Raw genomic sequence first — 121,610 nt, 5'->3', positions numbered from 1 at the left:
AACAAAAACTGATTCATATGGTTCTAACAGGAAGTTAATAGAAATACAAAACTTAAAACATTGTTTTAGAATACAACAAAATGATAATAATTTGACTAATAATGTCCTAGAAAATAATAATGGGGTAAAACTGCAAGGCCCCTGGCTGTAATTTATTGACTTTTGTGGAGTTTTTTTGGTACCTAGACATTATAGTATTAATATCCAAATAACATTCACTGGGATTTTTTTAATGTAAAAAAAACCCACAGTCCTTCTATTGACACTGCCTGTACTTTAAGAGTAGTCCCAGTAAATTATGAACCAATGTGAAACCGCAAAGCTGTAATCTCGGAGTAATTTTGGATTTCAACCTGTCACCAGATGCTCATGTTCAGCTACACTGAGATTTTCTTTTTCTGTCAGACATTAAGAAAGGCTGCGATGCTTTTATCTCCGGCCTTAACTATTGTGATACGCCTTCTTGTAATATCCGCCGCCTGCAGCTATCGGAGCATGTTGCTGCCAGGCTTCTAACACTCTCCAAGACAAGTGACCACATTAACTCAATTCTTTCTGCTATTCACTGGCTGCCTGTCGCTTTTTTTTTCTCAGAGAGAATTTTAAATTTGAACTGCTGGCTTTTAAAGCATTTCATGTTCAGGCCCATATTTAGAGTTGTTAAACCTCTGATGAGGAAGTGCAATCCAGGACTCTTACTAACGCAGGATTAAAAGTCATTCAAAAGTAAGCAGATATTCATTCAGTACCAATATTATTGTCTAGTGTAGAACCTCTGACGGTGTTGTCTTTCACATTGGTCATTCAGTACTTCACTATCTGGCAGCCAACTGCTGTAATTTGTTCTTCTAGCATGAGGTGGCAGCTGAGAACCAAAATATTTCTGCAAACATCCCCGTCCGCCTGTGAGAGAAACAACTCGGAGGAGGCTCAGCAGCTTTCTAACTCCTCTTCGATTCGTTCCACTACAGGCTCCATGATGACTTTGCAGTTACTTAATATCTAATTAAATATAATTAGTTGTAATGACAGCTGTAGCAGACCCTAGTTGCAATAATCTTTTTTTTTTTTTTTTTTTTACACGCCAGGTGTGAGACCCGAAGTAGCTCTGCTCTTTAAAATATTCATATTTTCTCAACCAGCTCATCTTTTATAAGCAGAAAACTCCATCTGCAGTAGGCTGTGGTGTTATGGGGTCAACACAGGGTCAATTCATTTAAATACATTTAAACACACTCCAGTCCGGTAAAAACTTTCCCTCATACTTCGTCTTGTCTATTAAAGTGTGGCACACTTTTCCCACAATAGATTTAACCACCGCGTAGGTTACAACACCACTCTCGTCCGCTACCGTCGTGGGAGGCACCAAAAAACTGCAGCCCAGATGACGAAGAACCTTGAACGACCTTTCCAGATCCTCTACCTCGAAACACACGTTGCTGACAGTATCCACAGAGTGATGCGGGTTCACATATATATATTATATATATATATATATATATACACACACTACGTGCACATATTACAACATTGTTGACCGGTTGTCCCAAAGCGGTTTCAATCCATGAACCTTCGGATCCCCAGGATGATGATTTATACACTGTGCCACAGGGGAGACAACCATGTAAACTGTCTAGTAACTGTAAGAGATTACTTTACATGTGTGAAAAAGGCATTGTTTGGTGAGAAAATTATGAAAAATATCACATAATCATTCTGATGATGTCAGGCGTATTGTCAAATATTTTGGTGAAGTTGAAATATTTTCTTTTGGGGGGGGGGGGGAATAGAAACTGTTGTGCATTTTAGTAAAGACGTGGCGTCTTACATGTTAATTGATTTGGCATGTTTTGAAAAATATAGAGTAATAGACTTCTGAATTGACTATAGGTTACAGTAAGCCAAAGCTTTATGACAATTCAGAGAATGTCCAGAAAAAAATTTCAGCTCTATAGGATGTACGAGTGATTTGTTTCAATTTTTTGGAATTTGAAAGGTAGAAAGCTGTCGAAAAAAATAGTGGTACAGTGTCACCTCTGAGCAAGGTGTGGAGTTGGATCCCTGACTGGATCTTTGGTAGAATATCATCTGGGTTGGCTGCCTTTGATTCTAAATCGCCCACAGACAATAGATGGATGGATTTTGGTGAAGTTTGGGGAAACTTCAAAACTGTTGGTTTAAACACACCAGCAGGTTAGAATACACCAAAACATAGCAGGATAAATTAGACCAATAGGAAAGCAGGATAGAATAGACCAATCAGAGGGCAGGATAGAATAGAATAATCAGAAGTGGTCTGTTCTATCCTGCCCTCTGATTGGTCTATTCTATCCTGCCTTCCTATTTGGTATATTCTCTCCTGCTCTCTGATTGGTCAATTCTAACCATCAATCGGCTGGACGTTATCTTTTCATTTATATCTTTCCCATCCTACAAATTTTAATTCCCTTAAATATTCAGAAAAGATTAAAGTCAACATACAGCTTGGCTCCAGTGCCTTTATTAGTAAAGTGCTCAGCCTAGAAGTACATTCTTATATCACTAACATGCAATACTAAAAACAAACAAATGTCTGGCCTATCAATAGCATGAATGAAGACATGACAACAATATTCTCATAGAAAAAAAATACAGTGTGAATTCAAGTATACACACAGAACTTCAAGTAACGCACACGTTGTTTTTTTTTATAAACACAAAATACAGTATTTTAAGTTGCAAACTCAGAAAAAAAAACCTATTTGTGGCACATTCTTTGACATGATTTCGGAGTTAGCAGAGGACAGCGACTAGTGGTTTCGACTGTGGGTGCATTTTGGGTCATTAAAGTACATTCTACAGGTTTTTGATAAAAGTAATCCAGCTGGAGATGTAGGTCCTGTATGCTGTAGCTGTGTTTATCCGCTTATTTTGTCAAACATTTTCAATTTAAAAACTCCTAAGAGCTGCGGTGCTCCTTTTATCATGAACGTAGCTGGAAACCATCGTAACCTGAAATCCTCTAAGCTTCCCTCACAGTTCATTTACACCGGATTTATGTACAGGATCGGTTTGGAAATATAGAACCCCATTGTGCTGAACTGCTTTTAAGGAATAGTTCGACATTTTGGCAAAGATGCATTTATTTTATAGCCAAGTTAAAAATTGATATCACTATTGATATATATTAAAAAAAAAAATTGACCAGTTGTAGACAGTCAAAATAAGTTGAGAGCACAACATTAATAGTAAATAGTGAATTTGTTAGCAAACAGTTGCTTATTTATACATCCAGCAGTTATGGAGCAATGGAGCTAAATAATTCTCTGTGATTATGTTTCTGGTAAATGTAAATGTAATATTTACTCTCTTTTAGTTCTGTTTTTGGTCTCCACCAACTCCTGAGGGAAATATCTGACTCTTTAGCCACTAAAAGCTCTGCTATGTTCACCAACTAGTTGCCACCTGTGTCTGCTGAACTTAGATGTCTACAGGTGTTACGTGCCAGATATATAGTGCAGGGACTTCCTGAATGGCCTGGCACATAACATTTTCTAAAAACGCAATGTGTCAATTCTACACTGTTCTTCGTACAGATTAAACAAACAAGATAAGAGATGGGAATTAGTGAGCTTTAGATATATATTTTTGTAGGCATTTCTTCCTCGACACAGAGCAAAGCAACTGTTTCCCAGTTTCCAGCCTTTATGCTAAACTAAGCTAACCATCTCATGACTATTACTTTATATTTAGCAGGTCAGTGGTATCGTTCTTCTCATGTGACCCCCTGCAAGAAAACAAATAAGCTTCTTTCCCAAGATGTCGAACTGTTTGTTTAAAGTCTGATCTCTAGTCATTCCAGTGACACGGCAGCTGTAATACTCAAGCAACTGTTCACACAATACAAAATTACTGGTAATCTCTATATGCATAGATGACGGTCGGACAAGATAGGAATTCTGATGGACTTTAGCTACCTATGGCGCAGTAGTCAGTGGGTCCCGCTTTTCAGGACAGCAAAACAAAAAGCTCTGTCGCTCAAAAAACAGAGTAGAATGAAGCAATTACACATATCTAAGACGAAAAACTGGTCATCATCTCATCACTGGACCCGCCCAGCACGACATTTCACACCAGGACAACTCCATGCCTCCCCAGTCCGATCCCAAAATCTTTTGTTTTTTAGGAGAGAGCCATCCCTGTAGATTTTCAGGCCAGCATTTGTGCTCTCCATGTGGGGGGGTCAGACAGTTCTACCAGATGTATCCTCCATCGTCTGCCTCACCCTCCTCCTCTTCCTCCTCTTCTGCCTCCTCCCCGTTATCCTCTGCCTCCTTCTCCTCTTCATCTTCCCATCCCACTCCGCTCCCAAAATCTCCAGAATATCCCATCACTTCATCTGGAAAAAGACAAATATATGAGGAACTGTTTTCTATTCCTGTTAAGAGAATTTGTCTCCAAACAGAATTTTTTTTTTTTTTTTTTTTTTTTTTTTTTTTTTTTTAACAGTTTGGTTTGATCAATTAGTAAAATGTCAGTCATTCATTGGTTCCAGCTTTTTCAGATGTGCAGTCTTGTCAGCTGTCAATTTTGTTTGGTTTTTGGACTTTTTTTGATCAGAAAAAGCAAGAACAATAAAGTTGGGATTGAGGGTTTCTGGGGAATTTTCTTTTACAACTTTCTGACATCTTAAAGACAAAACAAATAATAATGAGAAATAATAACAAAAAATAATTTGGAGCAGCTATTTCTGATTTTGGAGTTCACACGGGGGTTTAAATGTGTGCAGCAAAAAAATGGTTTACTATTGACTCTTAAAAGCCTTTCAAATGTTTGTCCATTAAAAACTAGTTGAAATAACACCAACTTACTTACTTACTAACAGGTCATTTTATATTTTAAACTGGACTTCAAGGATTTAATTACAAAATGAAAATGACTGTATGGGAGGGAGATTTGTGTGAGAAATATTTGTTTGCTAATTGCCAGCCTCTTACCGCAGTCAGGGTTGCCATGGATTCTGGTGCCCATCATCTCTCCCCCGTGCTGGTCGACGCACCAGCACTCACCTCGGCTCTGGTCGCACTGCACCTTCCTGTAGTAGCCGTCCTCGTCGCAGCTGGGGATGTACATGCCTGCACACACACGCACACGCACACGCACACACACACACACACACACACACACACACACACACACAAGCAACCTTGAATATTTATAACCACAGCACAACGTTGCTGCTTCATGCTGATGCCTGAGATGAGAGCAGCAAATGAGGATGCCAAGATGCCTTAGTGAACCTGTGATAGCACCATCAGTCAGGACGGAGAGGCAGCTATTTGGCAGAGAATACCACGGAGACGGAGAAAGCATCCCCTGTTTGTTTTCCAAAGCATGCATATGCCGGCTGGATGGGATTTTTATACAGCATGTAGGCACGTGGTGTGTTTCCTTATGCAGCGAGAGTGCCATGTAAAAATGTAGTGACAGCTTCTGTGACAGAGCTCCACTGTCTCGGCCTCCCTCAGGACACTCTTGTCAAGCCCGAGGCGGAGTTCTCTAACAAGCACCATCCTCCCCACCCACCCCACCCCTGTAAAAAAAAAACAACAAAACAAAACAAGAGAAAAACACAAGAAGTCAGACGAGTGGGCTTCAGGGATGGAAGAACAGATCTCTGGGTTTGGAGCTGCAGACAGAGAAGCAGCTGTGTGTTATGTGCAGCATGCTGGGTAGCGTTGGGGTGTCTCGCGGAGCCAAACAGCTGTGTTAGCCTTGCTCTTTCCCAAAGCCAGGGCTGGCCCTTAATCCCCCCACCCCCCCGCCCCCCCCAGCCTGATTAGGGCCTAATCCTAGCCGTGTGCTTGTGATCTATTTAATGAGCCTCCTCCAGCTTCTCGCCTGCTGCTTCAGGTGTTTTGTTGCGTAAGTTCACCAAGAGACGCAGAGCGAGCGTGAAGGCACACACATGGCAGCTCGATGGTGCAGTTCATGACTAAATGTAAAGCTTTGAAAGCACCTGAGGTAAATGAGTGGTTAGTTCCTGTCCAAAAGGTGCCTCTATTCAAGTTAAGTATTTTTTTTTTTTTTAAATCTCCAAAAATATCTTGAACTTCACAGTGTTGTTATGAAAAAGGTATTTACCAGGCTTCTTCTTGGCAACCTCCTGCACTTGGATCCTCTCCAGCTCAGCGAGGCACGGCGGCTCTGTGAGGATCAAACACAAAAAAGTGATGACCGACAATCCTCAAAACTTATCTCAATCAATGCTCTTCATGATTATATTTTTGTAATCATCCCATCGATTTGTTTAAGAAGTCTTATGTTTCATTCCCCGGGGCATGATCGATTGGGGAGAGCTCAGGTGAAAGAGCATATGGATATGCAGTCGGGAGGTGACAACGAAACGAGGTGCAGACAGAAATAGAAACAAAGCAGAGAAAGATACTTTGTATTGACCTGTAAGGTAATAAAACTTCCACAGTATTTGTGGATCCTCACAGAAATATTCCTCTGTCTTTCCTATCGTGTGTTGTGTTTGCACAAAACTGGATGAATTCACAAGGCATTATGAGTTTACAAGTGAAAAAAGCCTCTTAAAATGACAATTTGTATCTATTTCGATAAATGTGGTGTGATGTACAAAACATTACTTGATGGCTCCCTGTGCAGTAGCTTCTAAATATCAACATCGAGGGCACAAAAATTGATTAGGGAGTGAGTGTAATCTATTGCATGCAGATTAAGTGCTGATCAATGGGACAATCAGCGTGCAAATGAGATTACTTCCAGAAATATCCTGTGTTTATCGAGCAAGGGTCAAACGGTTAAGATGTGCACAGCTGAAATGTGAGATAGCATCCATGGAGGCAGTCGATCATTTCATATGTTACGACATAAAATTTTGTAAAACACATAAAATATCAAGGAACACGGCTTCACACTTAAGCTCCAAATGAATTTCCGAGCACACCAGGTATTTTTAGATATATTTTTCTCTCTGAACCCTTCTGACAGGGTCACCGTGCAACACTGGTAATCAACTTTCAACCTCTGCGCAGCAAAATGAAACTTTTGTTCCTCAGAAAGAGGACTAGTTTCTAAGCCTAAGTTCATTGCAAAAATGATCGTCAAGACAGGCCTTAAATGACATTTCAGTATTCAACACTTGCAGCACTAACATGTGAGTGCTTAGTGAAAAGCCTATGAAGTACTAGTATAGAAAGTACACACCGGATATCACCATTTAGGATATAAACTACGACAGCTATAAAGACATCAAACAAAACAGTTGTGACAGCTGCACAAATCAATTCATGGCTTCCTCCCCAGAGATAAGTAACATAGATACGCAGACTTGTCCTGCATCCCAGGAAAGGACATAGAATAAGTGTTGTCAAATGCTCTAAAGGAAGGGAAAGTTGTTCAGCCTGAAAGTTGTGGGTTCCTGTCACAACAGTGAAAGACGTTGTCGAGCTGCAGAAGGAAGCCTTCTAGGGCTCGGTAAGCCCGGAGGAGCTGTAAATCAGGTGAAGACTGAATTTTCTGTGCTCGTTTTCTGTACTCAGTTGCGGGCAGATTTCAGGGAGGCCATAAAGAAGGACTTTCGATTGCCCAGAGAGTGATTCTCAAATAAAAGAGGCCCGGTCCAGATTGAAAGGATGAGAGCAGCTGATCCAGCTGGGAATATTGTTAGAGCTGTATCTAATGATGAATAAATGGAATTCATATGAATTCAATTCAATATGAGTTTGTACAAAGTGCAAAAGTCTTTAGAGGAGCCAGCGCTTTAAAGATGTAGATTAGACTAATTAACACAATGTCTCTCATTTGTACGTCATTTCTCTGTTACTTGTTTAACCCGCAAATAGAAATGTATAAATGATAGTTTGTGGCTTTAGGAGGAGTTAAATCTAACTATTTCTTAGTTTTAAATACTGCTTGGCGTATTTTTAAACTTTGAACAGAGCCAAGGTGTTTTTTCCCCCCCTTTATGCCGAGCTAACTGCCTCCTGACTTATAGCCGTATACTGTGTACACAAGTAGTTCCCCAAATGTTCCATTGTGTAGCCATATTTCAGTGTTTAGAGGCCACCGACTGGAGCGCTTCTGGTAGTAATTTGATTTTCTTTAGTTTTTACAGATGCTCTTTTGTTTACCCCACTTCAAAGCAATCATAGCCACTGTGCTTTCCCTCTGAGTGCTGAGAAGCAGGTGGAATATATTGATGTCAATGCAAATCGTGCGTTTCCCTCTGACATAACCTTGCTTTTATTTCACCCATTTACAGATCTGACTCAAAAATAGACTCGGCCTGTCCGCCCTGCTTCTTCTCTGGAAATCCCTTCACTCACTTTCCCTCCAGAAGCAGAGGCACCACTCCGCCGTGGAGACCTTCCCATCCTTGTAGCTGTCGCAGGAGTTGAAGAAGGGTCGGATGCAGACCTCGTACTTGTCCAGGTTGATGGCAGCCAGCTCAGCTTGGTCCAGATACAGATCACTGTTGGTGTCCAGCTTTGAGAACATCCAGCCGATGGAGTCCTTGCAGCTGGCCACCAGGCTCTTGTCCAGCACTGTCAGTAACAACAGCATAGCACTTTAGTTTCTTTCTGTTTACACTACAGGTCATTGCATAGATAATTGAGCTGTGAGTTTGGAAGCTGTAGAGAATCAAACTGCTTTGTGAGTTTCCAACCTGAAGCGGTGCCAGCTCCAGGCTTGCCAGAGTTATTCTGCTTTGCGTTTCCATGAAGGAGTTGGAACCAGTCTCTGAGGCGGTCACCCAGGTCTGCCAGGTCTTGGCCGGTGCAGCTCTCTGAGGGAGCAAAAAAAAAGAAAAAAAGGGAATCCCTCCATTCAAAACGCTGGCAGATGCTAGACAGCAACCTGACTCACATTCCCAAGGCAGGCGCGGATTCAGTACTGCTTTACGCTGCGTTCCATTCAGTTCACTGTACGTCAGTAAGAGCACAGGTTTCCCTCACGGCGAAGCTGTTGATACGTACTGCTGTTATTTAATGTGCACGACGTGCTAATCCCAAACAACTCTGCTATATTTTGCAATTAACTCTGCGGCATAAAATTGCTGATCTCCAATAGAAATTTACTTTCAGTTTGCAGATGAAAAACAGGAGTAACATTTCATCTGTTTGATCTATTGGCATTTCCACGTGCCCGAGAGCCTGGGACAATCAATACTGTTTGGCTGCAATGGTAGATAGTGTACACTCTAAATAATTAATTACTACATGATTGAAGGAGCAGTTTAACCACATGGGGGATATTTGGCTAACAGTAATTTCTGAAATTGGTGAGTATTGATCCCAAATGTTGAGCAAGCATTGGGTTGATCGGTTCTGGGAGAAAATTAAGAGTCCTACCCTGCAGACAGAACGCCGCATGTGGCCACCAGAGCTTCGTAACTTTCTTTCTTTTTTTTTTTTTTTTTTTTTTTTTTTTTTAAGCTTGATTCATACATTTTAATTTTTCACATCTCTCTACCTGCACCGTATGCATGGAGGAGGTGAGAAGAGCGACTTGCCACGTTTTGTGTCGATGTTTGTGATGGTGACGGAGGCCGTGGCACAGGGGCAAAATCCAGCACACATGATGTTCAGTTCTTTGCCTGCGAGGCAAGCCTGCTGCTCCAACTTACACTGTAAGAAGAGAAAGAGAAAGAGAGAGAGACAGAGGCACAGATGCAGTTAAAATATTTATGGGGGTGACCGCAGGAAAAAGAGATTGCTCATTCAGATGAGACACTGCACTTAGAGAAAGGCAGCAAGAATGAGCTGTCATTTTCCGCTGTCATCTCATGCAAGGTCAAAATTTAAAAAAATGAATCAATAAAGAAACCTGGCGGTGGTCGGTCTACAGTGATGCCGCTCAGAAACAGTGTCAGTCATTAATCATACGGCCACATTGAGCCTTTGCACTCGTCCTCCCGCGAGCAGTGATGAACTGTGCTGCCCTGCTGCACCCACGTATATGTCAGTGCAGCAGGAAACAGCACTTGACTGGACTCCTCTCATTATTTAAAGCGATGACACGGCCACTTTCCATTTCGTTTCAGGGTTATTATGGTGCCAGAATTCAGGAATAAAGCACAAGTTAAAAAAAATAAATAAATTTAAAAAAAAAGAGAGAGAGAAATATCAAGGTAAAAAGTGCAGTGAGTGCTTTCAAAGAGAGATGCTGGTGCAGAATATTTTTCTCTCACCTCAGAAGCGTAGTTGTGTCCATCAGAGCCACATACAGGTGAGGAGGCAACCACAGGACATGGTTTGCAGGTGCCTTCATGAGCCTCCAGCTGCCCTGACTGTTTGACTCTGAACATAAGAGGGAAAATAATACAAAGTTGAAATGCCTGCAGGGTTCATCGGGGTAAATTTGTTTTATTATCCCAGATTTATCTGATATGTATTTCTGAGACACTGCTCCAATACAACAAGTGAATGACATTTTTGTTAATGATGTCCACAGCTTTAAAAAAAAAAAAAAAAATTAGTCAGCCATACTTGCAAGTGTCCGCATGCTAACATTTGAAAATTAGCAGTAAACACAAAGTACACATGTAGCTAATGTGAATGCCATTAGTTTGGCCGCTATTAAGGCCTAAGTCAGCTGTAAGCCACCGCCAAAGTGATTTCAGTGGAGCCTGAATATCTTTACAGAATTTAATCCATCAACCAGGCGTTGTTGAGATGTTTTACAACAAGTTAACTCAAAATACAGCTGACCCGGTGGTAATATCATTAGTTCTGGAGGTATGTATGATAAATCAAAGTATTTGACCTGATGTTAGGTCGAAGAAAAAAAGAGAACGTGTGTACTGTACTGACTTTTAGGGCAATCTAGTTGTTATATTTCAAAACCACGTGATTTTACTCTATCGTTGCTCTTGAGGAAAACAGATCCGCTTGGAATATGAATTTAATTCTGATCCATTGAGTAAACGTTGAGCTTTTTCAACAAAAACAAAGGAAATCACTTCGTCTGTGGGGTCTGAAATTAGTTTTTAGTTGGTTATCTGAAAGGATGCACGTCCAACTTTTGTCACATTAGCTCTTGTTCAAGTTTGAATGCATTTATTTTACATTATTTTGGACAAAGGATCTTCAAAAAAAATGTAATGTGTAATGTAACATTGTGTGCGAGTGGCAGTGGAAGCCTCAGGTGCAGATATATTAGATCCCGCATAAATGAAACCAAACTTATCTGCCCGGCCAGAGATAAGGGAGGAAAAAATATGTTTTGCAATTTGGTTGAACTCCCCCTTTTATACTTTACCAGCTTGCTGAGGTCAAAACACAAGAGTTACAAATCTTATCCAACAAGCTGTTTTTATTACAGCTCGGTCTCATTAAATATATCCCGCAAACTATCAAACAAACCAGGCCATTTTTGATTATTAACCGCCACAAAGTCATAACGTGCCTGTTAATATTTGGATGCACTGCTCGTAAAATTCCCCTTGCTTGCTTTCCTCTCACACGTTGATTGACTTCATGTTCAGTGAGCACAAGCATCCGGCTCTGCCGTTCGGCTACTTAATGATGCTAGGATGGTTTAGTGTGGTTGCGTTCGTGCTTATTACCCATTATTCGACACAGTCTCTCTCATCTCTGGAGTGACTCTGTAAATGAAGCACTTTATTGAAAAAGATAAATGCCTGTCGCTGCAGATAGACTTTGCAGGTAGTAATAATTCACTCCATTAATTCTTTTCTGCCTGCAACCCTGCTCATTTGTTTTTCAGTCAAAGTGGAATGAACGGTTGAGCGAACGGATAAATGCTTTTCACCGAGCTTTACAACAGAAAACTAAAAGATCTTCGGGAGGAGAGGGGCATCTTAAATCTGCACATGAACCCCAGTGGTACATGATTAAATGCACAAAATGTGAAATATTTTAATTTTTATTGCACTTTAGCTGTGATGGTTTTAGCATCAGCTCCTTCCTCCTCTGCTTCTACTTCCACTGATTAATGTTCTATGTTTTCTAAAATTGCCCTATTATCAACAAGGAAAGTTCTTGAAGTAATGCTGCACAGTCAAGCACACAGTATACTCAGCGTTCAAGACGCAAGAACACTGTTGTTCAGTGACTCACAATAAAACAAGATTTTTGTTTCCTTCTACTTTGTGTTTTCTGCATGTCGGTGTTGTGGCAGTCAAAAAGGATTGGAAATAAAAACTTTGAAAAGTAACTGCAGTGGAATCGAGAACTTTCCTCTTCTTATTCATCCCCTCACCCACTCACCTGCTGCCCATGATTTAGTCATTTAAAGCAAGACTGTGTTGAACTTACAAGCATTAAAACAGACTTAATTTTCCATACTGAGGGGACATGCTGCTTTACTTGATCTGGTAGCCTTTTAGCAAAATTTTCAGAATTCTGTTTGCTAACTACACGACTTTTCTCTACTTTTGCTGCGCAATGTTCCTATTTCCCATCATCCCGCTGTCATAAACTGTCTCACTTTGAGTTAATTTTAGAATCAGCCTGGCAGATTGTGCATGCAGGCTTAGGGTAAGACTTCCTCATGTCCAGTGCATCTGAAATCCTGATTTTAGACGCATCCTGCAGACACGTAGCAACATTAGCTATTATTTGGAGTTGTGCTTCTGGCCACCCGATTAAATATCAAACCAACGTTCACTATTGTTTTATCTCTGTTTTTGGTCTTTAAGGGAAAAGCTTTTTAGGTGCTAAATGCTCCACTGTGTTCACCAGCTGGGCAGATATCACATTTAACAGAGCTTGTTTTTTTGCAGTAAACAGCTGCTCACATCTGTGAGCGACACTCTGGCATGACAACAGAGTGACAAAGAACCAAAAACAGTGAAACAATTAGCTGAAAGACCCCAAATCACTCAGTAGAGCTTAGAAGAGTTTATCACACGTGTTACACACCCGACATTTGATCTACTGTATACGGTATATAAGAATATTGATGCAGCAGTTTTTCATGTATGTTATATTTTTGTGACAGTTTGTGGACATGTTCATGTTTAAGCTGCATCAGTTATATTTGTGTTAGTAGTCGATTTAACTAACAATGATGATGATTTGGAGCCATCTTGGCATCGGTTTGTTATCACTTGCAGCTCTTGTTGCCAAGTGGGAAATACAGCTGGTGGAAATTTTCCACATGTCAACCAGAAGCCTGACTTGAATGTTTTTTTTTTTTTTCCCTTTTTCAGCTGCTTATATTTCACGTCTTTACAATATAACGTGGATACAGTGGAAGCCTTGATGTGCCAAAACACTGTTTAGGTTTGGTCAGATTTCAAAAACAATATATACGTGAATGCATAAACACAGAATGCACAGAGCTTTCATTACTACGTCATATATGTGCACAAGCTGATCCAAGAATAAGAATGTCTGTATAGCCTACATATATGTATGAGTTCATAAAATGATGATCCATGCAGTTTTAAGTAATTAAACTAAGTAATAGGGGCTTCATCATTAATTAAAGTTGAGCCACGTTAGCTCTTGATACATCATGTATTAGTTAGGCATTAATTATTTATAAAGTATGTACCGTTAACATTAAGTGTTATCCACGAAGTTAGCATCTCTTACTTCTATGTACGATAGAAGAATGGCTGTTTTAAGTGTAGCCATGTATATATGGACGATTGTGTATCTTATGAGCAACTACAGACCTGATTTTGAAATCACAACAGAATAATCAATATTGAATTTTAGATACAATGGAATTTAAAGCATATAAATCTGTTTACTTTGAAAGTCAGAATTTATGTGGTCTTTATTCCGATCTTTTATTATTTTAAGAGTCAGTTTTGAGCTGAGCAGTTTGGAAAACCTCAATTCACTTGAACACATTCAGAAAAAAAAGAAATGATCTTCAAGACCTGATGTTCAAGATCTATATTCATAATACTGTAATTCACTAAGCTCATTTCAGATATAGAAATTGTAGTGAGGTAAACTGCCAGGTGATATTTAAATTTTCACCATGAAGGTTTTGGTTGTTCATCAGATTGAGATCTTTAGGGTCCTTATTTGCCTCGAAATACATTTTCTAAGTAGTCATTGCACAGTACAGAGTTCCAGCTGCACTCTCTGACCATGTTACTGACTTTAATCAATAGCTCTCTAACCAGACATTTTACGGCTTTTAATTGGCACATGGCTGTTGAATGCCACAAAAATCTTCTAAACATCTGTAATACCTTTTCCCAACACCAAACAACTCTCCGTCTGATTTCAGAGCTGCAATTCCTCTACCTTTGCTCCAGTTTCTTGCGATTGACACACATGGCCCTCTGGTAGCCCTGAGCGACGCACACCTTATGGCGGCTGCACTTCACATTCTGGCATGGGTCCTTGGTGGTGTCCACAGCTGCGAACATAAAACAACAACACTGAAAATCAAGCGGTGTCAATCACACCCGAGGTGTTTCAGTTTAATAGTTTCTACTTTTTTTTTTTTGTTACCTCCAGCAGATAAATACAAAATTACAGCTGTTTTTTTTATTTCTTTTTTTGACAAGGAGCATGTGTTTAACAGCCAGTGTGCTCCAAAACAAAGGAAAGCTGCTATTTACTGTGATGTACCTTTTAAATTTACCTTCCATTCTCATAAAACTTTTTACACAGACGTATGCAATAAAAATCATGAAATGCACAATGAAAAATATTCCAGCAGTGTGCACAAATGAGTCCATTGATTTTATAGTCAGCACCGCTGAAAACATGGACGCCTTGCTGTCATTAGTGAGGCAGCCCATCGTCAATAGTACTGCCTGCAGTCTCCAACGGCTGTCTCTGATTGCAAGAAAACCTGACAGCACTGATTGAGCATCTCTTTCTCTCGGCTTGTCACATCTCACTTCCCCCATGTCAACTTATCACTGCCTCTCCCCAGCTCGCCTTTTCTCCCTCTCTCCCAGAAACACACACTCCATCTTTGTCTCCCACGTTGCTGTCGCCCTCCCTCCCTCGCTCCCCTGCAACTCTCGCTATCTTCAGAGAGTTGAATGGTTCAATGCCAGTCTCTTTTTGCACTGATAGACTGAGATGAAAATAGCACTGTGTCCTCCACCTTCCCCGGCCAATGGTCAATGCCATCCGAAAGTAGATGTCACACCGTCCCAGTCCATTTTCCGCCTTGCCGGAGAGGCCTCGCAAAAACTCGGAGGCTCGGATAAATTTAAGAGTGAGTGACAAGCGGTAGTCGCGGTGAGAAATTTAAGCTGTGAAGTCCTGAGTCAGCTTTGAGCAGCTGCTTTGTAGTCAACACGGTAAACAGACGAGGTGGGTTCCAGCCAGATCCCTGCAAATCTGGAGACTAGGTGATACATTGATGCTACAGGAGGCAGGTATGAGGGAGCAGTGGACTTTTAGGGAATCAGTGAACAACATGACAACTGTGAGGGAAGCCAGAGATACTGTGTGCCTGTGGAAAGACCATGTATGAATCCCAGTTGGTGACTGGATTTCATAAAGAGCCCAACTTTGGCAGCACTTTTGAGCTTGTGCTCTACTGCATGGCATTCAACAGTGTTTTATTTACTATGGAGGATATATGGTTAATCCATTTGGCTTGACTATCTGTTAGGACAGCAGGGCATCTTTTAGACCCACTCAGACAACAATTTGAGATGCTCCCTCCCGCCCAGATTAGTGGTCACCACTAGTTGTTGTCACATACTGTATAAATATGATCTGGTATATTTCTAAACACTTACTAATATTAAGATTATTTGGCACAATTACGTCATTAGAGTTAGGATATTATCAGAAAATCACACAATGCATCTTCACAGAACTACAGATTAAATAAATCCTCTGCTGTAAAATCACCTTCAAGAACAGAGGTTCATAAAACAGATGCGAACCTCAAAGCAGAGCTGGACCTCAGCTGTATTATCATATCAAAGTAACCAGTAAATAGTCACAAAGAAAAGAAATTAGCATCAGTGAGATGGGAATGGTATTATTTTTGCTGTCTATCTTGATTCAATTACAAACCCATTTATCTTAATTGTGTTTCTTACTGGGGAGAACAGTCATAAAAACATAAGATTTGGCATCTAGCCTCAAAGACAGATAGCTAGACTCTGGCAGTGCTGATAGCTCATAAACCTTCTGTCAAGATTTTGTGACCACTTGACTTTTATTCACTTTGTCCAACAGGTATTCTGCTTCTTCATGATTTAACCCCGGAGGCTGAGTAATAGATTTTACAGCTGGTGGTACATTTGTCTCCTAGTTTCATTTTGATTTAAGACATAAAACCTCAAAGAAAATCACTTCAAACTGTCACCATACACATCATTTGGACAATATCATCTCAATAAAGAAAGTAAAGTTGTCTAATATTTGCCTTGATGTATCACATTAGCTCATCACTCAGATTTTCCTCGGGCTTTCTTCTGTTTTATCTTACACAGACTGTCACTATATATTCCGTTGGTATCAGAATATGAGGTTTAACATTTCGTTTTGTTCGCACAGGTTCCAGTCATGGACCATAAACTTTCATGAAAGCAGACAGCCGAACTCTGTGGGTTGTTGTAGTGATATACCTTTAACAATTCCCACGATCAAGTGTGGGGTTTTATGATTTTTTTGGGGGGGGGCTCTGAGTAGTCACTGTACCTGCCATCCACTCGCACTGTTATGGCCTGTGCAGTGAGCTGTGCACTGCAGCGGCTGAATGCACAGTATGAAGAGGACCCAAATGAAACTAGAAAGCTCTCAGTGAACAAACCCCCACCGAGGCTCTCGAATCCTCTTCATTTTTTTTTTTTTTTTTTTATACAAAAACATTTTTAATCTGTTTCTGAACCTTGATTTGTGATAGACAATCATGCATCATAGCTGGATTGTTTTTCGCAGAATACCTAATTCCTGTCTGGGACTTTTAAGGCTTTGTACAGACTCATGACCACTGAGTTATGGCATTTTACATTCTTAATATTGCTATACACCACCTGCAGATTAAATGTAATCAAATTTTCTGGATCACTCAGAGTTGACAGGCTAACTTGTCATATACATCAAATTTACTCGTAGTTAAAACAATTTGTGCCAAATCGGCCATGCATGGGCCACAAAAAAGACAAACAAACAACTGTTTTCAGGCTCATTCAAACAAGATGTTTGCCACAATTTAGTAAAGAGTGGAAGAAAAATTATAGAGAGGATGGTGTGTGGGGGTAAAATGATGGAAAGCCTTCTTAAATCGAAAAAATACTTTGATCAACAGAAACAAGCTGTAAACATGTACATATTATGAGCACATTATTAAAGCATGTCAGCACATAGTTGCTCAATTAAACATCCAGCAGACACAGAGCAACATTAGCACGTTTACAGTTGTTTTGATGTACTTGTTTTCTAGCTCCGTTTTGGTCACTGCTAATGAGAGCCGATAGACGCAAGCAAAAACTGTGAAGTTACAGGCAAGAAAACCAAAACAATGACCTGAAAAATGCTAAAATGCTTCACATACTGACAGAGGAGTGGAGGTGAAAATCCATCACTATGACGAATGACCCTTTTCACATTACACATAGTCATTTGATCCATTGTTACTATAAAAATGTTGATTCCAGCAGCTTTAGGGTGGCAGGTGGATTCATCTTAAACAAAGGAATCCAGGAAACAAAAGAATTTTGCTCTCAGTACTCTTTCACATATTTGTGTAGGTGGTGGCACATGCAAAACATTTCCGGTGAAAACACAATAATGAAATTTCTCCCAGAGGGTTTGCCTTGAGCACTGTGTGACCGAATAACTGTGAAACATATTGAGGTCACAAAAGATATTTATAAATGTGTTAGCGTTATCGAATGTGCATCGAGAACAAAGAAAATACTCGCTTTGCATAATTACGTTAACTGATCTGCAGCAGGACCTTACTCTAAATCTGATGGTTTTTTAATAGTGCCACACATCATTGCATTTGTGTATGTTCCCATGGAAACACAGCTGGGTGTTTTCAGTACAGTTTCTCATGGTGATATGCAGCGCTCTCCTCCGCGCTCCAATGTTCAGTGTTTTCTGTGCACTTTCAAATCTGCCTCCAAAGAGCAGGTTAAAATCCCTCACACATCCCTCATACAGTATTCCTTTACAACTCCTACATACCAAAAATGAAATTCAAACACAGGATTTAATTTGCATTAAAGATCAAGTATGTTTTGCACCTCTCCCACTCTCCTCGGTCTTGTTTACATTGTGGGCCATTGAGAATTCAGTGCAGCGCCAGGATGTATAAGGGCCATTATGGGTTTTAAATCCTTCTGTAATCATGTCAACAAAAGTGACGTAAATGCACTGAGCCTGCGTCCAATCTCTCCGAGATTATCATTATTACCTTGTGATCAAAAACACAGCAGAGCACAGCTGCTTTCTCATCCTGGATCAGCTCTCCTGCTGTTGCCTGTGCTCACATATCAGTTCCCGGACAAACCTGCCTTGAAGTTCGACCATCAATCAAAACCTTTCATCATCGATTTGTTTAACATTTAATGTATCTTAGTGGATGTGGACAAAAACAAAAATTCTGCAGAAGGTTACTGACCTGTGATTAAAAAAAAAAAAAGAAAAAGAGCTGTAGCAACTGGACACCTAAAAGCAGGAGCGAGATGGGCCCACTTGACTGGATTTTCATTTACTGTCATCTTAGAAGACTCTTTTAAGCTTTTCGATTTAATTGGTGGTTGCTGAGTTAAAGCAGTCTGCAGCTGTTATTCAAGTCCAATGGCTCTGTAAAGTAATTTACTTATAATTAACAGAAGATGCAACTCACAAGTTCCCCTCTGATTTTTTTTTTTTTTTTAATAACACTTTATGTCTGAATAATTCCCTGAGGTTGTGCATATACTTTGTTATTTTTAATCCAATTAGTAAATTATTTCTCTCTCGGCACAAAAGAAGTATAATTGTACAGCACAAATAAAAGGATGTCAAGGTCAAACGTGGCAGCTCGGACTCGGAGCATTGGGCACCTTATTGTTTTGAAATGGCCCTCGAAACACAGAGCAGAGTGTGTAGAGCTGATGTCTCAATCAGCTCACCTAAAAAGGCACCGGAGGTGTCTGAAGTCTCCCGTTAGGTCTTTTGTTCTTTCCGGGGCTTGTGGGTACAACTTGGTGGAGTTTCTCGCTGTCTTGTTGAATTTGTGATGAAGAGGGCTCTGATCAATTAAGTCTGCAGAATTAGTCCCAGAGGGAGTCACGATGGGGATGAAATCAATGGTATTCAAATGAACGTCGCCCACACTAAAGCAAGGGAGGCATTTTCTTGAGATTACATTAGTTGCTCCCCTTGTTGTTTTAACAGATGACTGGAAGAACGTCTCAAGGCTGCTTCTTCTCACATCTCCCTCCTTTGAGGTAGTGTGGGTGTGGCATTACACGCGACCTCCCACACTCTCCATGCAGCGGGAACACGCTGCTAAGGGCCTGCTAATTGGATACGGTATGTATGGATAACACACGTATAGCCTGACTTGTGCAATGATTCATACTGCACTTTATTACCACGACCTTTCAAGGCCTTTTTTTTGCCCACAGCTGCGTACGGAGATGAGAGTGATTACTCTGTTGAAATAACTGCAGGAGAAACTTAACTGCAGCTAAACCAGATGCACTGCGGGATAACCTTGAAATCTGCCAACACAGCTCAGGTGCGACATGACATACCAGTGGTCAACTCTGATGCTGAACAATTTCCCTCAGTCAATCAGAAAACGGAAAAATGGTTGTAGTCTTTCACTTTCTGTTGAACCTATTTAGTTGATTTCTTGGGAAATAATTGATAAAATATCTTTTTATGGAGCATTGCTTGCATTTTTTATTATCAAAGTCACCTATCATTATTCTGCAAGTCGTGGTGTGAAGTAATTCATCCCTACAGTAAAAATTGATTTAAAAACTACAGTTTTAAATTGAGGTAATAGAATAATTGTGTACTTGCAATTGCAAGTGTGGTTGTATTTCATCCCATGTCCTTAAAATTAATTTTTTCTTTGACCAAACACAAGTAATCTAGACATTGTCCCCAGACAGACACACTACTGTAGAAATTTTCAAATGTTTGGATGGATCAAAACCATTTAAATTTTTTCATGATTTGGGCAAGAGGACAAATTCAGATGTCAAATTTGGAGGACAATGAAATGTTAGCAGAGGTATTCACTCAAATATTTTGTATCATTTTTCATTTATGTTGGATATTTAACTAAAATATTGTAGCACTGATCTCCATGTTCACATTCCTCCTCCATGGCGAATTTTCCATAAGTGAGGGTTTTTTTTCCCAGCTACACACCCCAAGAGGTGAAAAAAAAAAAAAGGAATGGAGCCTGGCGGACTTCCGAGTTGAGCCCTCAGCAACAAAAGCAATTACAGCAGGCTTTTCAAACTAATGGATCTGACTGAAGGCTCGGCCTCTCCTTCCCTGCATCACAACTGCGTTCTCACCCTCCACATGCTCCGACACCTCAGACCGACGCTCACCGTGAGCTGGATGACTTCAAAGAACTGCCGCAATTAACAGAAGTTTGATAATGAGTGGCGCGCCATTTCATTTCCTAGCGCTGATGGCGAACGGCTCTTTTAATTCCCTAGGTTTAAATCTTTCAGTATAAAATACTGAACTGTGGAAGTCTTTGCAGACCATCATTACATGTTGACAGAAAATCTTTGCTAATCAAATGAAATCAGATTCTCTTACTTACTTTCATCAGAACCAATGTTCTCCTCCGTGTTTTTGATGTAGTCATCCTGGAAAGAAAATATATTTGCATTAATGGATTTAATAACTCATTCAATGCAACACAAAGGGGGGAGTTTGCTCTACCACTCGAGCTTGATTATAATTCAGATGATATATAAATAGACAGGGAAGATAAGAGAAATGTAATGTGATTCATGCCGTGAATGACGCTTTCATTCAAATATATTCAGCTCTTACACTGAATAGATGGGCATCAACGAGCAAGCTTAAATCTAATAATCATAAACACACAAAACCGTAAGGTTTTCAGTTAATTAAATTGACGTTCACTTCTGTGACCTTTTTGATTCATCACATATTCTGTAGGTTTGACTGAGTGAGTTCTCTTTATTTGGATCTTTATGTTGAAATGAATTCTAAAAAATAAAAGAGAAATGTAACCAAGTCCTTACACAGTCACAAAATAATTCAGAAATGTCAAAAAGAGATTATCAGGCGCATCATTCATGGCCATCGCTATTACTTTTCACTCTTTTGCCGATGATCATACATTTGAAGTGATTTGGTGGATGGTTAAAGGTGTACCATATCTTATTGTTCAATATCTTTATTTTTTAATATGAATACGAGAAATCATATAACGATAATGGCAATATTCCGACGTCAAACCGTTACAGCGACATGACATCAGTGGACTATTATGCATGCAACTTGTGCACAGCAATAACAAGCATGGCTGGAAGTGGCAAAAATGGTGTTGCCGAAATAAACTTTTCTGGAGCTTTCAACCATTTAACACACTCTTCATCAATGGACTGAATCCTAAACTTCTGCAGTTATGTGACAACTGAGCAAACTCTGTCTGCTGATGATGACACTGTGATACGACTGAGAGATCCAGAACAAGTGAGTAAAGGGACCTAGAGTTGAGTTTGTTTTTTCCTCTACTGTTTCCAAGGTCAATAATGAAGTATCAAACTCATCTCGACTGTCATAAAAAGTTGCTTCGAACATAAAGTAAAGGCACAAGGAAGGACTAAGAGAGCTTAAAAAGTATCTCATAAAAGAACTCTCAGCTCCTGCACTGTTGCAGAGGGAATATTTGCAAACTAACTCTGTTTTTTAAGAGTGTGTCCCTGGCGGCGTTGTGCTGTAACGACAATTAAAATTTAGCATCCCCCTCCCCTTTCTCTGTATCCATTCTGACCCATTTCTTTCTATGTCAGGACAGAGAGGATCAACTATAAAGCGGTTACTACTCGGCACGAGGCCCGGAGAGGACCCCGAGGATCAGGTCGGTTCAGTTTAGCTGGGTCTTATTCTGCTCTGGAGACACAAAGACTGAGCTCTCAAGTCAAGCTGAACAAGTATAGCTGAAGGCAGCTTAAATACTGTGCGCAGGCTGAGGAGTTAGGGGGATAGTTTTTGTCTTCCTATTTGTTTTTCTACATTAACTTTATAGTTGTGAGCCGAAAAAGAAACACATTTCTCTTTAAACACGATACTGCATATTCTTTTATTAATAGTGATACTTCGGATTTATTTCTTGGAAGCAGCAGCTTGACTTGTATGTCAGTGTGTTTCGTCCTCATCGTCTTCATGTTAAAGTGGCGTAAACTGCTGAGGTTCGAGTGAAAGATAAATTACCACTACAGCAGACAATGATGTTGTATTATGTTGTATTTTTTTTGTGTGTGCTTTAACCACAATGAGCTCTTACTCATCAGGCAGGTGACACCAGCAGCCTGAAAGAAGTGTCAGAGCAAAAGACAGACGGTGCATTGTACACATTTACAAATGAGACACTAACCTCGACTTCCTGTGGGAATGACAAGCAGCCGTGATGGAGAAACAAAGAGAGAGCCATTGTTAGAGATAAAACCAAAAACCCAAAAAAACACACTTTACAGTTTTCATTTTGCTTCCATTCAGCATGCAACGAGTGTGTTGGTTTATTACAGTTATGGCAGCAGTTAAACTGTCAGCCCTTAATGCACACTGATTGCAAATACATGACTTAGTCTCGCTCCTCTCGGGGGACAACATAAGACATTCACAGAGGATTATGAGTGCCTATTAACCGAGGATGATCAGCTGCCACTTCTATGAGCTGGCAGGGGTCCCGATCACTAAAGGGCCCATTCTCTGTCTGTGTTTACAAGCGAGTGCCAAACGCCAGCCTCCCTGCCGGCTCAGAAGTTGTGGATAAACCACGGCATACCGCTTCAGCCCTGGAAAAATACAGGCAAATTGTTAGCAATCTTCAAAGTCAACAGGCAGATGTGATTTAGATGGGTTTTTTTTTTATAGCTGCGGCACACACAGAGCACATTTACTAAACGTAGCATTGACAACACAGACAGATATAGCTTCTGTAAAGTACAACCTTGAGTTAACAGGGGAGTGACTGCTTTCCTTTCATTCCATTTCACCGTCTTGGCTTCGGTCCAAGGGCATTACACATCAATACCCACCACAGCCTCTCCCTGTGTGTTTCATCATTCAATGCTCCGGTGTGTTTGAGAGAAATATAGCACTGCATGGTTTATTTCAGCAACTCAACCCAGTAAATATACCTAATTCTTTCACTCACACACATGCACACTGCCATTCCTGTCTACTTAACAGTGCTGTGACAGCTTCTTAATATATCACTATGGACAATTTACAAGCCTCACAAGGACAAGCCAAAAAGCCAGTGAAAGGCTTTAGAAGACTGAGGCGAGAATTCATCACCGAGCCCGCAGCAGGACTTTAGATATCACCTCAGAGACTGTTTCAGACAGGTAAATGTTTTCGGTGAAAATGTCCAACAAAAATATCACTATAGGTTCTTCAAATCAGCTGGCGTCACATGAAACTTTAAACATTTCATGTGAAATGCAAACTCCTCCACTGCTGTATAGAATTACTTCTTTTCAGATCTGCATCTTATAAGGTTACAGCTGCATCGCTGAACTTTCATGTTAACGCTGCAGCAGAAAGACAGCAAAAATAATTGCTACGCTGCGAAATCAGCCGGAGAATCTGCTTTTGCAAACATTAGTGGGAAAGAAATTATATGGAGTATCATAAAAGACCACAAAACCACTGCCCTCGTCATCAAAGACTGTCAGAGCATGACATGACGTGTTTCAGATGGAACGATTACTTAATTAATTATTTTCAGGCCTTCTGCAATTACCCAGCACAAAGTGCTGCCAGGACCGATGGGAGTCCAACAGCATGTCCTAAAGGCTGGAGTGCTTATCTTCTCCCAGCAGCAGTGTGACAGCAAGGACACCAGGCTGAGGCTGCATTTAGTCCTTCACCAAGGTTGAGAGCTAATGCTGTCCCACTGAATCCCAGCCAGGCTGCTGCTACAGTGCACGGGGAGCCCAGACAAGAAGGGGGGGGAGATCGGGGAGCAAGGGGGTATGGTATTCATGGTGGAGGTCCCCTGAGTTATGCGATTCGTATCACACACACCACCTCTTCTGCCATTTGTCAACAAGGTTGTAATGCAGCCGGTGTAAAACAGAGCCAGGAGGCTAATGGAGCTTGACTATCCAGATGCTGCGACTGCTCCTCCCGGACTGCTCGCCCGTATTAGGCTGACAGCATTTGGCCACAAGCCTGACGGCGCTCTTCCGAGTTAACGTCTACCTCACCTAACCCGAGCCCCGTCTGCCGGGGACGCAATGCCACCGAATACCCGGAACCCTTCTAACCCTTATCACACATGCACACACACGTCACGAGCACTGACACCTAAATGTTCACGGTAACCTTAACTCCACAATGAGGACCACAGGGGTAAGATCAATGTTTGACTCTTAAACGATTAACCGAATGTCTTTCTTCACCAAGGAATGCTCTTTATATTTATCATCAGCGGTAGCCAGCAATGCTCCATTACAGTAGTGTGACGCTAGTGAAAACACTGGAAGGGATACCAACATGTTTTTTTCCAAATAGTAAAATCAAACATCAGGGGCATCAAAGGGTCGAAGAAGTAGTCAGGACATTTCTGCAAAACGGAAGTTATGCAGAGTGAAAATGTTGTCAAATCTGAGCCTCATACAACATTAGCACGACATCTACAGTGTGGCTAAAGTTAGGGGTAGATTGTGGCTAAATGGTCAACAAACCATTGTTACATGGTCATGGTTTGGCAACTGACACACTGGTTATTGCAAATATAGAAGTGAACATTAATCAGGTCACAAATTCTTGTCTCCTGAGTAAAAGTTAGACATATTAGATATCAATCCACCAATCTAACTCCACGAATGTATTTCATGCCTTTCACAGGAAGGACACACTACTCCCTGTACTGGAACTTAACACTGGCTCTGGCCATATGCCACTAAATGTCATGTACATACCCATATAACACCAAAAAAAAAAGGAGCAGCAGCTCAAAGGATAAGTATAACCGCCAAAAGCGGGGTACCTGGGTGCTACACATCTGCTGCAGGGAGATTTTTGTTGTTTGAGGAAAACCAAAGAGCCTAAAAAAACACAGAAAGATGAAAACTGAAATTGCAGGGCCATCATGAAAATGGTGCAGGCAACAAGTTCTGAGAAAAAAGGTTTGCAGGAACAACAAATATTATCCAAAGGTGTGAAATGACAGAAAAGCAAAGCTAACAGGCTGACAAAATGACAGGACTCATTTTGATGGAAGACAAACCTCTTTCCACATTTAGAAGAATATTGTCAGAAAACCTTGCTGCACTTTGCCAGATCAACATTTCTTCTTTAAATTTTTGTCCTAACAACTCAGAAAATTCCTTTTTCCATTGCAGATAGAGGCACTCAAAGCTAATAAGTTCTGAGTCATTTGACTTATGTTATGAGTCTTCACTTATGGGATTTAAGTGTCCTAAAATTCATTCTTCATGATTTTAGGTGTCTATCTTAAGCAAAGAGGAGTTCATAGTTTACTGCTTGAGAAGAAAGAAAACAGACTGGATTGGCGTCAGTAGTAGCAGATGCTCAGCGTTTTGTAATTGGTATCTGAAAAAGAGGTTTCGAGCCATCTGTAATGTTTACATGTGTTTATCTACTGCTGAGGTGGTAGAGGTCGAGTTCAATTCACAGGTGGCGCTCTGCCTCCTCCTTAAACGCAAAATACAAACTGAGCAGTCATAAAAAAATAAAAATAAAAAAAAAATAATTAAATGAAGGGAGTATCCATCTCCAGAAAAAGATCAAAAACAGACACGTCGAAGAGAAGCTTGCAGTTTCTGAGAGATGTCGGAGCACAACCCGCCTTCAGCTAGGCGGAGGAACGCTCACAGGGTAAAAGAGATATCACAGAGAGAATCTGCATCTCCTCGCCCTGCTGCAATGATCCATCACGTGCATGCAGCCGTCACCGCAGCTCATCTGTCCCTGGAATGTGACATGGCCGGTGAAGTCTGGGTTCCTACGAGACACACCAACCTGATCTTGACATCACACACACACACACGCATGCACTCGCACACATACACACACACACACACACACACACACACACACACACACACACACACACACACACACTGCTACTATGACTACAGTCATATTCAATGCACAGAGAGGAGAGTGGTATTGATTTTGTCTAATTGCAAAAACAGTGGATATATCAATTTCCCAAAAGGGTGCAATATTCCTTTAAATAGTCTCTTTGAAAATTCCACCTCCCTTTTCCTCTTAAATTGATCAATTAAAACATTTCATTTATTTAATTTGTACAAAAACTGAAGTACAAAATGTCAATGGCAAAGAAAGTTAATCTCCCTAAATGCCGTCATTTTCCTTTTCAAAATGCATCGACCGTTTTTACTGATATCTGGACGGACAACGCTTGAAGTGAGGATCCAGATTTGTTTGCTGCACCGTGTTGCCATTTACTACAAATCTGTTTGTTGAATCTCCTAAATTCGAAGGTGCAAGAGCAACTTTCTTTTCCTTTAGTCTCAAAACTAATCCATCCAGATTCATTTCTACTTTCTACAGATTTCAACTATAGTCCTTAAAAACACATTTGGATGAGCCAACTGAAAAATCAAGTATTCGTATCTAAGTTTTAAAAAACTGTCTTCCAGTCTTTTATCTCCTTTTTGAAAAAAACAAGTGCGCACTTGCAAACAGATTTTACAGACACGTGTGCTCACCTAAATTAAGCAATCTTGCAAAACGTAATGGCAATTTAGTGAGCACTACAGCAACATCGTTAAATTTAAATATTGATTACCTAGTGATCAAAGCCACAATATTCTTAGACAGGATGTGTTTGATGCTTATTTTGTATCCAGATGACATAACATATCTTCTAAGCAGTCCCAATAGTAAACAAGTCTTGGTACCCGCCTTTTAAAAACTAAACTCTAGCTCATACACACACTGAATTTAAGTTAAGAAACTCCTCACTTTCAGGGCACTAATTGCATGCTTCATCCTCCGCAAAATTCACTGTTGATATTCTAAAGATCATATTTGCAGCGAGGACATCACTTAAGCAGCGGGATACGAGTTAGAGGTTAAATGATGATCTGGACATTTTGAATTTCCTCCAGTTGTCATTTATCCAGCTCCATGAAGTCATTTACTCTGCCGGTGACTGGATAAACAGCGGCTGATGGATGGACTGGTGATCTGGGTCATGTCTGTAATGAACGCAGACCTGCGAGAGGCTTTCCTCAGCTGATTGCTCCACTAAGGGGCCAGTGCTGTGTCATCCTATCAGATCACTGAGGTGTGTCTGCCTAGCTGACTGGCAGGACATTGTCAGCTCATCATTCCCCCAGCCATCGTTTCCACGGTAATGTGCCTGGGCTGATTAATGTAGCTGAATTAGCCACGTCTCCCTGCCTACTTTAAATTGCTGCAAAAAGGGCACACAGGCGGCGGCTGTCGTGAATCTACATTCCACTCTCCATCTCTCTGTAGTTACCGGGGAGCAGCGGGAGTGCATCTTGCCTTCGCCGTGTCATTATGGCGCCTCGATTCAGCATGCTGGGGCCTAAGTGGTGGAGGTAACGTCTCGTTCTGTTTGTACCCTGTCGTCTTTGAAAACGACAGAGACACTAATGGCGCAGACCCACCACAGATTGAAACACTTAGAAATGCATTAGATTGTTCCAAAATGACGCTGTGTGTCTTCTGGCCTGAACCCGTTTCGCTTCAGACTGGCAGAGGATTGCATTTTCACTCCAACATCAGACAGAAATCACACAGTAACAGCTGAGGATTATTTTTCCACATCTCCTCTGATCCCACGTACCGACTCATGTGGTTTCTACCCTGGCATAAAAAAAACAATTCCACAGTTTACTCTTAACAGAAACGTGACAGATTTCTATTCTCTGTTTCAGCCGCCGACATGATCTACGGTTGTATTACAGCCTCTTTAAATGGAGATTACACATCATGTACATGAAAGCAGCATGAGATTTTTCATCATGCTGCAAAGACAAAATAAGAATTCCACAGAGAAAAATGAGGGAGTCTCAATTGCAACGAAATACCAGGGCATTATGGGATTAAGTCGCAGGCCAGCAACAGAAAGCTGGATCAAATTGATCATCTGAGCCGGAGTGCTCGGGGGCCTGCAGGCAAAGGACGCATGTTGTTTCACAAGGTAAGACGCCTGCCTGCAATGCAGTGCAGTATGGAGCACAATCTGCAGCCACCTCTGCACACTGAAGGGCACGTCTCTTTTCCCGAAGTAGCCAACTGCCAGGCGAGCATCCATCTGAAACATTCTGCACTGTGCTGAAATGCAGAAAGTAAGCGGGCTGACTGAGGAGATCAGCTGTCGTCGACAAAATGCAGATAATTTAACCAACTGGCAATGACAATTTCAATGTCTCATGATGGTTTTATGTGTAGTTGAAATAAAAAGAGGCTTATTTCAACTGGAAACCAGAGTCTGAAAACATTAAGGATGATTTTTTTTTTTTTTTTTTTTTTCTCTCTGTGGAGCTGCAGCCATTGGCTAATAAGACCAAATTTCAAGAGGTTGCATCACAGAAATAAACCTTTTCTTCTCAGGAGCCCATTAGCTGTGGTCTCAAACCACTGATGAAGTGACACATCAAACAGCGGCCAGGCTCACTTTCCCACAGCAGACTCCATGCTTGAATCAAGACATTGCATGCTCCGAGAGATGCAGTAATTGGAGAGGAGGAGGACGGCGCAGATGCAGAAAAATGAATTCTGTTGGACCCAACTGCTGAGCCAAGCAGAACCCTGTAACGGCAGAGACTCTGCAGCATCTTAACGCTCCCTCCCTCTCCCCCCTATTTGCAAAACAAAGAAGCAGAAAGAAGAGGCGAGCCTTCAGGTTGAGCTCCACACAGATGCCCCAGGGAGCTTGCAGGCAGCTTATGCAGTGCCGTCTTTACTGTGCTGAGCTATGCTGCTTCTGCATGCAATATTAGCAGAAAACCTCACAATGAGACCGGTTGAAGCGTGTGTCTCCACAGAAACAAAAATATCTGAAGCCAGCGTGCCATTTTCACTTTGAAGCGCCGGACTAGTCAATATTGATTTGCAAACACAAAAAGTTATCAGCATACATAAATAGATGAGTGAGCTTAAGATCTTGTTTGGTGTTGCCAAACTAACCTCTCCTAGGGAGCTGAAATCAATATCAAATGTGAGGGAGGCCAAGAAAATAAATTCCACTCCAATAAACTCTAACAAACTGACTTTTGCTAAGAGACAAAAGGAAGGGAAAAAAAGAACATGCCTTGCAGATTTACTACTTAAAATACAAGCTACCTCCATGAATTTATTATTACAGAGTTGTCATTGATTTGAAATGCTTCAGGGAGTATGCAGACATTTTTCAGAGCTAGATTCAAACCAGATTTTTTTTTTTTTTCAATAAATCTTTTCTCATTTATTCTGTGCGTCACACATTACCTAGTTAAAGTAATTATTGTGTCTCTGATCAAATTTTAGGGATATTATCAATGGAAGTGTGCAGGTGTCCCTTAAGGTTTGGGTGGTTTTGGTCACAGACTTGAGAATTTTGCCCGAGTTTATGATTTGCAACAAAAACCTACATGCCTTCATACTGGGTGGCTAACTTGCTCAGCTGGAAGATCCACTTGATTAGTCACACTTATAAGCTCTGGTTGAATTGAATTTGAACAAGCTAGTGATGCTAATTCAGAGGTCTGGAACAGTTCAACAAGCGCCATCCTGCGGCTGTAAATTCTCACCAGCTTGGTAAATGTGTATTAATATGCAGCTGAAAATAGCCCCCAACAAATGCACCATTAACTTCTCGTCATGTTTGTTCTAAACGACAGTGCCCAGCTGCTTTAGGACATTACTGAGAGTTTTAAATATTGAAACTCTAAATTTGTGATTTGTTTTAAAAGATTTATGTGTCAGGGAAAATTTAGGCAGCAACAAAAAACAGAATAATAGATCGTTGTTGACAATTAAAAAAAAAATACAAAATTACAACCAGACTTTTATCTGACGCCAAAAACCTGTTTAAACTGCTTGTTGCACTGAGCAGTCGAAATCGTTTGAGTGGCCGTGGTGCTTTGTCACGTGTGTTAACGAAACCTCCAAAAAAAATTACGATTACAATATCATTTTACTATAATCTATCTTTGCCCGTGATTATTATTTAACTTGCCTTTTCCAAATTGTTAACAACTTTGCCTGTTGTTTCAATTAATGAGGCTCCGATCGCAAATCCACTGAAGCTACAGATCTCTGTCACAACTGTCAGATACGAGTTCAGAAAGCAGCAGCATGGTTAAGAGAAGATCATGACGATAACCGTCCCAGTTCAAATGCCGCGGGGATCTGCAAGAGCCAGCTCACAGGGGTGGCTAAGTTAAATATGCTCGCTGGCTGATTGCAGTTAATTCCCCCCGTCTGCCGTGGCAATGAGAACAATTTGGGTTGTTGTGGCTGCTGATAATGCTAATCTCCAGCAGTGGCAGCGGGATATTACAGTAAAACAGGGAGGCACATTGAGATGTCACGTTGTTGCTTTAGGAAGGACTACATCACGCCTAAATGAGATTCTGTTAGGGTTCTTTCAACTGAGAAAAAAAAAAAAAGCTATTAACGCTTTAGCTTAGCGTCCTATCCCTGCTATACAATTTGCTTGATTAAGGTCATTTCAATATGACTTTGTGGTGTGTATCCATTACCCTGCCAACTCGACAAATTAACAGACTCTTTCTCTCTACCGCACACACAAATATATCCACCACATGCCACACATACTAAATACAGCTTGTACACAGACAGGAACACAGTCCCTTCCAAGCATGTCCTTGACACCTCGCTCTCGCTCTGACAGTTAATACAGAGAGGAGCCTCGTGTCTCCCTGATCTCCCATACGTAGCCCTGGGACAGTCGAGCCCGTCTTGTCCGGCGTGAATTTCAAACGCACAGAAGACGGTACAAGAGACTGATTCTCCCCGGGCAAGAGCGTGTCCTCTAAGTTTTTGTAGCCGCCTGGCCTAATTGTACAGTACATGCCCTGCTGTTTCAACAGTGAGTGATTTGTGGCCTGGAGCAAAGAATCTATCAATGCCAGGTTGAACCTGTGCACCTTGCATTATTACACCTATTGTAACTGAAAATAAGCGAGGCGGCTGTGTTTGCTCAGACCATGTGTTTAGCGGAGCTCGGTCCTACACGATTCATATTAACAATGGCGGCCCCAAACACATATCTATCAAACAAAAAGCACCAGAGGCAGGCTTGAATATAGTCAGGGCAGCCTGCAGCCTCAATATATTTCCACCTGCGTAATATATGTACAGTTGTGTTTGTAAGCTTTTCAACAGGTTAAATCAATTTGAAATGGAAATAACAGGTCCCACAACCACATCTTTACTGGAGAGCATTTTTTTTTAGGATGTAGAGCATCTTTTACAGCGTTGATCCTATGAAGTTATGCTGGAAACGATAGCAGTGAAGGTCATTGCAGATAAACAGACAGTGATCTCATGGTAGCTGCGTGACAGATGAGTTTCCAGCAGACAATAAATACCTTTTGCGTTCTTGTCGTCATTTTCCTTCTGTCTGCAATGCCATATATTATATATTATTTATTGTACAAACCTGTAAAGTACATTTCTGAGGGAACAGTGTGTTTTCACTACCGGTTATGAGGCTAATCCTGGTTTTGATCATAGTCCGGGCATGACATTTACTGGCAACACAGAGACATCTGGTTATCCATACATGTTTATTACTGCATGCTGCTCGCAGAGACGTATGTAGTGTTCGCAAACGCAACCCGTCAATTTTGAAATTGTTACTCGGACATTCTTGCTGTGACATAATTCGGAAATTTGGATAGGTGTACTGGTTTCTAAAAACAGAATATGATGTTAACATTTACGAGCACCAAAGCCAATCATAACCGAAAATAAAGTGAATTTTAATATTTAAAAGACGGAAATTCTACAGAGCCCTTTAAGGCCTGCCTTCTACTTTAATGTAATTCTTCCTTTTGTTAATGCTGCATTTGATGTCCTTCTATTTGATTTTAGCCGGGTCTGACAATCCCTTCCACTCTGCTTGTGGCTCCTGATGTGTGTTTTCCAGTTCCTGTGTAGAAGGTCATCCAGAGTGACAGGTGTGTCTGGATGATGAGCCGCACCTGAATCAAATCCTCCTGATTGCTATAAAAGAGGGCTCTACGTGCCAGTCCTTTGTTTGCACTGCGCTTGTCCAAATGCATCCCCTCACTACGCCACTGAGAATACCGACTTACAGTCAGGGTCGCATTGTTTGTGTATAGTTAAATATTAATTGAATTAAAAGAGTGTTTCCTTTGTTTTGTCTGGACCTGGAACTGGTTCATGACACCAATGTTTGTTGCTTCAATATGTATCGTAACCACCATTTCTGCGAAAATTTTGTACGGACATTTATGGATTTCTAAAGATAACGCTTCACAACTTGATGATCCCCAAAACCTTACACTACATCATGAGGTTGAAATGTGTGGTGTTTCAACAATTATTTAAAAGATTGCCATGTAATTTAGTACAACCATTAAGGATGAGCTGCACTTTTAATTGTTAGTATGATGTCAAATTTTTTTTTTAGTTTCTTCTCTAATGTTACATTTATGTATTTAATAGACCCTAGGAAGCCTCACAAACACACTGCAAGGCAAGAACTAACTGAAAGGGATCCTGAGTTCTATCAGTTTCCATTATTGACTCTAAAGCAATGATAGAGTTCAGTATGTTTGTTGAAAATCTAGATCATCGATTGAATCTTGGGTGTGCCACCATGCCAGTTTTGAGTGAAGACAGACACACAGACAAGCAGAGTGGCAGGATTTATCACTCTGCCTGCAGCAAGGAGCTTCACCGGTACAGAGACGAGTCTCAGGCAGATGCCACTATAAATAATGCATGAACAATAGAGCCAGAAGAAGAACCTTGGAACGGCTAATTATTCAGCCCGACATTTCAGCGACTCACACAAGTTAACAACTAAAAAAGATGGAATTCAGGCCGTCATTGCTGTGTGTTAACGCGCTGGAGCAGGCGCAGCCAGGCTCCATTATGAAACACATTAAACTACATGAACTGTTCTATCATAACGAGTAGCTTCCTCGTAGTCAGCCATGATGGAAGAAGGGAATAGATCTTGTGTATTTGGACAATCTGTGGGCTGAGGAACATGCCTATGAAAAAAAAAAAAAAAGGCTATTCAAAGTATCTATTGATCTTCTCAGTGATTCCTTTGCATTCTTGCGGAGCTTCTCCACAGGACAAACAACACAAAGCACTCTTTCCACTCAATTAAGAGTCACCCACGCTTGTGTTGAGAGGCCAACAGGATCTCCTTTCTTCTCTCACTGTGAATCGTATCTGAGCGGCCCCAAAACACTCGCAGCAAATCTCCCTGACATTCACCTCCAGTGAAAAGAGATGCACGGTAATGACAAGCGGACAAGAAAGCATCTCTTTCCACCACTTCTGCCATTTTGATCTCATTAGTGTGCAGCCAGAAAAATCCCACAGATAGTTGATTTGAATGCCCAATCTTCAGATTCCCAGCAGAGGAAATTCAGATAACTACTAGCTCATTTAACTGTTATGCTTTCTCCCGTCTTAATTTTCACTTCCAGCCACAAATAGACCTCATTATCATATTTTTGACAATTGCATACAGTCTTCTTACTCTCTTACTCTATTTTTCATATCCGTAATTACACTGTCTGTTAGCGCTGGAGCGTAAATCCTGTGGGAGGCTAATAAATGGCCTAGGTTGACGACAGGAGCAGAAAAACTCACAGCTGGCAATGTGTCTTTGAGCTGAGTAAAGGAGCTCAGTGTCAGGATGCAACAACATCGTGTTTTCTGTTCATCTGCAGGAAAAACAGTGAACCCTGGTCTTACATTTATCAAAAGGTCCTCACTCAGGAGCTGCGGTGATGTAGGGTCAGTGACCGGGCCACTGTCATCGTCTCACGAGAGCAGCGTGTGAGAAATAATGACTGTGATCCAGCTGTGGATGAAGCATAAGGTTGATTATTAAAGCTCAATTTGAGTTACAAATTGAGCTCTAACAATCACTCAGTGGGTTTTACGAGACATTTGTGGGCTAATGCTCGGCAGCTCCACCTGGTTGCAGCCCATCACTGGGACTAAAAGGATAAATCTGCAAACTTAGATCCTCTAGATATTTAACCGTGAACAGAGAGAAATGAGAAACCACGTATTGTTTAATGCAAAGAGTTTTTTGGTAATTTAGTTTCGTTCTTTGGCCTAAACTTTGTGTGACAATGTAGCTCCCTAGCATCGCAATAAATGTACAGCTAAGTATAACGTTCAGTAGTAGTAAACTAAAATCTACTACATTTTGCAGCATGGACACGTTAAAGTCTTAAACCTTCTGATGTTTTTGAGTCACTGTTGTGGGTGTTTCAATAAAAGGAGTTACAGTGAAAATTGTTTTTTTTTTTAAGTGTTAAATCGCTTGGGATCAGTTCCTCAGTTTTGACCTACTGTGTAGCAGTGAGTGCTTCTAAAAGTATTAAATTATGTCCACTTTTAATATCGTAAACGACTTGACAACACAATTTAGTAATGTGTCATAAGCGATCAAATAAATATGTTAGACTCAAATTTAACTGGGGGAAACAAAAGGAAAAGCCGTTACAACTCCGTCACAACGACATTTAAAGACATTAGCTTGGAAATTCTATCACCACTTTTTTACAAATACTTCATCGATTAATCATCATGAAAATAATCATTTGCTGCAGACCTGAAGCTTGTGCATGTGCAGTGTGTTTGTGTGTGTAAAGCATTTTCTTGAGCTCCCTCCCTGCAGCCATGAATATTCATGAATATTAAGGGTGTAGATTTAAGCATGCTGAGAGGCTTGGGTAAAATTTAAGGAAGCACTCAATGTAATTATTTCATATATCACTGTCCTAAATCAAATTAATTCATAGGCACCAATAACGCTAATGATCGCTCGTATTTTGCCTGACCGTGCAGATCTTAACAGCCAAGAAGAAGCGAGGAGCCATTTACCTGAGGAAGATGTATCAATTTTCCCTCATTAAAACCGTAGCTGGCTCTAGAGCAGGTGCAAATCTTAAACAGCGCTCCGTGGTTGGCTGAGAGGCTGAGAGGCTCCTTAATGAGGTCCCTCTCTGCACTGCTCAGAGACATGGGAGAATCCGGCTGGGAATGAACAGCACAGTATTGTTCTCATGAGCGGTGGCCTGAGCCCCCACTGAGCATATTCACCCCAATGCAGCAGAATGCAAAGTGGATCTTGTGTTGAGATGAATAAAAACATGAAGTGGTCAAAGAGATTTGTTGGTTTTTTTAAGTGGTGCAATCAGCTAATTACAGCCAGCCTTAATCAGTGGACTACATTTGTAACGTGTTGTCCTGCTTTGTGTGGATGAATTCTGTGCAAATGTGAGTGCAGGAGAATCTTTCGTTGGGATATTGGATGGCTTGACATTTGCAGTGTGTCATGATTACAGCTTCAACATTGATGTCTGTCATAATGGAGCTTGTATAACACCCTGTGGCCCACTGTGGAGGATCCTGACACATCCTGCCTCTCCAGCTGTTGGTCTCACTATTCCTCTTTTTATCATTTTCCTTATTATGTCTCCAATCCTGATGATCATATGTACACTGATCCAACTTAAACACAAGTCAGATCAATCAAACTACCACCAATGTGTTTTTTTTTTTTTTTAATTATTATTCACATGCAGTATGAATATTCCCGTTTGCTGTTTTCACACCTCCTGTTTGCCAAGGCAGCTAGTAAACAAATACAACCTCTTTAACATTTCAGATGGTGTATCTCCCTGCCGATTACAGCGGAGAAGAAGTCCTGTCTGAGCAGAACCACGCCAGTTCGTCTGTTTACAGTATCACATCCCCTCACGTGCTATGAGAAGCCTTTATAGACTCGTACGTATGCAGAGAGCAGGAATAAGCACGGCCGCAAACCTTTCTTATGCTAGGATACTCCCACTCAAAGCAGTCTGATTGAGGGTGAAACAAATCTACACTAACATCTAACAGCTCTCCATCATGCCTTGTGTCACCTCTTTCAAAGCAGAACAAAATTCTGTGATGAAGTAGTTTAAAAAAGAAAATGACCAGAACTACAAAACAAAAGCATATTTCCCATCCTGAAGGTTCAACATTTCTGGAAAAATGTGAATTCTCCCTCTTTTCGGGAGTTACATGACAAGATCAATACTGCGCTCACATATGTATGCCAATATGTACCTAGAAGAGAAAATCTTATACATATGACAATACACACACACACACTGTGATTATACAAACTATCCACCCCCACAACTGTGACTTGTTCAGCTGTTATGGTTTTGAAAATTTGAATCGTAGCACATAAATTAAGCTTTAATGAAACTGATCAACAGATTTATTTTCACTTTGACATTTAGGTGAATTTCTCAGATTTCAGTCGCACAAAAAAATTATTAATCTATTTGGATTTAAAAGTTGTAAATGGGTAAAACAACAAAAACTCTCTGAGGGCTGAATACCTTCATCAAGATTAGCTGACTCATTGATTGAGTCGATCAAATCAAGGAGTTAAATTTTCTTTAACTGAAGTACCATACAGCACAATATATCAACAAGGATTAGTTGAGAATTTCAATTAATCATGTAAATCAACTATTAAGTATAAAGGTTTCTTGTTCTAGCTTCTCACAGGAGAAGAACTTGACATAAATTCAATATATTTTGGGTGGGCATGCTGCAAAAGGTCCACAAAGAGACCTCATATCAGTCCATTCAACCCCTCTGTCAGTCAAACACTGATCCAATCAGACAGGTCAGGTAAACCTCCTCCAAACACCAGCGAAGAAAATACTCAATCACAGCACACATTTGCAACTCAGTTACAAATTCTCCCAGGGATTCATGGCTGTCAGACACATTTCTGAATGCCACCAAAGTGGTCAAAGGCACTGAAGCTTCGTTCTGGCCGACACTGATAAGGCTATCCGTCTGACGTTCTCAGCAGTGAGATCAAACAACTGTCCGGTTGTCAAGGTAGAGGCTTGGATCTGAGCGTTGCTAACCAACTCCTCCTCAGATCTCCAGCTTCCTGATTCATGCCATGTGTTCTGTTTTTTTTGGTAGCAGGGAGCCGTCACATCTGTAACACATTATATCCTTCTGAACCGAGCTAACTGTTCCCCCCAGTGCCCACATATCCTCTGTTGGTTGCTGATGTTTTAACATCTATCATTCCAACAGCGGATTTATTAATAGAAACATCTCTGAGAATAACACAACGCAGTTTCAACAGCACCATAAACTGCAGCCTCCAAAATGACCAAAGAGTTCAATTAATACAGTGTAAACATTATAACCGTAATTAAGGTTAGGTAACATCTAACTGCATTATGACAAACTGGCAACTGCGTGTTAGTGCACGTATTTCCTGTCTTGTGTTGGCTCGCATATGCTTGATATGTTTGCCCTGATTATTTATGCATTGACCACTTATTACCAGTTTCAATTCAATGAGTAGGTCATAGGATAATTTCCTGCCCTGTATCACCTCGCCTAAAAGTTATTCTAATAAGCTGCAAGGAGAGAGCGATGCAGGTTTTAAATTGTGGGGAAGAGAGAACTATTGTCAGATGGGTTCTCAGTATTGGCAGATACCCTGAGCTGAGTTAATGGATGGCATGAAGTTGCACAGAACTCAACTTTCCACTTGACAACTTCATTGTCCGAGAGGGGACATTTGTCTTGTTGCCAATTGAAATACAGAACCCCAAAGTTTATAAAGCACACCTCAAAGCTCACATAAAACAATATATATTAGTGACAGTCATAGACTGTGTATAAAAAAGGACGTAGGCTCTGGGTCTGAAAAGTGAAGCCAATGCAGAAATGCCTTAAAGTGCAGTACCACTAAGCACCACTAGGGACTGGCTCCAGTAGACTCTCATTGAAAAAGCATTAACTTCTCTCATGAAATACAAAGTCAACAATTTTTTTCCATGAGTCACTATGGTGTCATTCACTCTAAATTTCCTCCTCTGTTCTGGTGGGTCTTTTTGAGAATAAATCCATAATTATTTAGATATTAGACCTCAACAAGAGGTACATTTGGGGACGTGTCTGGTTTGATTGACATGCCGGGGGTGCAGCCAGGATGCCGTTATAGGTGGGCGGGGCATAGTGTCCTCAGTTCTCAGACAGATCCACCCCTCGCTCCTCCCCATCTCGACCAAATATGGTGACTTCGAGCTCCACCAACCACCGACGGACATCACGGTGGGTTGCCACTTGATGACAGCACAACATAAAACCTGGTGGAGATCAAGCCATCATCATCCCACCAAGTCCTCCACAGTTAAAACGAGATCTCCATCATTACCCAACAACAATCCCTACACGGAAGACTGACTCATCCTGAACTCTCAAATGTTCAATGGCACGAGAGACAAAATCATTTTTCAGCTTGTAGGGGCTGGAATGGTCCATATCCTTGTTTGCTATATTTACACTGAGGTAGCTTTTCCAGTAATATCTGTTTGTATCAGGTCATAGGAGGAAATGGTGCATATAAATGGGCACCACTGTTTGCTGTAATTGGATTTACAGGAATATGCAGGACTGTGATGAATAGCCTTGATTTATCAGGTGCATGATTTGATGGATGATTTAAAGGAGCACGCCCTTCTATTTTAGTTTCTCTTCTATCTTTATATGACTTTGTAATACAATTCCTTGAGTTTCGATATAAAGATGTGGCACGAGAGTACATTTTTTTTCTCTAGCTGTAACAAGGACTGTGGATTTATAGGCTGGTTGAACTCCAGAAAACGTATTTGATGTTTTTAGCATTTCTAAATTATCAAATTATCAAAACTTAGGATATGTTTCATTGTCAATAAATCTGCTCATGATTTCCTCATTTAACTGGTTAATCAATGGATCTACAAAATATCAAAAACGACTCTTTAAAATTCATCCGACCCCAAAGTGGCATTTTTAGATTCAGTTCACTTCCTATTTGACAAAGAAAAGGAGCAAGTTTGTTTGGCAGCAGTTTGCAAATGTTTGGCATTTTTGCTCAAAAAATTGCCAATTAATTTCTGTCACTAGACTGATTGAATCGTTTCAGCTCTAATAACGATGTAACTAAATTAAGGTCAGTGGAAGATTCATATGAATTTGATGATTTATTGTCCATCTCTAGTGAATGATGGCTAATCTCAAGACAATGATTGAAGCTACAGCCTAGAGATCAGTCTGGACAATAAGTCAGTATGAGAGTAAGAACTGCTTGTTCTTGATATTTTATATTTTTAGTCTTGCTACATGTCTGTTCAGTCTGAAAGCCCAGGAAGCCTCCCCACTGTGTTCAGATGGCAGATTAAAGGTGTACTGATGAACACAGACACGGTTTGGTATTTCAGTTACCCTCAAGCAGCATTGAAATATCTTTTCAGACTCTGATTGATGTCATACATTTCCTTTTGAGTTGCAATATCTATACTTTCGTATAAGATCCATAAATAAGTGTCAATTTTCACAGAAAAAATAAAATCATAAAATAGTACCTGTTCCACGTGACAGCTAATCCAAGGCTAATCAATAAATTGCATATAATAAGAAAACAAGGCACCTGGTAAAAAATGAAAGAAATATGAATTCATCAATGGAGCCATGGTGCACGAGCACACGCACACTCGGGCGCTGATTTATTCGGACCATCTTTTTTAAAAAAAAAAGTAATACCCTTTTATAATGTCTTTTTTTAAGTATTTTGTTTCGCACAAATTGATTAAACTGCGCGTACGTGCACTTCAGGGTGACAGTTAACTGGGCGCAAAATCACCTCCGGAAACAACCTGCGTCTCCTCCAACAAGGAGCATCTGAAACAACACCAGCACGGAACAGATAAGAGACGACAACACCACGCTCGTATAATTGTACACTGATTACACCACTCACGTCTCTGAAGCGATTCCAGTGTTTGATCTTACGGCTGTACTGGGAGATGGTTGACAGCCATTGCTCATCTTCCATGAAATTCCCGGCTTTTCCTGCCTCTTTCCCACTTTTCACGTCCACCTGGAGCGAGACGCCCACCAGCAGACACAGGCAAGCCACGATTCTCACAACGACCATGGTGCTCAGGCAGTTTGGTCTGGGATGTATCCTCCTCCTGCTGTTGCTGCTGCTGCTGCTGTCCTCTAGCCAGTGATCCACATGCAAGACTACTGCCGCTGCTGCTGCTGCCTCAACACACCGAATGGAAATGAGAGAGAGAGAGAGAAAGAGAAAGAGAGAGAGAGAGAGAGAGAGAGGGAGAGAGGGGAGGAGAGGGAGGGAGAGAGGGGAGGAGAGGGAGAGCAGAGACAGAGGGAGGGAGAAAGAGAGTAAAGGAGAGATTAGATCCTGCACTAATCATTTATTTCTGCTTACTTGGAGTCATTATTTCAGTGTCTTTTTCTGTTTTTAAGCAGCCACACACACACACACACACACACACACACACACACACACACACACACACACACACACACACACACACACAGATACAAACTCTGACAGTCACACTGCAAATGAATCATACAAGTGGAACAGATGTTTATTGTTGTGCTGATGATCAATCAGGTTTTATTCATTGGATCAAAATGTTTTGGGAAAAATGCCATTTGTTACTCTAATGTCTACGCCAATAAACCTGAATTGAGCTCAACCGCTGAACTAGATGGTGAGATGAGCAGCTCAATTCGAGCAGGTATTGTGAGGAGAATTGCTGGAATTGAGTTAAGGAAGTGGTGCCCAAACTGGGCTCCCTGGACTGCGAGCGCTCACTGCAGGACTCCCAAGAGGCCTTAGGGCAATTGAGGTTTAATTTGGCTTCAAATTGGCACCATTTCATTCCTAATTTGTTCATTAGCAGCGAAAGGAGAGAATACGAGAGTGACTCATTAGAGATGTCAGAAGATCTTTGTAAAATCTGACTCTTAGTCAGATATACAAGGACCTGGAAATAACCTTTTTATCATGAGCTTCATGCTGACCATATCAACAGGCAGATCTTTCATATTAAATCAGCCTCATGATCATCAGTCTTTATACAGCTGCTTAGCATTAAAGCATGAACATTGCCTTTAAAACTCATCTACGGGAGCTTAAACTTTATCGAAATAACATATTCTCCGCATCACAGAATCTAGAGTTAAAAAAAAATCCATCACAACATTTTAATTTAATTGGTATATTTGTGGTCCAATTGCATTTAAAGGACTTTAAAAAAAATGAAAACAGCGACATGGCCGAAGCCATCTCCCTCAAACAACCAGAAAGGGTGTGACTAACTATTATTTTATCGATCCATTGATTAGTCATCCCTATCTCCTATCTGCTGACCAGCTGCAGGTTGCATAATGAATAGACAGAAATAAAGAATTGTGTCTTTTCCTGTCTCTAACAGAAAGTAAATATTTCCATTTTCTCAAGGAAAAATATTGTGCTTGAGCAGTGCACATTTCAAAGCTTCAAAAGCACAACCCAGATGACAGAATAATCCTGAACCTTTTAAGAGCTATTCCTTCCTTTGCCTGGTTGGTCAAACTCTCAAGTCCTTATAAATATTTCAGTGTCTGTGGGAGTCACAGGTGAACACGTATGGATTCATCACACACAGTGCACAGATACTGAATACAGTATCGAGGCTACACAAATGGTGGTTGCCATATCTTGATGAATCCTTGAATATTTTCATGGAAGAGAAAGTCAGTGTCTTTAAAAGCGTCACCGTCTTTCATTTCTAACACATTCGACGTTTCTCGCAACTGTGTAAATAAAAAATATTCAAATAAACTCAACATTGTTACTATTTTGGTTGCTAAAGTGTACTAATTGATTTTTGTAACTTTGTTAAGTTCAGCACGACCTCAAATGGGAAACTCCAACTGGACGTTTCATTCCTGTCTTGTGCATTCACACATTCCCCTCTAAATCAGCATATCAAATAGGTATTTGATACTGAAACTTTGAGACGTCGACTATAATTTAAAACAATCTTTTGCTTTGTTTGAACAATGATCGTCTACACAAAATGATATTCTGAAGATGGATTGCGGGACTGAGCAAGTCTATCTTTTTCTCCACAACTTCTAACCCCGGAGTTTTGCTACACCTGCACATCATTTTAAGTCTGCCCACGTTGCTCCCTAAACTCTCCGTGCCCTCTCTCCTTCGCTCCCTCCACTCTCCATTTCATCCCCATGAAGATAAACCTAATCCAGCCCTCTGCTCAGATTCATTTAAGTTTAAGGTTACCAATATTGGCCGAGGCTGAGTAGCCACGGGCGGGATCACATTTCTGTGATGCTGCTTAGCTGGCCAAAATTCACCCTGACATTGGCATCAAAACAGTTGATGTGGCAGTTGCAGGCTTTCCTGAGTGTGCAGAGCCTCCAGAAGTGAGAAGCACGGGCAAAAGGGGAAACATCCCACCACGCCGGCCAGCTGTGCACGTCGGGAATACACCGTGACGGACATGATGTGTTAATCGAGAGGTCGTCATTAGTCATGTCACGCTCTTCGATGAAGGGGCTGCAGATTAATGGCCACCCAGCTGAACTGGGTCACTTGGAGGCATTTAAAGACTGTGCTCTGCTTTGCACCATTAGCTTTTAAAGATTTTTTTTTTCCAGAGAGTTGAGATGTTACTGGGGAGGCTCTCTCTGGACCGTGGCAGAGGAAGTCTCCTGGGCGGAACCCTACATGCGCTAGAACAGCAAAAGCAAATAGAAAACATGTTGTTTAGAGACTCCGGGCTGTTCATCACTTCAGAGAGCAGGTTTTAGGGACGAGAGGACTCAAAGGACCTTTTTTTTTTTTTTATTGCAGAGGGCTCTTATGAGTTTACCTCGTCTGCTCCACTAGTATCTCAAGTGGCAGCACGGTGACCAGGAGTGTTTTTGTTTCACTGATATGACTGAATTTGCAGAGATTTCTCTACCAAATTAAAAGTTTCTGCCATGATCCGGCCCCTCCACCTCTTCAGCACTCAATTAGGATTATATCTGCTTACTGACAGAGATCGCATGATAAATTTCAAGCGACCATTTCGCCTTACAATCCTGGTGATGGTGAATGACCTCAGATAGCATGGAATTAAGCCACATGTCAACATGCCAGATTATCTTGTTAGCATTCAACTACAGGTGTAAACTCTCATTCGATTTCGCTCTCTGACGGTCCCCTGTGTGGCTGGCAGGCATGAGATGTTGTTGGATGGCCATTTTGTATGTTGAAATGATTTAGTCCTGAATTTCTTTTCTTACGATGGCTGGTAAAGACACAGTTATCCAACAATATAGACAGTGCCTATGAATGCGATTGTTTTTTTTTCCCCAAAAAAGGTTTGCATGGACAACAGGTGCATCAAAGGGAAGAACAGCTTGGATAAAAATAAGAAGTTTTGCACATATTATCTTGCTTACTGCCGGTAAATTTACAGTATTTTGGTCTGCGACGCAACGGCAGTCAACTTTTTAATGTTTAAGTTTATTTGGCCGAACTGGTGTACTTACATCAAAACATGATGCGCAGCCTCTTATGTTCTAGTCATTAAAAGCAGCTACGCACAACTTGTCTCACATCTTCTTCTACACATCAGAGTTATGCTGTGGAAGAGCGCCTTTAATTGTAAAGGGATTAACTGATGTCATCACTTCCTCCTCTTGCTCTCTCCGCAGATGCTGATAAAAACGTATCTATCCTTCACCGAGCATAATCAGTTTACACAAAAGGAGAAGAGGTGGGGGAGAGCTTCATTTGAATAACATCAGACAAGGCTGCACGCAGCAAAACGTGAAGGCTTTCTTATCTGTAAATATTCGCTGTCTACAAATGTAAACAACACATCCCTTTTCTGTTTTGCAAACAGCTCGTGAGGTCCGACAGGAGCTTCGCTGCTTATCGTGGCGGTACATATTGTCACGTGATGTAACAACTACGCAAGGATCGCTTCAGGAATTCTTGGTACACAACAATTAATTGCCAACAGGCCACGGGTGGATGTATTACACATTTATTTACTCCTGACAAATTAAAAGTGTAACACATTCAGTCAGAGGGAGGGAAAACACAACCTGAATCCCAATTTTTCCAAGAGATTTCCACCAAAGATTTAGAAAAGATGTTGGAGCGTTCTGCTGTTCAAATCTGACGTCTTCCGGCCGGGAGTTTCTTCATTGGCCAGCATTAGTGAGCAATGTCCATCCTGCGGTTGTGTTCAAAGACCTGCAACATATAATCAGTGATCAATATTTTTTACTTTAAAGCACTCTACCCCTGCGACTACTCACCGTTTTCACCTACAAGTTGTCTGTTGATCATTAAATGTCTGTAAAATGTCCGAAAATACTGAAAAATGCAGGAGTGTTAGCGCAAGAGTGGGGAAACTTACTCTTCCATGATTGTATTTTCGACTCCTCTCCTACTTTTAATGCTTAGGTAATGAGTTTTAATCAATAAAAGAAAGTGGAACTTAAAGGGGAAAGGACATTAGAGCATCAAATATTGATGCCCCAACAGAACCTGCAGTGCAGATGCTTGTTTGTGGAGCGGTTACGTCCTGTTATAGGTCCCCTCACACTGTAAAGTAAGCATGAATAAAGTACAGTATACCCTGAAAGCAAGTTCCTGGATGGGAAATCCCATCAAAGAAAGTTATTTTGAAAGTGGAGTGGAGAATAAACCACACCAGGAGGCATTTAATAAGTAATCTCAAGTGACTTACAGCTGTAAGTGGAGCTGCTATAAATGTGTATAGATTTAATTCAATAGGATTCAAACTGGGTCACACAGCTATTAAAAGTGCAAAGTTAGTTGAGAGCAGTTTGACAGCGGTTCGCCTCTGCTTGGCGCGTACTGAAGCTGCCGCTTTGCACTGCAGGCAGCAGCATCAGGCGTGGAAGCGAGTGCGGCACCTTTTTCAATTAAACGTACACAATAGACAGACGCCGGCTAATAATGTGAACTCTTGACACGCTCATTCTCAGTAGATGACTTATTTTTAGGCCGTATTATAAGCCAAGACAAATCCCCATCAGTTTCAGTACAGATACGACCGGTGAGAAGCAGCTTCAAGTGCTATATGAGGGGATTTCACGCGGCAACATAAATAAATGAAGAAACATCTCAATATATAAGCGAGGATGAGGCTGTGTTTAACATTTTATAGTTTCTGATCAGAGAGTTTACAGCAGGGAATTTATACATCTGCATATTAAAGCTGAATCAATAGTGAGCGCCCTTCGCCTTCACTGCTGAAATAAGTAAATCAACAGAAAACTGAATGACTAAAGTGTTGCTCATTTTCAGCCTGTGTAAATATGTTACTTTATATTATACCTTCAGTCCACGAGACACGACCATGCCAATGTCCTGTTTTGCCTCACCTGAGTGTGTAAAGTACACACGTCATGTATGACCAAGGTCAAAGAAGGGAGCCATGTGATGGAGGTCACGTGACAAAGTTAAAAAAAAAAAAAAAAAAGAGTGACGAAGTCTGCGTAAACAGGATGATGTGGGTGGTCTGACGGAACAAACCTGAAACCTGAGGCACTTTCCTTCACACATCTGGGCGAGTTGAAATGACACACTCTATACACTGATGGGTGTATTACATGCTTTGGTGTGATACCGAGCTGCAACTCAGCAGGTCCCCTCAGCTATATGGAACATTTTAGTGCTCTTCGGCGCATTGGTTTTGGTTTTGAAGCCCGCAATTTCACTGTTTCACTGCATACAGCTAATCCAGCACCAAGCAGCTGACAGACGACGTTATCGACTACCTGGTAAACAAAGTCGCTGCTAAAACTAATGATAGTTCCCTTAGAAGTCAGTAAAGACCGAAACGGAGCCAAGAAGAACAATGAATATTGGAATTACATTCATCAGGTGGCCACAAAAAGGACGCACACCGAATGCTAATAATTCTTTGGGTCTGCTGGCCATTTATAGAAGAAACTGCTGACATATACACACCAGAATAAGGTGATAATATGTCAATGTCGCCTTTACAGCTTGTTCTTCTGCTGAAAAATAATCAATGACTTTCCTGACCGACTGAATTCATTTGATATTTACATAAAGACTCATCCCCCGGTCATTGTGCTGCGATCGTTATATCACCTACTGTGGAATTGATTTAGTCAAATAACACATATTTTAATTTTAAACTGTTAATCACTGAAGCAATTTATCAAGCAAAAAGGCCAAATATTCACTTTTTTTTGTTGTAATCATTGTAAATGTAACACATTTAAGTCTTCGTGCGGTTGGTCGGCCAAAACACGCAATTTTAAGACCACAGTTTGGGTTTTACAAAAAAAAATATTTTCATTTTCTGTAATCCAATAGATCAAACCATGTTCAAAAAAAGTAACAGAAACTACCTTGACGGCGATGATTTCTGAGTGTCCTATTCATAACTCTTATTGAGCGAAGTGTGCATAAAGTCAACAGCAGCTCTGAGTGCTGTTCAAACACTCTCGGGCTTCGTGGCTCTCCCATCTCCCGCGTGGACGCCTCCAGCGGTAAACAGTTGTGGACAGCTGCAGGCGGTCTCCAGACTCATCTCTCTGAATGTTAAAGAGCTGCCGCAGGGATCGCCTGCCTTCTCGCCGGAGACACAGATTAGACATTCCAAATACTCTCGCCTCGGCTGTCCATCAAGGTCGGTTATGCCCATTAGAGACAGAGTGATTAGTATGAAATTCAAACGGTGGTGACACACGCCTGCGGAGTCACATCCAACGTAAGAGAGCAATCAAACAAAAACAAAAAAAAAAAGGTGCGCTGTCATATTTCAACATTAATGAAATCTAGTTGAAAAGATACAGCTTTTAATCTGACAGAATCATTTACATAGCACCTTTCACCACCTCGTGGACGGATGTGTTTGATCGAATAACTGAAAACAATTTGGGGATCGAAGCCTGTTACAGGGACATGAGGAGTATGACGCTACCTGCCGAAATGCCATCCTCGTGCTTCTTTGTTGTCAAGATAAATTTGGTTTCAGATAATCGATGCATCACTCTGTTAAATGGACCTGATCCACATCCATGCTTTAAAGCACACCTGAGTAAAACGTACTGTGACCTTAAAAAGTAATTAGGCGCTAAATTGATTTCATGCATGTCATTAGGTACACCGCGCATGCAAATCAAACATATCTACTGTATCAAAAGGTCACATCTGTCAAATGTCATCTGTTTGTCGCAGCAAATGTTAATGCCTTCCATCTCGAAAGAAAGCTTAATTTCTAATTACACTATGAAAAATTGTATAGCGTGGTTCTGAATATCAAAACCCAAAACGCGCTCAAAAAAAAAAAAAAAAAAAGACTGACATTGATCAAGTAAGACCTATTTCAAACAGCCGTCGCATAAAAAAGGCTATTTTGAAAAGTGGCATAAAATTAAATATGCAAATTGAATGGAGGTCTAAACAATACTTGGTTGAGATAACACCAAGACTTCAGTTACCAAACATGATATGAATTCTCATTACTGTAGGGTTCAGTGCAAGTTTTTTTTTAAGAGTGTTATGGGTTCATCCAAGTGATTGCTTTTTCTTTCACTGGGTGTAACATCACAGCTATTTCCTTCTGCACTTTTAACAAAGGAGAAAGAAGCAAATGGACTGGAAAACAAGTTTTTATCAGTTGGTTTCACACTGAAAAGGCACATTTTCAGTGGGCGTAGCAGTCTATCGCCCGTCTATGTTTGACTCATCAAAACAAGCACATGCGCACGCACACATGCCTGCACTGACAACTAAACTGTTGGATCATTTTAATTAAAATCCAGCTCCGCTGTCTTGTTAGATCCTCAGAAACCCAGTGGCTGCAACACACAGACATGGAGGTCTCATTTATCAGTCTTATTGCAAGTGGCGCAAGCTCGTTTTGGGTCTGGTCCGGGGTTAACGCCGCGGGAGGCACCGAGATGACTAATTAGGGCGAGATGTGGCACGGACAGAAACATTGTGTATGTCGGGCAGTGCGTCAGCAAGCTCACCCACACGGACATGCATAGCAACATGATTTTTGTCTTGGAGTCAATCCAAGTCATTCTACCGTGTTCACGGAGGAGCTAAGACATCACGATCACTCACCGATGAAACCAAAAACGTTGTTGTGGCAATAGCACGTCCTTGTCTGGGATAAATATAAAGAAATAGGAAGGTGTAAAGACATGAGCAACTGTGACAAGGGCCGTATGAGTGGATCGGATTAATCTCAGGTTTGTAGAACAACAAGTTTGATCTGAGGCAGTTCAAAACTTGCAACTTGCGGGCCTTGAAGGAAGGACTGCTAATGTCTTGGTGCCTGACACCACAGGACACCTTCAGAGGGTCTTATAGAGCTCGAGCCTCGGCATGTTGGTCTGGTGTTCCCAGACCTAAATCACTGCGTGAATATATGGGTCTGGCCGCGTTCCACTGGAGTTCGTTGGCAGCCAGTGCATCTTACTGACCGTAAACTTCGGGTTCATTTTAAAACGGTTGGAGCAGCCTTTAACCGATCAGCACTGACGACCGTATACTGTATGTTGTGCAGGGAACTCTACCGCCATCGCCATTATTGCAACTACTCTGACATCACCCCACGTAGCCACCCCCCACTGGCCGCTGATTGGTCCGAGCCAGGTCATAATTTCAGTTATCATCAGTGCATAGATCCTTTGAAGTCAAAATAGTATGAAACAGTGTTGTTGTATTTTTTTTAACTTATTTTTGTATGAACTATAATGTAAAAAAAAATAATCCGTAATTGTGTCCAGTGTCGAACTGAAACAATCATCATTTGACTCATTTATCAACCATCCGTTAGTGATTCAAAGACGTCATTTTGGGCTCTGTGAAACTGTGATGATCATTTTTTGGCAGACGTTTGTCGCATTGTATACATATAAGCATATAGTTTATAACATTGGAACATAGGTATATTTAAATCTACTTGTATTTGTGTAAATACCTTTACATAAAAAAGAAGAAGCTGTAATAGTATAAATGTCTTCATTAGATGTTATCCTATGACTGACCAATGCTGAAAAACAGTCCTTCACTGCATCCCTAATCCGATCTGTTTGTGATCTATGCAGCAAATCAGACATATGCCCATTTAAATAAACATCGTCTGAACATGTTACACTGAAATCTCCTGACAAACTGAATCTGTCTTCAGTGTCTGTGTCTGTGGATGACGTATGTTTCAAGTGTTTGCAGTGCAATCATTACTGAGGACATCTGCGCAACACATCCTTAATCATGTCCCTGCCAAATGAAACAAGGATGCACAGTCTCGAGGAATTTAATTAAACCGCAAATCGTCTGTCTCTCTTACTTTCTTCCGTGTGTGCTTATGAGAAATAGTCTTGGCATTTCCCAGACATCCTCACTGTATCTATTACCAGAGAGTGGTGTTAGGTTGGATGTGCACTCCTGACCCACTAACAAGCATGCTGTCAGGACACCGGTCGTGGGGTAATTAAATAAAAATATATTGTGCCCAGACAAAGCGTGGACAGCCCAGCTGGCTAGCTGTTTTTCCAGTGACGAAATTTTCATCTCCCTGTCTAATGGTGTCTGTGGACATAGCTCCAGGAGAACACGAGAAAGAGGGGGGAGGGAAAAAAGAAAAGAAAAACAAATCAGGCCACTGTCGAGATGGGAGGGTGGACAGCGCAGGACGGCAGAGCTGACAAACAAAAAGCGCCCTCAGTTTTCACCAGCGTAACTTTTGGCCGCTTGGCGCTCTCCCTCCTGCATGACAAGCAGAGAAGCATCGCCAGCTGAGGGGAGGGCTTGGGGGGAGGGGAGGGGGGGAGAATACAGCTCTGACGGCAAGAGCAAGTGACCAAGCTCTGTGTCCGATGTCTGTATTCAGTGACACACTCGACAGATGGGAGTGGGAACAAGGCTGTGGTTCGTGTGGGAAGGGCACCGATAAAAAAAAGGATGCGGGGAAAAAAACAAACAGACGGACGTAATAAATCATGTCAGTGATGCATTAACGCATTCATGAGGCAGTGAGATGAAAGGAAATGGGTGATACTTGGCTATGACTTCCAGTAGTGCGAGGACAAGACTAGACCCGTGTGAAACTCAACGAGAGTCTTTCAACAACTGCGAAAGCTCTGTTCTTTGGCACAATATTTTTTTTTTTTAAAGCTATTAAGACTGTGATATTCATATTTGTTCAATCATGAACTGTTTAAATCACACAACCTCAAAGTAAAAGTTGTATTTGATCAAACTGAGAGCGGCCGAGGTTGGCCGAAGAATGGCAGCTACAGCTAAAGGAAGACAACTTAAATTATTCAGCACGTGCCATCGACACGTTTACGAGATGTATCGATATATCATCTCGGGAGAATGGACAGCGCAGGGAAAGAAAGACGCTTTTCCATATATCCCATTTAACTTTGGACAGTTTGCAGCGCCTCACTGGATGTTGAGACTTGCCAGGTGACAAAAATCTGACGTTCAACCATTTGTAGAAGAAGTACTCAGATCCTCCGCACGAGTGAAGTCAGAAACGAAATCACTCCCTTACAGGTAAACATTCTGGCTTCAAGGTGTTACTTGATGTTCCAATCTTATAGACCTGTCTTGTATTTTTTCCTGAGTCAATTAGCGGCAATTGCAGCCGTGTTTCTGGACTTCACTTCCTCACCGATCCAAACAGCGCAGCCTGTGTGACATCAGTGAGCGGCCGTCGGTAGAGTGAGCCTGCTGCGTCAGCTCCCGAGTGATGGAAGACGTCCCTAAATTTTGTTTCTGTGATTTTGTTTTTTTTTTCCCCGTGTTTTGTTGTATTAAATCATTTGTTTTAGTTATTATTGATTTTACATTCATGTGTAAGAGTATTTTACTGTTGCAGTCGGTGGACGTGGAACTATTTTTGACTGTTTGTGGTGTTTTTCCATCGATAGCAGTATATCATATCATAAACTGATCCGATGTTTTGCATGTTAAACGTTAACCGTAAAACTAACAGCTAAATATAGCGCAGTAAAAAGTACAATATTTACCTCTGAAATATAGTAGAATAGAGGTAAAAAAATGTTTTTAAATCCAATGCAAATACTCAGGCACAAGCATCTCAAAGTTGTACGAGAGTACATGTGCTTTGTTGCATTTCAGCACTGTGATCCAAAAAGGTTTGCCTACTATGTATTTTTACACTTTTTTTTACATTTCATTTAGCTGACGCTTTTATCCAAAGCGACTTACAATAAGTGCATTTCAACCATGAGGGTACAAAACCCAGAACAACAGGAATCAAGAAAATACAATTTCTTCAAGAAAGCCAAACTACAAAGTGCTATCAGTAAGTGCCATTTTAAGTGCTACTAAAGTTCTACTGTTCAAGGTAAAGTCGGAAGAGGTGCGTTTTTAGTTTTTATTTGATGTATCTCTACAAAACCTATGTAGCCCTGACAATGACATGACTCAGTTGATCATCTCATCCTCTAAGAGAGCATCTCCGACAAAAAGTAACATTATTCGACCATGATCCAAAATAAAATCTCCCCATTGTTAGTTGGTTTGTAACAAATGCCAGAGCTTGCAGCAGCAGTAAAGTTTTCAGTGGAAGTTTAATCTTTTTTTATGTTTTCGTTTGATTGCCTGGTCCATTAAAATGAATTGCGTGTCATTTACTTTGATGTTGTTTGACTCAGACTCCCTGAAGAGAACCAATTGTCTGAAGACTAAAGTACAGAAACATAAAGCTGAATGCCTGGAGTGTCTCAGAATGGATTTGCATGCATGTTTCATCTTTTGAATGAGCTTTAGTCTGAAATTTCAAACATGCTGCACCCTGATCATTTTATTTTTCATAGAAAATAGTTCCCCGGGGTTTTTTAGAAAGCAAAAAATGTGGTGGTTCAGAGACAAGCCTCTGAAGGTATTTTCCAGGTATTTTCCAACCTAGGCTGCCACCTACTGGACAACATCAAGACTGCTGCAAAGTTCTGCTCGGCTCAAAACGATCTCTTTCATTTCCCACCTCAGAAGATCTCCAGCCCCGCTGAGACTCAAGAGAGGTTGATGCTCCCTGCAGACGTGTAGTATCCAGTACAGTCTGTCGAATATCTCTGAGACAGCAGGACGCTCTTCAGCTCAAACTCTCCAAAACAATAAGCACCAAATTTCTGTAATGAAAACAGTAAATTTGTAAGCTTCAATCATGCAAAAATGTCATCTCCATTTCAGATAATTTAATGCAATTTAGGTAATTGATACAGCTTCCCAATCACAAAATATTCAAACCACAGATGGAGTTCATTAAGTCAGCACTGTGTTCAAAATTACTTCTAAAACTCTATCGAGAAAGCACGATAAGCTGTCACTTTTAAACGCTGTGTTACCATAGTTACAGGCGACTGAGCATTTTGGTTGACACCTTTTGTGTCATTTTCAGATAAAAGACAATTACCAACAACATTGTCATTCAAACAAAGGCGTTCTCCGCAGCAGAGAATAGAGGATGGTGAATTTCAGAGCTTTTTATCTCTGGTGTCAATTTGGTGTCGCTCAAAAAAAACAAAAATCGTTAAAAACAAATCAACAATCTTTTAGCTAGCCACGTGTGTTCTTCTTCTCCATAAATAACCCGTTTAATCAATAGATTTCACCGACAAATATTTTCATTATCAATTAATCTTTCATTTATTTCCACAATCAATAATCTTTGATCTTTGAGGTGTCGGAAAATGGTAAAAAAAAAAATGTCGACTGGTGTGTCCCATAACTCAAGGTACAGTTTAAAATCCTCAACCAAAACATTTTCAGTTCATTATCATAGAAGATTTACGTAACCAGAAAATATTTACATTTGAGGCTAGAATCGGAGAATTGTAGCATTAAAAAATGACTCAAAATGATTATTCATTTATCAATGTAGTTGGCAAAGTAATTTTATATCGATAAGCTCAACATTAACTGTTTTAACTCTAGTTGAACTTTGGTTTATTTTGTGTTTTTAACAAAGCATTAAGGTGTTCTGTATTAATGCACTATTTTCTTTCGGATCGCTCGAAAATGCACAAACAAATTAATGACCAAATAAAAATGTGGGTCCTGAGGCTGGACCAGTTGAGAAACTGATTATATCAGAGCAGCACACACTTCCAGAATAGGTTCATAATCAACCAGAATGAATCAGTGCCTCCCCCCTAATAACACAAAAATTCTGGAGATAAAGTCATAAATAAACACGCTTGTGATTTGAAATCCGTCGGCCGTGACTTTTAAGGAGATCAAGTGGTTTAAACCTTTAATTACATATTTCACACTGCGGCTAATCTGGGAACATAATCATGTATTCCCAGCCTGAAATCAAAACATCTTTTGCAATAGAAGCGAATCAGCCCCAAAACTAACCTGATTATACTCTGAGTGGAACAGCACACAAAGAACTAAACTTCTCTTCTAAAAGAACTATGTGCTGGCAGGCCCTCGCGGAAGTGTGGTGGAAATGTCAACCACAGCTGGAAAACGTATAAGCCTGTTGAATATTTTTTTTTAAATGCATCAGTTGTATGGTGTAATGTTGCTGCAGGTGCCTAAATAGCCCAATCAAAGTCTAGTTCATTTTGTTGTATATTTTAGATAAAGAATCTAATATCTCTTTTTTTTTGTGTGTGCCTTTTTTTTCACAATTTTATGTTGCGCCTCTAAGATTTAGGACTCTCGTTACAATATATTATATTGTATGAACGGCGCCAAGTAGTGAGTATAAGTCTGGATGTGATTCAGCGGGAGTAAATTTCCTCTAACCTTTAATATGTTTCTGGCATCAAAAGCCTGTCTTTCACTCATGGTCTGTCTTCCTGCTGCACCCGTGTCTTCAACTGGAAAAACACCAGAATGTAAAAGATAAGTTAAACAATGTAACACAGAACAAAACCACACAAAAAAAAAACACAGAAGTTATCTCGGCGATCAAATAAACGTGTTTACTCGCAGCTGCGGTTGTAATTCAACGGTACGGTGAGAATCAAGGTCGTTTACGAATCAGTTTGTGGAACGGGGACGAAGAATAAAAAAAAAAATATAAAAAAAACACTGAATTTTAATAGGGCTTGTCCACACGGTGGTAAACATGGTCAGCGGTGGCACGGCCCCTCGTTTGCGCCGTGTTGTTGGTCAGCTCAGAACAAATTTGAGAACTGCTGCTGGATTTGATCCATGTCCAAAATGAATGAAGCCATTGTCAGAGTACTTGGAAAACACACTGCTTGGTGCACGTAAACAGAGCTGTGGCCAAACAGAGAAGTACCTCCCTGACTCCTCTCTGCACAAATCTCTTGTTGTTATTGTTCAGCTCGGTCGTCACTGCCGCTTCAGTCCAAGCCAAGAGATAATAAGGGGACATTGGCAAATATGCTCAGGGCAGCGGCTGCCGGTGTGTACCGTTGCCTTCTTTGCAGTAGTGCCAGTTAGCCTGTCATGTGTGTGCTTAGTCGGTACCTGCGGAGTCCCTTCTGAACAGGGTGTTCATCACAGTGCCGTGCAGCTTCACTCGGTCCCACTCTCTGACCATCAGCCCCACAGACACAAAGTGCTCCACCAGCCGGTCCGCGATCGCCTGCAATCTAAAGAGTGGAGCTATTCAAATACATCCGTCAAACCCAGATTCGAGCAGGACTCAAACTCTGAAACAGTGAGGTGTCCGCTTTTTAATTGTACTTAATGCCTCTCTGACGTACTTGTCGGATCCGTCTTTCGCATTGACTTTGCCATACAACACGTCCACCATGGCCGGGTCATCATTCATGTACTCTATACCCGTCACCTCCAGCGGCAGAGGTTTTCCTTCTGTGATGTCCCTGATCAAAGACAACACGGCAGATTGTTGACGTAAAACACATTAAAAAAAAAAAAAATGTAAAAACAGAGTTTGTGTGCAGCGCCACAAAGACATCGAAGGTTAAGGAATATGTTTCTGTTTGTAATATAGTTCATGTGAAACACGGTTGACTTGTGTAATCTTCTTTGAATCGGACACGATCTAATAAAGTTGAATCTAACCTCTAAAATGTACAATGGCACGAGTTCCCTTATTAAAAGATAAAGCTGGCGATAATCAATACTGTCAGCAAATCTGATGAATAAACCAAACCGTTGTTGCGGTAATCTGTAGTCCAGACGTCTCTTAGTAATGAAGATATAAATTCACATAGGTCACATATACACACCGATGAGCCAAAACACTACGACCATCCCTGGCTAATATGTAAAGTAAAAGTGAAAGTTTCCAGAAATATAAAAACTGAAGTAAAGTATCGATACTCCCAGAACAGCTTGAGTACTAAGCAACAAAGTATTATTACTTAGTTACACTACACCACTGCAATGGTCCATTACGATGAGAAAAGGCATAGTACGTTAATTCCACGACAGGAGAGACTTGACGTTCTCTGCAGTCAGGTGGCAATAAAAAGACAATGTGACATCGGCCAAACGAGTTCAACCATATCTGCATATCGTTCGCTGGCAAAAATCCAATCTTGCGCATCTTGTGTATGAGATATTAATAATTATTCGAACCCCTACCTGATGAAGGTTTGGCACTCGTGGAGGTGTTCGCATGCTTTTCTCACTTCCATTTCATTTAACAGAGCCAGTGTGCCGACGGTCAGATGAAGCTTTGCAGGGACCTGAAAGATGCTTCCCTCGACTCCGCGATCCTAACACATCAGGCGGCGACAATGTTGTGAATACAGAATTTAACAACGACATCATGTGCGAGCCTTGAACAATCGTCGCCATTTGGTATTTGCTTTTCTCTCTGCGGTATACCTGCGAACACTGCTGCAGCACCTGGTCTTTAAATTTCAGGAATCCCTCTTGGATTTTGGAATCATTCAGAGGGAACGACAGGAAGTGCGTGAAGGGCTGCTTTTTCCGGAAACTCTCCACAAGGACCTCGACCCGAGTGACTGCAGATGACACCGCGGCTTTGTGGGAACCTGCGATGACTGTCAGCCACAGGAAGAGACGAGTGAGGAGAAAATCTTTTGCTCTCTGATCAGTTTTTATTTTTTTAAATTTACAGTCGCCAGATTTTCTCCGAATCCTCACCAATCTGTCCTTCCACTCCCTGTTTTGGGATGCTGATCGACGTCTTTGTGTCACACTCCAGACGTCTACGAGTTTCTCCTTTTTTCCCAATGATGTATCTGTAGAACAAAAACAAGAAAGAAAAAAAATAAATAAATAAATAAAACTTGTAATCTTTTCAAACTGAGGAAGACTCAGAACAACCAAAACATTTCCATTTTGCAGACAAACTCACTTGTAAAGAACACTTGGTACATCAATGGCACAGCGGTAACCTTTCTCTGTCTGTTCAATGAAGTGGGCATCACAGGTTTCCTCTGCTGCAAGCTCTTCACTCTCTACAAACAAGACACAGATGACCGATGATAATCGTGTGGAGCTTCATATAAATACGTGTTTTAGTTGTGTCATACTTGACAGGTCTCCACTTACCTGACGGTCCCACGCAAGAGAATTCTTCCTCTTCTTCATAATGTTCTTCTTTCGTCATATTCTTACGGTATATTCTGCCATTTATATTAATAAGAGGCGGACGTAAAACATCCATACCGTAAACCAGCTAGTGTAAAAAATTTAAAAAAAAAAAAAAAAAACTCTGCCAAACTAACAATTTAAATAGATATGCGGACAGCTAACGTACTGGTCGGTTGACGTTCATCGCTTTACGACACGCGGGTGAAAGGTTGGAAAAGGTTTTTGTTTTTTTTAGTAGATCTACAAAACATATGGCACTCAAATAGCCCCGCCCCCTCCCCTCTAAAACAGGATTCCGATGAGCCATCCCGATGACTTTTAAATCTATCGCTTCAAACGTAAACCGCCGTCACTGTCGTAAACTAGCGGTAAGCAAACAACAGAATCAACTGCGTGGATTTTTTTTTTTTTTTTTTAATTTTATTTTTTATTATTATTATTTATTTTTTTTACTGGGACATCGACGGTAAGTTGCGCGGTCAGGAAATAGGGAATTATTGCCATCTTGTACGTAGTGACACGGATGACGAACGGTTATTCTCTCCGTTGGAGTCAGCGGCAGAGTTAGCTTTCTTGTTAGCCTCCCTTCCCCCACCCCGCTATAGCAGCAGTTGATAGCTATTTGCTATCACAACAACAACAACAACAAGAAGGAAAGCAGACCGACTAATGTGGCGTTTGTTAGTCGTTTGTCTAAAGTCAACACGAGACCTCCTCCCACAACTGTGTCCCCGCGGCGGCGCTAACGACAGATTTTTTTTTATTTTTTGGTGTGTTTTATAAAAGTTTTCCTCGGGCGATGGCGGCGTCTTCTTCGTCCTCCTCCGCGGGAGGCGTGAGCGGCAGCTCGGTGACCGGTTCTGGATTCAGCGCTTCGGAGCTCATTCCTCCAAGGAAGGTCCTGTACACGTATCCCAAAGGCGCAGGTGAAATGATGGAAGGTGAGACTCGGCCAAAAAAAAAGGGGGTGTCGGCGTTCAGCTCGTTTTGAGTTCAGGGGGGGACAAAAGGTGGGGACATCATACGAGGGGACATCATACGAGGGGACACGCTGCGTGTTAAGTTTTCTTTGAGGTCATTTAAACTGAGAAAGCATCCCCCCCCCCCAAGTTGTTTAGTCCCCAACCAAAAAAAATGGCAGCCAGATGTGATTTCTTCAATTATTATTATTTATTTATTTTCCTTCATTCAACAACAATGCTATTCAAAATCTCATTTGAATAAAGACACAAACACGACTAAAAGCATGTGTTGCTTTGTAGAGGACGTCCCTGTACATAGCTGGGTCTGGTATTGGTGACAATGGGGGGGCCGATCTAATAAATTTAATCTTGTGTTTACGTCTTATGTCGGTGCATCAGCAGCAGTGGACCTTTTTTTTTCCCAGCAGACATTTTGACATGTTATTGTAGAGAAAGCTCAGGTGTATTATTGATGGCTCTCAACTGAATGAAATCTCCCTCCCCCTGCATTTAACTTCTTTTACTTCGCCTTTCTTTTCAGACGGCTCAGATCGATTTTTATGCGAGTCTGTATTCAGCTACCAAGTTGCCTCGACCCTGAAACAAGTTAAACACGGTAAGTCGGACGCTGCGCCGCACATGCAAAAATGAGTTTGTTTTTGGTTGAACCGATCGAAAACTGAAACGACGTCACTGCGTTCTTTCAGATCAACAAGTGTCTCGGATGGAGAAGCTTGCGAGCTTGGTGGAGGAGCTGGAAGCGGACGAGTGGCGGTACAAACCAATTGAACAGCTGTTGGGATTTACGCCATCTTAAAGAGATTCGTACGCCTTCGGTTAATAAATCAGCCAAATAGAATGAGAAGAGAAAGGAGATGTTTTATTTCAGATTCATAAACCATGTTCCTTCTTTGAGTTTATTCTATATCTTTAAAGGGATAGTCGGGATTTCTTTGAAGTGGGGTTATATGAGGTACTTGTTCATATTTAGTTTATTATCTGCAGTAGATGGGGGGGAGGGAGGGGGGGGGGGGGTCGCCACGTCCCCAGTTGGAGAAGCAGGCCGCTTTTAAAAGCATGGACGTTAAGCAATGTACTGCTGTAGATGTGGTCGGCAACAACTCCCGAAAAACAAAATCTGTATTATTTCAAGTGGGCTCTGTATTTAGGATATTTTCACCACTTTACCTTGCAGTCAGACCGCCCTCTCCAACTTCAAAGCCATCAGACTCCTGTGACAAAAACAGTAATTTTACCTGGCAGGACACAGGAGTCGCTGGTCTACCGCTGCTTCGATTGGTGACTTTGTTTGTGTCATGGTGCGACTCCGGCGTCAGTTTGGATCTGAGCTCATGTCTTAAAACACCCCCTAAAATCACACAACAACACAAACTTGCTTACCGATCGAGGCAGCGGTAGACCAGCGACTCCTGTGTCCTGCGAGGTAAAATTACTGTTGTTTGTTTTTTAAGGGAGTCTGGTGGTTTTGAAGAGAGCATAGATGGATATAACCGGTTCAGTTCCCCATTGGAAAAAAATCTGCCTGACATCAAGGTAATGCAGTGAAAATATTTTAAATATAGTTTAAACTTACTCTGTCATCAGTTTTGTTTGTTTATTTTTCAGGGGGTTAATTTGTTTTGTTTGTGTGTGTGTGTGTGTGTGGCTAAAATTTAAAAAAAAAAAAACAATTGCTGACCCTGTACACAGCAGTACATTGCTTAGCCCGCGTGCCAGTACAGCTGCCTGCTTTTACACTTGCTTTTAATAATAAGCACCTCATACAAACCCACAAAACTACCCCTTTAAAAGTAAGACGTTTTCTGGAGAAACAGAATGTGAGATGTATTGTTTTATCACGTTACCTATTGAATGTTTGCTTTTAAAAAAAAAAACTAAACAATTTGTTATATTTGAAACCATCATACTGTAAATAAACCCTTGCCAACAAAATCTCCTTGTCTATCAATAACTGCAAAATTGGAACATTTTGAAGTAGATTATTAACAGATTTTTCTACTGCCGCAGGCTATTAAAGGTAATTCTGCCAGTCCAATCTGCTTACCAGCCTCTGTGTTAAGGAAAATAATATCTTTGGGAATAAATCCCTTGAAGTGAAAGCACTGTGTTCCCTCGTGGATCCCCTGTAACTCATAAATCTTGAACCCTTGCTGTCTGCTCCGTCTCTCCTTTCACTGCTGCTCGCTGGAGCAAAACAACTTGTATAATAAAGTCAGACTCGGACCTTCGTTGCGTCGGTTGCTGTTTGTTTTGCTTGTTTTGAAGTACACTGGTACGTCGCGTCCAAAGAGTTAACAAGAGCTGTTATTTCTTCTGCGCTCTCATTTGACGTTCAAACCTGTTTTTTTTTCTCTGTGTTGGGTCTAAAAACGCATCGCTGAGATTTGTTTCCGTGTTCGCTGATCTTTCGTGTTTGACGGCGAGGAAACGTGCAGAGCTTGGATGTTTTTGCTCGATGAAAGCTTGTTTTCAAACAAAACGAAGGGTGGGAGCGTACAGGACGTACAGTTTCGGCATGTAAATATCTCGGGACATTTACGGGACACACCTCCAGCTGGGGCTTTAAACTTCCTGTTCCAGCGGGTCACCAGTTTTGTCTCCAGAAACACACTTTCTAGGAAATCAATTTTTTACCAGTAAGGGTTTTCTTGTTTTCTACAGGAGCCACTGAAGCCTTTAATCATGTGTTTTCTATTGTTTTGTGAACAGAAGAAGAAACATTCTGGTGTCGACTCGGGCTTTATAACTTCCCTCAGAAAAAAAACAAAAGTGCGCCTACACGTGTTTACGCCTTTCAGTTCCTCCCAAAGTACAGTCTCTTCCACGCCTACTCACGTGGAGCGACGCGGCGGATATTTGGCCGCTTTCCAGAGCTTTTTTTTGGGGGACAACTTTGCGTTACGTGCGGTGTGGCCCTGAGAGAAACGCTATTCCCACAACTCAAAACAAATCAGCTCTCTGTCGTTTCATTCTCGCGCGGTGTTTAGTTTTAGGACTTAAAGCCCTTTTTATCTTGTGACATCGGTTAATTTCTCTGCATACTTTCACGATTGTAAATATTGAAAGTGTGTCACTCATCTCTATGGACGTCAAACATTTGTATTAACGTGTTTACGGCGCGCTCGGTGTCGTATTGTGTCGCTCGCTTGCGTGTTGTTTGGATCTCTTGTGTGTCGGATAAAAAATTCTGATGTAATGCTTGAGCAAAACAGGTGACGTAATGTGCACTGCAACGCTGAACCGGCTGAGCCGGGGGCCTGCGTGGACTTTCTCCTGTGCTGTTTCAAACTGTGGTTGCAAATGCACCAGATAAATGTGTTAATACTTGTGTGTCACACAAACAAAGAAATACAGTATGAATGTTGCAGGCCCAGGCATGTCCTTGTACATTTCCAAAACACTGGGGTCTGCTATTCATCACCCCCAACCCCCCTCTCCTCCTCCTCCACCTCCTCTTCCTCCTCCTCCTCCTCCTGTTTGTCTTTCTTCTCTGCTGGCAGGTTACCAGGCAAGATACAGCTCCGATGGCGTGCCTCCCTTTTTGATTGGCTGGCTGGAGGGAGATGGGCGTGGCCGAGCAGCCTCATATATAAGCATTGTTGCAGGACAGACTGCAGAGCTTTGGCAGTTAGTGAGAAAGAGAGCGAGGCGAGGAGGCAGAAGTTTCCAGGCAGTTGTTTTTCTAGACAATAACCATTCAAAAACTCGTCTTCAACAAGGACGACAACCTTTAACGGCGCCGTTTGCAAATCTACTGTAAGTACTATGTGATAATTTCGTTGTTTTTGCTAGCTTAAAAGCAATTTTTTTTTTTATCTTTATTTTTTTTTTTTTACCAGAAAAACAGCTGTGAGCTGCTGTAAAATACAACATTTTCTTGCTGCAAGCTTGTTCCGTTCACGCATTTATTAGCTCTGCTTTAAATGCACGTCACTTGTGTTTAATTGCCAAAACGGGGAGTAAACGTCGGTGCTCATTTGTTGCCTTTGTTTCCCCGTAAACAGCTGCCCACAAGAAGCAACTGACACTGTTGAATACTGCAGAGGACAACCATGCCTGATCTCTCTTCACCCGCCGACGTCGCCAGCTCACCTTCTTCTCTAGTGGACGGCAGTCCCAGGAGGCTGTCCTGGGGCAAGCTGGTCCAAAGACTGACCGACTTCAGCGCCTCTGCCAGCAGCAGCAGTATTGAGTCTGGCTCTCACAATGGCAGCAGGAGTGATCTCTCAGACTCGGGTAAGCTGTGCTGCAAACATGTCCCTGGAAGTTTTCATCTGGATGCATTGTTCAGGCTCTTAACCCGCTTTGTCTCGTCTACAGGGTCAGACGTCTTCAGTGATCTGTGTCCCTCGCATGACGACCTGTTCTACGATCCAATGGAGGAGACGATCCTGAAAGAAGTCGTGGACCTTATAGCGCGAAGCCTAAGAGACGCCAAAGACTCAGACTGCGCCTTAAGATGCACCAAACTGCTCATTCCCGATAAACTCCTGGAGCACATTGGACAGGAGCTCCTTCACCTGGCAGCCAGTGAGCCCTGCGGTTTAAGAGGGGCTCTTATTGACCTCTGTGTGGAGCAAGGGTCGCTCTGTGAGAGCATGGCACAGCTTTCTGTGGACCCCTACCTTGTCCCCACCTTTCAGCTCACTCTGGTGTTGAGGCTAGAGTCAGGCGGCCTGTGGCCTAAAATCCAAGGACTATTTAGCACAAAGTCTCCGTCCACTCAAGTCGTGAGACAAGCCATAAAACTTAGCACTGGCTTCCGTGTGATCAAGAAAAAACTGTACTGCTCTGAAGCACTGCTCATTGAGGAGTGCTGAGAGATGCAAGGGACTGTGGCGTTTTAATGTCCGAGGTGACAATAAAAGCTCACAGAAGGGCCTTACTAGTAAAACTACACGTATAAGCCGATGCCTTCTGAAGTGTAAAGATGGACCTTGTCATGATGTAGCCTATTGTTCCTAACGGGAGTGGATCTGAAGTTTATGGTACTTGGAGCAGGTGTTGGGGTAAAACTTGCTTCAGATTTTTCAAATTACAAAGTGTAACCATCATGCTATACCTGGTAAATAGGCATTTTGCAAGTATTAAAGAGCATACCGTACCTCAGTTTCTATCGAAACCATACAACACGGCAGCTAGCTATACTGTTCTAGTCATTGTGTTTTCTGTTTATGCATTACCTTTCATTGGACACAAACTGATGAACTTGTCGGGGACCTTTGTGACTGCTTCAGTTCAAAGGTAAAAGGCCTACCAGTGGCTTGCCTTGTGCAGTATTTGTGCAAGCTTGCAGCTAAGATTTCACATGTAACTCGATCCTGTATTTGTGTAGACCTGTCCTGCTTTCAACTTTATTTGATATTCAAATACTCATTACATTGCACTTTTTTTTGTACTTTCATGATCGCAAATAAATTATTCTTTTGTAACAATCTCTTTTCTGTTGTCTTGTTTTTATGAAATGTGTCATATTCAAGTGATCCGTCATGAATTTTTTTTTTATAGCCGGACTCAGGTTTCCGTAGGAAACCTGGAAAAGTTGAAAAGAAAACCTAAATCGTGATCCTTATTTGTGTATCTGTGTGCGAAAACATTTGGAAACTATACCAAAATACTAAATTACCTGTTGTAGTGAGGGAAAATGTTTAACTTTATAAGTTATAGTCATATAACTCATAGTCCAGCTGACCGGAAAAAAAGAGACAGCAATTATCAGCCACATGATGCACAACAGAGATGAAAAGTTCAAAAACTGAATAAGTGTGAAGTTGGCACAAAAAAAAAAAGAGAAGCAGAGGTGCAACTTCTGACACAGACCAGCTGAGTTTATTTGTGGTAACGCTCCCCTTCCTGCCAGGCACGTTTTGCACGTCACCCGAAATGTGAACGTGCACACGGCCATGTTTCCAGTTGTTCGTCTCGGCCAAATGTGCTGACAAAGCTTTCTTGTCCTGCTCAGAGTAACGAGTCACATTCAACACGTTTAAGCATCCATATTTTATTTTTTTTCATCAGGGAGTAAAAACATGGTGGAAAAAAGTGAGCAGGATCTGCACTGATAAATCTATCTATCTATCTATCTATCTATCTATCTATCTATCTATCTAATTAAATAAATAAATAAATAATATAAAGAATAAATAGCATACTATAAACTAAAAAAGTGTGACAGAGATGGCTTTTTCCCACCAGATGAGATTCATCAGAGACATTACACTCCAAAACTAGAACCTGTTAAAGTCCCACTTTGTGGGTAGGCACATGTCTCATTCTCTTGGCATTTATATTGAAGTTATACCACAGTTAACGGAGGTAAAGGTGACAGGGACATTTCCTAATTTTATATCACACACAGCAGAAAAAGACAAATCTCAGGTGTTCAAGTGTTCTAACAAACCCTAAACAGAGGTTTCACAATATTTCTGCATAGTTTGAAAATGTGCATTTCAAGTCGAATCAGCAAATCCCCTTCAAACTTTTCTCCACTGATCTGACCGCATAAAATCAAGGAGGAATCATTCGATGTGGTTTCGGTTCAACTGCTACATAAATATCATTCGTATGATTAAAGAGAGCTTATCTATGTTCTGGTTTTGTAACTGCAGAAACCAGGGTGAAATGACCTTTGCCAGCTTTGTGGTCAAAACTGGTGCTTGGAAGTTGTCCAAACCCACATCTTGTCAGGAGGACAAGCAATGATAAGTGGCTTTTTTTTTTTTTTTTTAGTTCAAAACAATATATTAACATTATATTTTAATTTCACGCACTAAAATTTCACAGAAATGGTTTTAACCAGTTTGTGGGGTCAGTTTGGTGGAGATTGTTAAAGCTTAACTATTTACAGCAAGAAATCTTCCACAGTGATTCTGGAAACCTAGAGACAAAAAAAAAGTATTTTTATCTTGTGAAATGCAACAAAACATTTAGACAATCACTAAAAAAAAATATGTTCAGAAATGATTAAGTGTGGAGTACTTGTTTTTAATCATGAACGCATCCTCAACCATGTAACGACGCTGTGATCTCGGACAGCTTGGCGCAGCTTGGTGTGCGAGCCCTCTGCGCTCTTTGGTAGAGATCAGTGTCTCCAAAATAGCGAGCTCTGTACAGCATGCCTTCCTCTGCAAGAAAAACACACGAAGAATTGATTTAAAGATATGAGGGGCAATAAAAATATGAATATTCTATAAAACGGTTTCCCAGCATTCATTCCCATGTTTTCTTGGAAAACATACTTTGCTGCTTCTCCTTCCAGCAATTGTTGCGGAGGTTGGAAATAAAATCGTCCTCCACTGTGCGCTCCAAATTCTTCAGATTGACACCAGTGAACTCTTTGGAGAAGTGCTCCCCCACATAATATGGCACCTTCAGGTTCTCCGTCAGCCTCTTCTGCGAGTAACCTGCTGACCTGAAGATAGGACAAAGTGTGGGACAGATATCGTGTGACAGAAACGCAGCACGCGGATGACAGATCTGGAACCGTCCGTCTCTGTCAACATGACTCACGGCTGATAATGACTCACAGGCGAGTGTATCTGAAACACAAAGGCAGGCAGCATGGAGAGTGGCCAGACACGTAGAGCCAGCAAACACAGCAAAGGCCTGTGATTATTTGAAACTAACTGCAGCATCAAGATGTTCTTTCTAAAATCGCACAATAAACTGCAAAACAATACGATGGACCTGTTGCAGGACGCTATATAACTGCAAACTCTGTGGAAGCAAATCCATTTTCCGAAATTTGATGAAAATATAACAATTAAGAATCATGAAATAGACCTGGGTTTGGATTCTTCTGAATTTTATGTAGCGTGAATATAATCTTGAATCTAAGCCCCTTGCAATTTTACAGAAGAACAGCTAGTTGTGGGATTTCATTCTCAGAATAGGGATCCCACTCACGGCCTGAAGCTGAGACTGTAGGACGGACTGTTGACCATGATCTGACTGAGAGCTGACACAATAACCAGGATGAGGATGGGCATGACCTGCACGAAGAGAGCCAGACCTCCCTGCAAAAAAAAAGACACATTACAAACACACATTAATACGCACAAAAAAAATCTCTTCAGTATCACGAAGGACACCTTAACTGTTGACTAAATGTCTCCCCCTGCTGGCCAACATGGCAAACTACCATATTTATGTATTTTTACACTGTATTTACAGCAGTTTGAGTGCCAAACTTACATCCCGCTGTCTCTCTCTTCTCTCCCGCCTTTGGTAACGCATCCGCCCGTTAGTGTACACATGAGTATTACCTGGATTAATGTAGCACATTTACAACTCAACAGACACTTCAGAACAGGTAATATGAATAATTCAAATATTGGCACTCAGAAGAACGTTATGAAAACACAAAGCAGTGACACTTACTTGATGGGTAACCTCCTCCGAAGAACATATTGAAGAGGTCCTCGGGTGAAATATCCGGCTCGAAGTTTCCTCCATCGGGGCCGTGTTCTGTTGGATGTCTTCTTTCCTCGTCACACTGATCATACTGTCTTCTTTTGTTAACGTTACTCAGCACAGCATACGCATTACCAATAGCTGTTGGAAATGAACAGTTATGAAGTCAAATTATATCTAGAAATCACAATGAAAAAAATACAGCACGATTTTTTTTTTTTTTTTTTTTTGCATCAGTAAAAAAAGTTACCCTTAAACGCCTCTGTTGCACCCGGAGCATGATTCTTGTCCGGATGGAATTTCAAAGCAAGTTTTCTATAAGATCTTTTGAGTTCGTCCTCGGAGGCGTCTTTCTGGACCCCAAGAATTTCATAGAAGTCTTTACATTGTTTTATCCTGCGAAAGAGAACACAGGATTATGAACAGGTGCCACGTGAAGACTGGAAACACGTCAACATCGCTTCCAGCAAAACCGTAAACAGTTTCTTCAAAGCCAATATGAACTTTACATAATTCCCAGTCTTACGTACCTTCTCACGGCGTCTACCTGATCTGACGTGTAGGGTTTGGAGGTGTCTGAAGGTTTTTCTTCAGGTCTGGTATCCTGATTGGTGCTCTGCCGCTGTCGGGGTCCCGAGTCCCCACTGGAGTCTGAGTGGCCACCTTGTCTGGGTGTAAATCCATTCTTTGCTATCAGGTCAAGCAATGCTAGAAGAAGACATAAGGTGACAAATGTTGTGAACATTCAAACATATTCAGACTAATATTCAACATGCAGCTGAAAAAGCACAGTACTGTTAGTGAGGGTCCTACACTGTAAACAACTGTAAATGTATTAAGCACTCTGATACCAGCAGAAGCTGTAAAGAAGCCCTTCAATCAGTTCAAGTGTCCTTTAATCAGCCTGCCACTGAGGATATTTCATTTGAGTCTTTATCAACCCCTATCGATGACTTGCCGATGTTATTGTGCATCCCAAGTTCCAGACTGACTCCTGTAACTCATGGATATCTATAAAAACTCAAATGTCCCTCTATTTTAGACCAAATGCATAAACATTGATATTTCTCATGTGATAGTATTTTAAGAATGACCAGTGTCTGGAGTCGTGCAGCACTTAGGTCAATGTGTGTTGGGTGGGATTTAAATAAACTGACTTGACTACTTGTGCATTCAGTGCATACTTAAGAGACAGACTGAATAACGATAGCGAAGCCTTTAACAATTACCTAAAATGTTTGACTTACATCATAATATGTATCTTGATAACATATAAGATTTAAGATACTGTGCATATAGACATCTATAATACTGTGACTATTGATTCTTTCTGGAGATATTTACACGAGAAAATAGTGAAGACAGAAATTCATTCATAAGGTACAATCAATGTTCAGACAATCTTCAGACAAGAAAGAGATCATCCAATGCTAAAAAAAAAAGCATAAAAAACTGTTTTTCATAACAATACTGATACTACACCACCCACCCCATCTCTCCTCTACCAATTGGTCCCTTGATCCAAGTAGTTAGTGTATAATGACCATTTATCCAGGTCTACAGCTGCTTGTGCAGGTGTTACAAAAGTATGTAAAACCAGATCATGGCAACGAACCCAATTTTGTACAGGACATCACTTGTTCTTCTGTGTGCGTGAATGATGCTCACCTTTCTGTATTTGTATTTGTGGGTGTAGGTATATTGTGCAATGCAATAAAAAAAAATTAAAAAAAAAAAGATAAGAGGGGAAACCAAGACATCTTAGTCATCTAGGAATCTCTGCGTCCGACATCCGGGGCTCAGCTTCCTAATAGAAAATCAAAAATAATAAATACCGACAGCATGGGTGCAACGTCAGTTCAATGCTGAGCATTTAACAAACAACAGCTCCAGAAGGTGCAGTTTAACAGAGCAACTGAGCCAGCGAGCTGGTATGCTACGACAGGCCCGGGCGACATCGGCTGCTCATGCGGGATGCAGGTGATGCTGCAGGTGATGCTGCCGAGCTGAAGCTGAAGCGGCCCCCCCCCCCCTCCCACCCCCCTTTTCTTCTTCTCCGCGACACGGCCATTTTAACTTACTCTTCGCCTTCTCTGTCGGGAAGAGTCTCTGCGCCTTCTCCAGGAACCTCAGCGCTTTCTCCGGCTGGTGGTTGGTCAACGCCGCAGTCGCAATGTCAATGCAGCGCTCCGCTTCGTCCCTGTTTACTTCCATTGCAGCAGCAGCAGCAGCAGGGGCAGCGGCCAACTGGACCACAAGTAAATAAGGGCGCCTGCTGATGACGTCACGCGGATGCTGCGAACATATTTGTCAGCCGGTTAGTTGGTGATTTAAATTGCTCAGTGCGGGACAGTTTTTGCTGCTGGAGCCTGGAGACGTTGACTTTTCAGGAATAGGTAAGCCTCCCCCCTCCCGCTCGTTTGCACGAATTGATGCGTCGTCTCTGTGCTGCCTCGTTTCGCCACTAGATGGCAACAAATCGTCGATTTTCTTCTCTTTTTTTTTTTTTTTGTTTTGTTTTTTGAATGTAGGTCATGAAGGTGAAAACCCATGGATGTGCTCAGCCTCTTTAAACATGGACCCTGTCTCTTGAGTTCAACACCAACCATGTCTTTTTGACCTTACAGTTAACCGATTTTTTTTTTTTTTTTTTTTTTGTACATCATGTAATACAATTAAACAGTCTAAATCTTTTAGATGTGGAACGTATATGCAGTAAGTTGATCATAAATCACTGTAATACTCCTATTCGCGTTCATTCTTGTGCCAACAGTAGTAAATAAAAGCATACCCTTTCTCTTCTAAAGAAAAGTATGTAATCATCTTTGTTCGTACAGAATACCATCTGTACGTGTGAGAGAAAGCAGGCGATGTTATTTTGGCTTATATTTAGTGAGCCGTGACAGCGAACTACGTTGCACGAAAGCAGGATGCAGCCATCGTCAATTCACGTGTGCTTTCCCAACTGTGACAAGTCAAGGTGTCTGCCATGAAAAAAAAAAAAGGTATATCGGTGATTCTCAGGTGCATCGTTGTTTACTGAAAATCTCCAGGAGCCACATGACAACGAAGGATGCAGGAGACAGAGCTGCAAAGCCGTTTGAAAAACACAAACTGTGAAGGACAGCGAATACTAGACACCCACACACAGTGTAACATGTACTGCATCATTGTTGTGATTTCAACTCCCTCATTCAGGCAGTTTGCCTGCAGGGCCTGAATATTCAGCCACACGATAATCAGCTCATAACTGGAATACCGTTTTTTTTTTATTGACTTTATTGACAATGGGTAAACACTAAAATATTGCATGTTGCAATTGCTGACTTCATGAAGGCGCAAGTAGCAAAACAATGTCATTTTCTGAAACTAATGAAATAAACCTACTGGCATATACTTGGTTTATAAATCCAAAGGATGAGCAAACATCTAACAAGCATTACTTGTTCTGTCTTTTGTTACACCATTTGAAAAAAGTGTAATTTGTTGATTAAAAAAAAAGCTGTTTAATGCTCAGTTCACCACAAGGAATCACAGAAAGAGACAAAAAAAAAATATGAACATGTAATTGTCTGACTAGTGATGATATAAAACAGGACTTTGATAAAGTACATCATCTTACGTGTGAAACCTTTTCTTACTTTAAACCGAGGTTCTCTGCCACTTTACGGAGTCTGTCAACAACTTGTTAAATGTACATTTTGCTTGACTCTTACTGAACATCTTTACAGCACATTCACAGTGTTTCTAGAGAATCTAAAGCTGTGACTCAGCTGTGAAACTTGGATTGCCATTCATCAAGACTTGTATAGGAAATGTTTATTTGCTTATAACTACGTTTAAGTAAGCTACTAAATAAACTTCAGCAGACACTCCTCCGGTAATTATTTAGATTTGGTTTTCAGGGATAATATAAAGTAGGTTAGCTCTATTTTGAAAACAGTGGTCATATAGCCTAGTCAGAGGTGCATGGGACCATAAAGGGAGTAGCCTAACTATTAAGGAATTAAGCAAAAAAAAATAAAATAATTGTACAAATTTTGAGAGGACTTTCCGCAACTTTAGAATAAAGATTTTTTTTATTTATTTTATTAATACCATTTTCTTTAGGGACGAGGATGACGCGCTTGAGAAAACATCCCGTGTTTTTGTTTTTTTCCTTTAATGTGAAGGGGGCGGGGGTTCTCCGCCGCTGGTTCTGGTGTACGGCGACTAAAAAAAAACTTCCATTTGCCCCAGCTTCAATCGTTAAACACTAACGACTCGAGTCGTTTCGTGAATAATCCACGCGTGAATGGAAAACACGAAGTGCGGCTGACACGTCTAGACAAACAGCAGCGGCAGCAGCAAGCCGCTCTCCAGGGGACGTAAATATACATCTGGCTGGCCAAAGAATGAATAAAAGGTGAACAGCAGATAAACCGACAGCCAATCAGAGCGCGACCTTGAGGCGGCATCCGGGCGCTGATTGGTCAGTCGCACCTCGCGCTCCAACTCTCATTGATGCGTTCGCTGCAGAACCGATCACGCTCCCTTTCTGGGTTACTGTACTTTTAAACCAGCTCCTGTTCCCGTTTCACTCACCGAATCTCGTTTCCACTCGTCTGCCTGTCTTTGGTGAGTTCTTTACGTTATTTCGTTCCCCCTCCCGCAGGTGTAATATCAGTTTTATGCAATGTCGCAGCTGCTATAAGTCGAGCATCATGGTTACATGACCGCCCCTCTTCCGTAACCACCAAGGCGCCAGCTAGCGCGAGCTAGCATTTTTTTTTAAATTAAAAAAAAATAATAAAAAAAAAAAAAATCAATTAACATATTGTTTATTTCATACTGCCTCATCTCGTTTGCAAAAAAAAACAAAACAACAACAACACCCGGAGGTTGACGCGCGGTTTTTTTTTTTTTTTTTTTTTCCTTTTCCATCTTCGCCGTTTAGAGAAATCACCAGAACCCGCAAAGCCACAATGACGGAGGCGGAGGCGTTGGAGAAGAAGCAGCACAAGTCCAGCAGCGGGGATGTTCTTCCAGAGGCCATCAGAGAAGACGTGTTTGATAACACATACAAAGAGAAAGAGGGCCCCAAACCTCGCAAGATCATCGTATGGAAAAACGTCATATTGATGACCGTCTTGCATATAGGAGCCTTGTACGGCGTCTTCCTCATCCCATCAGCAGCTCCTTTGACCTTGCTCTGGTGTAAGTAACACAAAAAAAAAATCTACCTGTTACAGCATTTCTTGCACAGTTTGGTTTAAATGTGGCTTTTTCTTTTGGAGGACATCACATTTTTTTTTTTTTTTTTTTTTTTTTTTTTTTTTTTTTTTAAAGCAGTTGTTATGTCAGCAGCCCGGCCCACTTTCTCACCACTGGTGAATGCAAAAAAAAAAAAAAAAGAAAAAAACGAAAAGAAAAAAAAAAAAAAAAAAAGACGTGGCTGCATAGATCCTCCCAGTTCCCCTGCATGTGTGGCGGATTATCCACCGGGCATATATCACCAGACATTTAATGCATTCATCTTAAAAGCTGGAGGGAAGCATGTGACAATAAGCTCTTATCTCTTAAACGGGACAGCCCACCTGTCCTGTTGTTTTTTTTAGGCAAAGTCACTGTAAAAGGAGTGCAAGGCCGTTGAAGAGCAGCACGTTCATTTACATAAACCTGCACGTCTTTTTTTTTTTTTTTTTTTTTTTTTTTTAAAACCCACTTTGTTTTAATTCAAAACAAAGGTTGCACTGCTGAATAGATGGGTTTTTTTTAAGCTTCTTTTCATTAACGGATCCATCGCGTAGTTTCATCCCCGCAGCCGGTGTCAGATATCGGCGATCACTCATCGCGGTCCGTTGTCACAGTTCTGCGTGACACGCTTCGTACTGTTTGTTCGTCGGTCATCTCGCGTGGGGCGAAGCGGTTGCAGACCGGTCGAGCCGAAAAAAAAAAAAACATTTGATAAACACGCTGCCTTCGGTGAAAAGGGGAAAAAAAAAACCAAAACATACGGTACATTAATACTTTATGCTTTTTGGAAAACGTATTTGACCATTTAAGAGGGGTCATTCCCGTCTAGTCACAGACATGTTATGACGTCTCACGGGCGACCGTCCCCCGTGGTGCATCACCTGTTGCTCAATCTCCTCCCGAGCTCTGACAGCGTTACCGAAAACGCCTCGGCGCGCAGCGTTTAGCGAGCGCTCGGCAAAGCGCTAACGACGCGAGCAGACGAGCAGGACGCGGTCAAATTAATTTGCTGATGTGTTTTCTCCCCACAGCTGCGCTTTGTTTTTTCATAAGTGCTCTAGGAATTACCGCCGGAGCTCACCGCCTGTGGAGCCACAGATCCTACAAGGCCACGTTACCTCTGCGGATCTTCCTCAGCGTCGCCAACTCCATGGCATTTCAGGTACGGAAACGAGACGCGGGTCCCGAAGAGCCGGCCGTCGGGGACGCGCGTCCCCGCCGCGAAACTGATAGAAAACGCGCAACGGCGGTTCTCGTTTATTCTGGCGGCGTTCTTGTGTAACGTCCCGTCTTCACTCCAAACCGCAGAACGACATCTTCGAGTGGGCTCGGGACCACAGGGTTCACCACAAATATTCGGAGACGGACGCCGACCCGCACAACGCCGTCCGGGGCTTCTTCTTCGCTCACATCGGCTGGCTGCTGGTGCGCAAACACCCCGACGTCGTCGAGAAGGGACGCAAGCTGGAGCTCAGCGACCTGCTGGCGGACAAAGTTGTAATGTTCCAGAGGAAGTAAGTTGCACGGGTCGACGGTTTGTTTCACGCTCGATCTAGTGGCTTAAAACATCAGCCTGGGTTTATTCAATCTTTTAAAAAAAAAAAAAGGTGCAGAAAGTAAACAAAGTAGAAGTAACAAATAACTGTCAAAGAAAAAAAAAAGGTGCAGAAAGTAAACAAAGTAGAAGTAACAAATAACTGTCAAACAAAAAAAACAAAAAAAAAGGTGCAGAAAGTAAACAAAGTAGAAGTAACAAATAACTGTCAAACAAAAAAAACAAAAAAAAGGTGCAGAAAGTAAACAAAGTAGAAGTACAAATAACTGTCAAAGAAAAAAAAAAAAAAAAAAAAAAAGGTGCAGAAAGTAAACAAAGTAGAAGTAACAAATAACTGTCAAACAAAAAAAACAAAAAAAAAGGTGCAGAAAGTAAACAAAGTAGAAGTAACAAATAACTGTCAAACAAAAAAAACAAAAAAAAAGGTGCAGAAAGTAAACAAAGTAGAAGTACAAATAACTGTCAAACAAAAAAAAAAGGTGCAGAAAGTAAACAAAGTAGAAGTAACAAATAACTGTCAAAGAAAAAAAAAAAAAAAAAAAGGTGCAGAAAGTAAACAAAGTAGAAGTACAAATAACTGTCAAAAAAAAAAAAAAAAAAAAAAAAAAGGTGCAGAAAGTAAACAAAGTAGAAGTAACAAATAACTGTCAAACAAAAAAAACAAAAAAAAAGGTGCAGAAAGTAAACAAAGTAGAAGTAACAAATAACTGTCAAAGAAAAAAAAACAAAAAAAAAAGGTGCAGAAAGTAAACAAAGTAGAAGTACAAATAACTGTCAAAGAAAAAAAAAAAAAAAAAAAAAAGGTGCAGAAAGTAAACAAAGTAGAAGTACAAATAATTGTTAAACAAAACAAAAAAACAAAAAAAAAGGTGCAGAAAGTAAACAAAGTAGAAGTACAAATAATTGTCAAAGAAAAAAAAAAAAAAGGTGCAGAAAGTAAACAAAGTAGAAGTAACAAATAACTGTCAAACAAAAAAAAAAGGTGCAGAAAGTAAACAAAGTAGAAGTAACAAATAACGGTCAAAGAAAAAAAAACAAAAAAAAACGAACCCTCTTCCACCTGCTACAGTAAATCCACCAACCGCTGCAGAGCTGCGTCTGCAGCGCAGGGTTGCATTAGTCATCCCGGTTTATGCGGGTTACCGACATGTCAACCGGGCGCATGTCGAGGACTCGGCGAAAACCGTGTCACGAGGGCAGAAGTAAGGAGGTGAACGATCCCTCGCCTCGACATGCCGCTCATTCCTGCGTAATTTGCATTTCGCACTTAAGTAAACAGGCTCCGTTTTACTTCCCGCCCTGTCTCGTCGCCTCCCAACAGGTACTACAAGATGTCCGTGCTGCTCATGTGCTTCTTCGTCCCGATGTCCGTGCCCTGGTACCTGTGGGGGGAGTCCCTGTGGGTGGCGTACTTCATCCCGGCCCTGCTGAGGTACACCCTGGTGCTGAACGCCACCTGGCTGGTGAACAGCGCGGCTCACATGTGGGGGAACAGGCCCTACGACAAGAACATCAACCCCAGGGAGAACAAGTTCGTCACTTTCAGCGCCATCGGTAGGAAAAACGCGCGCGCGCACAAACGCACAAACGCACGCTTTTCACCCAAACAAACAAACAAACAAACAAAAAGGCGGAGGAGGGAATGCTTATCCGGCGATTATCTAAATCCTGGGCGGGAATTTTCGGACAACGGCGCGAGGATTAATCCTGCAACATTTCAGACGAGACGGGCCGCCGAGATTACAGTTCGCCCCTTCGGCGTAGCGCCACCTGCGGGCGGAACGTCACGTCGGAGTTGACGCTGCGAACACGTTCCCGACACATTTGACGACGCAGCGGCTTCGAGGGTCAAATGAAGGAATCCGGCAACCAACGATGGGAAAAACCATTTATTTTACGATTGTTACGAAACAAACAAAACGACTTTTTCTGGCTCGTCCGTACATATTACGGACTTCAATACAGTAAAGGGTGAATAAAATGTCTAAAAAGCGACTCACAGGTTTGTAATTGCATAAATTCACGTCGGAAAATAAATCATTTTAAATTTAAATTAATAAAAACAAATTTATTTTTTTTTAAAAAGTCCACATATGCAAAACAATAACATTTACAGTCGTTTTATGCCTGCCTCAAAGACAACTCGGGTCGTGCGATAAATAACCGGGTGCTATAAAGGGAATCTGACGGACGAGTTAAAAGATACGGGGCCGAATATTCTAAGATGACGAGCCGCCATTCATCACAACGACAGCCTTTGTTTTACTGCGCTCGCGCATCTCGGTGAAATGTTTCTCGTTTGTTAGTTTGTCTGTTTTTTGCGACGTTACGTAATTATCTCGCGCACGTCTAAATCTCGCCAGACGGCCACGTTTCCATCGCGGTTCACCACCGTCGTGTTTCAAAAAAAAAAACCAAAAAACCTTCCCGGCGACGCGTCGCCGCGCTTCACCGGGGAGACGGCAACCCGCGACAATTCCGCCACGACCGTTTGCCCCGGTTTGCAACCAACGGGATCCGTCCGTCCCGCGCCGGTTGAAATTGACCCTCGTCTGAATCTTATTTTTGGGGGGGGGGGGGGGGGGGGGGGGGGAAACGGGGATTGACCTTTCAAACACAGCTGGGCGCGAACCCTGGTCGGACCTCGGTTTTTAAAGGGCTATAACACCAACCCAAAAAAAAAAGAAATGGCCACCTAAACATACTAAAAACGCATCTTTTCTGCATTTCCTGGTTATAAAACTGTCGACACAAATTGCAAAGTTTGAAGGTCGGGGTCGTCCCGATTTAAAAAAAAAAAAAAAATCAAAAGGTTTTTGATCCGCAACCTCAATTCTTCCCCGCCCTTTTCCTTGTGCCTTACAGGTGAAGGGTATCACAACTACCACCACTCGTTCCCCTTCGACTACGCGACCAGCGAGTTCGGCTGCAAGTTGAACCTCACCACTTGCTTCATCGACACCATGTGCTTCCTGGGCCTGGCCAAGGACCGCAAGCGGGTGTCCCGCGAAATGGTCCTGGCTCGGGCGCAGCGCACCGGGGACGGGAGCCACCGCAGTGGCTAAAGTGCCGCCGGTTTTGCGGGTCGGCTTCGAGGCAAAAAAAAAAAAAAAGCGACCGGAAGAAGCTCAACAAGTCCTTTGACAGCTATACATTTCTCATCCTCGGAGGATCAAGTCAGCTTCGTGAGGGCCTTGACCACATTTTGCTTGTTTTTTTTTTGTTTTTTTGGTGGTTTTTGTAGCTGTAACCTAACAAATTGTTCAAGATGAAAAAAAAAAAAAAAAAAAAAAAAACCAACAACAAAAAAAAAAACCAACATGTTTTTGCCGAGCTCTTCGCTTTGATTTCTAGTGTTCAGTCAGGCCGAGGTCTTAAAACCACGTTTCAGATTTTGAAGTAGATGATACATTTAAAAAAAAAAAAAGTCAACTTCATTCGACGCTGTTTTGCCACTTCGGTGTGCAATTTTTTTCATGCAAGGTCAGTCATGTAGCCGATCATTTTTATGTAAGTATTACTCGATTATTAATCCAATAACAACAGGAAGCGGAGCGCGGACATCCGGAGGAACAATATTTTAACCCATAGGGTTCAATGCTGATTGGAGACTGTTGCCTTTTTTTTTTTTGCAGTTTACATGTTTTTAACAGTTCTAGTATTTAAATTAACTTTCTGAGCGTTTTAAGAATTTTTTTTTTTTTTTTTTTTTTGGGGGGGGGGGGGGTGGGGGGGGACAGGAGTTTGAAACTTTATTTTTTTTTTTTTTTTTTTTTTTTTTTACTGGTTGTCTTTAACGAATTACAGCACGCGACAGAACCCGGACCGTCTCCTTTAAACCCGGCCGCTCCGACGCTCCGAAATTTCCCGGGAAAAACAAAAGCCGCGCGGCGCGTTTCGGCGTCCAACCGCGGTTCTCCGACCGAACGCGCAGACGAGCCCCCCCCCCCCCCCCGAGCACTCAGAAAAAGACGATAAACATGAACTGCTCGTTCAGTCGTCGTTCGACGGCGTTTTCTCACGACGACGAAAGAGACGCGTTTTAACTTCAGACTAAAAACTGCCATTTAACAGAAAATGGATCAAAGTCAAACTTGAATTGAGCTTTGGTTTTTTTTGTGTTGTTTTTTTTTTCTAACGGATGCATTTTAGTGCCGAGAGCGCGCGAGGCGTCGACAACCGTCTCTGAATCCGCCGGAGCAGGCAAAGTCGATATTGCTTCGTCGCGCTACATGATTGTAGAATATTTCCTTTTTTTTTTAACATCGGGGGGGCGGGGCTCCGCAGCAGAGATCTCATTGGTCGGCGTAGCGGCCAGGGTCAACGCGACGAGTTCCGGCGCTCCAGAACAACGCGCCACCCAATGCATGGCCACGTACCGTAGTAGGTGTCGTAGTGAGGTGTCGTACCGGTGACCGCGACGGCAGAACCGCGTCGCGTTTTTTTTTGTTTTTTTTGTAACGTACCGTGCAGCCGCAATCGCTTTTTGGATCGCCGGAACTGTCGCCGCGGCGATTTCCGAGACCGGGGGGGGGGGGGTCCGGTTTCCCTTTCGATGTCCCGCAGAGGCGATTTTTGTCATCGCAAGACTTCAACGTACATGTTTATCTTCGATTCTGGTGTGCGGAATGCTTATATTGTCAATGTATTTCTTTCTTTCTTTTTTTTTTTACATTTTTCCCTGCGGACTAAAAAAAATCCCATCGCTGAACCAGATGTTTCTGCGTTGCAAGATTCGGCGGACAGTCTCGTAAAAAAAAAATATATATGTAAAAAAAAAAAAAGAAAAAAAAAAAGAAAACATCAAAATGGAGCACCTATTTATTTCTTCCCGAGAGTCAGGATACAACCTAATGCCTTATGACTTGCGTTCATTCCTTCACGCCCTGCCAAGTGAAGACAAAAGGTTCGAGCACCGCAAAAACAAAATCCCCGAGTTCCATGTTTACAGGCTGAAGCAGCAGTCGGGACGCATCGGTTTTGTTTTTTTTTTATATTCTGACTAATTTAGGCCGACGGGTGGCGTGAAAACACCGAGGTGCTCCAAACACAAATATCGGTTCATTTTGAGAGAATCCGACGCAAACTTAACAGCCGCTGCGAATGTTCCGCGCGTGAGATCCGGGGCCCCGACGGGCGGACGGACGGGCGCCGGCCAGTCGTCGGCAACGCCCGTCGCGGCATCGCGGAAAACTTCCAAACAAATGTGCGCTGTCGGGGAGGAACCACCGAGAGCATCGTCGGAGCGCACCTATCAAACTCGACGGCGTCACAAAGCCATGCAAACCAAACTCCTGCTGTCCAGCGCGCCAAAATCAGCATTTTTTGTTTTTTGTTTTTGTTTTTGTTTTTTTTTTCCTAACGACGAGGAGGATCGAGAGGCTTTCAGTCTGATCATGTCAAATCTCAACTGTGTTTTATTCTGTAATAAAATTCATAATATTTTCAATACACTCGTAATTCCAATAACAGTTGTTGCTCTTCTTTTTTCTTTTCTGTTTTCAATCACTGCGTCCCAGCATTATCTGATACACGTTTGTCCTGCACATAAGTCTCCACTGACTGAAGCTTCGGTTACACACAGCCATGTTCCTGTAGAGATCCTTGTCGAGAGTTTTTTTTTTTTTCCAATTGACCTTAAGTGCAAATTTAAGCACATACATGACAGCTGGACCTTGTTTTTAATTTAAGATAAAAAAAAAAAATTTTTAGTTTGCTTTCAACGGGAGCAAGCCACCTGCAAACGAGAAGCATTCTGTCTTGATCCTGTCGGGGCTTTTGGTAATTAAAACGTCTACCGGGGATTGAATATATCGCACAGCGCTGACGAACACGCCGGCGGTTTGAATTAAGACTTCTGTTATAACTGCAGTCTTCAATTCGGAGGTTGGAGGGAAAACTCAAGTTTTATGTCATTGTAAATCTCGTGTTTTGGAGGTCCACCTGAGGGCTCTCGAAGTTTTACATATGTTTAGTAAAACAAACAATTGATAAGACTTTTTTTTTTTTTTTTTTATTTAGTTGCCATTTTTTGGCGATTCGCACGTGTTGTACTTTAACGAACTCCTCCCAGGGATTTTGTCGGACCGACTTGAAATTGAGTCTGCGCCCTCTTGACATGTTTGGAATTAAGAGTTATCATAAGAATTTGTTTTCGCCGATCGGTGCGCCCGTGGCGTGTCGTCCAAAATAGGATATAAAAGTCACACTATAGCGCGTCCAAAAAGTGACCCAAAAATGACTTTTAGGTCTTTTTAGGCTGTAGTATGACTTTTTTTTTTTTTTTTTTTTTTTTTTTTTTCACAATTTGGATGACACGCTATAGTATGATTTAAAAAAAAAAAAAAAAAAAGTCATTACAGAAGGTGGGGAGTCGAACCCCCAAACAAGCCATACTATGGCATATTGTTCAAAAAATTACCTCCATTTTCAAAGTCAAAAATGCCTTATGACTTTTTTTTTTTTAAGTCATGACAAAAGGGGGGGTGGTCAAATCCCAAACGTCCAGGCTGAGAGGCAGCAGTGCTAACCACTGCGCCACCAATCTTCCCAGGAGTTAGGCAGCATTGTGACAGATCTTTGGCTCACCGCAACCTATAACTCCACCTCCCACAAATATTCATTCAAGTGCGACCAAAATTGCCGCAGACATTCTTTGGATAGTAGATGTACGTGTTTTCAAGGGCGTCTGCGGTGATATTAAATATCTTCCTGTCATGTTCAGTGTGTGCAGAACTTTTTCAATTTCTCCAAACGTTTCAACTTCACTAAAAGCTAAATCACCATCAACGGGTGGGATCTGAACCCTTAATAGCAACCTTGGTGGAGTCGAATCTTTTCCCTGTTGAGTTAACCAGGCTGTCGGTTGAGTCACTGGAAAGCTCCGAGTGAACTCCGGTGCCGCAATTAGTTCTCCGGCGACGAAGATATCAGCGACATCAGAGTGACGTAACACTCTAGATTTACTCAGCAGGGATATTTGTGTTTGCAGCTGCAAGAAAGAGGAAGTAAGTTAAACGTGCAACATTTTCTACAGTTTGCAATGGAATTTGTATTGATGTTAAAAGATGGAAAGCACTTGATGAAACGACCTCACGAAGACACGGGTTCGAGTCCCGCCGAGGTCACACGCAAGGTTCACGGTTTACTGAGGGCGAGTCCCCTTAATAAGCCACACGGTTCAGAGAGAGAGAGAGAGAGAGCGAATCCCTCTAAGGGTAAGCCACGTGGTTCACGGAGGGCAAGACCTCCTAAGGGTAAGCCACACAGGTTTGGGTTTGTACGTGCAGTCCTATTAATACCAAACCAAAGGTCAACTACAAAATAAAAGTCCAAAAGTGGCTTTCTTTTTTTCACATTTCGGACATGATATAGTACGACACAGTGGTGTTCGAGCAGTTGCCTCACAGTGGGAAGTAACTTGAGGTGTGTGATGTCAGTTCAGAAAAAGGTCATACTCCAAAAAGTCATGAAAAGTCGTCCAAAATATCCAAAGCATGTCGTCCAAAATATCCAAAGCATGTCGTCCAAAATATCCAAAGCATGTCGTCCAAAATATTCAAATAAAAGTCATCCAAAAAGTGACCCAAAATTCATTTTTTTTGTACAGAGTATATAGTATATTGTGTAGAGTATATATATCATAGTGTGGTATATCCATAGTATAGAGTATAGCCGGGGCGATGCGGCTAAGTGTGATGTTCGGCCGTGACACAGGAGGTTGATGTTTTAAGGTCAAACGATGCTCCAAACCTCGTGAAACTTTGCACATGCGTCAGGCACCAACTTTCATGAGTTTTTGAAGATGTTTAAGCCGCCAAAAAAAGCCTTTAAAAAAATAAATAAATAAAAAAAATAAGAATAAGGAACAAGATCGAGAAAAATAAATAAAACTGCAAGCGGGAATATGCCGCGTCGGGGAGCCGGCGGCCCCGACCCGCTGGATCCCCGACGTGAAGCTGCGAGGGCCCGCATATCACTGCTTGCAGTTTTTTTTTTAAATCATTTTTCTATTTACTAAACCGAGTTAAGTAAATGACCCTGAACACTTCGCCCAGTACTGTTTTTTTGTGAGGAATGAAAATCTGCAGTTTTTATGGTAAAACTCCAACAGGACTTGTTTTGGGGATTTTCTGTTCCCTGGCTTGCTTTTTTACCTTCTGTGGTAAAGTCCTCTGCTGACTCAAGTGTGCGAGTCAAATATATCCCCTATTTAAGACTGCAGTAATATGAGCTGCTGCCGGGTTTACACAGGGCCAAGAGGAATGTGGGGCCAGTGTGTTGACCAGATGCCGTGTTGTATGACATCACACCTTCTCAGTGCTGGGCAGTATGTGAGTATTGTGAGTCAAAGAAGTTTATGATTCATTCTGAAATTTGATGGGATTTTTTTTTTTTTACAGACAATTGGTCCATTGGTGGAGCGTTTAAGACATTTTCGAGCATAAATGCCAAACATCCACTGGTTTCAGATGTGAGGATTAACTCTGTGTCACATAACAGTAAATCGTATATATTGATTTACGCTATTTTGGTCAGACAGTAGCCTATATGCAATTTAAAACATCACTTTGGGCTTTGTGGATTAAATATATGCATTTTTCACTTTTTGCTGATATATATATATATATATATTTTTAAAACAACAGTTTACTGATTCACTGTATCATCTTAACTTAAATTAGATACAGCCCTCAAGTGGTGGAAAACATCCGACAAAGATCCTTTAGTAAAAGCAGAAATGCCACAAGGTACAAATCCTCTTTTACAAGTAAAAGTTTTGCAACTTTGTGAAACAAGTCAGATCCTCAAAATGCACTTAAAAGATCAAACTTAAGTACACCATAGAAATACAAGTCACTGAAAACTACTTCAGTATCAGAATAAAAGTACTCACAATGCAGAATGGCCCATTTCAGAATAAAGTATATAATTATTGATGTAGCTATTTATATGTAGCAGCTGTAAAAAAAAAAAATAAATAAAAAAATAATAAAAAAAAAAAGTGTGTTACATTGAACCCCTTTATGCTGGTTGCTTATTTGCAGACTAGTGATACAATAATAATGTTCATATTTTGTATCAGGGTGGGAATCTGCCAATAAATAAATACATTTAAAAAAAAAAAAGCACATGTATCTCATACACGAGGTGAAAAGGAAGTACTTCAGTAAACTTGAAAACTTTGCACCATTAATGACAGATTTCTGGCAGGACTCCGGTATCTCCTGATCTTTTCTCACGTCTACTTTAATACATCCGGGTTTCAGTCGAGAAGTCTGCTGTTCTTCCATAAACGGAGAGAACAGCATGACTCAGGGCTGCTGCTGCTGCTGCTGCGGTGGTGGTGGTGTGATCGGTGGTGAAGTTGCGTGATATTATCGTTACCCCTGGCAGACGTGACCAAGGTTACTCTAGTTCAAACCCCCCACCCACTGCTCCCTCCTTCCCTCCCCCCAAAAAAACATTCATCAGGCAGTTCCCAGCGTCTGACCTGAAAGCGGCCAATCAGCGGCGAGGGCTTGACGTCTGATCCCCCCTGGACCAATGGAGGGAGGGCGGGAGATGCACCTGTGTCAGCTTGCAAACTTTCCCCTACAGCCTCAGGCTCTCAATAAAATGAATAAGTTACACAACGCTTTAAATTCCTGACAGGAATAATAATAAAAAAAAAAAAAAAAAAAAAAAACCAAAACAAAATCGTAAATGTAGACATTGATGCATTCACGCGCGTTTCTTGAAAATAGGAAAACGGAGATGCAGCTTTAGTTTCCCTGTGGGCGTTGATGCAGACAGCACTGTGTGCATGAGTGCCCATAGCGGCCTGTTGAAGGTGCACAGGGCCTCTGAGAAGAAACACATGGTTAAACACAGAGCCATCTACTGTTCATCATGAAAACTACCGGGGATAGAAAATTAAAAAAAACAAACCACACAAACATGAACAGCATCAAAATGAAGAAAGCCACAAATTATTACAGGAACACGTGGAAGAAAAATCGACCTAAAATAAAAGTTCTTATTGTCCCATGTTCATTTTAGTGTTGCACGTTCAGATTTTTAACATACTGTTGTACATGGTTGTACAGTTTAACCCATTATGATACTGTTATTGCTTGTCATATGTAGTGTATGTAAATATTAGGGGGAAAAAACAGTCAAATAAATGTGTTTATGAGCTTGACCTAACCTAAAAAAAAGAAAATTCCCCTCGGGGATTAATAAAGTAACTACCTAACCTAACCTAACCTAACCTTGCTTTAAGGGCTCTCGGTATGATCCACTAAGAACATATTGATAGGAAGAGAATGGCCAGCTGCATCTGTTCCACTCTAAATTAACATATAGTGTATATCAATATGTTTATACATGGGGCAATCTAGGGGAGCGTACCTTAGCATTTTTAATTGTATCTAGTGTTGTTTTTTTTTTTTAATTACCAAATAATGGATTAAAGACATTGCAGTATTTATGCTTACTGAATTAGCTGTAAATGGTCTAATTTCTCCGAAAAGTATTTCTGTCAACACCTGTGGAAAATAGGCCCATATAAACTTGACTTGAGATAAATTAAAAAAAACAAAAAAAACCAGACGCACTTCACCAAAATAGGTAAAACCGTGTGAATGACTAAAAGCGTTGTGTGAACACGTCGTGGGAAATGTACCAAACCCACAAGTAACTTCATGCGAAACCTGTGTACCAGTTTCTAATGAGGCATAGACACATCCAGGCTATTTATAGATGAATCACCGTGTAAGACTTTTTACAGTTTAAGTCATTGATTAGTTCAAAAATTGGGTTCAATTAGACTAGAGTTGTTCTCCAGCCTGACCCTTCATGGTTGCAGCTATCTTTAATACATCGGGACTAACCCTGCTACTTGTGGTCTGCTCAAAGTCGGAGAAGTACATTTCTAAACATTCAAGTTAACTCATAAACGGGTCACAGGCTGCTCACTTTGCAAAAAATTAAACGGCTTAAGCAATAACCAAGAAGGCGGAACTGATGTCACGCCGAGCTTCGAGGTAACTGAATTGTGCCTTATCGAAAGGAGGTACTAAAATCAACAGGACGTGGAATCAACTGAGGAGTCAGTCAATGTGTTTGAAGACTTGAAATCTTTACATGGAAATTTTATTTGAAAAAGATACCGAAATGGGTAAATCAAGCAACATGGATTGTATAAATATGTGCAACCAAAATGGGCACACTGAGGCACTTTACTGCCTTCTGCTGCCACGACACACCAAACTATCCAGCTTTATGTCCAGCTACAAAACTCTGAAGATCAGATTATGTTTTTAATATTATATTTCAGTTCATTTAAGTTCTATCATTGCAATGATCTCATCTAAAACAAGTATAATTTAAAAAAAAAAAAAAAAAAAAGAAAACAGTAATTTGAAGTTACAATTGATTTAAGACGCAGCGTGGGTGGAAAGAAGAGGGGGAGGGGGGTGGAGGGGCAGGCAACATGGAGGGTGCAGCAAGGATGTTAATTCATTTGTAGTTCAACATAAATTGATGTATTTTTTTTGTTTTGTTTTACGAGCTGCCGTGTTAAATCAGCAGTTGGATGAAGGAGTTGACGTGGGAAACATGCACCCTGAAAACAACAAAAAAAGTCATTCTCCCGAGCTAAGAGGAAATACCGTAGCAGTGCTAATGGCGCTTAGTTAACACAAAATGAGGAAAGGAAAAAAACAAAACAAAACAGCAACTTGACAATCAATGTATGACATTCTTCTTCAGTGCTTTGGCCCAAAGTCCCTCATGGCACAATTAACTGGACACGATGTATTACAGTGGAACAATCCAAACTTATGTTACAGTGTTGTTGTTGTTTTTTTTTTTTAAAAAGCTCTCGCTGCTCGTTGTGAAACCGTACGTCAGTCTGTCCCCCCCCCCCCCCCCTCGTACAAAGTACACCGACAGGGTGGACAGTAAATGCAACCCAAAGTTTTATTCTCCTGACTTATTTTTTTTTTTTCGAGCTCTACCTTGAAGGTAGGAGTTGCCCGTCCCAGATGTTTTTGTTTCTGCAGCTGGAGCGCCGCGTGTTCTTTTTAGACTGCTGCTGAAATGACCCGGGGGGGGGGGGGGAATCCGCAGCAGTGAAAACGCACCTACTCGCGCGACCGTTCAAACTTTGCACCACCCGCTTCGTATATTACATCGACTGTTGAATTTACACGGAATCACAACTTTCAGAATACATTCATCTTCTTTTTTTTTGTTGTTGTTGTTGTTGTTGTTGTTGTAAAATCACCACAGCAACATTGACAAATCTCCACCGGAAAAAAAAAGAAAGAAAAAAAAAAAAAAAAATCCACCTCGCTGCCCCAAATCAGCCAAGTCCTCTGCGAAGCGAGGGAGCATGTATGGAGTGATGGAGACCACAATCTGTAATATTATCAGCCATTAACTCTCATCGTCGACGCACGTCACCAGGTCGAAAAGAAATAAATAAATACATGTATAACAATGTGATAACACTGAAGTCTGGTTGGTGGTGTGTTCCCTCGGTGGGGCGGGGTGGGGCGGGGCGGGTGGGAGGGGTGTTAGACGCCCAGCTTGTTGGCGATGGTCATGAGCACTTTGAGGATGGGCATGAAGGCGGAGATCTCGCTGAAGTTGCTGCTGCTGACCACCTGAGTGTGGACCTCCAGGCCCCGCTGGTAGTTCTGGCTCGCCACACAGCGGCTGATCTCGTGGAGCCCGTTCAGGATGTTGTGAGAGAGCTAAGAGAGCAGCGGGGAAATCACACCATGTGTAACAAAAGCGGCGACTCATGTTCAGTTGTCGTTATCGATTTGGTTATACCGAGTTAAGGGTTCACTACATTCTGTCAGTTGATAAATAAAAGAACTTAATGTTTCCGCACTATTTCTATTTATTTATTTTACCTGGCGATTCAGATGCAAAGTGAGCTGTTGTCTGTGTTGCAGCTACTGTCGCTTTAGCAACAAGACAAGGCTTTTGTTTGGGGTCACGCCCACTCAAGAATAATTTGGGACTTGTTCCACAAAGCACCAGCTAAGCTCTGTCAACCCTTCATCGGGGCATGAACTCTCCACCTTTCCTCTGCGAGTGATTCAAAGTTCACACACAACATCTGCCGCTTTCTTTTGTTCACAGCACTAAATGCAGACACAGCAGCTGCTGTTGCCGTGGAAACGGCCCAACGGGCTTTAACGAGTTACCACCTGAAAAGTTTTGCGAATGCGCCTTTAGTTGCACTGCATATTTCTTCCTTTCTTCCATCCATCATTTTTTTTTTTTTTTGTGGCATCGTGACAACTTGGGACAATCCTTACCGACTGCTCTCTCAGCTTATCGTACAGGTGTCCCAAACGTTTGGCTGCGTCATCGAGTTTTCTTTTTGTTTGCTGAAAAGGAAATATTTTATAAATCAATTATAAAAATTAAAAAAAGAAGAATTTTTCCTTCTATCAATACGAGCTCAGTTACAAAAGCTGCGGAGACTTACCGGGTCTCCCGCGGCGAGCTGGCAGCGCTGCACCAGGCTGTCGAAGGTGGATTTGAGGACCACGTGTTCGGCGGGGATTTCTTTCTGCTCCACCCTCTCCGCTGGCAGCTGCTGGAGGAGCTGAGCAACACGGGGTACACAAATACAAAAGCGGTGACGCGGTCGCCGACTGCGTCACCGCCGTTGGGAATTCGGCTTACGTAGCCCCCTCGTTGGGACGCCTACCTGCACGCTGGGCTCCTGGGGGGCTCCGGGAGGCACCTGGGCGTTGTTGTGGGGCTGCGGGGCCTCCACCGGGAATCCCATCACTGGGGCTGTGATGGGGGCTGGTGGAGTGTAGTTATCAGGAACCTGGGGACCCGCGGCAGCAAGGCATACGTATTTAGCAAGAGGAAGGTTATAAAGAGCCGTTAACACTTGGTTGTGCTGTTACGCCACGAGTCATTAGAGGAACATGTTGCACGGGCGGCGTAAGCTGGATGTGTAGGAGTGAGTTGGCTGAAAACATCCGATTGCTGCAGCTTGAAGTAAATGTAATGAGAGCAGGATTATAGTTCTTAGCAATTTAATACATGCTTGTTCATAGAATATTTATCGGTGGCGCTTTTAAAAATAAATGATTAACGATGAAATGACTGAGCTCTCAAATGGTTTCAATGTTTTACTTTGCTTAGTACCACAACGCAGTCAGAAAGAAACGGCTACATCATGATACGATGAGGACTTAAGCCCCCCCGTGGGGCCTATTCAGCCATGACATTTGTGAGGAAACGGCTTTGGTAAAGTTTGCCTGTACATTTACAAACATATTCAGATTTAGCATATTCCAAATGAGATACTGCGGGAATTAAATTGCAAAATCCAAAAGAGTATTTTGCGAACGATAAATGCAGGTGTACCTTCTTCTTCCGGGGTCCACCTCGTACTGCCGGAGGGTCATTCCAGCCCTCCTGAGGTCCTAAATCAACAGAAGAGTGAGAATTAGAAAGAAACCGACAGCAATTCTCCCCCCCCCCCCTTTCAGGCACACTCAAGCAGTCAGACTGCCAATACAAGACAATCTCTAGCCAAGGTTAGTCTACATTGCAAAAACACTGCAAGTAAAAACACGTCATTAAAGCCATACCGATTCTATGCCAAAACAAAACAGGAAATGTGGCAACATATTCAAGCAACACCCTTGTAACAACTCACCCGATGGTGACTAGATTATAAGCATCTCATGTGTAACGTGTCAAGCAAAGGGTTATGTATTACCTGCAAGTTTTGAAAAATGTCTTACTGGAGCCTTAATTTGCTTTGTTAATACATACATGTGTATTTTTTTTTTCCTTCAAGGGCCCGATACAGAATGATCCGAAACCAAACCTGCAGTCACTTTAGTCAAGCCTAGAAACTGTGTTCAAGGCCAACATCAGCACATAAGTACGGGCTCTTCATTTCCCTCAAGCACCAGGCTACACAAGCAACAACCAAGAAACCAGAAAAAACAGAAATACCCTGAATGCAATCTAACACAAAAGAACTTCATTAATTCAGGGATATTGTATTGCATTTGTATTGTGGTGCACAGGTATTTCAATTTTTCTGGCTACTTGGTGTTTGGTCGGATGCTCTCCTACTATACAACCAGCCCTAACCCTGTCACCTTGTTGGTCACTCTGGGAATTCAGCCACGGAAAGTATCCTGCAAGTCAAAAGAGGAGCGACAGCTGAATTCAACAGATTCCTGCTGACATCTGCAATGCTTTATAGATCTGTCTCTAATCTTGAAATACTTCAGTCAACGTGTGTGGGGAAAAAAAACAACACAAATAAAATGAATTGAATTAACCACGAGGAGCATGGCATGTACCTGTAGGAGGAGGAGCGACGACGGGGGCCTGGAAGGGCTTCACGGCAGGAGCTCCGGGGCCTCCCTGCGGATACCCAGATCCGAGAGGAGCAAAGGGACCAGCAGTCATGGGGGGCCCCTGGTTGTGGAAGCTCCCTGGGAACATGGCAACCGGGGATCCGGTTTGGGAGCCGGGTGGCATGAAGCCCGAGGGCAAAGAGGGAATCGGCATGACGCCCGTCGGAGGAACCCCGGGGCTCGGCATGGGGGGCAGGCCTCCGGGGGTCGATGACGAAGGCGGTAGCTGAGGTCCTGATAGGTTGGCGGCCGGCATAGAAGGACCTGGAGGAGGGAAGGCTATGGGCCCGCTGGTGGACATGGGCCGAGGCTGGAATGGCTGATGAGGAAGGAAACCTGGGAAAAGATGCATTAAAAGTACTTTTACGTCAAATCAAATCAGCGCTAATATGAAAGAACTTTGAAGTTTATGCTAACGGCCCAAACCTGCAGCCACAGCAGGATGTTGGGGGTAGGGAGGCCTCATGGCAGGGCGGGTCGCACTGGGCGGCAGTACATGTGAAGAGGGCGGCAGACCAGGCCCGTGGTGGTTTGGAGGAGCTTGAGGGGTAAAAATCGATGGCACAGGAGGCTGCTGTTGGGCAGCCACTTGAACAGGAACAGAAGGCTGGTACTGACTCTACGGTAGAACAAACAAGACACGTCACAGTCCCTACGTTTAGGAGACAAATTTCAAGTTCACCATTTCATACACAAGACGGAGCAAATTGTACTGATGATCAATGAATTCATACCATAATTTGTGCTTTTGGTGCGGGAGTCTGAGCAGCAGAAGCGGGCTTCGCTGTAGCTGCACTGACTCTGTTGAAGGAGTTCGGAGGCTGCTGTCCACCCGCAGCTTCTCCCTGAGCATGAAACAGTCTGTTTCTCAGCATCATGATCCCAGGCTGATAAGGGGAGGGGAAAAAAAAAAAAAACAGTACAAACATCCAAATGTGGTCATCGCAAGCCATACAAAGCAAAAACATAAATTTGGGGTTTCAACATTAGGCTTTACTTGGTCCGAGTTCTCAGGCAGGTAGGTCATGGCAGTGGTCAGACTGCCCTCTGCAGCCAGTATGCCGGCGTAGCAGGTTAACTTCTCGGCCAGGATGGGGCTCTGCACTGCCACCTCGCTGTTGCGGAGGCGTTCGATTGACTTTCGCAGCATCATTACTTTCTCAACCAGGTCCTGAAACGCACAGGAGACACATGCTTTCTTCTCTCGTAGTTTCTTGTAACACTGCTACATATCAGTACATCTATTTCTTTCTACAGGAGTGGGATCCTTCTGGAAATAAATGACGAGATAACATAAACATCTGTTTTTTTTTTCAGAGCAAAAGTGAAGTCTGCACGCGTGCTTGGTGCAACAGTGTATTTAAAAGAGTATTTTGTTCATTGAGGTTTTACCTCTAGACCAAGCGGGGAGCAGCAGTCTCTGTGCAAGGCCCAGCACTCCACCAGCTTCTCGATGTTTCCAGAGCAGATGTAACACAAGCAGGCCTGCAGGCAGCGCTTCTCCGTGCCCTCGCGCTCCAACCGGCCTCCCAGGGTATCTACCAAGACGGATCAGAGGACAAGACGACGTTAAAGGCAAAAGGGGAGGGCTGAAATCAGAGCAGGGAGGATGACAACAAGTAGATATGCGAATTCGAAAGCGATTGTGCACTTTCAGCAGCGGCTTCAGAAAGTGCCGCTGAAGACGCCGCACTTGCGAGCGACTCACCGCACAGACGAGCGAAATCCTCCGGGTGAGCGTAGGTCAGCAGAGCGGCGAGAGCCTCCTTCCAGTTGTCCAACTCGCAGCTTTGCACTATGTCTCTCCAGTTCTGGGTCACCACTGATGATATAAGCTACATATGGGGACAAATATATTAGTCATGCTGCAAAAACATCTCCCCACCCCCTTATTGTGGCTTTACGAGCTGATCCGCAGTCAGTCCCACGCTTACCATTGAAATGCTGTTTTTTTGCTTGCTCAGGTATTTTTGCTGAGTCTTCTTCAGCAGCTCTTCTCCTCCGCTGATGGACAGCAGGATGGCTTCAGCGTAGCGGCCGTCATTCAGACACAGATCCACGGCTCCCTCGAAGTTGCCAACCAGCAGCGCCTGGCTTATCAAACCATCAGTGTCTTCAAAAACAAAGACGGGATCAGCGGTCATCAACCCAACAAGGCAAACTGCATGGCAACGTGGAAATACCTTGAGGTAAAATGTGTCATTATCACGTCTTATTGAGGGATTTTACCACATGATACGGGGATCTGGAAGTTGGAGTTTTCCTTTGGAGTCTGACTGAAGAAGTCTGCCGGTGAAACGGAACCTGAGGTTCGAGCATCAGCTCCTGCTTCATCAGACCTCTGACAGTAACAAAGTGAAATTTAAAGTGAACTGGAACTACAAAGTTTTAAAGGGAGACACTGTGTGTGCAGACTTGCTCACCTCAGTGGAGAGCCGCTGCATCTTTTCCGCCAGATCTTTGGCATCGACTCCATGTCCATTAGGCTGAAAGTTCTTCCCCAAGCATTTTGAAATCTGAGGAAACGCAACGTTTTACAGCTCAGACACATACGACTCAAGAGGTACAGATTCAAGAAGCAGTTTTAGACACCAGTTATAAATAAGAGACACAATACTTTTCTCTCCAATTCATCTTTGCTGAAACCCAAAAGTCTGAGGAATTTAATTCGGGCTTCTTCCTCAAAATTAACCTGTAAACAGGAGAAAAGGAATCAGCTTAAAATCAAATATCAGCAGACTTGACTGACAAGACTTCATGTTATGTGTCAGTGTCAGCAGGGCCCACCAGAAGGAACTTCCATATGTCCTGTTCGGCGTCGGACTTGGCGCTCTGAATCTTGGCCTGGCAGTAGTTGTTGAAGGAGCCCGACTGCAGCGCGGCCTGCAGCTCCCTGGAGCGCTGGAGGAACTCGGTCTCCGTGGAAACCTGGCTTACAAACACTTGTCTGTGGACGGGCTGGGGGCTCTGCACTGGAGGCTGCTTGGGATTCTCAAAGGTTATCAGCTTTCCACCAAACTGAGACGCAAACCAACGAAACAGCAAATCAGTCATACAGAAAAAGAACCCCTTGTCTATTACCACGCGTGAAAAATATATTGGCACTCCTCTTACAGCGAAGGAAGCTCCCACCGGCCTGCGCACCCACTTAGGTGGCTTCTTCAGAGGGGGAACTATGGTCTCCTGCACTGTGGGCTGAGGAACTTGCAGGGGAGGCAGCACCTGCCCTGTACCAAAGGGATCCATTGTATCAAATGAGGAGGATATCTGTTAAATAAAACATAACATGTTGAAAAAAAAAAATGGAAAAAAACCTCTTTGGGGTAGAGATGAATAAATGAGTTGACAAAGGGAAAATTATCATAATCATTTCATAGATTATGCAAAAATGTCATAAAATATACATTTACAAAAAAGAATATCTGTTCAGTATCTTAAACTTCTATGACAGCCAACAGAGTTGTTTGATTGTTGGTCTGATCAAAAAAGACACGAAAATACATCAAATTTGTGCAGTGTAAAACTATGATGGACTTTTTTTTTAAAGCTATTTTTCGGACAAGTTTCAGACAAAATTACGATTTGATCAATTGAGAAAATAATCAGCAGATCAATAGATGACACAAATAATTATTAATTGCTTCAGACAACTTCCTCAATAATTTCAGGCAGTGATTTAACCACCTTTGAAATTCAATGCCATAATCTGTATGCGTGTTCATTAGTCAATGTCGGTTTGTTCCCACTAGCACCCTCTTGTGACCAACAACGCAGTTCAGCACACGGTTTTGGGGGTTTAATACATCTGGTAAGACAGCCGAGCCGCTACCTTGTCAGCTGTGCTTTGCTGCTGAGCTGTCAAGCTCCCTCCCATCACGGAGTAAACAGTGATTCTCCCATCAAACGATGCTGTTGAAAGCAGAGCTGGATTTCTGGGGCACCACTGGACATCAAAACACCATTGGTTTGTTGTTGGAAGCTCATAAATGACCTAAAATGAAGGAAAAGACACCTGTGAGGATCCATAGAATCATCATAAGTAACAACAATAAGGAGAGGGGAATCGGGGATGACACAGGATGATTAACGTCATATAACCTCTCCAGTGTTTGGATTCCAGCAGAGGATCCTGTTGTCTTTAGCGCTACTCAGCAGGAGCTCAGAGTCAGCCTGGCTCCAGGATATGGACAGAATTCCCCTGTAAGAAAACAACAACAGAGAGCACATTCAGCAGGACGACAAAAAAAAAAAAAAAAGGAGCAAATGAGGATAACGCCTTCACCTTGTGTGGTTCTCAAAGACTTTAAGAGGTGATGTGGCAAAACGCAGGTCCCACATCTGGATGACGGGCAGTCGGTCATCTTCAGAGGCCAACACCAACTGAGTGGCCACATCAGGGTGCCAGAGCATTCCCGAACAGTGCATCTGAAATCGCATGTTAGGTGAGACCTGGAAGAATGATGGGATTTTTTGACAGTTTTACGTTTTCATAGCCTGAAAGGGGCTCAGAGGTTTGAAAAGACTCTCGAAATTATTGCTGCTCCCTAAACTCTGATGATTTAAAATCAAGATTTAATAAGCCCTTGAGGTGAATTTTCATTTTGTTAAACAAATCTCGGCCCAGTTTTTTTTTTTTTTTTTTTGGCCCAATGAAGCTCAGGATAGCGGCACGGCAGGATTTTAACTTCTACAAATAGAGTCTTGTCTCAAAATCGAACCCAATTCATAAACTTACGGTTAAACATAAAGAGACCAGTGTTGGAAACTAAGGAAAGGAGTCTGCGCCGGTGCTGAATGCTAGTGAAGTTGGACCACCCGGTTTGATGTATATTCTGGCTGACAGGGTTGTCAGGATCCAGCCAGGAGAGACGATGAATGGTGCATTATAATTATTGCACTGCAGAAGAAGCTTTTATTTCAATCACTGTGTGGATCTGTGATGTTTCAATACCGTAGATGATCAAAGGCAATAAACTGTGAGGCTGACAGATCTAACATCTAAGACTGTTACAGGAGTTTAGTGTGAAGCAGCTGCACAGCAGGTATGCTGGACTCTACGGAAACTGGGCAGCTGGTATGAATAATATAGTCGTCGTAATCCCAGATAAAGGTGCATATAGCAAACAGCATCAGTAGTAATTTTGGGTATTTATCCAAACCAATAAATAGTATAAACAGGGGAGGCAGATTGGATTCAAAATTCTGACATGGATAGAGGCCAAGTTCCTTTTTTTTTGGCAAGATTCAGAATTATTGTTTTGATAGAAAACCACAATTTGTTTATTTTCAAGTGTAAATTACTCATAGCTAAAATACTGTATTCAATATTTATTCATGTTTATCAGTTTGTTTTTATAGTATAACTGCAATCCAGGAAACAGACGTCAGATGGACGGCTTCAGGAAATTTACAATAACTCGAGGGGTGACTTGATGGCAGAAGAACAGTCAAAGCCGGAGAATAACGGCGTAACACACTTAATGTTCTGGCATAAGACTCTTTTTGACTGAACACAAACGTCCAATGCTTTAGCAGAAGGTAACTTTGAACTTGCTGTATTTTGTGTTAAAGCCACCAACCCTGTTGCTGTGGTCGCTGATCTTGATGATGGGCTCGTTCTTTCTCAGGTCCCACACAACTGCTTTCCCGCTGGGGTTGGCAGAGGCCAGGATGTGCTGGACCTGCCTGTTCCAGGACACGACGCTGACGTCCTCAGCGGGCTGAAAGAAGAGACGGACGCTGTTAGTGTCAACAACCACAAGCCTGGCTGGTGATCAGGGTATTCAGTGAATGTTTTCATGAATTATTTTTTTGAAATTGATGAAAGGCTTGCTTGGAAAATGATCTCTTTAGCCCACGTCATCAATAATTCCTTCAGTTCCGGGCGGGCGGCACACAAATGGAAACGATAAACAAAAACTTTGTTGGGGTTTCATTCTTAACTCATAGACATGAAACTAAAAAGGAGAAAGCTTCCTGTTGAGGGGTGGGGGTGGGGGAGGTGTGTGGTTTCAATTTCGTGTTTTGACTCAACAGCAATGGTTCCCAATCGAAATAAGATGCCAACACGACAACGGACACGTGTTCTCTCACCATGTACCCACCTGTGTCTTTGCTCCAGGTGTCATTGGACTGCTGAAGTTGTTCAGATCCCAGATGTATATCTCCGAATCATTTGCACCTGAAGCCAGGAGATTACTCTGAGAAAGAAATCAATCAAGAAAGCAAGTGAGGAACTGGCTGAGATACGCCACTGGATAAACTGTCTCTGTTCACACAGAAGATTACCAGCAGACGTGTACCTGAAAGTGGTTGAAATCGAGTGCTCGGACAGGTCCTGTGTGTTTGTCAGACTGTCCCACTACTGCCTCTGCCCCTGAGCTCATTATGGCCTCTGGGTCATAGACGGTCAATGTGCCATTTTCGCTGCCACCGACCAGTCGTCCTCCAGTACCATCTTCTCCCATTCCAAAATTTACCCATACAATACTGTGCAACCTACAGAACACGAGCAGCATGGTGAGTTATTTGCACCCAGTGGCAGACTTGCTGTGTCATTCCTAGTGTCTGGTAGTTTCTAGGCCGCACACTGCTGCAACATCTCTATGCACTTTGCCTTTTAGGCAAATAGGTCTCATAAAACAATAGGTAAATATTAGCTATGAGATAAAAGTCAAAAGCAAGCAATGCCAAATAATTCAAAATAATTCCTTTTAATCTCTGACCAAATAACAACATAGTTATATCAGAATAATACGAGAATTAAATCAAACCACCGGCCGAAATCTACCGTGCTAGGGGAACCGCGGCTTTCCTTCTTGCTGTAAAAAAAAAACAACAAAAAAAAACAACGTGTGGGATCATTGCATGGCGTCTCTAAAATGTACCTGTTGGTGGTGGGCAATGACCCTTTGAGATTCATCTCCAGAGACGGGTCGGAAAAATCCATCTCGAATATCTCTATGGCAGCCGTGGTGTTGAAGGAGGCATCGAGCTGTTGTGCCGACGTCCCTAAGGCCAGGTGGGCAGGGTAGTGTTCTGCAGGACTCCACGCCTGGTGGGCAGTCCTCTGGATCTCCTTCAGCCTCATCTCATCTGCAGGTGTCCAAGTCTCAAATCCTGAACAGAGGAACGAACAAAAATCAATGAGCATATTCTTCTTCTTTTTTTTTTTTTATAATACATGTGGGGTTTAACAATTACGTACTTAATCTACTTCAGGACGTCAAATTGAGGGAGACATCGTTAAAACATCAATACTTCCTACCTATCTTCCAACAGGGTGCCACCCTTAATGACAGATCGCCTCCGACTATTACCTGCAGTACCCGGTCAAACTGTTCGCCCGGCAGATCGAGCTCCCGCACGGCTCGTCACACCCGCATTACAGGCGAATTACACCAACGGTGGGCGTTAAACAACATTAAAACTTGAATTTAAATGAATGAATTTCCCTGACGCGTTATTTCGCGAATTAGCATTTCGCGAACACGTCTCGTCAGCTTTTCGTCAGTTACTAATATCGTACGAAAGAAAAATCGAAACTGCCGCCGCGACCGTCACTTCGGCAGATTTGTTGTAGGTTTCAACGAATGCAAAGTCACTACACAATATAAAATTAAAAACAAAATCAATAAATCACGAGCTTTTTTTGTTGTTGTTGTTGTTGCGAGGCTATTCAATTCCAGTGCATACCCGGAGCCGGTGTTCGAGGCTAGTACGCGAGCTACCAGCCACCACCCCTCGTGTTTCAAAAAGCAAACGAGGAGCTGGCTGTGTAACAACCGCGACGTCAAAACGAGACACACGTGGTTTCGAGAGCGACTCACGTCAATTGTCTCGATCACGCTTTTGAGTGTCCGCATCGACGACGAAACTCGAGAGCAGTTCGTTAGCCAGGCTAGGGGCTCAGCCGCAGACGAAGTCCGACCAAAGTGCTTTGCCGTGTTGTCACTACGCTACGGAAGCCCGACGCGGACATCTCTCATTCTCGTAGTGGCCTGAGTTAACCCTTTTTTTTTTTTTTTTTTAACCCACTCAAAGACTACCCCTCCTCCCCCCCCCCCCCCCAAAAAAAAATAAAAATAAAATAAAAATAATTATATATATAAATCCTAAATATATTATATTTTCATACCAAAGGATGAAATTTTGAGGATAAAAAAAAATAAATAAATCACAGACTGCAATTTTAACTGTTAACATACGTTTTTTTTTTTTTATTCTTGACAGAAATATATACAGAAGCAGAATAGACTTTTAGTCATTAGATTTCATAATGTTTGACTTCCTCGGGTTGTTTTTCAGGATCTCCCCCTTTCTCCAGGTGCAGGTTGTTGTAGGGATATTGCTTCGGTGCCTGAAACAGAGACGGATGTTTTAATGAAAATGTGCATGTTATCAAATATAAAAACAATCAAAAGTATTTTTTTCTGTGGGTAATACGGCACAAAAAAAGAGTCATGCTAAAATACACTTTTTTTTTTTTTTTTTACTAACTACTGAATATATGTATATATAAATATAATTTTACAGAGCTGCTTTTATTGTAGTTTTGCTGTTTTTAGCGCATTGGTAAAAATATCAACACAGAAGGACTGAAAAACAAAACGGGGTGAACACAATAATCAGGGTCTTTGGTTTGGTTTCGTATAAATATCACCAGCTGAAAATAACAACTTATTGTACATCATACTATTTGGCATCCTCTTGGTAAAGACAAGAAAAACAAAAAAATGTATGAACTGACACAATCGATATCATTAAAACTAGATTACAAAAAAAATAAATCCCAACAATTTATTAGTTATGTTTTCTTTCACAAAAAGCTGACCTAAGTCAGTAATCAGTAATAAGTAAGTAATCTAAAACTTTAGTTTTCTTTAGTGATCAAAAATTGTTTTTTTTTTAGATAACAAAATATGTAGAAGATATGGTGAGGCAAAGATGTAATTCTTATTTTTGACATATTTAATAAATTGGTCATTTTATTTCCAGCCTGCTTAAAATGTTTTTCTATATTTTCTTCAAAAAGCATTTTAATCATCATAGCCCTCTCAGGATTGATCTTACCAAGAATGTCTACATAGATCTCTGATAGACCTTTAAAAATGAACACTATGCACCAGTAGAATTCACACAGCATTTCCACACAAACCTATCAAAGCTCACATTCCTCAGCTGAGCCACATCGGAGAGAAAATAGAGCTGCTAAACCTAATCACATGTTTCTGAGTTAAAACTTGTTGTTGGGTAGTTACTCAATACATGGACATGTATTTTAATCATACCTCTGTGCATCTGGCAAAATGAATAATGTCAATGTAAACATTACACAGCCAAAAAAAAACAACATTTAGACTTTTATAAGCAATAGCTGAAAAGAAAGACGTTTAAACTCTCCACTTTGGGGTTTTTGACCATATCTGACACGGTGGTAATGGAAGAGATAATTAGATTTAAAAAAAACAAACAAACAAGACAACCAAATAAATACAAAATCATAAATAAAAATAATTACACAAATAAAACAATTCATCAAGCCAGCGGGGTGAGCTTGAGCCAGAAAAATCTCAAAATTGACCAAAGCCAAACCGTTTCAAACCTGTTGACTATAGTAAGAAAACCAAACTCATCCTTGTGTGTACTTACAACAGCTTGGTAAGATGGGAATTTCTCCCCAACGTAGAACATAAACAACATGAACCCGATGAAACCAAACAGCTGTTTGCACATTGTGGACCAAGAAACGGGACTGGGAGATGTGTCTACACGATTCCTGATGAACATGTCGAAATGCCAGTGCATCTAAAAATAAGACAGAAAAATCATTGATTAACTGTAATTAGTAATTCCAAAATGGCAGAAGCATTTATGTTGTCGTGTAAGTCAGTAGGTGACAACATGGAAACGCTGCCTTCTGTGGGGAAAACAGTGCCTCTGTGCAACCAAACTGAACTGAACACTGTCTAAATATCCAAAGGCAATATTGTGGAAAGAGAGGAATGCTATGGTTCACTTCAGAGATTAGGTTTTAATGCTATTATCTGCACCGATAAAATCAACGTCGAAACTACAGTGGCGCACCCAGGCAGTCCAGATATAATTACGCATGTACGCAAGCTTCAGAGTAGAGATTTTACATTGTTATGCACATGGTGTGCCTCTTGTTGTTGCGGTATAAACGTTCAATTGCATTCGAATAAATCGCCAAATAATGTAGGGGGAAGATTTAATGTATTTGTGAGGCTGATGCCAACGCTTGAGTTAAAACATCCAATACCAACATCATCTCTCAAATATGCACTTATACTGCTTTATCATATTCAAAACATCTAGTATTTTTAAAACAAGAACACATGAAGCAATTCTTTTTTTTTTTTTACCTTATTGGGTCATAATCTAAAATATGGTATACGCAATGTCAAAAATATCTGAGTATTCTTTAAAAACACAACAATAATGGCAGCGGATGTCATCAAGTCATCCCACCGGCTCTCCCCAGTTCCTCCTCAGGTCGGGGTGGTCCCATTTGTACCAGGGGTCTCTCTCATGCTGAGATCTATCCGGTAGATGCGGATAGTCACCGTAGCTGCAAAGACACAATGACAACATATCACCATCTATGCAATCATTTTTTTTGTTTGTGGCTTAACAGTAGTTTATTATTATTATTATTATTTTTTTCTACTATATTCACTTGGTAAGATACGCGTGACTGAGGTGCAACACACCTTTTCAGCATCTACATTAGCACTGCAGAGAAAACAAGCAGTCTTACCAACAGCGAACGGAAGACCCTTTCAAAATAAAGCTCACCCCTCGCCCTTGTCGGGATACGGTTCGTAGTCCTCAACCCTCATGCTGTACTTCTTTGCGGCAGCAGCTTTCTCCTCGGGGGTGTTTGGGTAAGGACCGGGCAGACTGTCCTTTGACACGCCGGAGGCTGAAACGGAAACGCACGCGTGTGTGACTGAACAAAGTTATATATATAAAAAAAAAGGTCGCAGGTTGATGAAGTAACGAAGTAACAGCAATGTTGTTTTGTCCGCTTTTCACCGTCGTCCACCCGCTCAGCTAGCCTGAGCTAACGTTAGCACGTCAAGGTTACGTCCATTTTGAGACTTCAGACTTTAAACTGTCACGGGTATCTTCGGAAAACTCCCTTAAACAGCGTGACCAGAGACGAAAACACAACTGACCTGCTCTACTTCCCGACAAAAGGGCTGAAATGCCAGACCCCTTTCCCTGAGAGAGGGCTTGGGCCCAGCGTCGGAAGCCAACACCGGCCATGTTTACTGGCTGCTGCCGTCTGACAGACTAAAAAGTGCGCATGCGCAAAGGCTGGAAGTATGGGTCGGCATAAGGACCAATTCCATAGTGAACATCTGTAAATATATACTAACATACCATTCAAAACAACGACGTGTATTTATATAATCAACGATAATATCAACTTATAAGTAGCACCGATGTAAAAGTACATGTAAGCACATATAAGCATACTCAATAAGATACAAAATTAGGCCAACTGTACTCATAGTTTAATGGTAGGCCTATTTTCCATTTCCTTACTTGGTACTTCAACTCCAGTACCTTGTACCTTTTACTCTAGTATATTTATCTGACCACTGGAGTTACTGGTAACTATACATATTAAGTCACGTACATAAAAATATGAACAAATATCTAAAAAAAACAACCAGGTACTTCCAACTTGTTGGTCTTGAGACTTTTTACAAAATCAGTGTAGTTGTGGCACCTTGTCACAACTCAGATGTCTGAGTTGTCAGCAGTGCCACCAAAGATGCATTTCCCCTCCAAACTTCTAACACCACCATTTAAGATAGAAGAAAAGTCCATCAAACATTAGTGTTCTTCTTTCTCCTCCCATCAATCAGCTAATGACCCCTTAGATTTATTTTGGGACCCTTTCTAGCAGCCCAATCCCTAATTTGGGAACCACTGGACAAAACCAGTATATAAAGTAAATAAAACAGCAACATCCCAACAACAAAAGTAACTGTAACCACTTGACTATTGTTTTATACTTTTTTTATTCATATTCTTTTGAGTAACAGACACCATCATATTCAAGAGAAATGTGACAGTGACGTGAAACCTCCTCCAGTGGCTGAAGGGAACTTGTTCTCAGAGTGAATGCACTGACGCTCCAAGGCCTGTTCCTCTTCCCATCAGATCCAGCTCAGGTGCACGTATGCATTTACTGGGGGATCGTCACTCTGCCACCGCTGACGTGAAGAAAGTCCATCAGAGAAGTTCTGCTATGTCCTTCTCCACGTTCTCAATGGGGCAGTGGAGTTCAAACCTGCAGCAAAGGCAAAAATATGGAACCTACAGTTATAATTAAGCCAAATCAAGACCAACTTCCTCGAGATCTATGGGTTATGACTATACCGTTTGAATGGCATGCCATTTGCAGCAATGAGAAACTTCTCAAAATTCCACCGAATGTCATTGACTTTGATCGGGGTCCAGTAGAATTTCTTCATGTCTCCAATTACAGGGTTCACGAATGGCAAAGATTCCTACGGCAAACAAGAAAGGACAGTGTATTTGGGTTTTCAGAAATGTAATTCCATCCAATAACATTATACATGAAGACCCTCCATTACATACTGTAATATACTGTATACCTTTAAATAGGTGAAAAGAGGCTCTTCATTTAATCCATTCACCTCAACTTTGCCAAAGATAGGAAACTTTGGCACATACCCCCTGCCAGGTCTCACATACTTCAGAACATTGAGTGTTTCGTGGTTCACCTCTGCAAAGATAAAACAAGTTTTTGCTGATGTGTTTTAAAAATATGTTTCATGAAAACCACAATATCCACAACTCTGACAATAACTTGTCAAAAGCATATACAGCTCATCAAACAATCTACATATACAGAAGTGTTCACATCCCTTAATGAAGTGGAAGTACATGTGACAGATTTTTATGTATTTTTATTATATTGATCAGTGTAAAAGTTTAATGTGGAGCTAATTTTAACTTTACTAGTAGTTCAGTTCACTGGTTGCCCTCCAAAGCGCAAACAAGTTAATCGGGAGTCAAAAGATGAATAATGGAGCAAAAGAAAAAAAAAGCCCAATTAGTATTCATATGTTGTGGACTGAATCTTTGCTGTTTTGTGAAATACAGGCCCTATATAGAGCATAAATGGATCCATCTAATAGTTTTACAGGAAGAATCACACCAACAGCTAACAAGTTAGAGGCATCTGAAACATGACAAGGAACTTCAAGTAGACATAAAGTTTTAAATAATGGGGGTTTTCTAAGAATGTTTAAAAAAAAAAAAAAAAAAATTTAACGTAGGTAACATCCGAATCTGAAAAGTAACCCGTAAAATATAGCAGTCACATAAATGTGGTGGTGTAAAAAGTACAACATTTCCATTTGGTCTAAAAAATAAGTATGAAGTGGCATTACATTTGAAATGTAAAAGTAAATGTAAAGCTACCGGGAGATTGAAGACCAAACTGGTTGCAGGAGAATCCCAAAACAGTGAAGTTGAGGTCGCCAAACATTTCCATCAGTGCATTCAGTCGATGGTACTGAGAGAACAGGACACAAAAACCCACAGACCTTCAATACAAATGACTGGACATGGCTGTGAGCTGTGAGAGAATGCGGTCTGTCTGTAATCAGTCAGTAGGCTCGCAGAGTATTTACCTCCTCTATTGTTGACCCTCAGAAGGTGGCAACGTTGACGACGAGAAGCACTTTGCCCCTGAAGTTACTGAGCGGAACCGGCTGTCCATCCAGGGTCTCAGCAGAGAAATCATAGACTGATTTATTCGCCATGATTGTTCTGTAGCTTGCATACGGGACTGCAGTCAGTAAGGAGTGAGCATTCACTCAGCTGTCCTGTTGGCTCGTCTCATTCACTGATACATAACTCGTGGGTCAGCAGTTGTTCAGCGTGACTGACTTCATTGTTCCTCTGGGCAGAGGTGAGCAGGCAGGATGGACAAAGTTGTTCATCTCGTATCGGGACGGTGGCAACAAACCGGAATTAGGAAATCAAATATTGAAAATAAACACATTTGTGCCTGCAGCAGATTATATCATTGTGGCTGCATCCTTTCTTCTGCACAATTTACAGTTACAAAAACAAGTCTTAACAACAGCAGTAAAATGCGACCTTACTGTACCCCCCACCTGCTACTGGTGACAATATTTTGTCAAAACGTATTTTAACAAATCAGCATGAAAACAACGGAGGCTCGCAAATCAGTGATTGTAAGAATATTGGAGGCCTTTCTAAATCATTACAAGGAATTATTTTATAATCGTTATTGCGAATCAATGTATAAATTGCCTTGAACATTATTATTGACAGAGACACGGAAAATTAAAACGGCTGCGTTCAATTATTCCTTGTAAACTTTAATGTCCTTGATACTATTTGACCCAAATAACCGTGAATATCTCCACCAAAAAAAATCTGAATTGTCTCAATTTTGAGTGGCAAATTGTCATAAGTTTACGGGCTGAAAGGTTGATGTTTGTTGTTGTTTTAGAGAAAAGACCAGCAGCGCAGAATTGGACAATTTGTACTTCACAAACGCAATGAATCAAAGACAAGAAGAGACACAAGAGATAATATTTAACTTTTCATAACGGTTTGACTGTGTGAGCTGTCAACTGTTGCCTGCTTCTTTTTCAAAATGCTGCATTATATGAAATGTGTAACGTTTTGGGACATTTCATGCGCCTTTTTACACTTAATGTATATCCTTCCCACAGTCCCTGAAGGCACCATTTGGGTTTGGGTTGCACCTCAAACGCTTTGCAAGATGCTAAAGGAAAACACGCTATTTTGGCATCTATGTGAAGAACAACTCATCCTTATAAACGCTGTATAACATAGCCGGCTCGTCATGGATGAAGAAGCTATGATCCGAACGTAAGTCTCTTTTAAAGGGAGTTTTATTTGTAAAAAAAAAAAAGCAGCTGGATTGGTGGCCCCGGCAGGTTAGCATCTCGGCTAACAGCGATAGCCTGCGAGTAACAACAACCAGACATGCAGCTGGTCCCATTTATTAACGGCAGCTATGGCGATGACAAAACTACCGAAACAGGCTCTTTTGCGGATGTAAAATACCGTCAATATTTCAGACTTTAAAATTTTTTTTTTTAAAGCGTTTGTTTTTTTATTGAAACGTGTTTACGGTTGTTCCCGTTTAAGCCCTGAATCAGACATGGTATGTAAGTATCAAAGTTCAGCTGTAACAAGTTCGCACTTCAGCAGATGTCATCTCTTGGACTTGCCCTGGGAGGATGTCGTTGTTCCACATATCCTGTGCTACTTGCCACTGCAACACCTTGTCAGCCTGCAGAGGGTGAGCAAGCAGTTCCACAGCCTGATCCAGGTGTACCTCTCCAACTGCAGGACTTTTGATCTGTCCCCGGTAAGTACAGATGAGAGGTTTATTTTTTTTTATAACCTATGCATACATGTTGAGAGGTATTTCTAGCTGCATTACATGCTCCAGAGGAAGCCTGCTACCTGCCCTGTCGTGATATTTACAGGTAGGACCATGCATTCCCAAGGAGGCATTTTGCTCCATGTTAAAGGACAACAAAGTTCTCCAGAACCTGGCACTGCAGAACTGCTCGGGCTGGGTGACGGACAAGGAGCTGCTGCCGGTTATCGGCCAGAACCAGCATCTGCAGCGAGTGGACATGAGCGGGTGTGCTTGGCTCACCCGTCACTCCCTGGTGGCTGTGTCCTTGAGCTGCACGAACCTCCAGCACCTCGGCCTGGCGCACTGCGAGTGGGTGGACAGCTTGTCCCTGCGCAGCCTGGCGGACCACTGCGGGGGGCTGCATTCGATCGACCTCACCGCCTGTCGCCAGCTGAAGGACGACGCCATCTGCTACCTGGCCAAGAAGTGTTTGCAGTTGAGGTCTCTATCTTTGGCAGTCAATGCCAACATTACCGACGAGTCAGTCGAAGACGTGGCCAAGAACTGCAGGGGCCTGGAGCAGCTGGACCTGACAGGTTGCCTGCGGGTCAGGAACCAGTCCATCAGGTATATATGATATCTTATTTTCAAGTCTACTCCCAACTTTACCATCCCTAATCTCACTTTGACATGCACCACGTCACTTCTTCACCCATCCATAATGTCTCGTGCACGCTGTGCTCACAGGACTCTTGCAGAGTATTGCCCGAAGCTGCAGTCCCTGAAGGTGAATCACTGTCACAACGTAACGGAGTCAAGCCTCGATCCTTTACGGAAGCGCAATGTAGTGATTGATGTTGAACCGCCTTTACAGAGGGCACTGGTACTTCTTCAGGATGTCTTGGGGTTCGCTCCTTTTATCAATCTTCAGATCTAGCCAGAGGGCAGTCTGTCTGTCCAACAAGAGCACACAGGAAGGTAAGAGCAGCTGTATCTGTACTATATCATATTAGTTTCTGACAATATTTGTCTATACACTTGTCGAGACTCAACTCAAGCACAGTGAACTCATTACTAGTTTGTTTTGATAAGAATGACAGTGACAGTTGATTATTGTTTTTTTACTGTGAGTATTACTTGGTTACAGGTGTCTTCGTAACAACCGTGAGACATTCTCCTGCGTCACACGGACGTGAGAGTGGTTCTTGTAAAAAATATCAAGACATTTCAAGAAGACCTGGATGAATTGCACTCAAGTTTGTGTGGCAAAATAATTTGCATCCAAAAAAAAAACAAAACACAATCAACGATGCAAATTAAAGCTGAAAATAAGTGTTTTGCAAATGACTGAATGAAGCCATGTACTTTTAAGAATTGTGGCCTCGTATCCAAAAGATGTCACTGCACTTTTCCTTAATCATTCGGTGTTGTCATAATGTGGCTTTATAGAAAAGCGGTTCTAACCAAAGTACAGTGTATTTTGTTGTTATTTTTTTTTTTTTTTTAACTAAGTACTGCAGTTATCTTATGTTTCATTTAGAAACATTAAAAAAATGTTTGAGTTGAATTAAACATTTTGTTTTGCATGATTGTGCCAGCTTAAAGGGTCACTTTATCCAAATCACGCAACAGCATTCTCTCACTGAGCACTGCTTTTTGTGTCACCACTTGGTTTTATTTGTCAAAGCTTCATTATCTCCACTGCTGAGACGTCTGCTGCCGCTAACACACAATGAAAGTGAATGCCATGTTGTTCGCGGTGCCGACCACGTGTCTTCCAGAGACAATGTCCCGAGCAGTCTGTCAGTGAAAACCATGAGACGATCGTCATGGCTAGATATACCCTGAGTGGAAAAAAATATTTCTCTTTTTTTAATGTGGTGTGGGTGAACTAACCTTTTAATTCATATTGTTAATAAATGCATAGCCTTAGCACTTGTTTGAAATAAGTATAGGATTTTTATTATGACGGTTTCCCACTGAGTTTCTCAAATGAATTTTGTAAAAAGTACCTGTTAAGATACGGTTGCCCTGTGATACAGTATATGAGTTATATAAGGAACATTAAATTGTACAGTACCACAGAAAGGACTTTTGTCAATTTTATACTGAATATCAAGGTATAAAACAGCTGTGGAGTCAACTCTTATGCACAATTCATCTCCTACTGATTCCCTGATCTTTAACAGTACTAATTTGATACAATTTTTCATAATCTAAAAGGTGCATACCTCACTACGTAGAAGTAACTGCAATCGGTTTTATACCAAAAGACAATAAAAAAATACTCTTGGTAGTGTTTTTGGTTTTATGCAAATGAAGGGGAATGTTGATTTTTTTTTTTTTCCAACTACATCCCCAGACCAACATTTCCTCTAATTTTCAGTCAAAATGAGCACAATTTGGATCATATATTCACTTTAAGTAAATTTCATCTATATAATGCCAAATCACAACACAATAGGTTATTTCAGGCCACTCAACACAATAAAGTCCTTACAACAGAACTTTACAACATTATACAGAGAGAGGAACCCAACAATTTGACAATTCTCATACATGTAACCTGCAATAAATAGCACAACTCCTCCAATTTCAATAATTGTCAAGTACAAGAGGATACTGTCTAAGCATTGCGGAGGTTTAGTTAACGATAAACTTTGCCTCTTTAATTGACACACGAGACCGTGAGAAGTAGCGATGTGCAGAGTACAGCACCCCCTGGCGGATAGTCAAGAACCAGCATGCCTCTCAATTAAACTACGTAAATGAAAAAGTTTTTAATTTTTTTTTAATTTGTGTTGGTTATGTTTATATTGTAACGATATAAATATATATATATATATATATATATATATATATATATATATATATATATATATATATATATATATATATATATTAATATATAGGTTAATAGTTTATCTTCAAACATTTAGTCTGGGCGGAAATGACGTAGGAAGTTCGACTTTCGGGAACTCTTAACAGACGGCAACGCTCAAACAAATGGCGAAGTGGCTCACACCAATTTCAGATTTCTTTATGAAGCCATCGGTAATGGAAAAACCAAGCGGGCCAGAATTAACAACTAACAGCAACATCAAACACGACGATGGACCGGTACCTCGTTGAACTCTTTGGCCGATTAGAGAGCAGGGAAGTGAATGTTTATCTCTCTGAAGGAGAGCGAGCTCAGCGGAAGCTAGCGGCGGCTAAAGACACCCAAATGCTCCAAAGATATCACTGACGAGGTAAGGCAATTTTATTTATGCAAAACATTTCAGACACATCTGCAATTTAAGGTTGCTTTACCGAAAGTATAAAAGGAAGTTTAACCCTTTTGGGACTCGAGTTGGACATTACTGTCTTTCATATTCATGTTTGTGTATATTTCGTGTATGATCGTAATGCCTGTCATAGACAAATATTGCATGTTTATTAAATAATACAACCTATCTTTAAGGGCAATAAGCAAATTTGCTCCATCAGTGTTTCAATTTCTGCCATATATGATTCATAAATCACATATCTTCCTGACAGGCACTTGAAATGTTGTTCGCACGGCTGACACAAGGTGGCAGCAATGAGTCAGGATAATTTTTTTTATTTTTTTTATTCTGTTGTTTGAGACTTTTAAACTATAGAAGATGAAAGTGACAGTCTACAGTTAAAAAAAAAAAAAAAAATGTCCCCATACAACATAAGGAGTATATAAGCATAAACTATCCTCTCTTTTTCTAAGATTTAAAGCACAAGTCTAATGTTTGACTGGTTGGGCAGATGTGGGGGAAAAACACACAAGCTTTATGATCTTGTTAACACCTGATGCAGTGAATGCACAATGAGAATTAATGTTTCCCCCCGTTGCTGCTGCTTCTTGTTAAAAAATAAAAAAAAAAATAAAAAAAAATGCTTCTTACCGTTTCCTCTGGTGGTCCAATTGGCAGACTATAATGTAACTTGTCTGTGACAACACAACAGGTCTATTTTCCACTTGATGGCATGGTTTACCCCATCTGCTGTGTGCTGTCCACGAGCTGAATTTGCAGCGCGAGAGTTGTGTTTTGGAGGGCTTCAGGGATCGACCGGCATCCTTCTGTTGGCTGTGCTGATCGTCATAGTGTACCGCCGTCCCTCCAGAGGAGGCTTCACAGTGTCATTAGTTATAAGGCAAAGCTTGAAATTTCAATTCGTGCTGCATATGGTGCTGTAGATAGATTCACACATTCAACCAAACGGAGCAAGATTTTTTTTTTTTTTGCAAGTTTAGTCGAGTAAGCATCGTCACTTTTCCTCCTCAAAACAAATGAATAGTGCAGCATGGAGCAGTGGCTTTTTTTTTTTTCTTTTTTTTTTGTGGTAATGTATGACAAGGAATTACACAGTTACTGGCACACAATACAAAGTTATAATAAGTATAAAAAAAGATTCTGTAAACCGGTCGTAGTTGCTGCCCAGCAGTCGGTGGGTTAAAAAAAAAAAACGTTTCAGACAACATTCATCATGTAGGACCTCAATTAGCATTGATCTGCACGGGGGGAAAGAAACACTGCTACGATATTATATACCATGGAGCAATTTCTGTTCCAGTGATTGAGTGTATGAGGGGATTTCTCAAACATCGGCGGCCTAACATATTTTGTCTTCCTGTCAATAATCTGGCACTTGTCTAAATTATTGATCAATAGCAACTGATCATTTTATACCAAGGCACAACAAAGAAGCTGGCTTATTCTGTTCACTATGCAGTTGTAGCTGCTGGCACGGTGTAATATATTGCACTTTTTCAAACAAAGAATAAATCTAAGGCTAATCTCTGTCTGCTATTAAAGTCCTCGTTTAGAGGAAGGTACGCATGTTGTTCAGAGGTTTGTGACTTTCATCTATGTGTTCTCTGGCAGCTGGTTTGCATATTAAGGGACTAAAAGCGGGCTTTTCTCACAGCAGACTTGTCGTAGGAGAAAACACGCGGGCTCCGTTGTTTTCAAGTATCCCAGAAAGGAACATAGATTATTATTTCATGAAACCTCCCCTGTGGACCCCAATTTGTTTTATTCTCGCAAACACAACAGTAAATAATTCCAGCCATTCTCTATTTTGATTAATTGACTAATTTCTATTAACACTGTGCTCTAATGATCCTGATTGTAATCGGGGAAAACAAAGTCCTCGTTCAACGTGGTGTCCTCTGCACATTGCCAAATGCGCTTTTATGAACTTTTACGCACAGTTATTTTTAAAAAGTCAGCACAGTCCCGAAGTCACGACTTTGTGACGGTGACCCAGCGTGCACGAAGACCTGGACCCTGAAACTGACCTGCGCTGCCCCTTACTGCGACATATCACAATGGTTTTCAGTGGAAAAAGGCCAGTTAATGCCGTCATGTTCTCCTCTTAAGTGCAGGCTGGGAACCGATCTGACTCTTAGTTATGGTTTTGAATCAGGACTTGGTTTTGTTCTCGTAAATCTGTTTTGCACCCTTTTCTTTCAAATCTGATTTTTAATCCCAGAGAGACACGATTCTTTTCTGACAGACAGGAATAACAAAAAAAACAACAAAAAAAACCGGACAGTTTTTGTACTAGTGTTTGCTACTCCAAACATACACAATAGCAATTAAATATCTATTTACAATTCAAATTGGTTGTATTGTTTTTAAAGTGCATGACAAGGACAAACACTCAATCTTTCCTTATTCTGCCGAGTGTTCTCAGGTCCATCAGATAACATCGTTGTATGGAAGTATCACTCGACGAAACAAAACAAAAACACAATACTGCCACAGACAAACACAACCATCGTTCCCCACATATACGTAGCCGCATGAACTTCTAATACAAATGGTAAATACACACAACTATATTAATAACACTGATCATTTCTAATTTGTAACTAGTTGACTGTGTGAAGACACTGGACAAAATGACAAATAATTTCAAGATAAATGTCAGCATAACTGTTACTCTGCTTTGAACTGCATATGGACATGCTTTGATTTAACATCATGGAAATGTTATGAAATTACATTTATTGTTCCTTTTAAGAAATGATTTTAGGGGCTATATGTGTTTCTAAAGAGTTTTGTCCTTTTGATTATCTACTCATCTCATGTATTCAGGTTAGCTGCCACTTGTTCTCTGTCACAAAGCATCCAGTTAACCAAGAGACTTAAATTTACATTTTTCTGCAAGCTAACTGTAAATAAAAGCATATTTACTTCTGAGGAAAAAAAAAAAAAAAAACATACTTGGGAGAAGTTTTCATGCAACATTAATCAACTGAGTAATAAAGTAAGAATTATCAGAATATTTTTGGTTATTTATATAAATGCAAAGTATTATTTTCATCCTCGGCAGGTGTGCAAACCAGATCCTGCTAAAAAAAAAAAAAAATAATCAGAAATTGGTTAAGGATACTTCTCAGCCTTCTTTTAATTAAACGAAGTCCACATAAGGTGTAGGGAGAATTACTGTAGCTGTTCAGATGGGCCCAAAACTGTGTGAGATTTTGTTCATTTTCATATTTTTAATTAACCGCCCCCTCCTCCCCCCACTCCCGTCTTCCATCAGTGAATGAGTCTTTCTGTCATTTATTTGATGTAGTTTATCTCCTCCAACCATTCATATACAACCTTATTGGATCCCGGGACTTAAGGATCCATCTTTTGGCCACCAGAGAAGCATAACTAATGACGACACCACAGTACCTTTGTGAGCGTGGCCATCAAAGTCTCAATCAACCAAGCAGGAAATAATGTCGGATTTTAAAAATCAGCATGAATAAACATGTATGTTTAGAGTCTGAGTGGCTACGTTTTGAAAGACTTCAGAGGTGTTGATGTATTTGGAGGTAGATGCTGATGAATTAACTACCGCCTCAGGATTCATATGTGTGTCATGGATCTGAGGCTTTATTAAAAGAAAAAATTGATTACTATGTGGAGAACCAGGATAGACATTTGTAATTTTTTTAAATTTTTAAATTTTTTATTTTTTTAAACTTAAATGAACGATGATGGCACACAAGATGTCTTAAGGCCGCTGTCTAATTGAAGCGACATTTGAAGCTTTCCTCGGACTCACAACTGTCAGACCCATTAGCATCTTCCTAATTACTGTGCTTCTAACCGCAGACTGGACAGGAAGCACATGGTCAGCTAGTTAGAACTCACAGCTTATCTCTTCATTAAGACATTTTTGTCATTTTGTTTGAATGAATAGAGTATCACAGCCAGTGTGACTCAACTATTCACTGCTTGGCTGGAGAATGCGGCCACTTATTGTCTGGGAAAATCCCATATATGTCAGAGAATCAGAAAAAGTGTCAATGGGTGGTGGAAAATTATGGACTGCGGCAGACGTAGTAACTTTGTAAAATTTGTTTTCATAAAACTAAAATTTTTTTGGACTAATGCTGTCTTTATGTAGCTGTGTTTTCTGGCTGCCATTTGTGCCGAAATGATTTGTCTGTTAATAAATTAATTGGTTGGTTAATCAGCAGAAAATTAAACAAAAACAAGAGTGCTGACAGTCGATTAATCATTTATGTTATTTGTTGAACAAAAATATCAAACATTCATTGTTTGCAGCTTCTTAAATGTGCAAATTTACTCGTTTGTTATTAGGAATGGGTCCCGATTTTTATATAGTCCTTAATAACTAGAAAATTATAGTCGTTTAAAGCGACTATCGTCTTATTTCTCCTGTTTTTAAAGGCGCCTAATAGTAATGGGTTACTACCACCAGAAGGTGGTGGTGATTTACTCGAAAGCTGTTTGCCGTTAAGAAGAACGGGAGGAGAAGAAGAACGTGTTGCTGCCAGGCTCCGGAAAACAAATGCGTGGCGCTGTGAGATGAATAGTCAATTAGGTCCCGGCAAATATCGTATTTTATTTTTTTGCTACTAGAGAATACTTTTGTATAGTTTGTGCATTGGACAAATTAAGCAATTTGAAGATGTCCTGTTGACCTCTGGGAACTGTTATGGGACATCTTATTGTTTAGATAGTAAATTATTTCAGCAAAAATAGCTCATTAATGGCCTTAAAGCTATTGTAGCCGTATTGTAGTTGACTCGCACTTTGTTTGTCGCACACTTTGTCCTGAGAGTTTAACCAATATCTGTGCTTACAGCTCACACATACATTGCTGTACGATGGGTTGACAGCAGTGCAGCAGTTGTTCCCACTCTTTTCATCTTTGACGTTACTCCTCATGTCCCATATGTAATCATTTAAAAAGATTTTCCCAGGAAACGGTGATCTTGGCATTGAAGTACCGGCTGTTTGGGGATCACTGTAGTATACATGGTATTGTCTACAGCTGGAACAGCCGTATATTATTGAAGCTCTTTCAAGCTCTTAAGTTTGCGTTTTGGAGCTTCCTGTTCACTTAATTTCCCCAGACATCTGTAATGTAATGGTTCTTTTAGTCCTTTTAAAAGCAGGTGCATTCCCCCACTCTCGGCTTTTAGTCCTGCTGTTGGACGGGTGACCTTCATCCGGACAGTGTCCCTGTCTGACCTCAAGCTTTCTGTCACCCAGGCAACCCGAGGCCGCGCACCCTGAGGCCAAGTTGCGTAGCTACGCTCAATTTGGTTACAATCTAAGCACACTGATTTACCTAATAGATAATACGTACACAATAAGGGTGATGAGGATTCGTCCTGGCAGGAGCATTTTGCCCTCTGACTAATCTGGGCTGCTAAATTGTAAGTAACTGTGTTGAACTCGTGTCCTCCAGGCAGCAGAGATCAGAGTTCAGCGTTGTGGCGTAATCACAGATCACATCTTGTTATGCTTAGCGGACACTGAAAGATGCTCGAGGCTGCCTCATCTTTCACCGCGCAGTGAGACAGAGATCGGATTTAAGATGAAGAAAGACGACTGAAAATCGGTGGCACTGTACTCCTTACTTGTACAGGCGGATGATAATTTATAGTCTTCACGCTGGAAGCCTCAATTGCATTAATATCACCTGAACTGTTCAAAAAAAAAAAAAAAAAAAAAAAAAAAGCCCAACCAAAATATCACCACAACGTCTCAATAGTTCTCTCTTCTCCGTCTCATTTCTTCTGTCTCGCCTGATGTACAAACTCTGACATAAAGGAAGCTCTTAGTATCATTTGACAAATGGAGCACAAACAGCAAAATATGTGTTTAGTACTTGTCCCGGCCCGTAGATTAATGACATTAACGAAGTTTCCATTAGCGCAGCGATCGGGGGAGACAGAGGCGTCCATGCGTAAATCCACATGACTGAATCACTGATAAGAGAAAATGAAACACATCTCTACGGGCCAAGAGGGGCCAAGAAACGCCACTCCAAATTAGTCTGCGGCCCAATTTGTTGTTACTTCATTAACCGACCAGCATCTGCAGAGCAGGGGAGGGAAGTTGTGACCCATCTTTTGCCCGAAAATTGCCCACTCTGCCCTGTTGGTGTGCCTCGGAGGGAGGGGGGGGAGAAAGAAAAGAAAAAGTTCCCTGTGTAGAACGGCAGCTGCGGAGAGGATCAGCACAGTGACAGTCTGGTCGGGAGTCCTCATTGTTAAATAATATGGAGCATCATGTCAGTGTGCGCCAGCCAGGCCTGGAAGGCTTCACGATCGGTCCTTTTCATGCTTTTTAGAGTCAGACTTCTTGAAGTAGAAAGTTTCACAGGGAGAGTTTCGCCGCTTCGGAATTTTATTTTATTTTTTAAAAGACAATGCACTTGTTTTACAGTGCTGTTAGTTTTAGTTTGAACAACGGAGCAGTTGTAGTTGACGCGGTAGTTGATGTACGGTATACAGTTGCAATGGAAATGTCACGTCAAGCGTGACTATGAGAGTTTTGAAGTCTCCATGCGAAAGTATTGCATGTTGAAGGGCTACTCGCGCGAAGTTTTGACTCATTTCTGCTCTTAACATGAGCTGCGGTTCTTATTTAATTCCGTTTTTGCTGACGCGGAGTTTTGTACACAAACTAACACTGACGCAGTCGACGGAAGAGTCCTTTTTAGCGGGATTTGTGAGCTTTCAGTAAAGGGAAAGCAAAAACTGATGCAGACTGCTGACACCAAAAACAATGCTTCATAGACCAGGCGATGAATCACCAGCAACACAACACGATCTCCCCAACGCCCTTCACGGTGTCAAATTATATCACCGTTACAGGTTCTAATGATATATATTTTTTTATACTTGTAAAGTGTCGTGGTGTAACTGCAGTCACTATTTCAACTTTTTTGAAATCAAGCCTGAATACACGGCTCGTCTCGTTTTAGATGCACGTGGCGACAGTTCGTAACAAAATGTGAAAACGAATAACAAGATGCTTTGGCTTTCAATTAAACATGTAAACAAACCTGGAACCTACAACTTTATATGGACACCTCCAGAGTAAAGAGGTGAATTGTTTGTTTTAAGAACAATTGGAAGAGGCCGATACCAACGTTCAGGAGTAGACAAAATCGGAGATTGGCTGATGTTCTTTATGTACTCCGTATGCTTGCATACATAAACACACGTGGAACTGATGTGGTTATTAAATGCTTGTGAGACTTGTGACAAAGACGTGTAATGAAAGCAGGATGTTTCACCGTTTATTGTCCACACTGACAGCAGTGTACGGAAACAACAAACTTCACTGGTAATTTATTATTTAGAAACACAAATCGGGAATTTACCCCGAGCCTCTCTTTCTTTGTTATGTTCTGTAAAAAAAAGTTTTCATATTGACCAACAGGGACGTTTACCAATACATATCTGTAAAATTAGTAAATATAATCAGCCAGCTGATATATCAGGCGGTCTCTAAGAAGAAATAACTGCTCATTTTTTTATTTTTATTTCTCCACATATGAAAACTTGGTATTCAAGACATTCGGACTTAATTATTGCTTGTGTTAATATCAGTGAGAGTTTGGTGAGGTATGGTACAACCAAACAAGCAACTATGTTGTCATTTTAATAATAATTTCAATGTCATTAAACAGCTTTATACTAAATATATATATATATATATATATTTTTTTTTTTTCCCTTAAATTACGATTTAAGTAATGTACTCTTTAGTAAAATGTCCCACATCTCTGATCATGTGTTATGGCTGCAGGATTATTGTGAAAGTGTGTGTAGTGAGAATGTTTTCTTCACATCTGCATTTGTACATTTGCAAGTTCATGTGAGCCGTTCATGATATGAGGTGTAAATAGACAAATAGGTCGATCAGAATGCTCTGAACACCAACCTGCCCATGAAATTAATAATACTAATATAAACAAAATTGAAGCTATATTTGACATATATGTCCCTCGCTGATTAGCAAGCAGTAATTACGATGAGCTGATGGAAAAACAAGAATAGTATATTGGATGTTGTGAGCTTAAAGTCACAGTACACCGGGTCTGCAGTGGATCAGTGGAGGTTCAGGTGGAACTGGGGGCCTTTTCTGCTCTTATCTGCTGATGGAAGTGGCTGTCTGGGATGGGTAGTTTCTTATCTTCCGTGGCCCACTAATATCCACTGGGGACCAACACCGTTTGGCACCCTGAAATCCTTTTTTCCTCCACCGGATGGGAAATCAGTCTGGGTGGATCGAGGGGGGTGGGCTTCAGACATGGTTGCCATATGGGCCCTTTTTATTCTCTGTGGAGTTCAGGCCTCTGGGATGCCCGGCTTCTAAATGCACACAAGAGAATTTGACAATATGTGCCGTGACCAAAGCATCTTGGCAGTTTATTTTGTTGTTTGTCATTACTGGGGCATCCCTGTGATTAATTGGTCAGTGCCGAGGAAGGTACTGTACTTAATCTGTTGATGGAAATGCATAAAGCTGAGCTTCTAGTGGATATATATATTTTTTTTTAAAAAGACTTCTCAGTGTATGTTTTGAGCGAGTCTTGTAACTTTTTAAATGTGGAAGTCATGTTGAGATCAACATTTCTTTTTAAAGTGAGGCCTGAGAACATAACGTCAGACCACACAGCCTGCCTACAACAAATGGTGATTACAGGTAAACAAATATCAAGTCAGTCAACCAACAAGTACATAGAAAGAATTACAAAATCCACGAAGGACACTCTCCACAGTGAATGAGAATTCTGGTTTTAGAGTGGTGCGATCTTTATTACGCAGCTGAAACGTAGCTCCCGAACGTAGTCCTGCTGAGATTATTATAGGTCATACCTGTGTCTTTAAGAAATGTCTGTATTCTGGATGTTACTTGTGAGACTTGAGAAAAGATGCGAGTTGTTATCATTTATTCATCCTTTATTTAACCAGGAAACGTCTTCACCAAATTGGCGGCATTAACAGTGAGTTGCAGACAAAACAACACAAGACGGGCACCAAATAATTCACGAGTCAAAATTGGACACAAGTATGATTTTAAAACCATGAATAAAATGTTTAATTCAAAGAAAGCACACCGTTTCTGCAAAATTTATAAGAACTTACACAGATTTCCTTACAGAATACTGCAGAGGTAGTTTTATTGTTATTTTAATATAGCATTGTCAAAAGAGGATCACTTTCCCCTCTGAATTTATTCTCAAAAATGAGCTAAAAATAAAGGCCTACAGTTTTTTTTTTTTATTAAAGGGTAAATGTTAAATAGCTTAACACAGATAAAGTCTGGTTTTATCTTTCAGGCTTGATTGACAGGTCTGTTTAAAAAAAAAAAAAAAAAAAAAAATAGAAGCAGAGGGTGCACTTCTGTATCTGGCCAGCTGAGGACATGCTTTCCTCAGACTGGAGAAAGGGAACATACAGCTTTATGTAGCCTCACCCAACCACTGTAATCCAGCATTAACATTAGACCGGCCGCTGCTTTGCTAAGTAATGATTAAACATAATGCAGTTTGACATCTGCAAAGATGGTACAAACAATAACAGCAAAAACAAATCTACATAATGGACAATAAAGTTAAGGGTCAGTTTAAGTAGGCTGGAATGCTTCAAAATATACAAGGCAAAATGCACAATGGACAATGTGATTGAATGTAGCAACAATGAGTCGGTAAAGTAGCTATGATATGTACAAATGTGGATGAAAACCATATTCACAGTAGAATTAGTATGGTTATATGATAAAAAAAAAAAAGACATGTAATGTAAAGGAAAATATACACAACTGTAAAAAAGAGGTGTAAAATACAGTCATTGAGATTTATAATAAGGACCTGCTTCGACATGTGGGCACCTGATTTCCCAATTAGAACACTTACCACTAAAATATTTGTTCTGTAGACTAATATATGTTTCTTTTTGATACGGAACCGTCCTCGTGAAGTTTTGCCACCGAAGCCCGTTAGTCGAGTTCAGGCGGACGTTGGGAAGTTGACCCCAGTCTCTGAAATAACCAACTTTTCCCACGCAGGTGTAATCCACAGCGCGGCGAACCTACCACAGCACAATATGTGTATATGACGCAGACCGAGAGACCTCCATCAGACTTCTTTATGAAGTAGATTGAGGACAATTTTCTTGCTGAAAGGTGGTCTACCTGGAAGGCCGGGGCTGCCTGCCAGCTGCATGTCATTTCTATCAAATGTGGCTGGGGTCTGTCAATTAAGAAAACACAGGGCAATCTGTGGCCGCTGAAAGAGATCCCCTTGGCCTGCTCCCAGGCTCAGAGACGGCCTTTTGTTCCCAGGCATGTCTCACATACTTTCAGAGCCCAGATAAGCTCAGGCTTCATGAAGCCCTGCTTTATATTTGCCCACTGTAATGTCTCTGTGGGGTCAGGGAATATGGGGAAGCACTGTCTGCGAAAAGGTAATATCCCCCCTCCCACACGCACATTATGGGGTCAGGAGTAGAAGCCACAGGTTAGGTGGTCCTGAGGCCTGGCCAGGGGACTTTTCTTTTTTCTTTTTTCTTTTTTTTTTTGCTGAATGACCCCCTCCGCCCATGTGCCCACCCTTGATCCTTTTCTGCCTCACTCATACCCAGGACACAAACAAGCAGGCAGCTTTAGCTGTTTCCTGAAATCGGATAAACACGTACTCTATGCCTGGATCTGCCAGTGTAGGTGGGTGGGTGGGGGTGGAGGAGGGAATTTGTTTTAGTACCAGCCGGACCACCCACAGACAAGTAAACAGGTACATCAAGGTGGGTTGAAATATAAGTAGGGGGCAAGGGGAGGTTTGAGGCCAGCAGGTAGGGGAGGGGGGGGGGGGTCAGAGGGGACGGGGACCTCTCCATGACTTGGCGTCATTGTAGTTTGTCATGAAGTCCATTCTGTAACAGAACAAGGCCAAAGGAAAATACCAGGAATTCTTTTTTTTTTTTTTTTTTTACAATATGCTCATACCTGAATCAGATTTACTTCTAACTCAGCCTGCCTGGAACAAATGTATAGAACGTGTATGCATTTTGTTGACCGGTTGATATCTGTGTCATGTGCAGTGGGACATTTTATTTTTCACCTGTTTGTATTCTGCATTTCCACAGGGGGGAGGTTTCACTGTTGGTGTCCCGTCTGAGCGTGGACACCGTTTTGTTTTCTGGGGCTCTTTGTTTTTGGTTTTGGGCCAAGCTCCTTACTTTCAGTTAAGAACAATTTTAATGCTATAGCAGGGGGTTTCCAACAGGAGGGAGGGCAACAGTGTGAGGACAAGTATTCAGATCCTTTAAAGCCACAGTAGCCGTGAAAGTTAGTGAGAAAACCCTACTTTCACAAATTCAAAGTACAAAATATTTCCAGAGTTTCCAAAGCAAAAGTACTCATAATTTATTAGCATTATATCCTCCAGAATAGATTTCTTTTATAAAGAGGACTGGATTATTGTTGATGATAAATAAAGCAGCATTTAAATGTAGCTGGTTGAGCTGAAACTAATTTATACTGTTAGATATACAACTTTATAACAATTCTATCAAAACAGCGTTGCATATTTTGTCTGTAAAACCATAATCTATCACTTTTAGATACATGTAATGAAGTGAAATGTACAGTATTTGATGGAGAAGTGTAAAGCTACACGAGGAATGCAGAAGTACTTCAAAATGTACTTAAGTACACAACTGGAGTAAATGTACTGTAGTGTCATTCTACTGCTGCTTTACAGAAATAGTTATAACAAGCAGGTTATCACAGGTTTGAGAAAGGACAGTTCCCCCATGTCCATAAAGAAACGGGTTTTATGAGTTGTTGTGGAGTAGATCTGCAAAAAAAAAAAAAAAAAAAAATAGTTGATTAACCAATTCCACTTACATTTCCAGCTTCTCGTGCAAGACGAGTTGATGTCTCCGTTTTCTTTGTTTAGAAATTGTGTGTCAAGATAGATGCATCTACCTACAGGTTCAAATAATGTAACCTAAACCTATATCATAATAAATACAATACACTTTGGTTTGGAAGTTTAAAGAAGCCACTTTAGGTGCCGGTGATTTGCTCTGATCCAACATCTGAACTGGGACGTTAAACAAGAGCCAGGCGTTATTTCCAGGCATCAGTAGCAGACCTCACTGAGGCTGTTGTGGCTGAATGGGAGAAAAACCCTGTCGCCAGGTTCCAAAATCTTCTGGGAAGCTTTCACAGAAGAGCGAAGGCTGTTTGAGCAGCACAGTAATGCCCACGGTTCGAGAATGAAATGCTTAAGAATCACACACGGATATCATAATACTGCGGTGTCCACATACTTCTGGACATATAGTGTATGTTGGGTGTGTCGATAGGGCCATAAAGTGTTGTATCTTGAATCTTACACGATGGGAGCCGTTAAAATATACACCGTTATTCCTTTTTTTTTCTTCTTTTCTTTCTTTTTCTCTCTCTTAAATGTTATTAGCCTACGTGGTCATTTCCTTCATCATTGTCAGCAAATTGCCCATGCAGGAGTGAGGCATTAAACGTCCAGTATGGGTGTGGTTCCATTAGATAGCTTTAAGACCATGCTGAGTGCTCTTGAAAATTAGTTTTTTGGCAACTTCCTAGGATGCACAGTCTCCCAGCAAGCCACCAAGGCTTTGTCAAGACTGTGCTGGTTTAAGCTCGCAGCTTTTCAAGCCTCCCATTATGCCTGACTCAGTCGGGCAGAAAGCAAAAGAGCCTTTTCTGCAGTCATGTGGGCATACTGGCATTATACACAGTTCAGTATTAGATATTTGTGAGTCATATAAACAGAAGGGAGGGCACTGAGGCTTCTTGAAGGGAAAAAAAAAAACTTTATAATTGGGGAGTTATATAAGTGTCTAAATCCTCCTCCGGGGATTTAATTTTTCCCCCATTGTGTGTTTTCAAAAGCAGGAAGACCTCACAGCAGCGGTGACAAATCCTCTGACACAGAAATCACTGTGTTACAGTTTAAGGACTGTAAATGAAGTCTTTGAGTCTTCAGGTGAGGGGGGGGGGGGGGGGGGGGGGCGGGGGGTCAACTGCCTCTCATACCGTGAATCTTTATTTAACAGTTTGCGTTATTTAGACGTAAATCAACCAGTTGCGTTTGCTTGTTAGCCTCTCCCTTAAATATGTGACGATAAAGACATGTTTGAGTTGAATGCAGCCTGTACTTCCTTCCTAAAGTACAGTTACAACTAGCTCAGAAGTAATGCAAAGGTAATAGGTTGGCCATTTGAATATATTTAGATCTGGAGCCGTTTGCGCGGACAGCATGCGTGCTTAGCGTCCCTCTTCCACTTTTCGAGTCTCCTGTTCGACATTCAGGTCTATTTAGCCTCGTGCACCCTCGTGTAGATTTGTTATGGTTCTCTTCTTCCTTCTGTAGCCTCCCCCAATTATAAACTGTATAGATTTCCCAACGGTGAGTCCCAGTCCTCCCTTCACATCTACAACGCGCACGTGTGCGTCTATCTGTGAGCTCGTTCTGGGTGTGCGTGTGCGTGTGCGTGTGCGTGTGTGTGTGTGTGTGTGTGTGTGTGTGTGTGTGTGCGTGCGTGTGTGCGCGTGCGGCTCCCTGTTGGCCCAGATGCTGGGGTGTGTACAGTGTGTAAATCTGGGGCTAGTCGGGTCGCTCAGGCATGACCTGGACTATGTCGAGCCTTGTCTTCTGAGTGCCTCCAGCAGTGTTCCCCCTCCTCAGTTCTGACCAGCCAGCCTCACAAACAAGGATTTAGGTCATCTTTACCCCCTACCACCCTCCCTCCACCACCCACCACCACCCCCCCTCTCCCCCCCTCTGCATCACCCATGAGTTTGTTAACGTGGCTGGGAGTCACAGCCTCTGATGATCTGTAGATGCAGAGTTTAAGCTACGAAAGGTGTTTGCACAAAACGCTTTTTTTGTTGTTGTTGTTTTGTTTTGCCTTCTGCCTTCAGAAATTGTAAACAATGGCGGTTGTAGTACTACAGGTACAGATTTTGTTGCACCCCCAAATCCAAAAATGTGAACACAATTTTGTTGTTTTGATCCCAAATATTTCCATGGTGCCCCTGATTGTCATTGTGTCTCAGAGAATCCGGCTTGTTGTTAAAGCCGCCATGTAAAAAGGCCGTGCTCGTCTTTCTGTGAACACATTTATTCTTTTGCACACTGAATAATCGGATACGAATATACACACTGCAAGTGGTGAACAGGGAAATCCAAAACAAACCCTGACCTAAAACAGACACGGGGAAACCCTCGGAGCCAGAAAATATCACCATCATCAGTGATGGGCAAGAGTTGTAGTCGGCTAATTTGAACTGTGTGCAATCTTTCTTTGAGGCTGGAAATACAAACAAGCAAAAATATTGTCATTGCCAGGTTTTGCAGAAATATCTAGGTCTGAGTATTTATTAGCACTGGTAACGGTATTAACTTTGTTACTGGTTCCTGAACGA

At 41.5% G+C, this 121,610-nt stretch overlaps 10 protein-coding genes across 15 annotated transcripts; 4 read left to right on the top strand and 6 right to left on the bottom strand.

Moving 5' to 3' along the window:
* Positions 1 to 2,484: 2,484 nt before the first annotated feature.
* Positions 2,485 to 40,632, bottom strand: LOC138201874 (testican-2-like). The gene is made up of 11 exons (XM_069155386.1): positions 40,183 to 40,632; positions 22,516 to 22,524; positions 20,707 to 20,752; positions 14,241 to 14,355; positions 10,199 to 10,307; positions 9,514 to 9,635; positions 8,675 to 8,790; positions 8,334 to 8,552; positions 6,124 to 6,186; positions 4,977 to 5,114; positions 2,485 to 4,378 (listed from the first exon to the last, which is right to left on the bottom strand). The coding sequence occupies exons 1-11, from the start codon at positions 40,357 to 40,359 to the stop codon at positions 4,233 to 4,235; spliced, it is 1,260 nt and encodes a 419-aa protein (XP_069011487.1). The 5' UTR covers positions 40,360 to 40,632; the 3' UTR covers positions 2,485 to 4,232.
* A 3,636-nt stretch (positions 40,633 to 44,268) lies between these two features.
* Positions 44,269 to 57,093, bottom strand: ascc1 (activating signal cointegrator 1 complex subunit 1). Of its 2 annotated transcripts, none has more exons than XR_011178613.1 (10): positions 56,773 to 57,093; positions 56,576 to 56,678; positions 56,362 to 56,459; positions 56,080 to 56,258; positions 55,834 to 55,967; positions 54,987 to 55,106; positions 54,748 to 54,872; positions 54,055 to 54,128; positions 48,382 to 52,427; positions 44,269 to 44,496 (listed from the first exon to the last, which is right to left on the bottom strand). XR_011178613.1 is itself a non-coding variant. In XM_069155381.1 (10 exons), the coding sequence occupies exons 1-9, from the start codon at positions 56,885 to 56,887 to the stop codon at positions 52,311 to 52,313; spliced, it is 1,065 nt and encodes a 354-aa protein (XP_069011482.1). In that variant the 5' UTR covers positions 56,888 to 57,093; the 3' UTR covers positions 44,269 to 44,496; positions 52,283 to 52,310. The 2 variants fall into 2 exon arrangements, 1 of the variants encoding a protein (XP_069011482.1); XM_069155381.1 differs by having other exon boundaries at positions 52,283 to 52,427.
* Positions 57,094 to 57,106: 13 nt separating this feature from the next.
* Positions 57,107 to 58,791, top strand: anapc16 (anaphase promoting complex subunit 16). 2 transcript variants are annotated; one of them, XM_069155383.1, is made up of 4 exons: positions 57,107 to 57,280; positions 57,601 to 57,755; positions 58,318 to 58,392; positions 58,484 to 58,791. In XM_069155383.1, the coding sequence occupies exons 1-4, from the start codon at positions 57,126 to 57,128 to the stop codon at positions 58,591 to 58,593; spliced, it is 495 nt and encodes a 164-aa protein (XP_069011484.1). In that variant the 5' UTR covers positions 57,107 to 57,125; the 3' UTR covers positions 58,594 to 58,791. The 2 variants fall into 2 exon arrangements, with proteins under 2 accessions (XP_069011484.1, XP_069011485.1); XM_069155384.1 differs by lacking the exon at positions 57,107 to 57,280 and having other exon boundaries at positions 57,430 to 57,755.
* Positions 58,792 to 61,291: 2,500 nt separating this feature from the next.
* On the top strand, positions 61,292 to 63,232 carry ddit4 (DNA-damage-inducible transcript 4). The gene is made up of 3 exons (XM_069155382.1): positions 61,292 to 61,553; positions 61,802 to 62,033; positions 62,118 to 63,232. Exons 2-3 carry the CDS (start codon positions 61,850 to 61,852, stop codon positions 62,615 to 62,617), a joined length of 684 nt encoding a protein of 227 aa, XP_069011483.1. The 5' UTR covers positions 61,292 to 61,553; positions 61,802 to 61,849; the 3' UTR covers positions 62,618 to 63,232.
* Positions 63,233 to 63,782: 550 nt separating this feature from the next.
* dnajb12b (DnaJ heat shock protein family (Hsp40) member B12b) lies at positions 63,783 to 68,651 on the bottom strand. 2 transcript variants are annotated; one of them, XM_069155379.1, is made up of 9 exons: positions 68,291 to 68,651; positions 66,740 to 66,917; positions 66,460 to 66,605; positions 66,177 to 66,350; positions 65,991 to 66,061; positions 65,703 to 65,812; positions 65,036 to 65,208; positions 64,776 to 64,921; positions 63,783 to 64,674 (listed from the first exon to the last, which is right to left on the bottom strand). In XM_069155379.1, the coding sequence occupies exons 1-8, from the start codon at positions 68,421 to 68,423 to the stop codon at positions 64,800 to 64,802; spliced, it is 1,107 nt and encodes a 368-aa protein (XP_069011480.1). In that variant the 5' UTR covers positions 68,424 to 68,651; the 3' UTR covers positions 63,783 to 64,674; positions 64,776 to 64,799. The 2 variants fall into 2 exon arrangements, with proteins under 2 accessions (XP_069011480.1, XP_069011479.1); XM_069155378.1 differs by having other exon boundaries at positions 63,783 to 64,921; positions 68,291 to 68,650.
* A 1,960-nt stretch (positions 68,652 to 70,611) lies between these two features.
* Positions 70,612 to 76,266, top strand: scd (stearoyl-CoA desaturase (delta-9-desaturase)). Its single transcript, XM_069155380.1, has 6 exons — positions 70,612 to 70,826; positions 71,146 to 71,405; positions 72,476 to 72,606; positions 72,753 to 72,958; positions 74,321 to 74,553; positions 75,865 to 76,266. Exons 2-6 carry the CDS (start codon positions 71,174 to 71,176, stop codon positions 76,062 to 76,064), a joined length of 1,002 nt encoding a protein of 333 aa, XP_069011481.1. The 5' UTR covers positions 70,612 to 70,826; positions 71,146 to 71,173; the 3' UTR covers positions 76,065 to 76,266.
* Positions 76,267 to 84,118: 7,852 nt separating this feature from the next.
* sec31b (SEC31 homolog B, COPII coat complex component) lies at positions 84,119 to 96,342 on the bottom strand. Of its 2 annotated transcripts, XM_069155374.1 has the most exons (26): positions 96,233 to 96,342; positions 95,291 to 95,522; positions 94,706 to 94,901; positions 94,508 to 94,603; positions 93,983 to 94,123; positions 92,686 to 92,828; positions 92,502 to 92,601; positions 92,233 to 92,394; positions 91,518 to 91,670; positions 91,191 to 91,421; positions 91,021 to 91,095; positions 90,827 to 90,919; positions 90,633 to 90,744; positions 90,338 to 90,516; positions 90,112 to 90,238; positions 89,796 to 89,941; positions 89,401 to 89,574; positions 89,138 to 89,290; positions 88,830 to 89,022; positions 88,347 to 88,739; positions 88,140 to 88,178; positions 87,391 to 87,449; positions 86,717 to 86,842; positions 86,492 to 86,611; positions 86,319 to 86,390; positions 84,119 to 85,742 (listed from the first exon to the last, which is right to left on the bottom strand). In XM_069155374.1, the coding sequence occupies exons 2-26, from the start codon at positions 95,491 to 95,493 to the stop codon at positions 85,563 to 85,565; spliced, it is 3,666 nt and encodes a 1,221-aa protein (XP_069011475.1). In that variant the 5' UTR covers positions 95,494 to 95,522; positions 96,233 to 96,342; the 3' UTR covers positions 84,119 to 85,562. The 2 variants fall into 2 exon arrangements, with proteins under 2 accessions (XP_069011475.1, XP_069011476.1); XM_069155375.1 differs by lacking the exon at positions 88,140 to 88,178.
* A 250-nt stretch (positions 96,343 to 96,592) lies between these two features.
* On the bottom strand, positions 96,593 to 99,737 carry ndufb8 (NADH:ubiquinone oxidoreductase subunit B8). Its single transcript, XM_069155373.1, is given in 5 exon segments — positions 96,593 to 96,762; positions 98,055 to 98,210; positions 98,895 to 98,994; positions 99,222 to 99,348; positions 99,605 to 99,737. Coding segments are annotated over 5 exon segments (609 nt in total). The 3' UTR covers positions 96,593 to 96,669.
* A 786-nt stretch (positions 99,738 to 100,523) lies between these two features.
* On the bottom strand, positions 100,524 to 102,259 carry gpx9 (glutathione peroxidase 9). Its single transcript, XM_069156293.1, has 5 exons — positions 102,104 to 102,259; positions 101,892 to 101,985; positions 101,060 to 101,190; positions 100,821 to 100,951; positions 100,524 to 100,731 (listed from the first exon to the last, which is right to left on the bottom strand). Exons 1-5 carry the CDS (start codon positions 102,233 to 102,235, stop codon positions 100,674 to 100,676), a joined length of 546 nt encoding a protein of 181 aa, XP_069012394.1. The 5' UTR covers positions 102,236 to 102,259; the 3' UTR covers positions 100,524 to 100,673.
* Positions 102,260 to 103,194: 935 nt separating this feature from the next.
* Positions 103,195 to 105,920, top strand: fbxl15 (F-box and leucine-rich repeat protein 15). 2 transcript variants are annotated; one of them, XM_069155372.1, is made up of 5 exons: positions 103,195 to 103,340; positions 103,686 to 103,845; positions 103,967 to 104,469; positions 104,590 to 104,820; positions 104,990 to 105,920. In XM_069155372.1, exons 1-4 carry the CDS (start codon positions 103,315 to 103,317, stop codon positions 104,777 to 104,779), a joined length of 879 nt encoding a protein of 292 aa, XP_069011473.1. In that variant the 5' UTR covers positions 103,195 to 103,314; the 3' UTR covers positions 104,780 to 104,820; positions 104,990 to 105,920. The 2 variants fall into 2 exon arrangements, with proteins under 2 accessions (XP_069011473.1, XP_069011472.1); XM_069155371.1 differs by having other exon boundaries at positions 103,683 to 103,845.
* Positions 105,921 to 121,610: the final 15,690 nt, after the last annotated feature.

Source organism: Embiotoca jacksoni, unplaced genomic scaffold, assembly GCF_022577435.1.
Source record: "Embiotoca jacksoni isolate LCO1_2020_lvr unplaced genomic scaffold, fEmbJac1.0.p SCAF_20, whole genome shotgun sequence".
Lineage (NCBI taxonomy): Eukaryota > Metazoa > Chordata > Actinopteri > Embiotocidae > Embiotoca > Embiotoca jacksoni.
Note: the sequence above shows the minus strand (reverse complement) of the source record. Positions and strands in the feature narration are given on the sequence as shown.

What these genes read in the sequence shown, in the direction of transcription:
- LOC138201874 (XM_069155386.1), bottom strand. Translation starts at nt 40,359, where the DNA reads ATGGTCGTTGTGAGAATCGTGGCTTGCCTGTGTCTGCTGGTGGGCGTC. An exon ending in GAACATTGGTTCTGATGAAA is followed by an intron (nt 14,356 to 20,706) that starts GTAAGTAAGAGA and finishes TTATGTTCGCAG; the next exon opens with CTGTGGACACCACCAAGGAC. An exon ending in CGCAAGAAACTGGAGCAAAG is followed by an intron (nt 10,308 to 14,240) that starts GTAGAGGAATTG and finishes TCTTATGTTCAG; the next exon opens with AGTCAAACAGTCAGGGCAGC.
- ascc1 (XM_069155381.1), bottom strand. Translation starts at nt 56,887, where the DNA reads ATGGATGTTTTACGTCCGCCTCTTATTAATATAAATGGCAGAATATAC. An exon ending in GTTCAGAAGGGACTCCGCAG is followed by an intron (nt 54,129 to 54,747) that starts GTACCGACTAAG and finishes GTGTTTTTCCAG; the next exon opens with TTGAAGACACGGGTGCAGCA. An exon ending in ATGCCAGAAACATATTAAAG is followed by an intron (nt 52,428 to 54,054) that starts GTTAGAGGAAAT and finishes TTTTCATTACAG; the next exon opens with AAATTTGGTGCTTATTGTTT.
- anapc16 (XM_069155383.1), top strand. Translation starts at nt 57,126, where the DNA reads ATGACTTTTAAATCTATCGCTTCAAACGTAAACCGCCGTCACTGTCGT. An exon ending in TTTTTACTGGGACATCGACG is followed by an intron (nt 57,281 to 57,600) that starts GTAAGTTGCGCG and finishes GTTTTATAAAAG; the next exon opens with TTTTCCTCGGGCGATGGCGG. An exon ending in CGCAGGTGAAATGATGGAAG is followed by an intron (nt 57,756 to 58,317) that starts GTGAGACTCGGC and finishes CTTTCTTTTCAG; the next exon opens with ACGGCTCAGATCGATTTTTA.
- ddit4 (XM_069155382.1), top strand. Translation starts at nt 61,850, where the DNA reads ATGCCTGATCTCTCTTCACCCGCCGACGTCGCCAGCTCACCTTCTTCT. An exon ending in GAGTGATCTCTCAGACTCGG is followed by an intron (nt 62,034 to 62,117) that starts GTAAGCTGTGCT and finishes TCTCGTCTACAG; the next exon opens with GGTCAGACGTCTTCAGTGAT.
- dnajb12b (XM_069155379.1), bottom strand. Translation starts at nt 68,423, where the DNA reads ATGGAAGTAAACAGGGACGAAGCGGAGCGCTGCATTGACATTGCGACT. An exon ending in GAAGAGAGAGACAGCGGGAT is followed by an intron (nt 65,813 to 65,990) that starts GTAAGTTTGGCA and finishes TTTTTTTTGCAG; the next exon opens with GGAGGTCTGGCTCTCTTCGT. An exon ending in TACAGTCTCAGCTTCAGGCC is followed by an intron (nt 65,209 to 65,702) that starts GTGAGTGGGATC and finishes TCCTATCTTCAG; the next exon opens with GTCAGCAGGTTACTCGCAGA.
- scd (XM_069155380.1), top strand. Translation starts at nt 71,174, where the DNA reads ATGACGGAGGCGGAGGCGTTGGAGAAGAAGCAGCACAAGTCCAGCAGC. An exon ending in TCCTTTGACCTTGCTCTGGT is followed by an intron (nt 71,406 to 72,475) that starts GTAAGTAACACA and finishes TTCTCCCCACAG; the next exon opens with CTGCGCTTTGTTTTTTCATA. An exon ending in GTTGTAATGTTCCAGAGGAA is followed by an intron (nt 72,959 to 74,320) that starts GTAAGTTGCACG and finishes GCCTCCCAACAG; the next exon opens with GTACTACAAGATGTCCGTGC.
- sec31b (XM_069155374.1), bottom strand. Translation starts at nt 95,493, where the DNA reads ATGAGGCTGAAGGAGATCCAGAGGACTGCCCACCAGGCGTGGAGTCCT. An exon ending in AGCAAAGCACAGCTGACAAG is followed by an intron (nt 91,671 to 92,232) that starts GTAGCGGCTCGG and finishes TTTATTTAACAG; the next exon opens with ATATCCTCCTCATTTGATAC. An exon ending in CGGTGGGAGCTTCCTTCGCT is followed by an intron (nt 91,422 to 91,517) that starts GTAAGAGGAGTG and finishes TTTGCGTCTCAG; the next exon opens with TTTGGTGGAAAGCTGATAAC.
- fbxl15 (XM_069155371.1), top strand. Translation starts at nt 103,315, where the DNA reads ATGGATGAAGAAGCTATGATCCGAAC. An exon ending in GAAGAAGCTATGATCCGAAC is followed by an intron (nt 103,341 to 103,682) that starts GTAAGTCTCTTT and finishes TTCGCACTTCAG; the next exon opens with CAGATGTCATCTCTTGGACT. An exon ending in GTCAGGAACCAGTCCATCAG is followed by an intron (nt 104,470 to 104,589) that starts GTATATATGATA and finishes CTGTGCTCACAG; the next exon opens with GACTCTTGCAGAGTATTGCC.